The following is a 144179-nucleotide window of genomic DNA, read 5'->3' on the forward strand; positions in this document are numbered from 1 at the left end:
CTTCATCTTCCACCTCCCTTAACAGTAAGTAGTGGATGAGTGGCCCATTAAAGACAATATTTAGGTCCAAAAAGTGCCCAAACTTTGTTTTCCTAAATAAGGCTAATTGATCGGGTTTGAGTTTGGCCTTAATATTATGTGTTGTCTTTTCCAAATGAGACAAACAGCTTACTAGGGAATAAAAATGATGGGAAGGATTAATCTTGTACAAGGGTCCGTCGGTCGATGTCGAAGTCGATGTCATGATTCAAGCCTGAAGAAAAATGAACAAATTCCATCAAATATATTGAAAATGGGTTACAGATAAAACTCACTGAAATAAGAGAACACGCTCAAAGTTGATTCTTAGGTTCGAAAAGGAGAAGCGACGAAATGCACTGGAGGACCGACGACAGACGAACAGTCGGAGTATCTTCGAAGAGCAGAGCGGGAAATTTCAAAAGCCAACGAAAGGAGATGTTTTTTTTTCCTTCAGGTGTTCTATGCGAAAGAGAAGGGAAAGCGAACGTGGGTAGGCGAAAAAATCAATAGAGAGCGATAGAAATTTAATGAAGGGTATTTTTGTCTATTCACACCCAAATTGTCCTAAAAGTCTTTCTTTTGAAAACTTGTCCCAAAATTCATTTAAATCTCTTTTTTTAACCTATTTTTGGCAATTTCCCAAGAAATTGGTTATGGGTTTAAGATAAGAAGGCAGTACCTCTGGGGTTTATGGGTTCACTCGTTCTGCTTCCTGAGTCTGAGACTTGACTCGGCAGTTGATTTCAGTCCGTTTTTTTCTTTTTTAAGGAAATTATTTTGATTATTTTAAAAAAATATCATAATCCATTTGACAAGGATGGACTAATATTTGTGTGTATTATGACAAACCCAATCATGATATTTTACTATATTTGTATAATTATTTTGATTCAATTTGCTATTATTTTACGGTTTAACAAAGTTTCATTCACGTGAATTGATATTTTCATTATATCATATAAAAACCTAAAACACAAAAAGAATTTAAAATCAAAATATCACGAACTTAAATATAATATAAACAATAATCACACTTACTTATTTGGGAAATTGCCAAAAATAGGTTAAACAAAGAGGTTTAAATGAATTTTGGGACAAGTTTTCAAAAGAAAGACTTTTAGGACAATTTGGGTGTGAATAGACAAAAATGCTCTTCTTTTCCTTTCCCTCTTCCACGTTTGCTTTCCCTTCTCTCCACGATCGATTCCTTCTCTTTCGTGTATAGTTCCTTTTCCCTTATCTTTTCTTTCGCGTAGAACAACTGAACCTACTCCGCCCATCGTCGCTTGGCCTTCATCGCTTGCCCTTCGTCGGTCATTGTCCAGTGCATTTCGTCGCTTCTCTTCGAACCATTCAATCAACTTCGAGCGTTTTCTCTTATTTGGGTGAGTTTCATGTCTAACCGATTTTCAATTTATCTGCTGTAAGTAAATGTTTGGTTGGGGTATTTGGTGCTATTTTCATCCGTAATTTTCTGGTTTTTTGAATTGGACTTATTTGCCGTAAATTAGTTTAGTCAAAGTTTGGTTTTAGGTTCTTAGAAAGTTCAATGGGTAGTGAAAAATGAATTGAACTAGAGGATGAGGATTTAGTTGGATCAAATAGAGGAGGAGTAAGAAATAGGAATAGAAGGAATGAAGGTTTTTTTTTTATCTCGCACGTATCTCACAAGTATCTTGCACGTTCCAAACTTTCACTATTTATTTCAAAATCAACTTTGTACACCTCCTAATCCATTTAGAGCTATTCTTTGCATGTTTAGTAACTCTCTTAGGCCCTCATGCTTTATCTCGCACGTTCCAAACTTTCACTATTTATTTCAAAATCAACTTGGTACACCTCCTAATCCATTTAGAGTTATTCTTTGCATGTTTAGTAACTCTCTGAGGCCCCCATGTTTTTTCTCGCACGTATCTCGCACACATCTCGCACGTATCTTGCACGTTCCAAACTTTCACTATTTATTTCAAAATCAACTTGGTACACCTCCTAATCCATTTAGAGCTATTCTTTGCATGTTTAGTAACTCTCTTAGGCTTTCATGCTTTATCTCACACGTATCTCGCACACATCTCGCACGTATCTCGCACGTTCCAAACTTTCACTATTTATTTCAAAATCAAATTGGTACACCTCCTAATCCATGTAGAGTTATTCTTTGCATGTTTAGTAACTCTCTTAGGCCCACACACATCATGCAGTTATTTTTGTTATTTCTTTACATCTTGCACGCATCTTGTAGGTTCTTAAGTTCAAATCAATTTTTGAAGATACAAAACTACTTAAGGTAGTTTAAGGATGGCACATGTTCAGATTTTAGTGCGTCACGGTGGTGCATGGGATGAGCGACGAAGAAAATATGAAGGAGGAGTGTTAAAAAGCATTGTTGTCCCTAAAGAAATAACGCACAAAGATTTACAGTATGAATTATATGACCTTGCAGAAGTTGATCCTACAAAGTTCGACATAAAGATAAGATGTATATATGAGATCAAAGGGGAAAAGGAAGCTCCTCCATCTGAGTTAAGCAATGACCGTGATTTGAAGTTTTATATTCTTAGTGAAAATCCATTGGAGGTCCCCATATACCTATCATTTGAGCCTACAAACAACCGAAGCATGAAAGTGTTAAACAAAGATTACAATTCAGTATCTGGGAGCAACCAAGTTCAAAATTTAAACCCCCATCCTCCAATTGGAATGGATACATTAGATGAGAATGAAGTTGATCTTGGTGAAGTTTAGGTTGGCTTGTGTGATAACATGATAGAGACCAATTTGACTATATGGGAATCATATGAGTCATATCATTCAAAAGATGATACTTTTACATTGGAGTCAGTTGAGATGTACAATGAATTGTTTGACATCCCAGAACAAAGAGATGCTCCTACAAAAGATTGCAAAGGAAAAGGTAAAGTTGACTACAACTCCTCTAGTCGGAAGTTGAAGACAAAAGGAAGTGGGTAGTCCGAAGAAAGCTCTACAAGTGAAGAGTTGGATGTAGGACAAATCTTTTTTTGCAAGAGAAATTTATCAATGAGATTAAGTGTGTTGGCAATGAAAAAAAAATTTCAGTTTGTAGTAAAAAAGTCTACAAAAGAGGTTCTTTTTGTTAGATGCATCGACAAGAAGTGTGGTTGGAGATTGCAAGCGGTTAGACTGAAGGATTCAAATATATTCAAGATTAAAAAGTATGTGAAAGTTCATTCATGTTCTCTTGAGTTTTTGAATCGTGACCATCGGCAAGCAAAATCTTGGGTTGTAGGAGAATTAATAAAGTCCAAATTCAAGGGACCCGGTCGCATATACAAACCACGTGATATCATAGAATACATGAGGCAAGACTATGACATAAATATGAGTTATGAGAAAGCATGGCGTGCCAGAGAAAATGCATATGAACGAGTGCGAGGGTCTCCTGAAGAGTCATATAATCTTTTGCGTAGATATGGTGAAGCACTCAAATTTACAAATCCAGGTACAATATTTCACATGGAACTCGAAGATGATCGTTTCTTTAAATATCTTTTTATGGTTGTTGGTGCATGTGTTAGAGGATTCTTAAATTGCATTAGACCGATCATAGTCATGGACGGAACATTTCTTAAGAAAAAATATCGAGGTCAGTTGATAGTGGTCGTTTACTTAGATGGTAACAATCAGATCTATCCTCTAGCCTTTGGAGTAGTTGATAGAGAAACAGATGACTCAATACAGTGGTTCTTAGAAAAATTGAAAGGTGCAATAGGGGAGGTGCCTAATCTAGGCTTTGTGACAGATCGGAAAACATGCTTCTCCAAGGGTATTTCATCAGTTTTCCCCTCTGCATTCCACAACCTTTGAGTCAAAATTTGCATGATAAATATAAGAATGACACGGTTGCTACTTTATTTTATAATGCATCGAGAACATATCGTGAATCAACGTTTGTAGAAGCGTGGAGACATCTTCTTGCATTTCCTAATAGTTCAGGGAAATATTTAAATGATGTTGGAATAGCACGGTGGTCTCGTGTTCACTACCCAGGAAGACGATATGACATGATGACAACAAATATAGTAGAGTCCATGAATTCTATACTAAAAGAACCTAGAGATTTGTCTATTTCTTTATTCCTTGAAAATGTCCGAGCTTTCCTACAACGTTGGTTTTGGGAGCGTCGAGAAGAAGGCGTTAAAGTGACGTCTACATTGACCAAATGGGCAGAGTTAGTTATTCAAAAGAAACAAGAAGGAGCTTTGACAATGAAGGTCAACCCAATTGACTGTTACCAATTTCATGTCAAAGATTTAGATAAGGAGGAGGTCGTAAAGCTTCAGACTAAAGAATGCACTTGCAAGAAGTTTCAAGCTGAGCAACTACCATGCTCACATGTCATTGTTGCAGCACGGGATCGTAATATAAATGTTTATAGTCTATGTGCTAATGATTACACTAATGAATGTTTGTTGGCTGCATATGCGGAGGCCGTCTACCCAGTTGGGAATCAGTCATATTGGAAGACAAGCGAAGACTACGTACATATGACTGTTTTACCTCCGAAAGTAGTCAAAAGAGTTGGTCGACCGGAGAAAAAGAGGATTCCAAGTGTTGGTGAAGCTCCGAAATTGCATAAGTGTGGTCGGTGTAAACAAATAGGTCACAACAGATTAACGTGTACCAATCCAATTTCATATACCGAGAAGTTGAGCATACAAGATTAGAAATTTCTCTACCAATGTACTAATTATTACACTAATTAATGAATGTTTGTTAATCATGTGTTTTCTTAATGATTTGTCCCAACATTCTTACTTTCGGTGCTTCCAGATGGATGAAAAAGACGAAAATAACAATTGACTTATTCATTTAAAAACACAAAAACTGGTTTTAGGATCGTTTAAAAATAACTAAACGTTCGTTTAAAAATATCTAAATGATCGTTTAAAAATAACTAAACGATCAGTTAAAAACAACCAAACGATCAATTGAAAACAACTAAATGATCGGTTAAACAAAACTAAAGTAAACGATCGTTTGATAACAACTAAATGATCGGTTGAACAAAACTAAACAATTGATTAAAAACAACCAAAACATCGTGTAAAAACAACCAAACGATCGTTTGAAAACAACTAAACGATCAGTTAAACAAAACTAAATGATCGGTCAAACAAAACTAAACGATTGTTTAAAACTAGGGGTGTAATTGGGTCGGGTCGGGTCGGGTTTTCTTCAAAACCGACCCGACCCGAAATGTACGGTTGCTTCTGAAACCCGACCCGACCCGACCCAACCCACATTCCGGTTGGGCCGAATGGGTCGGGTCGGGTCGGGTCTTTTTTTTTTTTTTTTTTCCTTCCTTCCTTAGCACTTATCTCCCATCATTCATAAAGACATAGTCCAGCACATATTATAGACAAATGAGTAACCACCTTTTTCCCCTTTTCAGCATATGTTATGAAGAGCAAGATGTAGGCTAACTGAAATATGTGCCCTGTCATTAAGGTTTCAAACTGAAATTGAGCCAAAACACTACTCTTTTAAATCACTCACTGGCTGTCTTTCTAGGTTGTAATTTCAATCCAAGATTCTAATAGATTTCTACTCCTAAACCAATTGTTTTAGGATGAAATAGAGTTGGAAGAAAGCCTCATTTAGGAATTTTAGAAAAATAATAAAGGGTAATACTGCAACTACATATGAATATGGATATTTTCGAAACAACCTATAAAGATCAAGGTTCTTTTGTAATTTAGCCATAACTTTGAGGGCAAAAGAAACAATATGGCAGACTGAAAAGGCTGGAAATGAGAAAGATATCTCACTGTTTCCAATTCATCAAACAACCAACTTTCAGACAATAATGCATAACCCCAGATCTATACTAAAAGCCTAGGCAATCATTCATATGTTGGGGGATTGGGAAATAAGAAATTATCATAATTTGTTCTGTAAAGTAATACAAGGTCAGAAAGCAAAATGAAACACATCAGAATTTCTCAACAGAACACAAAACTGATTTTAGTAACAACAGTACAGTTGAACAGTATTTCTCAGGGACACCAACAAGAGGTAGAAATGAATCCAAATAAAAAAGGCCTAATAAGAAAAGCTACCATAAACCTACCAAAATTGCACAATGTCCTGTACTTGATCCACATCAATAACACTCAGAACAAAAAAATTTATATGTATGGTTCGATCTTTTTTTTTTTTTGGGGGGGGGGGGGGTGGACGAGAATAACTCACAAAGTAGCCATAGAAGAACACAGTTAATAATTCAAGAGCTTTCAATAATGAATATCAGCAAACTTCAGTATCAGTTGCATATTATAGCTTCTTCAATTTTCCTCAGCAGGTCCATCTTCAACCAACTCAGCACTGAAACACCAAATCAAGTAACTGAATCAATAGATTCAATATTTTCATAGAAGGACAAAATACAAAGCTACATTTTACAGATATGTGAATTTTAATCTCTCATCATTCACATGCAAGAATCGTTAAAAGAAAGAACTTCAAAGTTCAAAGTTTCAACATACATCGATATGGTCAATTGCTTCTAGTTGAAGATAAAATAGGGAAAAGGAGCAACCTTCGAAAGCAAGTCATATGAAAAGTATTTTCCATTTTGATCCAAGAGATAACAAAAAGCCTCAAAAACTATCATTTACACAGAACTCAACTGGTCACTGGTTTCACTTTCAAACAAGTCACGAATATAATTATGAAAAGCCCAAAAGCAAATATGTGCCCTGCAAATGGATAAAGAAATGATGACGAACCAAACCTAAATTAAAAACTCCAAACTAAAAACGCTAGTTACGAAAATTTTCAAATCCCTTCCCTTCACTGTTCTTTACGGATACAAACAGTTCACAATATCTTAATCTACTGCTGATCATCAAACAAACTTCATTTTAAACAAAACAAATACAATGATATACCAAATAGCAGAACCGAATGAAATGGCATTCATTTATTCATTAGTTTGACTTCAAGAAATAAAATACAGCGGAAGAAAAATCAACAACTCCTTAAATAAGCCAATAGATTAGGGTAGACTTGATACAACAAATTACCATTAATCAATAAACGACATAACAAAACACAGAGCTCCAATTTCAAACATGCTATCAACAGAAATGATCAATTTGGCGATAAAGAAGCCTAGAGAAAATCAACCCATATGCAGAATCGTAAGAAAAAACAATCAAAATCAAAGAAACAATACTAAAAAGATAATAGTTCACTTAATTCTAAGAACCTCATGAACAAAGTAACAACGGAACACGAAGTAGAGACTAAAACATATATATATATATATATATATATATATATATATATATATATATATATATATATATATATATATTGATATCAGATGGACTTTAAAGTACTCACTCTCATTTGCTACTCCTCTGAAATATCATAATTGAAAGACTGCAGCCTCAAGAATGACTTCCAGGGCAGTGGAGTGGTTAACTTCAATTTTTGTTTAGCATGTTTAACTTCCAGGGCTTTTGGTTTGAAGTTTGAAGCATACAAACATAATAATGACATAAACATCCGTCGACTATGAGAATAGTTAGGATCATCAACTTTTAATTGATCAATTAAACAGTCAACAATCCTTTTAATATGCGGCTGTTGTCTTAGTGATCACCGCCGTTCGATGAATTTTTTTATTGTTCAATGGATATTACCGGATTCTAAATCGTAGAAAAATTAGGTGTATATAATTTTCAGACTTATTTAATTAAAACATTTCAATCATTTCATCATTCATCCCTCAGCATTTTTCAACCATGACTTTACAATTTTCTTCAGCCACCCCTCCCTCCCATTTCAACATTACTTCAAGATTTCAAGTCATTTTGTAATTGTTTTTAATCTATTTTTACAAGGAAAAGAAAAAGTGGAAAATAAGATTGCAAAGAACAATTTGAGTTATAGTTTGCAAGTTGCACCGCGTGGTTGTCTTTAAATATGAACAAATTAAAAACAAAAACAATAATTACATTTCGGAGTCGGCATTTCCTTTCCTTTCATTGGAATTCTCGCTTCCTTTCCTTTCCTTTCCGATTTCCTTCTCTATTGCTCCTCAATGGCTTCTCACATCTCCTTTTTCCCCTTGAATACTGGAGCTAACATCCCCTCCCTCGGACTCGGAACTTGGCAGGCAACTGACGCTCTCCTCATTAACGCCAACACACCCAAAAAGAAAGAAAAAAAAAAAAGGGAATCCGCCCCAAATCCCCCAAAGCCCCAAATCACTAAAAAAAAAACAAAACTATAAATATCACTCATGCGCTCATGCGCTCATTAAGTTGCTGCTATACCTCAACTACAGGCATTGTAAGAAAGTTTAAGGATGATCAGTGTGGACAACTATATTTAGTTCAAGGAGAGGTTCAAATAAATATGTGGATGTCTTGTAGCTATGCTTTGTTCAACAATCTAGCTATGCGAAAATTGAATATAATCCATCATAAACAAGAACCCAGATGGCAATAACCCCAAATAAACAGAAAAAAAAACCCAAAATAATACAAGCTGTAATTTAAAAATTAAAGAGATGATAATAAGGAGAAAGGGACAGACAGAAAGATAAAGCAATATATGGGTCAGTGTGGAACTTACAGGCGATGACGATGGAGTGGCGAAGTGATGAAGACGAAGAGATGCCGACGCCAATGAACACGAAGAGATAGATGCCGACGCTGATGCAGACGAAGAGGTAGATGCCGACGCCAAACGATGGAACAAAATGGTTTTTGAAGAGGAGGAAGACGCCAGACGAAATGCTGAAGACTGAAGAAGAATCGAAGAGGAGAGGAAATGAATTATTGACCTAATCGGGTATTTTAAACCCGACCCGAACCGAACCGAATTAAATCGGGTCGGTTCGGTCCAGTAACATTGTTGTTACTAACCGATCCAACCCAAACCGAACCGAATCGGGTCGGGTCGGGTCATCGGGTCGGGTCGGTTTTTTTCACCCTTATTTAAAACAACCAATCGATCGTTTGAAATTAACTAAACGATCGATTATAAACAACTAAATGATCATTTAAAAAAACTAAATGATCTTTTAAAACAACGAAACACACCCGCGAATTGTTTACAACTGCGATTCAACATTTCAAAAAAAGTATGCGAATTTACAATATTACCCCTTTGGTAAAAACAACCAATATGTACGTTTCGCCTTCTTCGTTCGTTTTTCGTCACTTCACAATACACAACCGCATTGATAACTCACCTTCGTTTTCTCTCAATCCATTGTTCTCTCAGACCATTTTTGTCTTAGTCCATATTTTTCGTCAACGTCAAAAGGTATTTTCCCGAACTTTTCCTACTATAACGTTACACTTTTCCTTTCTTTATATTTCAAATGTTTCGACTTCTATCTTGAAAAACTATCAGTGTGTTCTTAAATTATTATTGTGAAGCGTTTAGGGTTTCAGATTCGACTTCTGTCTTCAATATAGTTCTCCAGATTGTTAAATTTATTACTTTTCGATTAACTATATTTTCAGGATGGTTGTACCTAGCGACAAGTATTTCCCTGCCACTGTGTCATGCCAAGTGCACAAGATCGACAGTCTTATTAAGGATAAACTGACCAAGGAACAACTGCAAATGTTCGACGAAACAATTTTTGGTCCATTGCTGAATGTGAACATGGTCTTCAACGGTCAGTTGATCCATCATTTCTTGTTGAGGCAGATACTTGAAGTAGATAGATATAATCCGATGTGGCAACTGGATCCAAAATTATGGAAGGAATACTTACAATGGAAAAGATCAAGAAAAACAACCCATGAACAAAAGAAAGTAGTCTCGACAACCAGAAAGAAGGATTTTTTCAAACAGCTTGAAGAAAACACATGGGTACATGGAGACGTAAGTACTGTTCCCAAACGATCACTTCTATTAACTAAACGATCGCTTATATTAACTAAACGATCGCTTCTATTAACTAAATGATCGTTACGTTAATATTACACGATCGCTTAGTAAGTAAACGATCACATGTACATTTCTTAAGCGATCGGTTATACTCTCCTTTCATTCACTAAACGATTGTTTATTTTTTCTTTGTAGACATTGGATTTGCTATTATCCCATTTGCAAAATAAAATGTTGCATCTCAAGCACCTTTGCAAGCGTTCTTTTAGAATATTACATTCCTCGTTTCTAGTAAGTAGTTATTCTTTAATTTTTTTTTGTATAGAAGTTAAACTGCATCATTATATTTTGACTAAATTTTTTTACTTGTTCTTCAAGCTTGGAATCAATAAACCAGACTGCAGTTTGGAACCATATTTTCGATACTCATCTAGTGACACCAGATAATAACAAAGCTGAATGGACAGACCCAACAACACACCTAACTATATGGACAGAAAAAGATGTGGAATACTATTTCAACACAGCTGTTGGTGATTACGATCAAATACCAGGGTGGGGAGATGTCAACTACGTGATTAGCTGCATCAACATAAAAGAACACTGGTTGGCTATTGCAGCTGATATGAGAAAATGCAAGATCTACGTGTTCGACTCAATGCCAAATTATGATGAGCAGAAACTTGTTGATGAAGCTCTTCAAATGCCTGCACGATGCATCGTCTCACTCGCAATTGCAATTGGAGTCAACCTCCATTCAGATCATTTCACATATGGCCCTTGGCCAATACGCAGATCGAAGGCCACATTACAGAAAGGGCGTTCATTAGATTGTGGAATTTTATGTTCTAAATTTGTTGAATGCCTTGTAACTGGTAGTGACCTTGGTTGTCTAACTGTGCCAAACATGAAACTGTTTAGACAACAATATGTGCTGGAACTTTGGGCGAATAAATACTTTTGCTAAATAAAAAAATATACATTTCGTTCTTGTACTTTTGAGTTAATATTTGTATTCGTTTATATTATTTTTTTATGTAATTTTTATAGAGAGAATAACATATTATAATTTTAAACTTTGTTTTAAAATAAATACTTTGTTTAAATTTAAATTGGAGTATCTTTGCTAGAAAAAAAACCAAAACAACTACGAGTGGAGTGGTGCTAAAGCAATACAAAAATTGATATTTTCAATTAAACGTGGCCAAAATTGAGAAAGAATATTTTAGTTAATATTTGTATTCGTTTAGATACATATCACAAAATATTCGTGTAGAGAAATACTCATCGCGCATATGTTTAAGCGATCGTTTAGTAAAGTCTAAACGATCTTCTTAATAAACGATGTCTAAATGATCTTTTTAATAAACGATGTTTAAACGTTCAGGTGAAGAGTATTAAGCGATCGTTTATATGTATGACACTAATGTAAAAGATCGTGCACATATCTTTACGCGATCGTTTAGAAAAGTCTTAACGATCTTCTTAAAATCATAAAAAATATTAAGGGATCATTTAGCTACAAGTAGTTTTGCAACATAGAGAATAAACAAAAAGCCAATTGATACTTGTGATTTATGTAAATATTTCAATACATAGGAGTATTGGTCCATAATTGAAATGCTAATTGTTTTCTACAGTAGGACATGTTTTCTTGACATAATGTATCTAAACCAACACCAGCAACTATGTACTCAAAATACTTAATTGTGAATACGCCACAATCACTATTATTTCGTTGAAGTGGAATTGAGTCAACAATGACAACTGACCAAGGTTCCTTGTATGTCGATGATCTACCTCTCCTATAAAAGAAGCCAGTACTATCTAACAACTTTGGCACCAACTCTCGAATGGGCAGTAATATGTTTGTCATCTCTTCGGCAGTTGTAAGTGACGGAAGCGAATCCCATACCTTCACTTGACAGCTTACCAAATCCAAGCATAATAGAACCCAATGGTTGCCATGGACATTGAATGGAGAGTAAACGTAATCAACACTTGTCCAATGATCTTGGAAGTCCTCTTTTGACTCGACAACATAGTCAACCAACCTATACTCTTCCTCCCAGTCAAACGAGCGATTCTCTTTAATACATTCTTTGTATAGGGGCCACTTCGAAACTAAAATGCGCTGCAAAGAAAAACATACAAACGCAAATATCAGACCGAAAGACAAATATCAAACGCAAATACATACATAAAGTAACGCGACGATTCCAAACCATAAAGATTGTGTCTGCAGTTGTGAAGTTCTGAGAAGAAGGTATCCCAGCTGCCTTAATCTTCAAGCAAATGAAAAGAAAAAGTGCATCCAAATGCTAATAGAAACAAAAGTAAGCAGTAAATGTATAGAACCATAACAATGATAAAATTATAATTGCATAAATGATAAGATAATCCCATACCTCATTCGCCAACCACTGGCGACACATAAAAAAGTCTCTGAAAAAACCTTCGATTTTTTCCCACGAAAGGTTTCACGCACCTCATCGTTTGTACGCTTGTCTGTAATCCAAGCTCGAAGTCTATCTAAATGAACGTCAAGTATTTTGTGCATAGAATCATAAATAATTGGTTCAGACTGAGAGGTGCTGGTGGTTGATGTCACAGACCGTTTAGGTAGAGTTGTGAATGGGGTTGATAGGTAAAGACTTGCACGCTTCCTACGGGCGGGTCGAACGTGTGGTCGTTGAGTGAGAAATGGTTCTATCTCTGTGACGTCCTCATCGTCAACGACATCTATTGGCTCCTATAAACCAATATCAACCTTCTTCTCCAACACATCTTCGTCGACCTATGGAAGCTCATAATGCATTAGTGTGGATAATGATAGAAATTAAACATCAATGTTAGCAAGAACATGGAACCAAAGCTTCTTTTTAAGTTAAATGTGTTCATCCTCCTTTGGCACCCTCAACCAATTAGGGGTACCGCCTGTGTCAACATCTTCGGTCTTAGCATCATCCACTTCTTTACTTTCTAATGTATGATCTACTAAGCCTTCAGACACCTTGCGGTCTCTTTCGTCACCCTATGGAACCTCAAAATGAATTAGCGAGAACATGCAACTTAACGTATGAGTAATTACCAAATATGAAACAACTAACGTCAATACACTTAACAGTTTCATTCCTAACCTTTCTTTGAAGTCCAATGTGCTTCAATATGGTTGACATCATGCCCTTCAATTCATCAATATCTGATTTTATACTATTAAGTTTCCCTTCAACAATCGCTACTCAATCTTGGAGATTCCGAATAGCCTTTTTCATCTTAGTCTTGGACTTCTGTTTCTTACTCTTTTTGAAGTCATCTTCATCATTAACAACTTCTCTTACTTTTTTGAACCACCATTCTTCGACTGAATAATGGTAGATGAGCCAAAGTTTTCAAAAAGTTCACCTGAAGCAATTTTCAATATGCCCAAACCTATTCGACATTTGACAAACAAGTTTAGGAAGTGCCACAAGATATATATAGATATATAAACAAGTGGTTTCACAATCGTTTGAAAACAACTAAACGATCGTTAAAAAACAACTAAACGATCGTTAAAAAACAACTAAACGATCGTTTAAAATAACTAAACAATCGTTTAATTTTAAATGTATGCATAAGTTTTGAAGTAAGAAGTAAGAAGTCACATACCTGTAATGCATGCGGAAATCCATTGATAGTATATTTTTTTGTCTATGTTGATTTCTTCTTTCCCTTGGCATATTGCTTGTCCAAGGCTCTTTTCAAGGCACTTAGCGTGCGTACAAAAACAATCCGACCCCAATCATAATTATTAAATGTATTCCAATCATCAGCAATCTTGAAAAAACCAATGTCGACTTTGGTTCGCCTATCTTTTCCCAACAAAGATATCTCTATAAAGTAGACTAAAGCTAATTTCACAATATCATCTTCATCACCCTCGTATTCCAAAAATATACTCTAAGTAGCTAACATACATACACTCCTTGTCTTTGAAAAACTTCTCCAACAGTCGACTATTCCCAACCAACTGAATATAGTCCTTTTTAGGACCCCATAGTCCAGTTATGATGTTAAACTCTCTCCTATCGAAAGTACAAACAACGCTGTCTAATAAGAAACTTATAGAATCCTTTCCTTCATCTTCCACCTCCCTTAACGGTAAGTAGTGGATGAGTGGCCCATTAAAGACAATATTTAGGTCCAAAAAGTGCCCAAACTTTGTTTTCCTAAATAAGACTAATAGATCGGGTTTGAGTTTGGCCTTATTATTATGTGTTGTCTTTTCTAAATGAGACAAACAACTTACTAGGGAATAAAATGATGGGAAGGATTAACCTTGTACAAGGGTCCATCGGTCGATGTCAATGTCATGATTGAAGCCTGAAGAGAAAGGAACAAATTCTAGCAAATAAGTCGATTCCAAAACCAAACATTTACAGCAAATATATTGAAAATGGGTTACAGATAAAACTCACTGAAATAAGAAAAAACGCTCAAAATTGGTTCTTAGGTTCGAAAAGGAGAAGCGACGAAATGCACTGGAGGACCGACGACAGACGAACAGTCGGAGTATCTTCGTAGAGCAGGGCGGAAAATTTCAAAAGCCAACGAAAGGAGATGCTTTTTTTTTACTTCAGGTGTTCTACGCGAAAGAGAAGGAAAAGCGAACGTGGGTAGGCGAAAAATTCAATAGAGAGGGATAGAAATTTAATGAAGGGCATTTTTGTCCATTCACACCCAAATTGTCCTAAAAGTCTTTCTTTTGAAAACTTGTCCCAAAATTGATTTAAACCTCTTTTTTTAACCTATTTTTGGCAATTTCCCTACTTATTTCAAATATTAAAATGAAATGGATAAAGAAAGTGAGAGTTATTAGATGCAATCCATTGGAAAGCTTTTTTATCATTATTAATTTAAATTTGATTATTGAAAAAATAGTGAGATAATCAATTAGGACTCCAGTTAATACTAAAGCTAATAACAGTTGTAATAGCTAGTGGGGCAACAGGGAAGAATAACACATGAAACTTTGTTAACCCAGTTCGGCTAATATTGCCTACGTCGAGTAATCTTTATTAATATTCACTTGAGTTAATATATATCGATACAACATATGGTACTCTACTCAATAATATAACTTTATAACATGCGTCTTGACATCAGACTCCAGGCTGCCCCTGAGTTACTTATCTTCACCATATCTAGCTTCAGGCTCCCCTGAACACATGAGTGAATATCTTTGGTGACGTCTTTAGATCCCTCTAAAGGTCCTCGTGATCATACAAATCACTTGTTTTGTCTATTACTCATCATTAATTGTTACTACGATCAACATGACAATCTCATTGACATAAGATCATCGTACCTTTTTAACTCTGTAGCTTGTCGGACGACCTTGATGCAAACGACCGTCTTCGACCTGTATTTTCTGCTTTTTCGTCACACGCCTCTCCACTAGGTAACGTCACATATATAATATATGTATAGATCTTCTTATCTTAACAAGATTTCTAGAATAGTGGAAAATCTTTTTATCTCTTAAATATCTCATCTTTTAATTCATTAATCAAAGATGATTAGTCAAAGATATTCCATAAAATCTTTTAGACAAAAACACCAACACATTTAGAATTAATAAAAGCAAATAACATGAATAATGATATTTCAAAACTACAATCCGGTACACGACTTCTATACACTCATTCCATGTCGGACGGTCAAATGTTGGTCATATGCTAATCTGGTCAATGGAAGTCGTGTACCAGGTACACAACTTCCTTCGAAAAACCAAATTTACCATATTTTTTACAATAGTTTGCCCAACTATCATATATTTGCCATTTTTTCTCAACCTACTCAACTTTTGTCAATGGTTTTAAAAAAAAACTATATTTCTCAAAATTGTTGATGATTTATTTTAAATTAATTATTATACTTATGTTATATTTATAACTATGGTTAACCTTTCTAAAAGAAACATATGGTTATCAATTATGACTTTTTTTTTTTTGTAACTTTATTTTTGAATAATTAAATAATTTTTTCACATTCTAAATCAACAATTCATTAAAAATAGAACTTTAATATGCAATAAAATAAATTCATATGAAGAGAAGACAACAAGCAAAACTGTGAAATCATATGGAAATTCTACTCCCACGTCATATCTCCACACATCAAAATCATTCGATTTTAGCTATCTTGACACTTCTCATTTAGAAATGAAGTTGTGTTTGCTTGAGTGGATTGGGTGCCATTATAATTCGAAGTGTGGTTGGAAATCCAATTCGGATAGAATACCTATATATATTCAATATTCAGACAACAACAACTTATAAATATAAATTAACTTAAGAGTATGGAATATTAATAAAATGATATTGTCACATAACTTTATTAGAAAATAAAAATGACATTGAACCGTACAACCAATTCCTGAGTAAATGGAAGCAACGGATAACTGATATTATAAAATAAAGTACTTAGAGTCAAATTTGTTGGATAAGTTGTGTTAGAAATGATAGTGTGCCTTGATTAATAAGTAAAGTTGATTTTTCTTGTTCCTCACTAATAGTTTTAGAAATGAAAGTGAGATATACAATATGTTAGTGGTGATAACATAACCTTATCCCCACATGCCTTGTTGTCCGATTTGATAGGCAGGTTCATGTAATTGCACCTTGTGCAAGAAAGTAGGTAGTTTTTATTATCTATCCAAACATTATTTTTGGTAATTTTCAAATGAATTTACTTTTTGATCTCGGGGTATCTTCTTCTTCTTCCTTGCCACGTGTCGTTCTCTGATGCAGTCGTTGGTCACGATCGGTATGGCTCTCACGTTCTTCCACAGCGTGCATGACCGTTCTGTCCCTTATGCTTTCCTAGTAGTTCCTATGATTTTTGGATTGCAGTTCGAGTTCCTCCACTATAAAATGCAACGGTCTCTCACCATTTGGAGCATCACTCAAAACATTTATCTCATTCACGAATTCTCAACTCTCTCTTCTCCATTTTCTCTCTGCTTTCCATTTACAGTTCTGAGCATTCAAATGTAGAATGAAAATTCTCAACATAATTAGCACCTTAGTTGGTCGTAATTGCTTTTAGAGCAGTTGTTCGTCACGACACAACAATTCATTAGTTTGACATTCTCATACTTTTCATTTACAAGTTGAGCATCCAAATGTAGAATGAAAATTTGTCAGCAAATTTGTGTCGGTAGAATTTCCACCTAAATAGATAAATATCATAGAAATCAATATAAATCCAGTAACTTATCATAAAAAACTTAAACGATAAAGTTACAACCATAAAAAAATAGATTCAACTGGCCTCACTCAATTCCTATTTTTGTAGGTTGAGTTGTAATGTCTTTGGTATTTTTCTTATGTTTCTTCTCAAGTTGACTTGTTTTTTTTGAAAATTTCTCACTTGGACGTGGAGGATCCAAAATATATGACTTGGATTCATGAGTACTACTTTCAATATCTTTTTCTTTATCGATATTTTTAGCAATTTCAACCTCTTTAACCACATGATAATTTTAATGTATACTTTTTAGCATCTTTAGAAATTAGAATCAGTGTATCTAGTAAGGATCAAATCCTTAGCACTATACACGAGCACATAGCTTTTTGATTTTCCTAAATTATATTTGGATATTTTTAGTGTCAACTCATTCCTTCTAAGTAGCTAATGTCAGGTCTAGAACATAACATTACATACATCAAACTCCCAACAATGGAAGCAAAGAGAATATGTCTTATATCCCCAACTTATTAAGGTGTCTTAGGACATTATTCCTTAGACATTTGAATTTCATATTTGTAATGCAACATACCCTTTTATAATTTTGCATTTTATATTTGGACAATATTTTGTCTATATAAGATGCTTGAGACATGGTTATTGTTCTGTTCTTGTGGTTCTGAACAATTTGGATCCTGAGAACCATTTCCAAATCTTTTAGTTGAAATTGCATAACTAGCCATTTCTTGATGTTAGTTAGATAATCTATATCATTCATTGTCTGTTTGTAAGTCAATGCATCCTTTAAACCATCATCAAGTATGATGATTTGGTTTTTGATAAAATCAAGTAACGGTCATTCTGATGAACAACCTACCCACTACTTTAAAGCACATTCAACTATTAAGAGGGATATGACTAATGAGATTCCCTAATTTTATTGACTACTTTAGTGGTTGAACTAGGTTTATCTGTAATATCTTTGAAAATCCTATTCAATACTAATTTACAATGTGGTATGATGATTCTTGATGTGGTTTTCCTCTACGAATGTGGCTTTTGCCAATACAGATTCCTTATTTTCTTGAGGATCAAAGAGCAAAGTTCATCTTAGAGCGAACCATGTCTAACAAGGTTCAATTTCTTCTTTCTGATATACTATTCTGCTTAGGTGTACTAGGTGCATGGAGTTGTAACTGGATTTTGGGTTCTATCAAATAGTCTTGGAATCGTAAGTCCATATACTCTCCACCTCGATATGATCGAAATGTCTTTATGTAGTTTTACCTAATTGATTCTCAACTTCAGCCTTATATTCTCTAAACTTTTCAAGAGAATCAGATTTGTGATGCAATAGGTAAACATGGCCAAACCTTGAACAATCATAAGAAAAATTGATGAAATATCAAACCCTCCTAGAAATTCGACATTCATTGGTCCACAGAGGACCGGATGTACAAGCTTTAAAGGTATTTTGGCTCTGAGACCTTTTCAGTAAAATATTCCTTGGTCATTATTCCTTTAAGAAAAGACTCACATGAAGGTAAATAGTTATCTTCTAACTAATTTAGAAGTTCACTCTGAAACCAATCTCCCAATATCTTGAGATTTACTTGACCAAGTCTTAAGTGCTTCAAATAGGCATTATAACAAACCTTTTATCTTTTATGTTAAACATTTAAGTATTTAAGATAAATTTTGCTTTAATTGGTCTTAATTTATATAAGTTGTTTATAAATATAGTAGAACAAAACTAAATACATTTTCTAGAAAAAAAATGAACACTTCATTGATTTCGAATATATTATATACATTTGTTCCGAAATACAACACCTTTAAGTATGATATATCTATCAAAATAGCTTTAGATCTCTCACTGCTTCAACTAAGACAACCTCTCCTGTTTCGACTTCGAGGATGATCTCGTATTCTGCAAACTTCCAAGAATTAGTTTTCTGAAATAAGAAGTAAATATGATTAGTGGCTCCTAAATCTAGTATTCAGTTGAAGTATTAAATTCCTTTAAGCATGTTTCAACTAGTAAATCATATTTACCTTGTGCTTTCCTTTTCAACTTTCTTCTCAACAAGGTACTTCAAACAATTCCTCAACCAATGCCTATTCTAGTTGCAGCGGTAACATTTACCTTTTGCAACTTTCTTTTCCTTTCTATTTTTGGGAGTCTTCACCTTTCCCTTCTTCTTCATTTATGAAGGCCCAACTTTAGCTTTAGAAAACGACCCTCTCATAAACTCTTTTTCTGTGGTAGCAACATTTGCTTCCACTTCCTTTTCTTTTCACCAATAATTCCTTGATAACCACTTTATTAAATAAAATAGAATTTTAAACTACAAACTACGAGTTTTAGGACATAAATTGTAACTTAAATTTGGGGTGAGACAAGGATGTGGGTTGAGGACGGGGTCAAGGAATAAATTCCCGTCCCTGAACTTGAATTGGAAATGGATAAAAAAATTTCCCTATCCCGTCCTTATTCCCCATGTATTTGAGAACTACCCTATTCAGAACGGGTCCTCGCAAGGCCCCGACCCCATGGGTTTTTTTGGACATCACTATATTGAAGGTGATGAAAGGTTATATGATAATAATGCGAGACCAATTTCATTTAATCAAGAATTGGATTATCAAGTGCAAATCGAATGGCATCTTGGTTATGTTTGTGGATCAGTGCTTGTTTCATTTTGTATGTGTACTATAATTTGGCTCTAGGAGTGCGACTGGGTTAGGCGTTTAGGCTAGGTTCATACAACAAAAGGCACTGACACCTACCTATGCATTGCTAACTCTAAAGATACACCATGTACATACAAGTTTTCCTTTCTTTTGCCAAATGTAAGCGAAAAGAGAGATTTTCTGGTAAGCCAGGGTCGATCATTGAGAATTAATGCACTTATGGTTTCAATTATGTGATCTAATGTCATGCGGTATCTGTACAGTATAATTTTATAGACAATATTATCTAACCTACAAATACCTATCATAAGTGCATTGGAAAAACAAGGTGGACATGACTGTAGTGATTTGTGAAATATGAACTTAGTTATGTTTAGGTAATGTAGATGCAAGAATATCTGAGTAATCAGGTACAATACAAGGGTAATGAATCCATCAAGATGATACAAAACATTTATTAACTTAAAATTTAAGGCAAGCAACCTCTCAGTGCTTTCAAAATACTTGCTAGCCTTTTAGGATCTAAGTACATGAAGTTAAAAGATGATTTATATCTAATCCATCCGACTATATTTTATGCAACTCTTCCTATATTAAGGTGAGCAACCTCTTGGTGCCTTATTGCCACACACACTTGCATTTCTTATATATATGTTAGGAAGGAATTCGGTGACAAGAATGTATTATTACATTCTTTTTGTCGCATATTTAGTTAAATTCAGGTCATCACTTTGTCGAGTAGGACATTCATTACATCATTCTTTCTCTCAAACAAAATAATGTATTGATTGTAGTATTTAATTGAACAAGACAGCTAATAAAGCCATTCAGATTTTCTAATACTAATTACACCTTGCATCATATCCCTTTTACATAGAAGCAATAATATAAGGAGATAAAGAAAGGGGAGAATGGAAGTAGAAGGGAATTGAATCCAAAATTAAAACTTTAGGCCTTTTGACTATGAGGTTCAAATTGCAAATACAACGTAAAAATATTACAATTGGTAGTAGAAGGGATGTATGTCGAGCCTCTAAGTATAACTTCTCATACCCATCGACTCAATTTTTTGCTTATTATATTGGGAGGAAGTGTGGATGTGGATTTCTCTCAATTTTGTTCCAAGCTCTCAATTAAAATACAGAAGGAAGATGAAGGATGACGTAAGCTTGTTCTCCATAACCCGGCTTGTTATGAAGAGACAACTTTCTATTTATAGGCAAGGACTGATGAGACTTGACATCATCCAGGAATCATTAATTCTTTGATAAAGCTGCTCCACGTTGCATATGTCCCTTTCGTCCCTTTTTAACATTCGCGCCATTGTCTTCTAGTGATGTGAACCGCCTAGCTTCATTCCTCTGATATTCTTGTGGTTACATGTCTCCTTGTCTGACGTTTATCACTCGACTACTCTTCTCTTTGTCACCTAAAAATGTGCATTAAGACATAAAAACCATAATAAGCAGACATATAATTATTTTCTTACTTTTATCGTGTAATTGTCTTATTTCATTTATTTAGCTACTCATTTTCTTCCTTTTCTTGCGTTGAGACTTCATTATTCTACCTAAAAGGCCATAATAACTTGTATTTCTACAAGTTATCAGTCAGAAGATGTTTTAAATAGTCCACATAATTTTGATGGAAAGGAAATGGATTACTTACCATAATTTAGAGTTGAGATTGACATGGACCAATTCAATTTTTAATTGACATGACACTTTGTAGTCCTAAAATATTAAACTATTTTATTAAGAACTATGCACTAAATAAGCAATATGATGTGAAGTTAAAAAAGAATGATAAGAAAAGGATAATTGCATTATGTTTTGATAGGTGTAAATAGAGATGCATGCAAGTGTTGTAGTGATGGACAATACATTCAAAACTAAGTCATCAATTAGTGAACACACATGTCCTAGAATGTTTTAGAACATAAATATGAGTTCAACTTGGTTGGCTTAGAAATAAATTGATCACATCAAAAGCCATCCAAGTTGGAGTCTCATTGAATTTATTGAAACACTAAAAAAATGATTGTCAAGTTAAGATTTTGAGGACTCAAGCATATAAGGCAAGAAGCAAAGCTTTGAAGAAGATCAATGGGGATTTCTTTTAACAAATATTATATATGGGACTATGCCAAAGAGTTGAGACTATCAAATGAGGATTTTACAAATAAAATAACTTGTAATAGGGTAGTTGAGGATTCTCAACCCACATTTAGATGAATGTATATGTGCTTTCGAGCATGTAAAAAGGGGTTCTTAGTGGATGCCACTTGTTCATAGGACTAGATGCATGCCACCTCAAAGTGTCTTCTCAATGACGTTTGATGGCTGCAGTTGGAATAGATAATCGCATATATGCCCAATAACACATAGGTTGTAGTGGAGGCAGAAATGAAAAATAGTTGGACATGGTTTCTTTCTAAACTTCAAGATGATTTAGAAGACTTTAAAAGTAAGGGGTTTTACATTCATTTCAGACCAACAAAAGGTAACTATACATTTATATATGTATTCACACCCTCCCTACCGTAGGTTTAGGGTATATATTCACACCCTCCCTACCATAGGTTTAGGGTTTAGTAACACATGAAGAGGTGTGAAGTCAACATATGCCAACTCTCAAACTACATATATTGACCTTCTAAACTTAAATACTTCACTTACTAAAGACTCGCGTTCAAAAACATTAAAGTAAAACTTTCTTTTAAGTAACAAAACAGAAAAACTTATATGACATACAATAATAAAATTCAGGTTATAAACAACTTAACTACACCAAGCTCTTTACATACTCTATTTAGTCACATAATACATAAGTCCACCGAGGACAAAGACAACGGGAACCTGCTAGACAAATAAGATGACTGGTAGCGATATGCTCAACTCTGTGCTTGTTATTTTATGTGCATATGCAATAGCTAGTGGTTATGTTAGGCTAAGGTTCTAATTGAGTGACTATCAGGCGACTGAATTAGGATTATACGATAAAAGGTGCATTCCTATTCATGGTTGCAAAACTTTCAATGATATGCGTGCAATACAAGTTTTCCTCTCTATCAATCAAATATAAGTAAAAAGAGGTTTCCTGGTAAGTCCAAAGTCGAACACAACGAATTAATCTTCTTAATGATCTTATCGCAACTAAACTCATGTAGTATAATCCGTATAGTGTATTAATATGAACAATATAATTTAACCTAGCTATCTATACTAAGGTGCTTTTGGCGGTCCAAGGTGAATATGAAAATCAATGAAATGGAAAATGAGCTCAGCTTGAAGGCATGGTCGGAAGGAATGCTTAATCAACTAATCACAATGAATTGTGCATTAATACTTCAAGACGATTTAAATCATGTATTGACTTTAAAATTAAGACGAGCGACCTTTCAATGCCTTTGCCATAATTGCTCGCCTTTCAGGATCCAAATACTTAAAGTTAAGCTATGATTTATATCTAATTGTCTTGTTTGCATTATTAATTTATCCTTAATAAAGGCAGGCAACCTTTCGGTGCTTTCACCGCACACGTTAACATTTCTTCAACTTATGCGAAGGACGAATTCGATGACAAGGTTGTATTACTATAATCTCCTCGTCGCTTGTTTAGTTAACTACGTGCTCTCACTTGTCAGGTGATTGCGCTCAATATCATTGTCTTTCTCTCAAATACACAATGTATTGACATTCGAGTTTAACTAAACAAAACTCATAAAACATACAATAAGATTCTTTATTATTAAAAACACATTTCATTACTTATGAACTAATTAAAGCAGATTGAACATGGATTGTAAAAAAGAAATGGGAGAATGGTAGAAGAAATGTGTTACTATTAATAACATATCTTTAGGCCTCTTGGCTCTAAAGTACATATTACACAGAAATACAATAAAAATAGAAAATGGAATACAGGGAAGTGTTTCAAGCCTTAGAGTATGATTTCTCATACTCCTTGGCTTTGATTTTTGTCTACTTATGAGGGGAAAATGGTAAGGGGGAAGAACTATCTCTCTCTCTTTTTGTTTTAAGCTTTCCCCTAAAACTCAAAGGAGAAAGAACGGAAAATGAACTTGCTCGCTAACCAAAGATTGCATGCTCAACTCTGAAGTAGAGACTCATATTTATATGTGAGGAATGATGTTAACACGACATCATATGCTTCATTAATGCCTCCGAAAAGTTGTATTAGTGTCGTGCATACGTCCTTTTGTCCATGTTCTGATATTCGCACCAACTAAATTTGTCTGCTAGTGCATCATATCACTTGGCTTGATTGCTTGTCGCAACGTTTGTCGGACGCATCTCTTTGCGTAGCCTTCTATCGCCAAGCTCTACTTCTTTTTGCCCATTATTCCGATAAAAACATGTAAAACACTATAAAACATGGATGAAGCTCTTTCCCAAGACACGATACATAAGTTAATCAAATTAATTACTTTTTCCCTTGTTTTCTTCTATTCTTATGCGATAAGACTTCATTAGTGTATATAAAAAAAAGACTATAATAACTTGTATTTCTACACGTTATCACTCTGGGATCATGATTGTTACCTATAAAATGAAAACATTTTGAAAGAATGAGCTGAAAAGTTCAGTGAGTGACTAGCTTAAATAAAACATTAGTAAACGTAACTTAAACTTTATTTCTCAGTGTTGTTAAGACATTCATAAACATTATCTTGAAATAAAGTTCTTACAATATTATCTCTTAATCTTTGCTCTTTTACTTAACTGCTTTGCTACTAAACTCAGCAACTCATCTTACCCTGTTGCATGTGATTTCCCTATTATGCATTGATATAGCTAAAATAGATAATGTATTGATGATTGATGATGTTAATGTTAATGCATGAAATATTAATCTCATGATTTAGAATGTTATGATTAATATTCATGTCATGTTTATGATGTTATGATATGCTACATGTTATGGATAAGGTTGTTAACTTTATCTATTATGGTCGTACCCGTATGGGTGTCCCTCGGGATCATCACCTTTTTATGACTGTATGGTTCCGTAGGATCACCAGTCTCATGAGATGTTATGTATATGAATGGTTCGACGGGATCATTTACAACCCGATTGTCTTAAGTATTCCTTCGGGTTCACTGAAGACCACTTTGTCCTAGGTGTTCTTTCGAGTTCACCAAAGACCAGTTTTGTACTAAGTGTTCCTTTGGGTTCACCGAAAACCAGAGATATTCCTACAAGATCATTAGATTGCGTGTGTTCGGGAAAGCATCAATACCTCTTTGCAGGACTCTATAGGAAGTTAACAAATATCTAGCGGGACTAGTAGTAGGTCCTTTACTGAGTATATATTTATACTCACTCTTTCTATTTCTATTTTTCAGGCAGAGGCAGAGGTAAGAGCAAAAGCAAGCTGCCGAATGACCAAAAGTGACCGTGGCGAGCCATAGAGACCCGTTTGCTTTCGCTTTATGTCATAGTTCGGATTTTAATATTTGCATTTTTTATTTTATTCTTTATTCCTTATTTTATTTCATTAAAATTAGATAGGGCCCGAGTTAGGATTTTATTTTTGACTTATTTCTAAATACGTTTGTTTATACTTTTAATGAGAATTCGAGGTTTTGTTTTATTTTTCTATTTTAATTTTACAAGTTTTATTTACCTTTTAAATTAGTAATGACTTCGGCTTAGTATAAGGAGTTGGGTCGTTACAATAGACCACCACGTACTTAAGTCAAAATGATCTCCTAATTATATTTAAAGGTACAATCATCAAGCATAAACGATCATGTGGTGCACATCATACAATCGTTTAGTAAACTCTAAACAATCATGGTAATACATGTAAATGATCTCTTAATTAAATCTAAAGGATCATGTTATTAAATGACCATCATCTTTGTAGTCATTCACCAACTCTAATGTCATACATTTATACATACATGTATTAGAATGAAAGAAAAAGATCACACATTTTAATTAATTGTTCAAACTTTTCTTGCAAGTTCTACTATTATGTCCTTTACAATTACAGTTGGAGCATCTTCGTGAACTATTAAGTTTGCCAACAGATGGAATTCTTTGTTTTCTTGGTCTTCCAGCTTGACATTTAAAAACTAGAGGTAATGTTTTCATGACAACATCTTCAACTCTCTAATCCAAATGAGTTCTAACAGGTTGAATATATCCATTGTATTGTTGCCAATAGCGTTTCTCTATAATAAAACTCAGATACATAAGAATAGGTATCTAAATTAAGCATTCGTAGAACAGCAAGGGCATGCGCACAAGGAATTTCTTTAACATCCCATACTCGGCAGCTACAACATCCTATGTTTAACTTCACAATGAACTGTTGATTTCCATCCGTTACTTTGTATTCAGTCATACTAATTGGATCAACCTAATACATAAGACAAATAACGAAAAATTAAGAAAATAATAAAAATGTACAAATAGATTTCAATCTTTGTATATATCAGATAGATACATGTGTCTATCTAAGAAAGACACAAATAAATTGCTATAACTGTCTATCGGATAGACAAAGATAGCAGTCTATCTATGCCTGTCTGAGATACAAGTATAAAAATAATCTTACCAATAATATTCTTGACTTTTCATGTTCTAAACGCAACATGTTCTCAGCCTAAGAAGTCAAACAACTCTTCGTTGCAGAAGTGGATTTACTTCATTCATAAAACCACTTTGGCAATACATCTCTAATTGAACTAAGCATCGTAGCCACAGGTAGTTCTCTAAGACTTTAAACATTGAATTTATACTTTTCGCACAATTTGATTTCATCATTCTATACCTTCATCTACGTAAATATGCCCGAGACCACTTCTCAAAACCAACACTACTAAGATAATCTCTTATATTTGGATAAACTAACTCCATACATCTCATGTGGTACTCAAATTCATCGACAGTGTTGGCATAAGCACAACTAAATAAATATTTATCAAGTAGTGGATCCTTCAAATGGAGTTTCAAGTTACTTAAAAGATGTTTTGTGCACACACAATACTCAACATCAGAAAACACGCTTAAAACTTCTTTGGGGATGTTAAGATGCCTATCAGAAACAATAACTGAATTAGCTCACTCTGAAAAACTACCTCGTATCTTCTAAAAAAAATCATGTCCATGATGCATCATTTTTAGAATCTACAATGGCAAAAGCAAGAAGGAAGATTTGATTGTTACTATCTTGTGATAAGGCTATTAATAGGATGTCACCAAACTTACACTTCAAAAATGTCACGTTAACAGAAATAATAGGTCTACAATATTGCCACCCCTCAATTAATGCACTAAAAGTCATAAAGTCGTACACCACTACGATCCATTTCTAAAGTCGTGCATGTACCTATAATAATTACAAAACATTTTTATCAACACCAACAAAAAAGGACAGATAAATTGTGATAAATGTTAATATTTGTCTATTTAGATAGACTGTGACATTTGTCTATCCACATCTATCTGCAAATAAAATTTAAATTTAGTATAAAAAATAATCATACCTAGGTTAGATTCAACCAATTTATCAAAGAAGCTTGGAATCAATGTATACGATTCAACTGCGTCACCTTTTAATATCTTTACTATGTGTTCTTTTTCCCTCCAAGATTTTTGATAACTTATATTAACTCCAAGATTTATACAAGCCTTATGCACAATCTCTTTTGGAATGGAATGATTAGTAGACTTGAACCTAAAATCATCTATCAAGCAACTGCCAATTACTGTTGAAGAAGCTTGCATGTGAGAAGTTTGGGTAGTATTCAATGAACAATCATGGTCAGAAATCCACAAATCACTCTTCTTATAACGAGATACTCTAACATACCATTTTCAACCTTCTTGCAGACATCTAAATTCAAGAGACCTCAAATTTGATACTGTAGTCTTAAATTGAAAGTTGTTCTTCGCTGCTCGTATGTAAAAACACTTTGAAAGCACTTCTTTACTTTCAAATAAACTATTTCCTTTAAATCAGAATAATAAGAAATGTCTCTTATAACTTCATCATTTGAAATAGAAGAAGGAGAACCTATATTCAATGACATATCAACATTCTCCCCTACATTACTAGAAGAAGAAGATATTTCCAAAGAATTAACATTTACATGGGCAACTAATGAATGTCTACTAGTTGTATCTTTAGCAAAAGCTAAATACTAAGCAACATCATTGCCTTTCTTTGTTGGCACTGCAGTTTGAATGTTACTTTTACCAAAATAAAGTAAAACAGATAATTCTACTGATTCATCCAATTCAATCTGTTTACATATTAAACCAACCAATGAATTAAAGTTGACTTGAATATCTACCAAAATTCCAACAACTAAGTAACTCTCATAAACTTTGCAACCATTATTCCATTAACCTCCATAAAAAACAACAATAGGAATAGACGGTGTAATTTGTAAAATAGAAAATACAATTGAGTATTTAATGGTGATAAAAGGAAATCGATATACATAGATAGACATTTATCACTGAATAAAAGAATAAAATGTACAAAACGATAAAAGTAACACAATGCAAGAATAAATAGATGATTGTGCAAAAAAGTTAATAAATATTAAGCGTTCATTTACCAATGGTAAATGATCATATTGAATAAAGTAAACGATCACATTGAATAAAGTAAACGATCGTGTGAACTTAGGTATCGATTGTTTGAACATGATGATCGTATTACATATTGTAAACGATCATGTTGATATAGGTAAATGATCGTGTTGATATAGGTAAATGATGATATTTATATGGATAAATGATCGTATTGATAGTAGTAAACAATTGTGTAATTCAATGAAAATTATCGTGAAAAACTTCTAAACATTTGAAACGAAAAAAAAACTTTAAAATTCTTACCAACAACAAGAAACAAAAACTATATTCATAATGAAATATAAAATTCTTTGTTCGACGATATAAATGATCGTGAAAATCTTTAAGCTAATGATCTTCATAATGAAATACAGAATGTCTTAGAATAATACCAAAATCTTCTAAACATTATATCTTCATATGGAAAGATAGAATTCTGAACGAAATTTTACAATCAACTAAACAGTTAACATAAAACACAATATTTAAAATACTCACCGAAATAAAGATCACTGACACGATATTGACAGAGTAATATAAACGATCTTAATTGTCGAAGATGACGAAGAACATAAACAATATTGTCGAAGATGATGAATATGAGAAAGATTGATCAATAGGAAAGATATATAAAAGAGGACCATGAATAACTCGGAAACAAAGTTAAAAAAATCGAAAAAAATCGAAGAGAAAAAGAAGTATCAGATTTGAAAATTCATTATAAAATAGTAAGGGAAAATATGGAATTCTAAAAAAAAAAAATCACCCTTAATGAGCTTGTCTTATGAGCCGTATAGTGTTGTATTTTGTTATATCTATGAAAATTTCCCATATATATATATATAGATATCTTCACTCATATTGTCTAAAAAGGTTATAATTTCTTCTAACTCTTTCTAGACTTTGATTATATTCCTAATTATATTGTTTAAACTTACGCCATTCTCTAAACTTGTATAGCTCCACCTAGCTTAAATGTTATTTGAAAAAAGAAAAGAAAAGAAAACACTCAATTCTTATGTTTCATTTTTCAAAAGTAATCTTGCTTTGATAATTCTTTTCTATTCAAAAAATTGTATGTGATCTTTGTTGAGTAAAGATTGCATAAAAAAATTGAGATAACAACACACTTAAAATAAGTTACTGTCTTTTCTTCCTATACGATAAAGACAAACTCATTTATGAAATTCAATGGCTCCAAATTATCCCCGATTGATATGAATGATCTAATAACAAAAATTGATATGGGAGAGAGTGATATGAAAGATCTAATAACAAAAAATTGATATGGGACAAAGTGTAAAATTCAATGATAAAAAATTGTTTTCTAAGATACTTCTTCCATTAAAGAAAGTTTTTGGAGGATTTTTATTATTATTATTATTATTATTTCAAATTTATGAAATAAACATCCTAATTGACAAAATTTAATAAATTTAAGGAAAATGTGTACTTGAAGCTAAAATTATAAAATGAACGTCCTAATTAACAAGATTTAATAAAATCAGTTGAAGAAAAATGTGTATTTCATGTACTATATATACATATGGCAACAATGAGTATTGAAAAACTTAGTTTGAATCTAAATTTATTAAATGAACATCATAATTAATTAGATCTAATGAAAACAATTGGAGAAAAATGTGTATTTGATGTATCGTATATATGTAGGCAAAAAAAAAAAAAAAAAAAGTAATGAAAAACCCAAATTATAATAGTTTCCACCCTAAACACAGATTACAATAACACAAACTATAATAGTTTGCACATCAAGACTATTATAATATCTAGAATATTATAAGTCACTCATCGTCCCAAACACTCATTTATTCTTTTAAGCCTTTCCTAACTTTTATCTTCATGTCCATGGGATTCTTCTCATTCAGATATGATATTGGTTATTCATATTCCCTTCTAAATTCAAGGCGTTACATCTACACTACCCAAATTAGGAGTGGACCATTATAACCCAATCCACTTAGCTCCTAGTCCCAAAACATACCCTTAAAAGATCAATTCCTTTGTTACTGAAAATTTAAGAACTAAACAAGTATTTTTTTAAAACTCTATTTTATTATAACCAAAATTTTGTGAATTTGACTTTATTGGAAAAAAAAAAAACTTTGTGCCCCCTCAAATAGTCCGAATAATTTACCCGATTTTAAAATGCTAAATTATAAAAAAAGCCTATAAACTTTGTGGTTTGTATACAAAATACCTCTAAAAATTTCAAAAGTTTAAAAAATGCTCTTAAGTTTTCGAAAAGGGTTTAGAAATACTCTTATTTGATGGAAACAATTAAAGTTTTATTTCAAAAATATCCATAATCTATTGAAATGTTTTGTAAATACCTTAAACTTAAAAAAAAAAAAAAAACTCTTATTAATCAAATTTTACACCAAATTTCTTAGCATCCACAATAAAAACCAAAATTTGAAGTTAAAACTATAGATTTAAATTTCCATCGAGATGTCAATATTTTCCAATTTTCATAGATTCAATATCGATAAAAGGAGTGAATCGATATTTCTTACATGTTAAAAAATCCACAAACCACAAAAAAATAAACATTAAAATGACACTAATATAAATAGTAGTCATGTTTACTTATTTGAAAAAACAATATAATATTTATTTAATAACTAATTTTTCTAAAAATATCCACGAAATCAGAATTTCTACAAAATTAAGACTTCGATATATTTATCAACATCAATATTTTAAAGATTGGTAAAAACATAAAATTCCACTTAATCTCACAAAGTTTTAAAATAGAAATTTTTCCTTAAAACATACTAAAACAATAAATAGTCAAGCAAAAGAAAAAAAAAAATCTCACATGGATAAATCTATCAGATTATTACTCTGTATTAATAGTCAAATACATTTTTTATTTGACAATTAACTGTGGGGTTAATTACAATAACAACTATATAGATCAGTTATGATCGTGATTTATCACTCTTTGTTAATAATCAAATAAAATTAAAACTATTATTTTAACTTACAATTTAAGGTTTTATTTTGTTTAGTTATAAAATAGGTGTAAAATTTGAATGGTTGAAAACAATTTAGGTGTAATTTTAACAAAATCTATAAATAATTTAAAAAATGAAAGTTGAAATGAATTATATTTTTTTTAATAATTTTGTTTCCTCCCGTAATTTTTTGTAGATTTTTTTAAAATATTTATTTATTTATTTATTTAACTCTTCTACAACAGTAATTGTTAATTTCGACCATTACTATTTTGGAGTGTCTTCTTTGGATCGAATGCACGATCATTGTGTGGGGAAAAATTGGAATCTCAAAGTCTTGAATGGAGTTCAGACATCGGGATTACACTGCCGAAGCAAAGCTGTTTCTGCTCGGTCGTGATCGTGCAGAAATTCATCCCCTGTCTGTTCACTCGTCTCAGCAGGTATAGATATTGATCTTTTTTTTTTTTTTTTTTTGCGTTCTCTGTTTTTGAATTTTATTCAGCTGGGTGACAAGAAACTCAGCTTGAAATTATCTTCAATTCATGTATGTGGAAGTTTTAATGGAGTTCTCACTGATTTTAGAAGCTAAGTAACAACTAATTGGTGGGTGAGCGTCGTGGTGAGGGAGTTGGGAGAATAAGATTTTATAAATCATGATACCTCGTGGAAATAACTAGCGGGAAAATGGAGAAGGAAAACCCACGTGAGTATCATTTGTTACTGTGATAGAGCAAACTAATAGTATAAGAAAATTGGTTTCACCGTACAATAACAGAGCTTTTTAAGAGAACTCAAGTATTGAATTTATTGATGAGTGGCCAAAATTTCGGTGAACTCATCAGCTACCTGGTTTTCTGAATGGAGGAAACTGAATATTCGGAGTTTATCAATAGCTACTTATTGGATGAAGCGGTACTTTATCTCTACATGTTCTACTGTGTGCACCCTTGTGATTGTGGCCAAGCAAACGACATATAGAGGCCATTTGCATTGACTTTTTTAAATGTATATAGATATTTTTTTCACTTATAAACACTTATTTAAACAATTAGAAAATCAACGCAAACACACTCGTAGACCATTACTTCAGAGTAGATGGGGAGTAGGCAAAATAACCTCGGTCAAGAAATCTTAGTGACTACCCTGACAAGACCTTGGGGTTCTGACTTTATACTATAATGTGATTGCCTTCTACCATGTTGTGTAATGAATTAGATTGGGTACAACTTACAAGGAATGGGCAAGAGCCACCTGTACCATCATAAAAATAGCTTGTCCAATCGTTGTCAGTGTTACATTAGTAGGAGCATGTTTTGTGTACTTCAAAAAAGAACAATTGTTTCAACAACTACTCAGGCATACGAGGAGGGCTGGGGCGTTCTTGCCACCAAGTCATACAACATTTTTCTTTTATCATCTATGTGAATTATTCCATACTAATAGAATATATTTTAAAGTTCAGGGGCCTAGCCCAACTTTAGATCCGCTGCTCTATTAGCCTCTAGTTGGACTGCTAGGTGAAACGCTCTTAAGGAATTATTTTCATTTATAGTATGACAACTAGTGATATGTTCTATGGAACTCTTGCAAGCTCAGCTGGTAATTACCTTATCCTCTAGTCTTTATTTTTTCTAATTAATTTTTTGCTTTCAAGTTTCAACGAAACAAAATATGGGGCAAAAACAATTGTTTATTTTTATTTTTAAGTTTCAAATTGATTAACCCTTAAAGTGCTGAAAAATTTAAGTTAACCTCTTATTCTAGGTCAACATTGCCGATGATCAAATTCTCCAATATGATGATCCACTTAGAGCAGACGATAATGCAACAGTTTCAGGCTTCTATCTGGAAGATACAGAAAATTCTCCTACCACAGGAGTGTCTTCTGAATATGATTTTCTACCTGCAGAAAAGGAATGGTCATCTTTCACAAGATTCATGACACAAAGATTTCCTGTCCCTAAACTGGTCTCAGTTACTTCAGTAAGAACTTTTCACATCTAGGTTTACTTATTTTGAACTTTTCAATACTCAAGCTATAAAAGCTTACAATTTGTTCTCTAGTATAGGGAAAATTAAGTCCAAGTGATTGGGGTGCTAAGGAGCTGTCAACTTAGTTGAGATGCCTGGGTGCACTTTCTAATCTTATTTCGGTTTTTTGCTTTTGCTCATTGTCATCTTGTACTATGAGCTTTTGCCTTATTTATCAATAAATGAGACAGTGTCCTTTCCACAACAAAAATCTCTATATGTAATAATGGATGTTTATATTTAGCTTCTTTTGATTCCCGAGCCTTCAAATTGTTCGAATTTTAGCAAGACATTATTATAAATTTTCAATTTTCTCATAATAGGTAATAATTGATTTTCCCCCTTGATTATAGGTGTCCAATGCAATAATAAAAGTTGGGAAAAGTATGGCATCTATTTCTGTTATTTTACTTTTTGTTACCTTTCATTTCATTGGTCAGTATGATACGATCAATGGGATAAAGTGACATTTGCTAGAGGAGGTCATTTTTTTCAGGTTACACTAACCCATTGTATGGCTTGTGGTAGCAGCACATGAGAAATCTTCCACTGGCATGCATTCAGAGGAACTTGAAGATCCTCAGAGCATTACAGAAAATGAAGTAAAGGTTATTACTCGACAAGATTATATTAATCGTTTGCGTGAATTCAAAGATGACTTGATTCGTGCTTGGGATGCAAGTGATCGTGTGACATCTTTGAAGATATCTATGAAGGTTAGTTTTGCTTAAAGACATACTACTTTTGCATTCATCTCATAACATGCAGTGATGATTGTGCATCTATATTAATTATCTGTGCAAATTTAAAAATCCTCCTGAAGCTTTATGGCAGTTTTTTCTGAAATGGAAACAAGCCTCAATATTAATGATAATAATGAAGTTGATGCTCAAAGTACAAGAAAATTATACTATGAGCGAAAAGGACTAAAATGACTAAAAGAACGAACAATAAAGAAGTACGAACGAACTGAACGAAAACTTCATTTTTTGGATAGAAATAACAACTTTTATTGAGAAAACATCAAAGAATTCAAGGGCATACAAAAAAACCAGCTTTAAAAAACACCCCGACTAAAAGAAAGGGGACCAATTGAGTAAAATGTCACCAATGGAATAATTACAAAAGGTCTTTGAAATCGGAGCCCAAAGGGAAACATGAAATCTAATCAAAGACCAAACCTCACTATGACCGCTTTCCCTACCACTAAACACCCGGTCGTTCCTCTCCCCCAAAATGCCCCACAAGATAGCATAAACCCCAGCAAGTCATAAAAACTTCTAACCCCCGAGCAAACAAGAGAAAACAATAGCAAAAACAAAGCTTTATGGAGAACCAAATTCAGACCCCACCGGAACCTAAGAATAGAGACTCTCCGAAAACTATCTTTCTTCATTTGTTGGAAGAATCAAGGGGAAACCATCAAGCTCATGTTTATGGGAAGAGAGAGGTTACAATGGCGCGTGGAGCTCCTGAAAGTAGTCCAAGGGTCACACATTCTCTTGGTGCGAAAAGCATTATTCAAACTTTGACCGTCATAAGCCCTCAGAAGGAAGCCCAAATGTGTCGAGTTATTGAAGAGCCATTTTTAAAGTGGCGAGATAAAAAGAAAAAAAATTCAAAACCGAACGGAAAATTGTAGAAGAAGTTGAAAAGAAGCTTTTCAAGAGGAAAGAGAATACTACGGCTGAGAATTCTTTATTGCCAATTGGAATTCCAAGTTTTAGCACAGATGGGAAGGTAGGCCTGTCGAAGTGTGGCCACACTTTTGTTGCTCCTTCCTCCTTTAGCAGGTCACTTCCCTTTGCTTTGTCAATGTCTTTTGCTTTCATTCCCATTGCTGGTTCTGTGCCCACCGAAATCCTCTCAGGAAAAGCTTCAACTTCCAACTCTTCCTCCGCTGGTCTTTCTTCATCTTCCCTCTCATCCTCGACTAAATCTGGGTCAAAGACTAAGTCTAAAAAACATCCAAAATCTAGGGTTCTCCCATACCCTTCAAGACTTTTCCAAAGCATTTTATTAGAAGGAAAAGGGTAAAGGAGGACTAAAAAAAGTTCACATAGGAAAAATTGATTTTAGATTAAAACTCTAATTTGTTGGAGGCAAATTGTGCCCTTGTTCAAGCCCTTTCTCAATCAAACAGGTTAGATCCTTAGAGCTACGTTCATCCTCATTTTAATTATTTCGTTTTCTCTATGCCTGATTCAAAGGTAAATATTTTGAGAGGCTCTCCTACCCAAACTCCAATCTCTTCCTCAAAAAAGAAGAGTAGCAGATTTCGACTCTCCTTTTAGTGTGAGCCAAACATATGCAAAAGTCAGCAGAGAAGGATCACTTTAAGGATCCTTTAAAATCTGATCTCAATACCCTTTTTCAGACAGGAGGATTTAATTACTAAGGAACAGGCTTCTTTATTCCTCTCACAAGTTCTACACTGTGAAATTTCGGATCACTTGAAGTCCATTGTTGAGAAATGTGGAATTACTTTGGTTTGAGTTCAGAATTGAGACTTTGATCTTGTTTTTTTCAGCCAACTATTACAATTTTTACTTTTAAAAGTGGTTTTAGTGGTTCATTAGAGGTTCGACGGATGCTTCTATTATTTTGGCCCTCTAAAGTTTATTCTGAAATATTCTTGTTCTAGTCACTCATTCAAGATTTGAGGACTACTTAGGAGGCATATTTTTTCAACAAACCTCAACTTGAAGCTGCATGGCTGTTTGCTCTCCCTTGGTGTTTCCCTCCCATCCATTTTGAAGTTTTTGGTCTGCAATCTTCCGTTGTTTTCGAGCTTCTTGTTTGATTTTTAAGTTTGCTTTGTTCTTAGATTTATAATGTTTGCTTGGGGTTTTGTTTGTGTTGTTCAATTCATATGTACTTTTGTTCAAAATCGCTCTTTTTGCTTCTAGTATAATTCTCTTGTACTTTGAGTATTAGTCATCAATTAATTAATTGTGAGGTTTTATAAAAGGTTACAAGTGCTTCTTAATTAAGATCGATGAAATAAATGAATATAAATTTTTGTTTATATCCATCTTTTAATTAAAAGAACGAAAAAAATGTTTAGAAATAAGGATATAGTAGAAAGAGACGGATAGTTTAGGAGTTGAAGTATGGCCCTTAAACACTAAAGAGGTAGAAATTCTTTTCTAACTACAACATCCTCGTGATAATAAAATGTTAAGTTGCTCTCTCCTCTTCTCTCAATTCCCCTTCCTCAGCCATCATCTTCCTTTCTTACCCTGCTTGTGCTCCTGACAGAGTCGTTTTTCTATTGCTTGGATTTTCTACCGTCTCTTGAAGATTAAGATTTCTAGTTTACCTACTAAGATGGAAGTTAAAAGTTGCTGCATCGACGAGTGTTGTTTTTTGCATTTGGCAAGGACTCGAAGAAGTTTTCTTAATAGAAGACTTGACGGCCAACAGAGATTCCTCTTTCAGATTTTTTTGGCTCACCCTTACCCAACCAATTTTTTTGGCAAGGACTCGAAGAGTATGTATGTAACGACCCAACTCCTTATACTGAATCGAAGTCATTACTAAATATGGAACAAGTGGTTTAAGTCATAAAATTTATTAAAACGCATAAGGTTTGAGAAATTTTATTTATGAAAATTCAAACAAGGTAGTTATGCAAAAAAAAAAATGAAATGCGTTCTAAAGTCCTACTCGGGCCCTATCTACATAAAAAGATGATAAGTAATGAAGAATACTCAAACTCAGGTACTAAAGTCTAAAACAAGGATAAGCGGAAGCAGAAGTCCCTATGGCCCGCCACGGTCACTTCGGGTCGCTCGCCAGCTTGCCTTTGCCCTTGCCTCGTCCTCTACCTGAAAACATGACATGAAGAGAGTGAGTATAAAATACTCAGTAAGGGACCCACTACTAGTCCCACTAGGTGCCTGTTAACTTCCTGTCAGAGTCCTGTAACTGGTACCCAATCTCTGGCACGTTCCCGAACACGTGCAACATGCGCTCCCGTAGGAACGTAACTCTGGTCTTCGGTGCCTCGGGGGACACCTAGGACAATCGGGATGCGAGGACCCCGTCGAGTCACTCGAGTCATATCTATATCCATGCTAGACTGGTGTCCCGTCGGACCACACAGTCCTCAATAGGTGGTGATCCCGAAGGACACCCATGCAGGTACGACTCTAACAGGTTAAGCTAACAGGTACCCTAATCGCAGTATACATACACATGGCATCAACATATAACATAACAGATAAATCATCATTACACTCTCCATCTCGACATCCGTCGTACAGCCATAACAGCTCTCGTCACCACACAACATGCTATTATATAACCATATCGTCATTTGCATCATACTATCATTGATTTCATGCATCGTACTGTCTAGTCCTCAACATGTACAATTGAAGTATACGTAATCTCATAATTCTAAACATGGAGCTAGTAGTAGAATCTCTTACCTGGAGATTTACTTGACGAGTCCTAACCGCGAGGCAGTATGCTTTCCAAGCGACGAGGTCCTAACTGTTTAATACGCCAAAATTCGTAATTAGGTCACCAATGACTAACGGTTCAAGACTCATTTGAAATGACTTACCCTAGGAAGAGGTTGCAATGGTTGAGCCCCTACTGAAGAAACCCCACGCTGCAGCGGTTACTTGGTCCAAGACGTCCCTTAAGGAAAATAATCTAATTTAATTCCAAATTAAATTATTTAGTGCCCAAAACCATTGAATCTTACTGGGTAATGCCAAAATAATTAATTTAATTACCAAAATTGGATGGGAGGAGCCAAATTAGGCTTGGCGGCTCGGCTGGAAAAAGGGCAGGGACTGGCTCGGCTTGGAGGTTGAAGATCGGCTCGGCTCGCGGCGCAGACAGGCGCGGCTCGTGGTGCAGACAGGCGCGGCTCGGCTTGGTACAGCGGCTACGCACGTGCGGCTCGCACGCGGGCGCTGCTCGGCTCGCGGGTGCACGCGGCTCGGGTTCCGGGTTGGAGGCACGCGGCGCGGGCCGGGCCTAGGGTTACGGAGCGGACTTCGGCCGGGTCGGGTCCTCACGCGACGAGGCGCTGGTTTTCGGATCCGGGTGGCGCGACGGCTGCGGGTGGTCCGGCTACACCACGGCTTCGCTCGGCGACGGCTGCAGACAGACGCTCGGCTGCGCTGCGTCGGATCGAAGCGGCGCGACGCGGCTGGCTGACGGATCGGCTGCGGATCGCGAAGGGTGACGCGGCTCGGCTTCGGGTGACGGCTGCGAGAGATGGCTGCTCCGACGGACGCTCGGCGTGCGCGGATCGGCTTGGACGATTCTTCCGACGCGGTTGGAAGCTCGGCGACGGCTCGGTTTTGACTGCAGACTCGGCTGCGCTGCTGAACAGAGAGGGGGAGGCTTGGCGGCTCGGGTTCGCGGCGGCGGCGTGCGGCGGCTAGGGTTTGATAAATAATTTTTTTTTTTTTTTCCTTTTTCTCTTTTCTTTTCCCTTCTTTCTTTCTTTGGTTTTTTTTTTCTCTTCTTCTTTACGCACGAGTCCCAAGGCTTTTTATAAGGCAATAACTCTTTTCTTTTCCTTTTAAATAACCCAAATCAACCACCTCCTCTCTCTCTCCAAATCTCACCAAAATCAACCAACTTTAGTTTAATAAAAACTTCCCCAATTATTTCCAATTAAAAATACTTATTATCTTAAACAAAATAAAGATTCCAAACCTTAATTAATCGAAATTTCAAAATGGTAAGGTTCTTCCAATAAATTTGAATTTCCCATAACCACACTTAAATATTAATGACAATGAACAAAAAATCGAAATTGTTGGGCGTTACAATGTATGTCCATATGTATGTTAAAAGTTCTTCTTTCTCCTTTCTTGGACTATTCATCATCTTAGTCCAAAGTTCGTCTCTTATCATCTGTTAATGATTTGCTTGAGCCAGTTTTTGTGACAAAACATTTTCCATTATTTGCTCTTCTTTTTGAAAAGATTATTTTTAGTTTGTTGGAGACTATGAATGGGAAGTATAACTCTTTTCTTATTCTAAGCTTGAATTACAAAATAAAGCCTTGTTGTACAACTGTATCCCCAAGTAAAACACAGTTCTAAAGTTTGAATTACAATAAAAGTTAAAAAAGTTGAAAGCTACGTTGTTGATGTTTTAGGTTACCAAGCTTCTGAAGGATACGTGTGTTTTGCAATTTTATCCCACACTTTTTGTTCTAGTTACGGATATCTTGGATATGCTCGGGAATTTTGTTTGGGATCGCATCAAGAGAAAAGCTGAGTTCACAGAAGATGGGGCCAGAATTTGCTCCTTACCAGGTTCTTTCTTGAGACACACATATATTGTTCAATTTGTATTCTTACAAGCATAATTCTGAGATTGACGATTCCCAAAAGGTCTAATCACATTTATGGGTAGGATATTGTAACAATCCAATATTTTCTAGAGGTTTTCAGTAAGGATTTATTTTGTTCCTTAGGACACAGTTGTACAACCTATAGAACAAATCCTGTTCAAGTAATGTACAACCAATAGAACAAATCTTGTTCCAGTAAGGTCGTAAGGATTCATTCATTTTGTTCCTAAAGGTGGGTTATTTGTTCTTGAACCAGCCCCTAACATTGGAGTTTGGTTTCTGTTTGGGTGTAGATTTAATCTCACAAAATTGAATCCTCTTATTCTCAGATCTTCATTAGGTCTATAATTATTTAGGTAACCCTGTTGAACCTTTATATGGGTTTTTACAGCAAACATTTGCGGTCTAATTTTGGTATATTAACCCACAGTTTTTATCTTAGATTGGGCTAGAGTTGATTAGACCGAATGAGTTGCGTGTGGAGTTGTTGCTGTTCTTTAAGTTCAATTCGATGTAATTAGCTCTTCTAATGATGACCTTGGAACCTGTTAGATAAATATGATGTTGATTATTTCCTTTTTTCTATTATATTTTTATTGTATCGGTTGTATTAAATTTTGTCACATTTCTTTTTCCTTATTTGTTATGGATTGTTCTTTTTAGGAAAACCTTTCTCTCTTTGTGAAACACACATAAAATTACATTCTTTAGCATATGTTTATTGATTAATGATCATTATGATAGTTGTGATGCTTATTAACTTATGAACTGCTCAACACAATGCATGTTCTACAAATTTTTGTGATGCTCATATGTGTGATAATGCATGGAACCAATGCGTGTGATGACAATTTGTTATGTACTTGAGCACCTTGGAGAACCACTGCCCCAAAAACCAGCTATTGGGGTGGGAGAGCCAAGCCATTTAAGTACTGCATTGGTCATCCCACTCTAACCAATGTGGGACAAAGGCATCCCATACTACATTGAACAGAGGGAGAACTAACACAGCTTAAGCCCTGAACTTTTTTATCACTAGTCAAGGGGTCATCAAAGTAGTGAAGATCATCAACTAGACTAGCACATTCGATCATCTCCCCTTAGTCTTGATCCAAAAACAAATAGTGAGTTGCAAAGAAAATGATACGACTGTTAGTGTCTTTAGAATGATCACTCACATATAATAAATTACAGGCTAATTTAGGGACATAGAGCATAACGTAATGTAATTTTTTTTGTCCTGCAATAGAATTGAAACTACCATTTGTAAGGCAATTTTTTTTGTGCTACATAGAAGGGAATATGAGTTAAACAAGTGAGATGGACTAGTCATATGGTTTGAATCTCCTGAATTTATGATTCACGGAGATGATTGAAGACAAGAAAAAGCTCGAAGACAGTTACCTGTTTGTGCCGATTACTGATAGCCAAAAACATGGTGTTACCGCAAGTGCACAAGTCAAGCTATAGTAAAATGGTCAAGAGATTAAGTATCGTTCTTTGGGTATCAAATGCCCAAATTAAACTTAGCTATTTAAGAATTGTGTTGATTTTATCTAAGGATTGGACTTGTGATGAGATGTTGATAAAGCAAAGTAAATAAAGATAAATTCGAAATTTAAGAGACAAAGATGTTCCGGGTGTTGAATTTCTTAATTATTTCATTAAGTCAGGCGCAAGATTCCTATGGATCATTATGTCAATGATATGCTTAAGTTTAGAAACTATTTTCAAAATTATTATCTTTCAATGATAACCTATTCTTATGGAAACATAATTGATAACTAATTGCTTGAAATCAAATTAAGAAGTATAGCATTAAGGATGGCAAACTTTTGTTAACAACCTAACCATATGCATGAGAGGAAACTAACGATTCAATATTATAGATCCAGTTAAAGAGGTATTTTGAGCTTTAGTCTCATTTATTATGCTTGTTCCCGTTTAAAAAAAAATTTATAAATCCTGTTAAACATGCAATCTTTTCTAATTGACATTCAATCTAACATACATCTACAATCAATTGATGTTATATAAGCACAGTAATATTGAAAAGCAATTGAAGACAAACATCCGTAGAAAATACTATTGCATTTTTTTTTGAAACGGAGACAAATTTCTATATTAATAATAATAGCTCAAAGTACAAGATAATTATACAATGAGCATAACAAAAAAGTCTAAATAGGTAAAAGAAAAAAACTAGGGAATCAGAAGGTATACCTGAACATCTCAACTAGGTTGACACCTCCTTAACACCAAAACATCATATCCCAAATAAGACTAGAAGTAAGGAACATAATACAATGAGAACGAAATCCAGCCTATTACAGCAAAAACTAAAAACCATCGAAAAATAGAAAAGAAAGTAGGGCAGAAACACAATGCAGAAAAGTACAATGGCTGAGCCTTTTTAACACAACAAAAACTGCTAGTGTGAAAAAGCAAAAAGAAGGCATGAAACTAAGCTCCATGGAAGTCCGGCCTTGAAGGGGAGGGAGCGAAGCTATCCAAAAAGCAGTCAGGTAGCACCACATCAGAAGTAGGCCTAGGAAACTGATTGAGATAGGAAAATTGTCCAGTTGAGACAAAGGTCGCGAGTGGAGAAATTTGCAAAATCCTTGTCTAGAGAGCACCAAGCTACTGCATTATATTGCATTGGATTGAAAATTTCTGAGCTTGGACTTTTCTTGTCATGAAAGATCCGTTGATTATGTTCAAACCACAATTCCGCTAAAAGAACTTTTAATAGATTTAGCCAAATCAGCCAAGGCTTTTTAAGTAGAGGCAGACCCTCCAATAATTGAAGCACCAAGGAGAGAGGGCAAACCGAACGCTAGAGGCACCTGCTTGGGGACTTCTTTTGGAGAATTTCTGCATAATTTACGGACCTGTAAAGCATGATCCACATCAGAATGTTCACTCTTCGAGGGCAGCTTGATTTCCACAGGGCTTTAAAGAGTCTTTTATCCATTGGGGAGGTAGAAATCAGGTGGCCTGAGAGAGCTTTTACGGAGAATCTGGCTTGCTGTCCAATTGACCAAACCTTAGAGTCATCAACATCAAACACTTTTTCTGGCGCAAGGAGAGCTAATAAGGAACTGAAGGCTGCTATTTCCTCTTCTTTCAAGCTTCTTCTAAAGCATAGGGACCAAGAGAGGGTAGTAAATTGATGACTTCCATTTTTTATACTCGGATCAAAACAATATCTGGATTATGATTTTGTTTGTGAATTTCTTCAAGGCTGCTCTTTTGCGATGACATTTAAGCCCCTGGTGTTTCAAGAAATTATCTTCATTAGGTAGACCAAAATGATGCCACAATCATTGACTAAGGGCAGCAGATCCTTGGGCAATTCCGAGGGAACTTTGATGGGATTAGTGCTGGCTTCATCAAATAGAGAAGAGAGGTCAGCCCATTCAATTTCTTCATTACTCTCGAAATCAAAACCATTTGGGAAGCCCAAGGACTCCTCACTATTGACACTAAATGGTGACTCCAAGGTGTTGGAAGTCAATTTGTCAATGGCAGCATGACGATGAGAGCGTTGCAACAAATTAACTTTGGAGCTAAAATTGGGGAGTTTTGAGTATTTGAAATGCTTGGTAGGAGAGCGTGAGTTTATTGACTTGGAAAGGCAATTAGAAGTCTGGATGTTGGAGCAGCAAACCTCCAAAAGGTCTGGATTGTTTGCTGAAATTGAAGGCTTTGAACTGAGATTTTGAGAGGGGGCTAAAAATGGGATTTTAATATCACATCCTCCATTCAACTCAGACTTCAATAAGGCAGTCCATAAATTATTAAAAGATGTATGCTTCCGAATATAGTGCTTCAAAATTTTCAGAGCTTGAACTTGGAGAGATTTGCCACCTTGTGAAGATTTAGTCTTGTTATAGAAATCAGAAACTGAAGGAGAAGGATCTGCGGTGGGCAGATTTGGAAATTGCCGTTGGTTGGAGGGAAAACCATTATCTTTAATTACTTTTGAGGAAATTTCATAATTCTGCTTGATAATAATTAAAGGGGATTTTCCCTTTTTCTCTCTCTACTTAGGTTTACAGCTGTCAAATTAATAGGAATTAGGTTAATTTCCATGGGCCCCAGTTTCTTTTTGATACAGCTGTGTCCCTTAAGAGATTCATTAATTCAAAGTGCAGAATGTTCAGGTTCCCGCCAATGGGGTTGGCTGCCACCTGTGTAACGGAACCTTTCAACTTCTCAGGCGCCGGATACTTGGCTGGAAAATGTTGCAGAGATTGAAAAGGGACTTCTTGGTAAAGTTGCAAAAACCGATCTTGGGACATTAAGAACAGGTGGGAAGGAGGAGAGATCACACCCCTCATCAAGCAATGCTTCTCTTATTCTCAGCTGATGAATGGAATTTTTGTAAACATCTTGCGCATGGGGGGATTTTTAAGAAAATAGGGGGCTTACAAACTCAAAGTCTCCAAAATGTAAGAAGATGTTACCCCTCTTTTGGTCTGAAATTTCGATCATTGAGGGAACAAAACCACACAGGTTCGTTTTTACCTTAATATGAGCTTCACTACAATTGCTAAAATTGAGGGTTTCAATGGCTATTTCTACGAGGCCTTCAAAATGACTCCAACCGCTTCGAAAATACTTCTACACCATAAATCAAGGGGAAGGTTCTTAACTTTAAGCCAACCTCCATAGCCATTCAACACTAGTGGTCTACAATGTTTCAAGCTGTCCCATTTTTCAAATTTAAGGTGGAAATGACCATGCTTGCCATTTACCTTTTACACCAATGAGGTCACGAGCCTTGATCAAGACTGATAAGGGCATTGTCATCATAAAGGGGGTTAATAACAATGTTGGTTTGGAATTTCGATTCCAGAAATTTGGGGATCAATCTCCAAAGATGAGAAGCAAAAAGTTTCGGAATAATCCAAAGGTTATTAAAGTTAAGCTTAGCCACCTCTTAGTTTTTAATTAACCATTGTTTTTGGATTAAGGGGGATGACGAACTGAGACCTGAGAAGAACCTTTATGGTTGAAAGTCCGACCTGGTTCCTGTTAGTGATGTATAATTAAATTTGCCTTCAACCACCAGCTTAAGCTTTTGGGTAAATTGTGATTTAATATGGTATTAGAGCTGGTCCAGAGAGATCCTGTGTTCAAGCCCCTGCATTGTCCTTTCCTTCCCAATTAAAATTAATTTCTACTTGTTGGGCCTTTCAAATATTTCAAGCCCACAAGTGAGGGGGAGTGTTAGTGATATAGAATTAAATTTTCCTTTAACCACCACTTAAGCTTTTGGGTGAATTGGTGGTTTAATAGTTTCATTTTTCCAAATCTAGGTACTGATTGGTTGGAGATTTTGGATTTGACCATAGCAACACAACTTTGTTTTTTCCATCGAAGGTTGGGAGGGAGCTTTGATAGAAATGTCTGAGAACCATATGGAGTATTCAACTATATCTACATACTTTTCAGCATTTTAAAGAAGGAAGACCAACTTTGCATGTTAACTCCTGAGCAGATTCTAAGGGTAGAGTGACCTTCTGAATAAGGCCAAATGTAACGGCTAAGGATCCAACCTGAGTTGGCTTGGAACTTGAAGATCTTCATTCACTCTCAGTCAATTTCACTATTTTTCTTGAAGAAGCGGTCTACTGGATTATTAAGGAGATATGAAATAGTATGCAAAGTCCATTGGAGTTGAAATTTGGAGATTGATATGGATTTGTTAGCTTCCACATCTTCAATAATAAAGTCTTCATTCTCTTTCCAAATATAATAATGTGATTGATTAACTTTCCAGCTAGCAATTTCCATGGTGAGGGGCTCATCGGAGAGGCTTGGCTAATCCGGGGAGGATGTGGTGGAGGAGAGAGGAGAGAGGAAAGAGGAGAGAGGAGAAAGGGGAGAGAACTTACCTTAATTTGGTCTACCAATTATCTATTCAGAAAATACTATTGCATTAACATAAATTCAATAAATAAGTTCATCAGTACCCTAGAGCTATAGTGTTTAACCACACATCGTTGCTACAAAAGTAATCTCATATATTGCAACAACCATGATCAGGAAAGAAAAGTAAAGAAAATGAAGAAAAACTACTCTCGAAGCAATCTCCATTCTTGAAGCCTGTCAATCTCGCCTTGATTTGCAGCTTGGGGTTTCGAATGACCTCCAAATGAACCTCTAATGTTTCTCAGTTTTTCCCGACTTAAAACTCTCTTTAAAGCTCTGAATTTCATGATGTGGATGCTTTCCTTTGGCAACCAAAACCCTAGGAGATTATATAGAAAAAGATTCCCAAAAATAACACAATTTCCTTTTTTGTAGTTTTGGCATTGCGACGCTTCAAGACAGCGCCACGACACTCTAACCCTCTATCAAAGTTCAACACTGCACTATGCATAGCGCAACAACATTTTTCACCTAGTGCCACAACGTTCTCTGGGAGGACCACGACGCTTCTAAGCTATTGCAGCACTCAACTTTGGAAAAAGGGTCGGGGTCATTGCGTGACGCTGCCCTGTTTTTGGCACTCCATGGACTTCTTTTCCACTGTTCTTCCCTCTTTTTCGATGCTTGGCTCGGGATTGACTGCTTTGGGCATATTTTGGCTCCTTCTGGCTCATTTCGACATTGAATTTCTATCTCGAACATAACCCTAAAATCACTAACAAATGACATCAAATCCAACCAAATCATATAAAAAACCATGCTAAATAAAGGTCGAAACATGCACATTTTAGGTGCGTATCAATTACCCAATGGCGAATTGATCTTTAGCAACTTTAGGAGTTGATCAACATGCTATTTGCTGAATGGATTGGAATCAACTCTATTAGCAATAGGAGGTGTGGACTGATTGTTACCTTTATCACCTGGCTTGTTTTTCCAGTTTGCAGGCTTCCTATGAGTTTTCTACTAGTTACTCTACTTCTAATCTCGTCAAATTTATCATTGAGGTCGGTGAGAAATTTGTAAACACGACTGTCCTCTACCACCTTCTTGTAGTGTGCTTGATCTTTAGTTGATTCCCATTCATAACTATCAAAGAGATCTAGTCTTGTCTTGTTAGCTTGTGGAAATATTGTGTACTGTATCTCCTTTGTCGGGCAAGAAAGTTCTGATTGGCACACAAAGGAAAAATCTGGAAATAGTTTGAGAAGTCCATGGATTTCTATCTCAAGAAGCTGGAGGAAAGTGGATACCTTGGCCATACTTAAGCTTGGAAATGGGTCCCGCATTGCATTCTGGACTTATCAGTGGGTTGGTGACATTTCCCTTGGTATCTGTTTTCCTAAACTCTTTAGGATTGCTCTCTTGCCAAATGGTTTGGTTGCAGATCATTGAGATCACTCGATTTCCTCATGGTCTATCATTTTCTGTTGATTGTGGAATTTTGGAATACCAAGACATGCTGGAGTCAATTTCGAGAAAGGCAATCTCGGATAATCTAGATAAAAGAGTATGACTATTTGAACCTTCAGGAAAATTTTCAGTAAAGTCGTTAACCTCTCATCTCTCTCCTTCACCAATAAATGGCATATTATATAAAGCATTATGGACGACTAAAAGCCCAAGGAGAGTCAACATTCTCAGCTGGATAATGATTTTTGGGGCTTTAAACTGCTCCTCGGTTATGCAGTGGAAGCTTATGAATAGCTGCCTTTCTCCATCCGTGTGTCCCCTATGCAAAAATGAGGGGGAGGAGTTACAGCTTGTTCTTTGTTTGCTTGTATTCTGCAATCTGTTGGAGGAAATTCTTTTCTGTTTTTCGAACTGCTTGGGTTTGTGGAAATAACTTTAGTCTTTATGTACAACCGCTTTCATTGGGGCATAATCTGAAAAAGAAACGACTTTTATGGGGAAACATGGTTAAAGCCCTGTTTGCAGGTTTGTGGGTCGAGAGGAATTAAAGGACATTCCATGACAAGGAGATGAGGCGGTTAGACCGTTTTGAGTCGGCAGTCTGTAACACTTCAGCTTGGTGTTCCCTAAATAAAGAATTTGAAGCTTATAGCATTCAGGAGATTAGCTTCAATTGGAGGGCTTTTATTTTTCAAGATTGTTAGTTTTTCTTGTAGTTATATTTTGGTTGTTTTTCTGTATTTCATTTCTTTTTTTGGATCTACTCCTTGTAGTTGTCTTGTATGGGCAACAAGGAGATGAGGTGGTTAGACCGTTTTGAGTCGGCAGTCCGTAACACTTCAGCTTGGTGTTCCCTAAATAAAGAATTTGAAACTTATAGCATTCAGGAGATTAGCTTAAATTGGAGGGTTTTTATTTTTCAAGATTGTTAGTTTTTCTTGTAGTTATATTTTGGTTGTTTTTCTGTATTTCATTTCTTTTTTTGGATCTACTCCTTGTAGTTGTCTTGTATGGGCTAACATTGTTCTCTTAGGACTCTTTGTATGGGGTGGGGGCGGATTTGGCCCGTAATTGATTGATTGTTTGATGTTAGTTATTTGGAAGGGATGATGAGGGCGCTAAGGGGTGTCAACCTAGTTGAGATATTCGGGTTTGCTTGCTGATCCTCAATCTCTCTATTTGTGACTTGTGTGCTCTCTTGTACTTTGAGCATTAGTCTCGATATTAATAAAAAATTTGAGACTCATCTCCTTTTCAGAAAAAAAAAAAAAAAGAAGAAGAAGATGCAGAACATTCTTCTTAAAGTCATAATCAAAGACCCTTTAATTGCCTCCTGAGATTTAGAGACCAAGATGTTGTAAACGGATCCCATAATTCTTGAACTGCCCCATTCAGATTTGATGAGATTCTAAACAACCTTGGAGAAGAGTCTCTGAGTGGAAACAAATCAGCCCAAGGATAATGCCAAAAGGCTATTCTTGTGCCACTACCAAGTTTAAACATGGCCAACGAATCCACTTGTTTTCAGCTCCTTGAAATGCTAACCAAGGACTGCAAAGGCTGCAAGAAATATTTCCTTTGGTATGTCAATTGCATTGGCTTTCTCCATGTATGCTCTTTGCTACCTGCACCCAAATGGAGTTTTCTTCATTGAAAAATCTTCATCCCCCTTTGGCTAGAAGAGCAAGATTTCTATTTACCAAGCCTCCACAACCAAGACCCCCATCCTTTTGCATTCGGGTCACCAAGTTTTATTTGAATAGATGATTCAATTTACCTCCTAAGTGTCCTTTCCAAAAGAAATTTCTTAACAAACGCTCCACTTATTGGATCACCTTTACCGGTTTTAAGAATATTGACATATAATACTTGGGGTTATGGGAAAGAACAGACTTACATAAAGTGGCATGACCTCCTCTTGATAAGTTGTATCCTTTCCATTTTTCCAATTTTTCTTGAATTTTGTCAATTACCGGCTGCCAAAAAGAAGCTTGCTTAGAATAACCACCGAGGGGCAGCCCAAGGTAAGAGAAAGGAAGATGTGAGGCTTTAGAGTTCAGCTTGGATGCCCCTTCAATCAACTTATCATCTTCAATGTTAATATCACAAAGCGCCAATTTTTCCCGATTAATCTTCTGCACGGAGCTCCGCTCAAAAAATTCAACTGTCTTCTCAAGAACTTCCAGGATACCATCTTATCTACAAAAAATTAATGTGTCATCAATGAATTGAAGGCAGTAGACATGACTGCAGTTTTCCCCCACCTTTAGCCCTTCAAACTTTCCTTCTTCATAAAACCTATTTAACAAGGCACTTAAAAGCTCGCTGATTAATAAGAAATGAAGGGTGAAAGCAGGCCTCCTTGCCTAATTCCTCTTGTAGCTTTGGTTCTCCCTCTTGGTCTCCCGTTAATGAAAATTGAAAAATTCGAATTAGGAATATAGCCCTTGATCCACTGGTGTCAAAGATTTTTCCTATGAGAATTTTTGCAAAGAACTCCCAATCTACTCAAGGCCTTTTCCAAGTCCAATTTTAGAATCCACTCTTTTTCTTTTTAGAATGATACTCCACTACTTCATTTGCTATAAGGATTGGATCCAAAATTTTCCTTCCTTCAATCAATGTGCTTTGAGTGGGGGCGATTACGGTAGTCATGATTTTGAGGCTTTCGGCTAGCACCTTATCAAAAGCTTATGTATTAAAGTGGTTAAATTGATTGGTCTAAAGTCTTGAACACCGACAACATCTTCTTTTTTCTAGATTAGGCAAATAAAATTTTCTTTCCACAAGAATTCAACCTCCCATTCCTGTAAAATTCCCCAAACAATTTCTCAAAGTTATCCTTGAAGTAATCCCAGACTGTGAAGCCGTAGGGTTCTGGAGCTTTGTTTTTCCCCAACAATTCTAAAGCCCTTCTGGTCTAAGTCCACCTTCTGTACCTTCACAAGCATATCAGAGTAAACTTTGCTTCTGGCTTGACACTGCCCCCAGAGCGGCCTTGCATTTCTCTTCATAAGGCCTTGATTGTTGTAATCATACTGGGATCCTTGAAAAGTGTCTTGTCAACTGCCTGTACGTCTTTGCCCTTACCAGAAAAAAATCACATATTTGGAAAGTGTGCATATTAAAAATACTCTGTTATTAACCCTTTGTGAAGAAGTCAAACACGCACGTCTACGAAGCAAATATGCATAACTCACATTTATAAATAAAATTGCATTTGTGCACCCATTGGGCCATAATAGATTTGTCATCACACCACAACGATTCCAAGCATTACCACATGTAAGGGCATCACAAAATCATAGAACATAGAAGTGCTTGCATAAATAATTGCATATGTGCACCCATAATAGATTTGTCATTGCATGCATTGACTTTCTTCTATTTGCTCACAATAAGCGACTTTCTTCGATATGACATTCAATGTACACACATATTTTCCCAAATTCAAGTTAAACAATGTATAGTTTTAGTTGGATACACCAGAAAAAATTTAGTTAATTATTATTTTTTTCCCTAAATAATCAGCTTGATTTTCTTGTTATTGTGATTTTGATGCAGAGAACTTTAAAATAAAGGACATTTGCCAAAACGCAAAGGAAACATGTCATAACTGGTTTTGCAAAATTGGTGCCATTCAAGAACTTCTTCCACGCATGTAAACAGTCATTTTTTTATTGGTTTATTTGTAACTTATTGAGGTTTTCATTCTCTGATATTTTTCAGTAGATATATATAATACTGTCATTTTGCTTCTATGTAAAGTGGGAATTTTGAACATGACCTAAATTTCATTTGATGAGGTTAATTGTCCATAGAATATGGATTCTACTAGATCAGAACTTCTTTTAGAAGGCAAGGTTAGTTGGGTGACCATGAATAATGGACTTGTACTTAGTCAGTTCTTGCATATTCTTTTGTTTTGAGAAAAAGAATCAGAAGAGAATAATAATTAGATGATGCATTTTACTTGCCCCCTGCCGCAAGACACCACATATACACAGACACACACACTCTCAGATATTTACTAATTGCTCAAATGGTTTCGTTGTTCCCTCACAACTTTGAAGATATGTTATTGGAATAGAGCTAGTTATATTTCTTGGCTCATTATTTAGAATGATTTAATTTTTTCATCTGATATTGGATAATGTTCATATCTGATTGCAATTTCTTTATTTGGTTTGAGAATAATTTGACTTCAGATGATTCATTTGTTAGCTGTAAAATTATTAAATGATTTTATTTTATTCTTATCACGATTCTTTCCTTTTATGTTAGAAGTCTTACTCCTATATAAAAAGACTACGTAACCTGTAATTGAATTATTGGAATAGAAACATTATATTGCATTAAAATCTAGAATAATGTACAATGTTTGGCTTCTTGTGGAGCTTAAATCACAAGACTTTTGTAATTATAGTCTATTCATGGCTATTGGCACCTAGATGGCTTTTTTTTATATTTGTTCCTCTCTTGTTACTCCATCCTCAGGTTGTCCACTTTTGCTGCTTGAACATATTTCTGTTAGTGATATATAATTAAATTTGCCTTCAACCACAAGCTTAAGCTTTTGGGTGAATTGATGGTTTAATATGGTACTAGAGTAGGTGGTCCAGGAAGGTCCTGTGTTCAAGCCATTGTATTGTCGTTTTCTCTCCAATTAAAATTGGTTTCCACTTGTTGAGCCTTTCAAATATTTCAAGCCCAAAAGTGAGTAGGAGTTGTAGTGATATATAATTACATTTGCCTTCAACCACAAGCTTAAGCTTTTGGGTGAATTGATGGTTTAATATTGTACTAGAGCATGTGGTCCAGGGAGGTCCTGTGTTCAAGCCATTGAATTGTTTTCTCCCCGATTAAAATTGGTTTCCACTTGTTGAGCTTTTAAAATATTTCAAGCCCACAAGTGAGTGGGAGTGTTAGTGACATATGATTAAATTTTCCTTTAACCACTGCTTAAGCTTTTGGGTGAATTGGTGGTTTAATAATTCCATATCAGTTTACAAAAAAAAAAAAAAAAACCTAAAATATTAAACCTAAATGAAGGATCATCTTATTGAGTATTTCATGACATTTAACTTTTTGTCCCTCCTTTGGAATTGAAATGGAAACGAAATGAAAAGAGACTAATTGCTCAAAGTACGAGGGAACAATAATAAGTAAATAGAGAAATATATATGCAAGAAAACATCATCCTTCTAAATTAAAAAAACTAATCTGGGAAGACAAAAATTTATGGTTCTCAATTGCGTAAAGACCAAACTTTTCCAGTAAGCCAAAGTGTAAATTTAAAATTCGAATCTATCCTCCATAGCTTCTTAAAAATCTGGTCTAGAGTGAGTTCTATTCAACGGAGAATCCAATTTCATATGCATACTCCCAAAATGCTTCCATATACCAACATTCCCACAATCTGCTGAAATATTTCCTGCTTCCAGAATTTCTTCATTGTCCATGAATTGATTGAGTGAAACTTGTGTCTGGAAAAATTTCTCCAGAGATTTGTTTCCCGTTAAAAAAAAAGTTCTCCAAAAACTTCTTAACTTCCTTCCAAGAATAATGAGTAAACAATCTTGACATCATGGCCTGATAAGCCGAAGAGGAAGAGATGCAAGAGTTATTTGGAGCTTTGATGCAGATGCTAACCATTTCTCTGAACTTTTGCCATCCCACCTTATCTCCACCGGATGAACGTTCCTTCTTCCTTCCAATGAAGGCCAGATCGGGCATTCAACAAACCAGCATCCTTGAGAAAGAAACTTTGATAGGTGAATTACTTCTTCGACTCTTTCTTTTCTTTAAAAGAAGGCATGGACCGGATCTTTTAACAGTTGGGGCAAACCATCTTCAAGCCATTTTTCCATCGAAAAGAAAGCGGGTTTGTTGACTTGGACTGGACCTTTTAGAAATTCATCAGAGTAGAGGTTAAGGGAGACGAGCGGGAATGGGGTTAAAGAGGAAGGTTGGTAAGGAAGGAGGGGTTAAGAGCAAACCAAAAGAGGGTAGTGATAAGCTTTCTAGGAGTTAAAGAAACTGGATAGTTTGGTGAATTACGGGAGTAGGAAAGCCTCTAATAAGGAGGCAGGGCCTTCTTTGTTAAAATATTAAAAATTCTCTTGAAATGTTAGGGGTTTGGTGGGTCAGAGTAAAAGGAGGTTGGTTAAGGAGGTGCTCAGTCATGAGGGTTTAGATATTGTTTTATTGATGGAGACTAAAAAGAGTCCGTTTTGCTAGCGGAGTATTGCTAGTATTTGGATGCATAGGAGGGTGGAGTGGGAGGTTCTAGAAGCTGAAGTTGGAGGGATTCTTTTCATGTGGAACTCAAGTTTATGTGTGGTCACAGAGGTGATTAGAGGTAGACATTCCATTTTGGTTGCTTTTTTGGATAGTGAGAGCGAAGAGTTTTGGGTTACAGGAGTCCATTGCCCTCTGAGTATTAGAGGGAGGGGTTGTTTTGGGAGGAGTTAGGAGATCTCTATGGTTATTGTGCTTTGAGGTGGTGCATGGTGGGAGACTTCAACATCATTCGGTCTCCCGATGAGAAGGCTTTGGGTGGGAGAGTTACTAGATCCATGAGAATGTTTAATAAGTTCATTGACGATAGTGGTCTTTTTGACCTCTCTTTAGTTGGGGGCAAGTTTACTTGAGCAAAGTATAGGACTGCAACAAGGATCGATATGGTTCTCTTATCGGAGGGCTTGGATAGAGAGGTTTGGTACCCCTAGGCAATTGAAAGGGTCGAGAATAGATTTTGATCAGTGGCCTATCTTTCTGTCCTTGGGTTCTTTAAATTGGGGTCCATCTCTTTTTCAATTTGAGAATATGTGGCTTGATCATCCTTCTTTCAAAGCTAATATCTCGACTTGGTGGAATGCCCCTACCTATGGTAGATGGGTGAGTTTTCAGTTCATGGAAAAACTGAGAGCATTAAAAGGTCAACTTAAAAGGTGGAATAAAGAGGTCTTTGGTGATATTAGGATTAAAAAGGAGATTGTTGCTAGGATTGACGAGATTGATGCTTTGGATTTGGAAGGCTTTGTGGATAATGTTCTTAAGGAGGAACGGTTTAGCTTAAAAGGGAACCTTGTGGAGTTGATTAGGAAGGAGAAAGTGAGTTGGATTCAAAAGTCTAAAATCAAGTGGGATAAGGAAGGGGACAATAATACTAGCTTTTTCCATAGAAAGGTGAGTGGCAAAAGGAATAAGAATCAGATAGGCCTTTTGTGTTTAGACAACGGCGAGAGTTCAAGAGATGGCAAGGTTATTAAGTAGAAAATCATCTAGTTCTTCTCAAATCTTTATGGGCCTAAACCATTTGTGGAAGGTATTGATTGAAGCCCTATCTTTACTAGGGAGGATGATGACTTGGTGAGGCCTTTTACTGTGGAAGAGATTAAAAAGGTTGTTTTTAGTTGCGATATAAACAAATTTCTTGGAGTGGATGGTTTTCCTGTGGCTTCTATCAAGACAATTGGAGTCTGGTTAAAGGTGATTTAGAGAGGGTGTTTAAGGAGTTCTGTGAAAGGGGTATAGTTCGTTGGTTGAAACCTTCATATGTTTGGTTCCTAAAAAGGATAGTGTCAACATAGTAAAAGATTTTAGGCCATTAGTCTTATCACCAGCATTTATAAGATTTTGGCCAAGGTTCTTGCTAATCGTTTAAGGAAAGTTATATTATCTACTATTTCTGAGGCCTTTATGGTGGGAAGGCAGATTCTGGATCAAGTCTTTATTGCTAATGAAGCTATCAAGGAGTACAGATCAAGGAAAAAAGAAGGTGTGTTGCTCAAGCTTGATTTTGAAAAGGCCTACGACCATTGGATTGGGATTTTTTGGACAGAGTTTTGATGAAAAAAGGGTTTGGATTGGGATTTTTTGGACAGAGTTTTGATGAAAAAAGGGTTTGGCTATAAATGGAGGATGTGGATGTGGGGGTATGTAAGGAATGTGATAAAATTCATAAGAGACTGGCAGTATAGAAGAAAGGGTTCTTTTCAAAAGCTTGCAGGTTAACCCTGATTAGTTCTGTGCTGAGTGGGATTCTATTGTATTGTTTGTCTCTCTTCAGGGCTTCTAGGTCGATTTGCAAGAGCTTGGAAAAATACATGAGAATTTTTTTGTGGGAAAGGATAAAGGAAGGTCATGGCCCCCATCTGGTTAATTGGAATGTGGTGGGGCGCCCTATGAGTTGGGGAGTTAAAGATTGGTAATCTAAGTCTCCGTAACAGAGCCTTGTTGGCGAAGTGGCTTTGGCGCTTTCCCCTCGAGTCTGACCCCTTATGGCATGGGATTATCGAGAGTAAGTATGGTACCCATCCTCTTGAGTGGTGACTAAAGGGATTATAGGCACGAAAGGGGTTATAGGCATAAACCGTAATCCTTGAAAAGATATTTCTTTTGAGCTCCCAACTTTTTCTCATTTCACCCGTTGTTTTGTGGGGGAGGGTTATGACACGTTTTTCTAGGAGGATCAGTTGGTGGCGGAGTTTTCCCTTTGCTCCTTATTTTTGCACCTTTATCATTTATCCAATTCAAAAAATTGTACAATATGACTTTTTGGTCAGGTCCGAAATTCTATATCCTTCTCTTTCGGGTTCCATCGCTATTTGACCAATAAGGAAATGACAAAGGTGGTCTCTCTTCTTTCTCTGGTTGAGGGGGTCAGTCTTAGAGAGGAAAAGAGGGGCGTTCGTGTTTGGAGTCCTAATTCGAGTCAGGGATTCTCATGTAAATCTTTATTCAGTTTGTTGTTGAATCCCTCCCCTTTTAGGGAGTCTGTTCTTAATGTGGTTTTGATGGTCCAGCGCTTGATTGGTTCCGATCACAGGAGGAGTGTGACAAATTCAAAGATTGGTCTAATTTGAGATTCAATCATTAGAGAGATTCCAATCAATCAGAGAAGGATCGTTGTGTGGTCGTTTCTTTGCGATCAAGCAGACGACAACTATGGAAGAGTTTTTGAATTTATTCGATAGATTGGTAGCACCATTATCGGACCTTTCTAACAGAGTGCTTGAAGAAACTTTTATGAATGGATTATTTCCGTGGATCAGAGCAGAGGTTGAATTTTCTGAACCGATTGGGCTTCCACAAATGATGAGATTGGCCCAAAAGGCTGAAATCAGGGAAATGATTCGAAGAGAGGCCAACTTATCCTGATATTCAGAGGGAATCCGGCGAATTTGAACAAGGCCAACACCTTTCCTATTTTAAATGAGAGTAAGGCAGGAAATTCAACGCCAATGAGGACTATTACCTTGCGAGGATCAGCAAATGAAGAAGTTAAAAATGAAGGCTCGAGTAAAAGGTTATCTAACGTCGAATTTAAAGCCAAGAGAGAGAAAGGCTTGTGTTTCAGATGTGATGAGAAATACTATTATGGGCATAAATGTAAAGAAGTAGAGCTGAGGGAATTACGTATGTTTATGGTGAGAGCAGATAATACAGAAGAAGAGATAATTGAAGAGGAGTATATGATCATAAGGAGCTGAATATGGTTGAATTAGATGAGGAAGTGAATGCTATGGTGGAGCTTTCGAATAACTTTGTTGTAGGACTCACGAATCCTGGCACCATGAAAGTTAGGGGAAAACTTTTGGGGGAAGAAATAGTCGTGCTAATCGATTGTGGAGCAACACCTAATTTTATCTCGGAGAAATTGGTGACTGATCTGAAGTTACATACCAAAGATACCTCTCATTATGGGGTCATCTTGGGTTTAGGCACAACCATCAAGGGAAAGGGAATCTGCGAAAATGTAGAGATCATGTTGAATGAATGGAGAGTGGTTGCTGAATTCTTACCAAGGGTTAGGGTTTAGGAGTTAATGCAATCCTTGGAATGCAGTGGCTCTATTCATTAGGAGTCATGGAGATGGATTGGCGTAATCTAACTATGACCTTCCAAGAGGATAAAAAAGTGGTAATTAAGGGAGATCCAAGTTTGGCATAGACTATAGTTAGTTTGAAAACTTTGGTGACGATGTGGACTGATTCAGATCAGGGATATCTAGTCGAGTGCAGAGCTTTAGAAGGGTGGATATGATTGAAGGAAATTACAGTAGAAGAAGAAGCACCACAAGTTCGTACAGAGGTTGATAGAGTATTGGTTCAATTCAAGGATGTGTTCGATTGGCCAAAAGAATTACCACCAAGAAGAGCCATTGAACATCATATCCATTTGAAGATGGGGACTGATCCAGTAAACATAAGACCTTGCAGGTATGGTTTTCAACAGAAGGCAGAAATGGAACGACTAGTTGATGAAATGCTCACTTTAGGGGTAATACGACCAAGCACAAGCCCTTACTCAAGTTTTGTTTTGCTGGTTAAGAAAAAAGATGGGAGCTGAAGGTTCTGTGTTGACTACAGGGCCCTCAACAATGTCACGATTCCAAATAAGTTCCTTATTCCTGTAATAGAAGAATTATTTGATGAATTAAATGGTGCGAACTTATTTTCTAAGATTGATTTAAAGGCCAGTTACCATCAAATTAGAATGAATAAGGAAGATGTAGAAAAGATAGCATTTAGGACCCATGAAGGTCACTACGAATTTCTAGTGATGCCTTTTGGTCTAACAAATGCTCCGGCCACTTTTCAATTGTTAATGAACTCCATATTCAGGTCTTACTTATTCTGATTTATATTTGAGGAATGGATGAACATTTACAACATTTGGAGGTTGTGTTAGAAATTTTACGTGAGCGTAAACTGTACGCTAACAAAAAGAAATGCAGCTTTGTGTATCCAAGAGTTGAGTATCTAGGTCATATTGTTTCTGGAAGAGGTGTGGAAGTTGATCCAAAAAAATAAGATCTATTAAACAGTGGCTTGTTCCAACTAATGTAAGAGAAATAAGAGGATTCTTGGGTTAACCGGGTACTATAGAAGATATGTTCAAAACTATAATACAATTGCAGCACCTTTAACACAATTGCTTAAGTTGGGAGCTTTTAAATAGACAGATGAAGCCCAACTAGCCTTTACAAAATTACAGGAAGCTATGATTACATTGTTAGTTTTAGCATTGCCTGATTTTAGTGTGACTTTTGAAGTGGAAACAGATGCTTTAGGGTTTGGGGTAGGAGCTGTATTGATGCAGAACAAGCGGCCAATAGCATTTTTTAGTCACACTTTGGCTGTAAGAGGTCATGTAAAACCGGTTTATGAGAGGGAACTAATGACAGTGATATTGGCTGTGCAACGGTGGTGGCCATACCTTTTAGAGAGGAAGTTTATAGTGAAAACAGACCAACGTTCTCTTAAGTTCTTGCTTGAGCAGCGGGTGATACAACCGCAATATCAAAAGTAGATTGTGAAATTGTTGGGGTATTCATTCGAAGTTGTATGTAAATCAGGGTTTGAGAATAAAGTTGTAGATGCTTTGTCTAGGATGCCACCAGCAGTGCATCTAAATCAACTCACAGCTCCAACAATGATTGACTTGAAGGTTATTAAGGAAGAAGTTGAGAAGGATGAACGACTGAAGAGAGTATTATTGGAACTTCAGAATAAAGAAGAAGTGAAGAATTATTGTGTACAAAATGATATGCTGCAATATAAAGGAAGATTGGTGATTGCAAAGGCTTCTTCCTTAATTCCATCCATCTGACATATATATCACGACTCTATTTTTGGGGGTCATTCTGGATTTCTTTGAACTTACAAGAGGCTGACCGGAGAATTATATTGGGATGGAATGAAACATGATGTGCAAAAATATTGTGAAGAATGCACTATTTGCCAAAGGAGCAAATCCTTGTTTCTAACCCCTGTTGGTTTACTAACCCCATTGGAAATTCCAAATAGATTGTGGTAGGACATTTCAATGGATTTTATCGAAGGGTTACCTAAGGCAGCTGGACATAAAGTGATTCTGGTTGTTGTGGATCATTTTAGTAAGTATGGTCATTTCTTGATTCTTAAACATCCACACGATGCTAAAACAGTTGCTGAACTATTCGTGAAGGAGATAGTGAGATTACATGGATTTCCACAATTCATTGTTTCTGGTAGAGATAGAATCGTTCTAAGTAATTTTTGGAAAGAACTATTTCGATTGGCTAGTACTAAGCTGAATAGAAGTATAGCATATCACCCACAAGCCAACGGCTAAACAGAGGTAGTAAACACATCTGTTGAAATTTATTTGAGATGTTTTTGTGGAGAAAGGCCGAAGGAGTGGATTAAATGGATTCCATGGGCAGAGTACCGGTATAATACCACATATTAGAGATCTTTGAGAGTTTCCCCTTTCCAAGCAGTCTGTGGAAGAATGCCACCGCCACTCATTTATTATGGAGATCATGATACCTCTAATTCCACCCTTGATGAACAACTAAAAGAAAGGGACATAGTGCTCGAAGAAATGAAAGAACATTTGAGAGTAGCATAAGAGAAGATGAAATCTTATGCCGACATGAAGCACATACATGTAAAGTTTGAGGAGGTGACATGGTTTATCAGAAATTGCGACCATACAAGCAAATTTCTATGTGGAAGAGGAGGAAGAATGAGAAACTTTCTCCCAAGTATTTTGGCCCTTATAAAATCCTCAAAAGAATCAGGCCTGTTGCCTACAAACTGGAGTTACCACCAACAGCTACTATCCACCATGTTTTTCATGTGTTGGAGTTAAAAAGGGCCCTTGGTGAACGTCAAAATTCGTAGGAAATAGCTCCTTATATGATAGAGAACCATGAGTGGATTCTCGTGCCAGATGAGGTTTATGGATATCAGAAGAATGATCAAGGAAGTTGGGAGGTACTGATGAGCTAGAAAGGATTGCCGAGACACGAGGCGACTTGGGAGAAATATGACAACTTTCAACGGTCTTTTCCTGATTTCCACCTTGAGGACCTGGAGGGGGAAATGTAATGTTAGACCTCCCATTATACACCAATATTGTAGGAGAGAGAAGAAGAATAATAATCGTGTAACTAATTATGAAAAGACTGATATAGTTGTTAGAGAAGGGTGGGACCACTGGGGAATAGCATAGCCTATAAATAGAAGGAATTGTTACAGTTGGAGTTAGTTAGCATCTATGAGAAGTAGTTGATCTATTCCGTAGAACACTTGCAAGAGAGAGTTTACAGATTAAAAGTGAGGGAGAGTTTTATCATTCGAATCGCAGTTTGTGCAATTTGAATTTCCTTTACATTGTAATCGTTTGACTGAATTTCAATAAAGAAGTATATTCTCTTCTTGAGAAGTTCATTGTTGGATTTGAGATCCAACATAATTCCCATGTTCTTGACTGCAAATTCATGTTGTTCTTGATTGCATGGAAGTTTATGGTGTTGTTCTTGGATAGAGAATGCATTATTTGGAGCTGCAATGATTGAAATCTCTCACTTATTAAGATTTTCTACGGCTTGTTGGATGCACAAATTTGTGGCCATAATTCCAACCATATTGATTAGAATTTCTAGCAATTTCACGTTGAACTTTCTACAAGAGTTAATTTCTAGTTGATGGATTGAGGGAGAAAGATGATGTTTCTGCATCTAAGGTAGGAGAGTTGAGATTCTTGTTGGTGCTCTTGATCAGCATCAGGTCCTTTCATGAAGGCACTCTAATACCAATTTGATGTAGACTAATTCTTGGAGAATTCTTGAACGTAGAAGATTATTCAATTGTGTTTTATACATGAGGAGGAAGACTTTTATTTAAAGAGTTTGAACACAGGGTAAATTTATGTCAAAAGTAGGTTGGGTTATGACGTCTCTTTTCCATGAGAGAAGGTATAGATCTATCAGAACAGGGGAAGAAGTGGTCTGTTTCAAAAGTATGTTGGGTTATGTCAAAAAGTAGGTACAGTTATAAAGTGCTATCTTTCAAGAGCACTTTTTTCCCCTATTCTGACCTCAAGACATTCTAGGTGCAACTCAACATTTGGTGATTAAAAATTCAGAAGTTTTAAAAGAAGACTTCGATAGTCTATGAATTATTTCAAGATTATTTGTGTTTGATGATTGGAAGGAAATAGAAAAACCTTAGAGGTTCTTTTTTAATAAAAAATAATCATTAATCTATTGTTTGCAGAGAACGCTTTGATTTATGGCTGAAGGTTTTCTTGAAGAGTTCGTTGGAAAAGAAGAGTTCGTTGGAAAAGAAGAGTTACGACAAGATGACAAGTAGTGGGTCCTTTTCATTTAAAGTTTGAGAAATGGAGCAAAAGTAAACATAGTAGACTATCAATTATTAAAGGCTATGGAGGATGGATTAAAATAAAAAACTGCACTCTTGATTATTGGAGGAATCAAACGTTCAAAGTTATAGGAGATCTTTTTAGAGGTCGGGAAGAATTTGCTTTTGAAATGCTCAACCTACTAAATGTTTCCGAAGAAAAGATTCAAGTAAAAAGAAACCAATATGGTTTCATACTAGCTAAATTAGAAATAACATTCTTCAATCGAGGGAATTTTTCTTACACTTAGGTGATTTTGAATAGATTGAGCCTTCTCCATTAACCAAGGGCCGTTTATCATTTGAGGATTATTCAAACCCGTTTGACTTGCAAAGACTAAACCAGACTTTGAAAGATGAAGGAGTTGGTGAAGATTCATTCTTTCCAGAGGGGGTGGAATATGTAAGATCAATCAAAAATATTCTTTCATGTACAAGAAATCCTTTTGAAGCTTTGAAATAGGGAGCTTGCCAGAAATTAGCCTTGCCGACATCGAATACCTCCCTTGAAGTGATGATAAATTTAAATTTGGACTCTAGGGAAAGGGGAAGAGAGAATAAGAATGCCAGTTTTGAAAGGAACAAGATAGAGGAAGTTGATGAGGAACTTTTAATGAAGAAAGAGAAAATAGCGGTTGTGCCTTCTTTTACAGCTGGAAAGTCACTTCAACCAGTCAGTAACCCATCTTTTGGTGATCCAATCTCCTCTAATCCTTTGAACAAGAAGTTAAACTCTCGTATTAATTCAATTGATATTTTCTTAAAGAAAGATAATTTAGTTCCCATTTCTACGGCCGATCCTCTTTCAACCCTTCATCTTCATTTTCCCTTTCCTCTTCTTCTTTTTATTCCTTAGCCAAGTCAGGTTTGAGAGCAAATTTAAAAAGTATTAAACTACCAATTCACCCAAAAACTTAAGCATGTGGTTGAAGGAAAATTTAATTATACATCACTAACACTCGCTCTCACTTGTGGGCTTGAAATATTTGAAAGGTCCAACAAGTAAAGTCAATTTTAATTGGGGAGGAAACAACAATGCAGGGGTTTGAACGCAGGACCTCCCTGGACCACCTACTCTGATACCATATTAAACTACCAATTCACCTAAAAGCTTAAATTAGTGGTTGAAGGCAAATTTAATTATATATAACTAACAAAATGAAAGAAATATGCTAAGATCTTCCCACGTTACTCGAAACCCTTTTCGAAGTACTTCATCTGGAAAAGAAAAAATCAAAGAAGATTTTGGCAAAACATTCCTTAAAAGCCTAGATATTTGAAGATCAAGTACCCGTTGTGTTTGAGGAAAATCGTGCTCATTCTCTTTCATCAGCTCATTCCAGCAGCTCCAAGCTGTTTTTAGAGGCTAATTCAGATTTATTGGAAGTTAGTTGCACCCAAGTTCAAGCTCCAGCCCGTTCTTCTAAGTCAGTTTCTCATCATTCTCACTCTACCCAATTTAAGTACTTTGAGTTTTCTATGCCTAACTCCAAGGTTAAATTTTTAGGGGCTTTTGAGCAAAACCTCTTTCAACCAATTCAACAAGAAGGGTGAGTCTTCTTTTGACTCCCCTTTTAGCATTAGTAGTGAGGACTAGGAGCATTTGGATAGGTCAATTAAGCTTGAAAGTCAGAAACATTTAGAGCCTTTAGAAACATATCTCAATGCCTGTTTCAATGCAAGGAATAGCCAAGATCCAAAAATTTGCCTTTTGCAACTCATTCTTGTCCCCAGTCTTGAGAATACTAGATCATTTAAAGTCGATAGTTGCTAATTGTGGAATTATTCTAATTTGGTTCTTCAGCCGTTAATGTATTTCTCCTTGATGTTGGACCAACTTCAGTCTTTCTTGGATTTCTCTTCATGTGGGTGGCTAGTAAAAGCCTTTATGCTGCTGAAATATTGGAGACTTTTTCGAGCTTTGTAAGACCCACACCTAAGTTAGAAGGTTATAATTCTGGCTGTGTAAAAATAGGCTTTTTGAAGGAAAGGTTATGAAGAGAAGTTAAGGCTTGGCGATGAAGCAAGACTACGCGTTAAGAGTTGACAATTAAGTTAGTTCGTGAGAAAGGTAAAGTGATAAGATTTGAAGATTAAATGATTATGCGATTAAGGTGTTTTGCGATATGAAAGATTAGGCGAGAAGAGTAAGGAAACTTCCCAGAAATTTCCTAAGTTTTGTAATGGGACACGTGTAGAGATTAAGTTAAGCATGCTTAAATTAAACCTTAAGACTACAAGTGCACCATCAAGAGTAAGAGCTGGGAAGCTGTTAAGAGTTTAAGCATGACTAAGCTTGTTTAAGGAGTAGTAAAAATAGAGGATGGGATCAGAATGTTAAGGATGATTATTTTGAAATTTTGAAGAGAAAAGATTAATTGTTGAAGTGCCGCCAAAGTGTCTACACAAGAAGAAGAAGAAGAAGAAGAGAAGCAGTTCGGGTTTGAGTAACCTAGTAAGGGGAGTGTTTTCTTCCAAACGTCTTAATGTTAAAAGCTTTCTTATAAAGTCTTTACTGATTTGAAATAATGATTTGTCTCTAACTATTTCTAAAGAGATGTATAAGAAAAGCTTATGATATGTTTCAAAGTATGTTTTATGTGTTTCAATGTTTGTTCAAACCGTTAGTCTATTTCCTATCGATGAGCTAACTGTTATGTGTACATAAAGAGTAGCCATGTAGAAAAGGACTACGTGGTGGAGTGAAGCTTGCCAATGTAGAAAAGGACTGCATTGTGTTAGCAGCTTGAGCAATAAGATCGAATCAAAATATTTTCGGATGCTGCTGTTACAGTAGTCTAAACGCGAAGTAATGAGACTTAGCGTAGCGAATGATTTGGGATTCTTGGCGAAAGGAATGATTGTTGACTAATGTGTGTTTATGCGAAATGTTGAGCGTGTATGATTTGTTATGTGAAATGATGTTTACAATAGATATTTTGCGAAAATGATTTCTTAAAACCTTACTAAGTCTGTTGACTTACGTTTTAAAGTTTTATCTTCCAGGAATCAGGCGTTTAGGCCAAGTAAGGAAAGGGTGAGCAGCGGATTGGGGGGGAAGCTGCTAGGTGTTTCGATATAAGTTTAAGTGCTGTTCTTGTATTTTTGGCTAAGTGTTGGAAAGTATTGTAATTGCTTGATTTAAGTAATAAAGACCGAGTTTAGCTTACTTCTTGTGTTAAGTGTTTATATTGCCTAAAGAGTACTATTTATGTTAAGTTTAAGAGGTTAGGCGAAGAACCTCAAGACTAGGTGTCTTTGGCGTTTAACACGTCAACGATACTTAAGTCATACTGCGTCTCGCATGGCAAGCAAGGGCATGTGTGGGGCGGAGTGTGACAAGCTTCCTCTAGTTTTTGGATTAATATGGCAAGGTAGCTTCGAGGTAGTCGGTTGCATCTTCTTGCAAGTTTTTAGATTAGAATTGGTTCTTTATGAGAGAAAATTTTGATTATGCTTTGCATTTAGATTTCTACTGTTATGGTTTTGTTTAGCTGTATTACTTCTGTTTGAAATTTTTTTTTTAGCCTTTGATCTCCTTTGTTGCCTAAGTTTAGCTTTTCTTGTAGCAGAAGACTAAATTTTTCTCTTTTCTTTTGCTCTTAGTATAACACTCCTGTACTTTGAGCTTAAGTCTGTTTTTTTAATAATAAATAAAGAGGCTTGTCTCCGTTAAAAAAAAACACAAGTGGGGGTAAAAGGGAAATGAACCTATACTTTTACCCGATTACCCAATTTAACCCCTTCCTACTTACATATGTGTACTGAGATAATTCTGTTGGCTTTTAATTTTTATAAAAGGAGAAATTTTTTTTAATGAGTTTCGTCTTTGATCAGAGGGTCTGATTGTGACAAAACTCCTTTACCTAGACTCCAATAACCTTCTGTTTTTTGGAATATTATTTATGCTGACAATTGGTTATTTCTACTTATTTCAGTTATTTGGAGTTGGCCTTATTGCCTTGTTGGCGGTTCTTGTCTGACCAACCTGTAGTTGTCACACAGCGCTTGGTTGTGATGGCTAGGGGATTAGCTGATCCTTTGGCATCTGCATACTGTCGTTTGTACTTGACTCATTGTGCACACAAGTTGCCCTCCTGTGATGTAGGTATGTTGTACTGCCATAGAATTGGTTTGAACAACTTTATTGTTTGTGTGGCTTAAAGGGGGTGATTGTGACTTATTCCTGCGTGGTCCTTTGCCTTGATGATTGGATTTATTGTGTTCAACCCTACACTGTTGTTTATAGGGTTTTATACATTTTCCTATTGCCTTTTCCTATTTAACTGGGAGATTTCTTGTTATTTATTTGGTTTAAAATTCTCTACATTTTAATTACTAAGAAAATATGAGTACAAGAATTCTCCAGTTGCCGATTGATGGAGTTTCTTTTAACGGCCTTTGGTTTGGGGTTTAGTTTGTGTGAAACCACTGACATGGGTATATTTGGAACTACTATTAAGATTTTAGTTAGGGTTGAATAGTAATTAGCTAGCAGTGCTTTGATTATAAATAAAGGAACATAACCCTCTCGAGGGGCTGTTGATATTGTAATTTTTTCTTGATATTGCAGCATAGTTATCCTTGTGTTTTCATATATTTTTTGTGATCCAATATAGTTTGTCTGTGTTTTCATATATTTTCTGTGATTTGGTAACCTAACAGTTTGGCTTAAATTTTATTTCTAGCTTTAATGGAGATATAATGTTTTGGTGCTAAGGGGGTGTCAATCTAGTTGAGATGTCCGGATGCACCTTTTGATCCCCTTGTTTATGGCTCTCTAGGCTTCTTTATTATGCTTATTGTATAACTCTCTTGTACTTTGTTATTATTAATAAAGAAGTTTGTCTTGGTTACAAAAATAAATAAATAAGTAAGATTTGATATTGTTGCTGCTTCTTTTGTAAGTGTTAATTTGTGAGTTTGGCTGGTTTGTTGGTGCTTGATATTTTGAGGGTAATTTCTGTCAGATGTATTATTAATTTTGTGTATTACATTGAATAAATAGAGTACATAATGAATCTTTTACAAAGGTGGATGAATAGACACCAACAATTCACTAAAGGAAAATACATAAAAGGAAAATACCAAGAAGGAAAATAATGATTAGGACTAAACCGTAATTTTCTTTTGTTGGATATTATATTAAATTTATCCTCGCCCATCAGCTTGAGCTTTTGGGTGAATTGGTGATTTAATATGGTATCAGAGTAAGTGGTCCAGGAAGGTCTTGTGTTCAAGCCCAAACAACTTTATGTCATTCTCATTTAATGTTAATTTCCATTTCGTGGAACTTTTTGGATATTTCTAGCCTACAAGTGAAGAGAGTGTTGGATATTATAAAATGTACCCTCACCCATCAACTTAAGCTTTTAGAGGAATTGGTGAGTTAAACCTTTTAACATCCTCCCCCAAACTCAAGGGGTAGAAATGCGAACAACTTGAGTTTGTAAAGAAAACTTCCAAATCAAGCCAGCATATCTGGCTGGAAACGAAAATCCATGAAGAACAAAAACACGAAAAATTTGTTGGTTGAAAATAGAAACCTGTGAAGAATAGAAACAAAAACGAACTTTTGGGCTTGAAACAAAGATCCTCATGTAGAGATCTAAAACAAAACCCATGAACGACCTGTTTGAAAGCGAAACAAAGACTACAAGAAAGTTCCTTTTCTTTTCTTTTCCCCTTTCTTTCTTTCTCTCACTTCCCTCGCTCCAATTGCCATAATTGCAGATAAACCAATTATGTTAGTTTTGTATTCAACTTAACGTGAATTGGAAAGAACAAGTGTATAGGCCAAGGCAAAGTTTTTGAGGCTAAGAACTCCAATTCTCTAAGTCGAGCTGGCCAATTTTTGATTGATGCATATGAGATATTGAACTGGCCAATTTTTGTACTAGATGTGCGACTAAAATGATTATTTCATTCTTATTGTGAGATGTCATTTTCTTTTTTCAGGAGTGCTAATCTCATGTGTCAATGACATGAATGTTCAACTGAAACATTTCATAACAGCAAAAGAAACTGACAGTTCTACGGATAACAAAGTCTTGCTTGTCAGTGTGATGGAACCAACAATTGAATATATTGTAAAATGCATGTTTAAGTATGTTTCTCAGGTATGCTGTCTTCACGTATGATATGAGGTGCTTTCAGTTTTTATGTGGTTACATTCCACCCTGAAGTTGTCCTAAATAGACAACCAGTTCAATTAGTTTGGACATTTACACAATTTTCAGGAAGACAGGAGAAATTAAAATGAAGATGTAAAAAATGTAGATAGTGACTTATTAAGATTATCAATTAAGTTGATTAACAATGTTGGAAGAAAGAGGAGAAAATTAATTTTAAAACACAATTAAATATAATATGAGACTTAAAAGAGAGAAGTGAAAACGAGGAAGGGATTCTGTAGAATCAAGAATGAGGGCATTTTTTTGAAATTGCTAAGAAGTTTGTCAAAGATTACGTTATGTTAAAGCTACATAAATTTGATTGGCTGATTCTCATCGTCTTTCCAATGTCCTCTTTAAAGAGAGAATTAGACAGAACACTTCTAGCGCTTGGCCTAGGAAGGAATATGGAGATTTCACAGTGTGTCTCAGTCGTTCTTCATCACATATTAAAGGAACTTGCAGTTGAAGTAGTAAGCTCGAATGCTATGGAATTTCTCCAGCTCATTAATCAGAGCAATGATTCATCCTTCCGTCAGGTATTCTTATCTGGTGATATGCTATAAATTAATTATTCTGCAGTTGGTTTGGTAACTATCAAATCTGGTGCTGCAATATTTACTAATTTTCTCAGTGGTCATTTCTTATTTATATTGGCTTTTGGATCTTTCATTTTTTAAATCCATCTTTGGGTTCAGTTCATGAATTACAGGTTGCTCGGGCTCAGGCTTTGTGAGAAGAGACCTCCAGTGTATATTGTGGACACTTTAGTGAATAACGTACTCAAGGTAAGGAACTATATTTAGTTTCTTTCATCTTATATTCTTAAAGTAACGGTTTCAAATTATGAGAGTAACTTTTACTGAAATTTGTGCTTTTAGGGAGACTGGTTAATTACCTTACGATTTACCGGTACTTGGATTTTTATCTTTATTTTTTATTGTATTTCTAACTACTCAAAATTCTTTTTCTTTAAAACTGAGTGTAGCCCTAATATATATACAATGATAGGAGCCAAATATGGCAAACCAATCAACGGCAAAAAGAATGAAACTAAGGAAACAATATTAAATATAAAAGGAAGGTGTACAAAATGCTAAAACAAGATTCCAAAGAGAGAAGGGAAGGAGGAAGACTTTCTATATTCATTAGTCAACACTCCCCTACAAGCTGGATTTTATATTGTTAGAATTATTTTTGGAAAGAATAATATATAAGATTTTATTTCCTAAATATTTCCTAGATATTTTCCTTTCTTACTCTTATTGTACTCTATTTATTCTCTCCCTTTGTACCTATTGGATTCATATTAGAAAATAATAAAAACTAAAAACATCGTGGTTTTTCTCCCGGTTCTCGGGTTTCCACGTAAACCGGTTTCGTGTTTATTGCTTTCAATATGGTATCAGAGCGAAGCAACAACGAAACCCTAGAAAATTTTTTAGGAATCACTCGGACCAAAACAGTCGCTGCCGCCGCCGCCGTGGACACCACCATGGAAAAACTACTCCACCGGATTCAGCCGCCGCCGATCTATCCAATGGGCCAACCTCCGCCGCCGTCCGCGCAACTTTCCGGCCAGGAACCAATTCACGCGCTACCTCTGTCGGGAGCGTGGGCCCACGCGCCGCCGCCCGTTAATCTCACCGCTCATCCCATCCGCTTCTACGCGTCGTCGCCTGTCCAACCGTCTCACTCTTCCAGTCATCTGCCGCCGCACGCGCCGCCCATCGCCGCCGGACAACAACCTTCAAAACTGTCAAATCTGTACAGCAGTGCAAATCTGTACAACAGTGCAAATCTGTCCGTCGACCCTTTACAGCAACCTTCCTGCTATAGGAACGAGGTTGACCAACACCATAACAGATTGTGGATTGAAGTGGGCGAGCCATCGGCACCCTCCAGTTATGGACAGCCATATGTTCATGGTCTCGGGATTAATCATACCTATAGGAGAGCTGTTTTTGAAGTTAGTACATCCTTGGCACAAACCGATCTACCGATGTATTCTAAGAACCCGGTAATTTCGCTCCTAACGTGCCTTCAAATTATATAACTAACTCTGTTGCCTTTAGTGCTCAATCCTTGACCCATGATAATGAGAAACCAATTTCTCGTTTGTGAGCACTGCAAGAAACAACGGCATACCAAGGATCGGTGTTGGAAACTCCACGGTCGGCCCCTAAGAGGTAACAAACGCTCCTCTAAGGAGCAACAGAACTTAGGGCGTACCGATGTTAGGGAGACTGCTAGCACCTCTCAGCCCATTGGCCCTACTGCTAGTCAGAGCTCTCCTACTCTAAGCGTCATTGCTCAATCAGGTATGTCTCAGTCCTTTGGCCTTATTAGTGTTGATGGGACGAATCCCTGGATTTTGGACTCGGGGGCCACAGATCACTTGACAGGTTTCTCAGAGCATTTTGTCACTTATACCCCCTGTGCCGGTAATGAGAAAATCCGGATAGTCGATGGCTCTTTAGCTCCGATTTCTGGAAAGGACAAATAGTCCTCTTTGATGGTTTCTCCCTTCAGAATGTTTTGCATGTGCCTAAGCTTTCTCACAATCTGTTATCTATCAGTAGGATCACCCGTGAGCTGCACTGTAAAGCTACTTTCTTACTTGAGTCTGTTTGCTTTCAGGACTTGAATTCAGGGAGGACGATTGGCACTGTCCGGCATAGCAGGGGACTTTACATCCTTAATGATGATACCTCCGGTAGTAGTATCTCTACGACTAGTTTACTGTCTTCCTATTTTAGCACCTCTGAACATGACTTTATGTTGTGGCATTTTCGGTTAGGTCACCCGAACTTTACGTATATGAAATATTTGTTTCCCCATCTCTTTCTTAAAATAGATGTCTCCTCGTTATCTTGTGATGTGTACATTCGGGCAAAACATCGTGTTTCTTTTCCCTCACAACCATATAAACCCACACAACCGTTTACCCTTATCCATAGTGACGTTTGGGGTCCCTCCAAGGTCACCACCTCATCTGGGAAAAGGTGGTTTGTAACCTTCACTGATGATCATACCCGTCTTACCTGGGTCTACCTTATCACCGATAAATCTGAGGTTTCTGCTATTTTCCAAAACTTCTATCACACCATTGAAACACAATTCCATAAAAAAATAGCTATTCTTCGGAGTGACAACGGTCGGGAATTCTAAAACCATAACCTTAGTGAATTTCTAGCCTCTAAGGGGATTGTTCACCAAAACTCGTGCGCCTACACTCCTCAACAAAATGGAGTGGCCGAGCGAAAAAATTGTCACCTTCTGGAAGTAGCCTGTTCCCTTATGCTTTCCACTTCCCTTCCTTCATACCTGTGGGGAGATGCTATTCTTACAGCAGCTCATTTAATCAATAGAATGCCTTCTCGTATCCTCCACCTTCAAACTCCCTTAGAATGCCTTAAGGAGTCCTACCCCTCTACTCGTCTCGTTTTAGAGGTTTCTTTTCGTGTGTTTGGGTGTACCGCTTATGTCCATAGTTTTGGCCCTAATCAGACCAAATTTACCCCTGGGGCTCAGGCGTGTGTGTTTGTTGGGTATCCCCCTCACCAGCGTGGTTATAAATGTTTTCACCCGCCGTCCAGGAAATACTTTGTCACTATGGATGTTACTTTCTGTGAGGACCGACCCTATTTTCTCGTTAGCCATCTTCATGGGGAGAGTGTGAGTAAAGAGTCTAACAGCACCTTTGAATTTATCGAACCTACTCCTAGTACCGTGTCTGACATTGATCCTCACCCTATAATCCTCCCTACAAACCAAGTTCCTTGGAAAACATACTACAGGAGGAATCTCAGAAAGGAAGTCGGGTCCCCTACTAATCAACCGTCGGCTCCAGTCCAAGACTTCGAACCTCCTCGAGACCAAGGTATGGAAAACCCTACAGAACCTTGTACTAATAATACGATGAGTGAGAATGACAAGTCTAATGCTGCTGTTCTTGAAAATATGGAAGAAAAGAACCATGGTGATGAGACTGAGGTTAGAATAGAAACCAGTAACGATGAGGCTGAACAGGGCCATACAAGGAAACATGATGAATATGATCCTTCTCTTGATCTTCCTATTGCACTGAGAAAAGGTACTAGGTCTTGTACAAAGCACTCTATATCTAATTATGTGTCATACGAGAATCTATCACCACAGTTCAGAGCTTTTACTGCCGGCCTTGACTCTACCACAATACTGAGAATTATTTATATTGCTTTAGAGTGCCCTGAATGGAAGAATGCTGTTATGGAAGAGATGAAAGCTCTTGAAAAGAATAACATCAGGGAGATCTGTGCCCTATCTAAGGGACACAAGCCTGTGGGATGCAAATGGGTGTTCACTCTCAAATACAAAGCAGATGGAACTCTTGACAGACACAAGACAAGGTTAGTTGCAAAAGGATTTACTCAGACCTATGGTGTTGATTATTCAGAAACTTTTTCTCCTGTTGCTAAGTTGAATATTGTCAGGGTCCTTCTTTCTGTTGCTGTAAACAAAGATTGGCCTCTATATCAGCTGGATATTAAAAATGCTTTTCTGAATGGAGATCTAGTAGAGGAGGTCTACATGAGCCCTCCGCCTGGTTTTGAAGCCCAGTTTGGTCAACAGGTTTGTAAACTCCAGAAATCCTTATATGGTCTGAAACAATCACCTAGAGCATGGTTTGACAGATTTACTACTTTTGTCAAGTCCCAAGGATATAGTCAGGGACACTCTGATCACACTTTATTTACAAAAGTTTCCGAGACAGGGAAGATTGTAGTTCTGATAGTTTATGTGGATGACATCGTTTTGTCTGGAGATGATCAGGCAGAAATTAGTCAACTTAAGCAGAGAATAGGTAATGAATTTGAAATCGAGGATTTGGGAAATCTGAAATATTTCCTTGGAATGGAGGTGGCCAGATCTAAAGAAGGCATCTCCGTGTCTCAGAGAAAATACACCCTTGATCTGCTAACCGAGACAGGTATGTTGGGATGTTGTCTCGCTGACACTCCTATTGAATTCAACTGTAAACTAGGAAACTCTGTTGATCAAGTTCCAGTTGATAAGGAACAATATCAACGCCTTGTGGGTAAATTGATTTACTTATCTCATACTCATCCTGATATTTCCTTTGCTGTTAGTGCTGTCAGCCAGTTTATGCAAGCTCCCTATGAGGAACACATGGAAGCTGTCAAAAGAATTTTGAGATACTTAAAAACGATACCTGGCAAAGGGTTGATGTTTAGAAAGACAGACAAAAAGACCATTGAGGCATATACTGACTCGGATTGGGCAGGATCTATTGTTGACAGAAAGTCTACCTCTGGTTATTGTACCTTTGTTTGGGGTAATCTTGTAACTTGGAGGAGTAAGAAACAAAATGTTGTGTCCAGAAGCAGTGCTGAGGCTGAATATAAAGCTATGAGTTTGGGAATATGTGAGGAAATTTGGCTCCAGAAAGTCCTGTCTGATCTTCATCAGGAATGTGAGACTCCATTGAAGCTTTTTTGTGATAATAAAGCTGCTATTAGTATTGCTAACAACCCAGTTTAGCATGATAGAACTAAACATGTTGAGATTGATCGGCATTTCATCAAAGAAAGACTTGACAGTGGGAGCATACGCATTCCGTACATCCCTTCGAGCCAACAGGTTGCTGATGTCCTTACCAAGGGGCTTCTCAGACCAAACTTCGACTTTTGTGTTAGCAAGTTGGGCCTCATTGATATTTACGTTTCAACTTGAGGGGGAGTGTTAGAATTATTTTTTGGAAAGAATAATATATAAGATTTTATTTCCTAAATATTTCCTAGATATTTTCCTTTCTTACTCCTATTGTACTCTATTTATTCTCTCCCTTTGTACCTATTGGATTCATATCAGAAAATAATAAAAACTAAAAACATCGTGGTTTTTCTCTCGGTTTTCGGGTTTCCACGTAAACTGGTTTCGTGTTTATTGCTTTCAATATATATGTTGATCAACTCCAATTAGCTTTTGAAGCTTCAAAAGTGTTCTTGAATAGGGATTTTGTAAGGACATCACGTTCTGCATCTCAGTAGGTATGTAGTTAAGGCAAACGTTTTTGTGAAATTTTCTCCTTAATAAAGTGTCGATTGATATCCACATGTTTTATCCGATCATGATGGGCTTGGTCTTTGGTGATACTTATAGTCGCTTGATTGTCATAATGTCCCTCCCTTGGTTCTTTTGATGTGAATTTAAGTTATGATAGGATCCTTTTGAGCCAAATTCCTTCACATATTCCTTGAGCTAGAGCCTTTAGTTCTGCTTCAGCCCTACTCCTGAATATGACTGATTGTCTCTTGCTTCACCAAGTGACAAAGTTTCTCCAAACAAAGGTAAAATATTCGCTAGTCGATCTTCAGTCTGTTTTGGAGCTTGCCCATTTGACATATTTGGAGACTCTAATGTTTCCTTTTCTAGATTTCTTAAAGTATAATCCTTCTCCTGGAGTTCCTTTCAAGTACCTGAGTATTAAACAACTTGCATATTTTCTTTGGTTGGACTGTTCATAAGTTGACTTAAGCTTACTGCAAAACATATATAAGGTCTAGTGTGAATTAGGCAGATTAATTTTCCGACAAGTCTTTGATAACGATCTTTGTTTACTATTAAACCACCAATTCACCCAAAAGCTTAAACTTGTGGTTGAAGACAAATTTAATTATATATCACAACATTCTCCCTCACTTGTAGGCTTGAAATATTTGAAAGGCCCAACAAGTGTAAATCAATTTTACCTCACTGTTGGCTTGAAATACTTGAAAGGTCCAACAGTGAAAATTAACTTTAATTGGGGAGGAAACAACAATATAAGGGCTTGAACACAGGACCTCCCTGAACCACCTGCTCTTGTACCATATTAAACCATCAATCCACCCAAAAGTTTAAGCTCGTGGTTGAAGGCAAGTTTAATTATATATCACAACATTTACCATTGTGTTTTAGTTGCTTATATGCTGTCAACTGGAGTGTTGGATGGTTTACATCCAAGCATACCTGTTTCCTTTAAAAGGTCCAAGACATATTTTCTTTGAAAAATACTCAAACCTTCCTTTAAGCGAGCCACTTCCATCCCTAAGAAGTTTTTGAGATTGCCTTAGTCTTTCACATCGAATTCCTTGGCTAAAAGCTTTTGATTTCTTATTTCTTCTTCATGGCCACCTGTAAGGATAATGTCAAAACAATGATAATTGCTATTTTTCCCTTGCAAGGATGTTTGACAAAAAGGGTATTGTTAGATTGGCACTGCTAATACTCGTTGTTCTTTACTACCTTTGGAAACTTTTCAAACCAGATCCTAGGGGATTGTTTTAAGCAATACAGGGATTTCTTGAGTTTGCAGACCTTATAGGTTTTTGTTAATTCTATACCGGTAGGTATATCCATATATACTTCTTCTAAGTCTCCATTAAGGAAGACATTTTTTTATATCTAAGTATCCAATCATTATCTACCACTAAAGAGAAAAGGACACGAATAGTAATTAATTTTGCTATGGGGGAAAAATCTTTCTTGATAGTCAATGCCGTAAGATTGGGTGAACCCTTTCGCAACAAGTCGGGCTTTGAGCCTATCTAAGTGAAAAATTGCATTGCGACTTTTCACTCACATATCTGTATATTTCAGGATTTGTGTTCTTGAGAGTTCTTGTTAAGAGGTATCCTAACAGATTCACTTATATAATTCAACCTAGTCGTATGTAAGTGTTAGAATTAGTACTTTTGGAAAGAATAAAATATACTTTTGGAAAAAATAAAATATAAGATTTTATTTCCTAAATATTTCCTAAATCTTTTCCTTTCTTATTCCTATTGTACTCTATTTATACTCCCTTTGTACCTATTGTTTTTGTTCATAAGAAAAATAATAAAAACTAAAGTATCGTGGTTTTTCTCCCGGTTCTCGGGTTTCCACGTAAGTCTCGGGTTGTTGTTAATTGCTTTCAATATGGTATCAGAGCAAAGCAATAACGAAACCCTAGAAAATAACCTAGGAGAAACCCAGATCGAAACTGAACCCGTCACCGCCGCCGCCGCCGCCGCCGCCGGAATCGCCGCCGCCGTGGACGCCGCCGTCTCCGCCGCCATGGAGAAACTGCTCCAGAACCTACAGAAACCGCCGATCTACCCAACGGGAGTGGTTCCGCAGCCGTACGCGCCGCCGTCTGACCAGAAGTTGATTCACGCGCCGCTCGTGTCCGGCGCGTGGGCCCACGCGCCGCCGCCGTTTCACGTCACCGCCCATCCCGTTCCCTTCTACGCGCCGTCGGATGTCCAGCCGTCAAACCCTTCCGGCCATCCGCATCCTCATGCGCCATCTACGAGCTCCGGACAGCATCCCTCAATCGTAAATCTGTCAAATCAGTACAGTAAGCAGCAGCTGTACGTTGACCCTTTACAGCAACCGCTGTTTTCTGGTAACGGAATTGATCAACCCCAAAACAGATCGGACATTGAAGCGGGCGAATCTTCAACGCATTCCAAACCAACCGAGTTGCCGATGTATTCCAAGAACCCGGTAACTTCGTTCCCTAATTCACAGTCAAATTATATAACTGGCTCTTTGGGTTCGTCTACAGGGAATTTTTCAGGCGAAAAATTAAATGGTCAAAATTATTTTTCTTGGTCACAATCAATAAAGATGTTCTTCAAAGGTCGATACCAGTTCGGATTATTAACTGGAGAGACTGTACGTCCTCCACCAGGAGACGCCTTGGAACGACTCTGGAAAGGAGAGGACTCACTTATTCGGTCCATGCTGATTAATAGTATGGAACCACAGATCGGCAAGCCTTTACTATATGCAGCCACAGCAAAAGATTTGTGGGATACAACTCAGACCCTTTACTCGAAACGACAGAATGCCTCTCGGTTATATACACTGCGAAAACAGGTCCATAATTGCAAACAAGGGACCCTGGACGTAACTACCTATTTTAACAAGCTCTCTCTCCTCTGGCAAGAGATGGATTTGTGCAGAGAGACAGTTTGGGACACACCAAATGACAGTACACAATATGCTAAACTTGAAGAGGCTGACCGTGTTTATGACTTCCTTGCAGGACTTAATCCCAAATTTGATAATGTTTGTGGTCGTATACTCGGACAAAGACCTCTTCCCTCCCTAATGGAAGTTTGTTTTGAAGTCCGCCTGGAAGAGGATCGCACTAATGCCATGGGTGTATTGACTACCCCTACCATCGACTCCGCAGCCTTTAGCGCTCGGTCCTCAAATCATGACAGTGACAAGAATAATGGGAAGTCAATTCCTGTGTGTGAGCACTGCAAGAAACAATGGCACACCAAGGATCAGTGTTGGAAACTCCACGGTCGTCCCCCAGGAGGTAAGAAACGGTCCTCCAACGAGAAACAGAACTCAGGACGTGCCTACATTAGTGAGACTACACCTGCTAGCACTTCTCAATCAACTGATCCTACTGTGAGCCAGACCAAGACTCCGACTCTGGGTGCCATTGCTCAGTCAGGTATGCCTCAGTCCCTTGGGCTTATTAGCGTTGATGGGAAGAATCCCTGGATCTTAGACTCGGGGGCTACAGATCACTTGACAGGTTCTTCAGAACACTTTATCTCATATGCCCCGTGTGCCGGTAATGAAAAAATCCGAATAGCCGATGGCTCTCTAGCTCCGATCGCTGGCAAAGGACAAATAGTTCCCTTTGACGGTTTTGCTCTCCAGAATGTTTTGCATGTCCCTAAACTGTCTTACAATTTGTTATCTATAAGCAAGATCACTCGTGAGTTGCATTGTAAAGCTATCTTCTTACCTGAATCGGTTTATTTTCAGGACATGAGCTCGGGGAGGACGATTGGCAGTGCCCGGCATAGCAGGGGACTTTACATCCTTGATGATGATACCTCATGTAGTAGTTTGTCTAGGGTTAGTTTACTGTCATCCTACTTTAGCACTTCTGAACAAGACTGTATGTTGTGGCATTTTCGACTGGGCCACCCAAACTTTACATATATGCAACATTTATTTCCCCACCTTTTTTCTAAAGTTGATGTCTCTTCTCTATCTTGTGATGTGTGTATCCGGGCAAAACAACATCGAGTCTCTTTTCCCTCACAACCATATAAACCTACACAACCGTTTAACCTCATCCATAGTGACGTTTGGGGTCCTTCCAAGGTCACCACCTCCTCGGGAAAGCGGTGGTTTGTAACTTTCATTGATGACCATACCCGTCTCACCTGGGTCTACCTTATCTCAGATAAATCCGAGGTTCCATCCATTTTCCAAAACTTCTATCATACTATCAAAACACAATTTCATACAAAAATTGCAATTCTTCGAAGTGATAATGGTCGGGAATTCCAAAACCATAACCTTAGTGAATTTCTAGCCTCCAAGGGGATTGTTCACCAAACCTCATGTGCCTACACTCCTCAACAAAATGGAGTGGCCGAACGAAAAAACCGACACCTTGTGGAAGTAGCCCGTTCACTTATGCTTTCCACTTCCCTTCCATCATACCTGTGGGGAGATGCTATTCTTACAGCTGCTCACTTAATCAATAGAATGCCTTCTCGTATCCTCCACCTTCAGACTCCCTTAGATTGTCTTAAGGAGTCTTACCCCTCTACTCGTCTTGTTTCTGAGGTTCCTCTTCGTGTGTTTGGGTGCACCGCCTATGTCCATAATTTCGGCCCTAATCAGACCAAATTTACCCCTCGGGCTCAGGCCTGTGTGTTTGTTGGGTATCCCCTTCACCAACACGGTTATAAATGTTTTCACCCGCCGTCTAGGAAATATTTTGTCACTATGGACGTTACTTTCTGTGAAAACCGACCCTACTTTCCTGTTAGCCATCTTCAGGGGGAGAATGTGAGTGAAGAGTCTAACAACACCTTTGAATTTGTTGAACCTACTCTTATTACCGTGTCTGACATTGATCCTCATCCCATAATCTTACCCACAAACCAAGTTCCCTGGAAAACATATTACAGGAGGAATCTCAGAAAGGAAGTTGGGTCCCCTACTAGTCAACCGCCGGCTCCAGTCCAAAATTTCGAACCTCCTCGAGACCAAGGTATGGAAAACCCTACAAAACCTTGTACTAATAATACAATGAGTGAGAATGACAAGTCTGATATTGCTGTTCTTGAAAATATGGAAGAAAAGAACTGTGATGATGAGACTGAGGTTAGAATAGAAACCAGTAACGATGAAGCTGAACAGGGTCATACAAGAAAACTTGATGAGTATGATCCCTCTCTTGACATTCCAATTGCATTGAGAAAAGGTACCAGATCATGCACTAAACATCCCATTTGCAACTATGTTTCCTATGATAATCTCTCTCCACAGTTTAGAGCGTTTACAGCAAACCTTGACTCTACCATAATACCGAAAAATATCTACACTGCTCTAGAGTGTCCTGAATGGAAGAATGCTGTTATGGAAGAGATGAAGGCTCTCGAAAAGAATAGAACTTGGGAGATCTGTGCTCTACCCAAGGGACATAAAACTGTAGGATGCAAATGGGTATTCTCTCTCAAATACAAAGCAGATGGTACGCTTGATAGACACAAGGCAAGGTTAGTTGCAAAGGGGTTCACTCAAACCTATGGTATTGACTATTCGGAAACCTTTTCTCCAGTTGCTAAATTGAATACTGTTAGAGTCCTGCTATCTGTTGCTGTGAACAAAGATTGGCCTCTATACCAGCTGGATGTTAAGAATGCTTTTTTGAATGGAGACCTTGTGGAGGAAGTCTACATGAGCCCCCCACCAGGATTTGAAGCCCAATTTGGTCAGGAGGTGTGTAAACTCCAAAAATCTCTATATGGTCTGAAACAGTCTCCGAGAGCATGGTTTGACAGATTCACTACCTTTGTCAAGTCCCAAGGGTACAGTCAAGGGCACTCTGACCATACTTTATTTACAAAGGCTTCCAAAACAGGAAAGATAGCTATTCTAATTGTTTATGTGGATGACATTGTTTTGACTGGAGATGATCAAACAGAAATCAGCCAACTAAAGCAGAGAATGGGTGATGAATTTGAAATCAAAGACTTGGGCAATCTGAAATATTTCCTTGGAATGGAGGTGGCTAGATCAAAAGAAGGTATTTCCGTGTCTCAGAGAAAATACACCCTTGATTTGCTAACCGAGACAGGTATGTTGGGATGTCGTCCTGCTGATACTCCTATTGAATTCAACTGTAAACTAGGAAACTCTGATGATCAAGTTCCAGTTGATAAAGAACAATATCAGCGCCTTGTAGGTAAATTAATTTACTTATCCCATACTCGTCCGGATATTTCCTTTGCTGTGAGTGTTGTCAGCCAGTTTATGCAGGCTCCCTATGAGAAACATATGGAAGCTGTTAACAGAATCCTGAGATACTTGAAAAATACACCTGGTAAAGGGTTGATGTTTAGAAAAACAAATAGAAAGACCATTGAGGCATATACTGACTCAGATTGGGCAGGATCTGTTATTGATAGAAAGTCTACATCCGGTTATTGTACCTTTGTTTGGGGCAATCTTGTAACTTGGAGGAGTAAGAAGCAAAGTGTTGTGGCCAGGAGCAGTGCTGAGGCTGAATACAGAGCTATGAGTCTGGGAATATGTGAGGAAATTTGGCTCCAGAAAGTCTTGTCAGATCTTCATCAGGAATGTGAGACACCATTGAAGCTTTTTTGTGATAATAAAGCCGCTATTAGTATTGCTAACAACCCAGTGCAACATGATAGAACTAAACATGTTGAGATTGATCGGCATTTCATCAAAGAAAGACTTGACAGTGGAAGCATATGCATTCCGTACATTCCTTCAAGCCAACAGATTGCTGATGTTCTTACCAAGGGGCTTCTCCGACCACACTTCGACCTTTGCGTTAGCAAGTTGGGACTCATTGATATTTACCTCCCAACTTGAGGGGGAGTGTTAGAATTAGTACTTTTGGAAAGAATAAAATATACTTTTGGAAAAAATAAAATATAAGATTTTATTTCCTAAATATTTCCTAAATCTTTTCCTTTCTTATTCCTATTGTACTCTATTTATACTCCCTTTGTACCTATTGTTTTTGTTCATAAGAAAAATAATAAAAACTAAAGTATCGTGGTTTTTCTCCCGGTTCTCGGGTTTCCACGTAAGTCTCGGGTTGTTGTTAATTGCTTTCAATAGTAAGTATGCTTGGGTGCTCTAAACTAGTATTTTCTCAGTGGTTACATTATGAATTCCTCAACCATTCAAAGTGAAACAATTTTTTAAACCCAATGTTGCAGCTTATGTAAGATGGTGGATTATTCATTCAACTGGCCTACAATATCTAGTCACTTGATGTGTCTTTTTTCGGTTCTGCTGCAAAATGTTTTTGCTCCTCTTACGAAATGGATTTATTTTCTATACCAGGTCATTGAACAAAATGAGAGCCTTGACGAGTATCTGATGGTGATTGATGCCTATTTGGATATTGTTCTTCAGAATCATTTGGTAAACTCGAATCAGCACGTGGCCTTCTTGATTAGGATCATTTATTACTTTATTATCTTTTTGCTTACATAATATCATCTCAAGCCTTTTGAATGAACTGTTACTTGAATCCTTTTCTACAAAAAGGAGAAAAGAGAGAAATAAGCACTGGTGTTAAATTTTTGTAATGCATCTTCTTTGGACTTGCTTATCCCTTTTTTTGTAAGGGTGATCTTTGTCAGGTTCGAATCCTGGCCATTCAGCCTATATTTATATATATATATGTACTAAAAAGTGCCTTCTAATTTCAGCTGTACCATAGTCCAAGTTATGATTTTTAAATTTGATGCAACTGTACAACTAACAAAATAAATGCTTTTCATCGTTTTTTAAAAATGAATCAACTACATATGTTTCTTCGGCTGCTTTGAATTATAATTTTGTTCATTCTTATAAGTTTGTCGTGATGACATTGAAAATAGTTCACTTGTGACACTTTCAAAAGCTTCTTTTCTCCTCTGATGTCACCATTTGTTCTGTATAGTGTATTTGTTCTGTATAGTGTTTCGATGCACCTAAATCTGAATTTAAAATTTATAATATACTAAATTCCAGGATAGCTGTATCAAAACAATTTTAGAGGCTATTTCACAGCGATCGTGCAATAAACAGATAGATGAAAATGGAGTCATCAGTTTGCAGTCAATCCTAGGGAAGCTTCTTTCTCATTACCAGCATTTGGAAGATGTATTTGCTCTAGTATGGATCTTCAGCTCTATCAAACTTCTACATAGCATTTTTCCCGTGATTCTATCCATTGTATAGTTTGAATTAGAACTATCATATAATTGAAGATGTCATGATCTAATTGTTTCTTTAATTTCATTTTATGAAATAGAGCCTGACATGCTAATAACTGCCGCAAATCTCTTTCTTCTTAGAGCCATTTTCTGGAGATTTTGGATTTGCTTGTTGGGGGATCAAGGAGCATTATCGTCATTGATATTCTTAAAATGGCTACTAGGTAACTTCAAAGTTTTTTGCTATTCATTTCTGATTGTTATCATTAATATTATTATTTTGTATGTACGTATGAATGCCATATATTCTTCCTAAACCACAGCTTTTGTTAGTACTTTGCATTCATTTCTGGTGGTCGCTATCAAATTCTTATTTCGTTGGCCAGGAACTCTTACATACGTGATCCAGCAACCATAGAATTGCTTTTTGAAATTTCTCAGGCTCTTAATGATAGCTTTGATTTTGCCAACATGAAAGATGATGATAACCAACCAGAACATTTGCTTTCTCGTTTTGTCCAACTGGTATGCGAGTTAATTTGATATCTAAAGTTTTGTTTGATAACCATTTCGGTTTTGGTGCTAAAGAATTAAGTTTGCACTACAATCACTACTTCTACCTATATTTTTCTTGTTTTAGTATTTACTCTTTAAACATGTTTTCAACACCATTTCCTTCCAAAAAAACAAAACAAAACAAAAAAACAAAAAACAAAATATTGTGTGGAATTAAGCATTATTTTCGAAAACATAAAAGCCAAATTGTTATCAAACGGGACTTAAGATTGTGACTTTCATTTTCTAATGCTAAGGACTTTTTGGATGGTGGCTTTGTATGAAATTCGTACAGGTGGACTTTGGGATAGAGAGGGAGCGCCATCTAGCATTCTTAGTTGAGTGTCGTGGAGCATTTGGTACAATAGACAAGCTTAAGGTTGGTGCATATTTTCTTGTGATTGACAATTTGACGTTTTTCTACTTCTGGTAGATTCTTACGGTTTACTTGGGTAATCAACTAATTTATGATCACCTCATTCAATCTTCAGTGTCTATTCAAGTATTTTTTTTGTGTCATCATGTAGAACCAGCTCTCTGATTGGTGCTCAGTTTTAACAACTGTAGCCAATTTGCTGGGCAGCAATTTAAGTCAAGCTGCCAGTGTGGAACTTATAAATTCATGTTTAAAAAGATAAGCTATATAATGGTTATTGACGGCAAATAAATTAACAACACACAGAAGGTTGCAGTGATGCCTAAATATCTCCTACGATGAATTCTTATTTCCAAACCAGTCTCAAGTCTCTTGATATTGCTTTCACTTACTGACAGGAAACTCTTGTGCATTCTAGTAATGGTTTAACAGTAAAGGCTTTAAAAGATACAAAGAATCATGTGAATTTTGTCAAAGCCTGCATAGCGTTTTCTGAAGTCACATTACCGTCAATATCAGCTCAGATTAAGCAGTTTAATCTTTACCTTGAGACTGCAGAGGTAACTTTATCTTTTTGTCTGTGTGAATATTATCATTTGAAATTTTAAACAAGTTGCTAACCTTTCATATTTCTTAGCACATGCTAGGAAACTCCTCTCAAATCAATAGTGATGGACATTGAATTTTGAGGGAGTTGCATATAAACAGATCTGTGATTTTTTTTCATGCCAGGTCGCCTTGTTAGGTGGTCTAATTTCTCACGCGGATGAATTAATAGATTCAGCAATCAGCTGTTTGCACAATATGGAAATTAAGGAGGGTCAGTTCATCACTTCTTTTTGAGGAAGCTATTGCCGTTTTTATTTCTAACATCATATTCAAATCTTTAGTCGGTCGTCAACCTTCAAAATTTTGACAAAGAGAAATACTGTGTGGTTATTTATGCCTGTAAACTAAAATTTCTAAGCAAACGAAGGTGTCACTTATATTTGTTGGATTTCCATCTTCCCTTATACCTTTTGTAATAATAGTTGTGCATGATTTGTATATTTATTATGGAAATTATTTTAAAGGACAAAACTTCTGTTATATTTTGCTATATTTTGGTTCATTTTGTTATATTTAAAAATAGACCTATTTATTATTTATATTTGTCATATTTTTTCCTTTCTTCTATATAAGAGATTGTTGAATTTGGCTTAGAAGATAAAAGAAATACAATATTTCTTTCAAAATTTCAAGTTGGTATTAGAGCCAGACGTTTTGTGGTTGATCTCCTATAATAATATTCTTCTTCCCAATTAATATATATTTTCTTGATAAGAAACAAAACTTCCATAATCAAAAGAGAATTATAAAGGGGAAGTGTGATGAGAGATCCCTACACATCAACAGTTCCACAAAGCAGTTTATATAAAATTGAGGGTAAGATGAGAGATCCCTATATAATCTTTCATAAAGATGCACATTTCTGCAACAATTATTTGTTTAATTTTTCTTTATTTAGATGTTATTATTGGTTTATTTATTTATTTTTTAGTGATATTTAACCGTCATAGCTAAGCCTACTGGCCTAGTGGTCAATAAGGACCATGGGTGTAGTTAAGATGAAGAACTCGTAAAGAGATCAATCCATAACGGTCACTATCTAGGACTTAGTATCCTACGAATTTTCTTGGTGTCTAAATGTAGTAGAGTTGGCTCAAACACTTGTATATATAAAAAAAAATGCCATATTTAGCAACTAGTTACTTTTGCTTCATTAGTTTGTTGTGCATAAATGCTTGGATCTATTTATAATAAAAACATTTAGTGAAATGTTTATGATTATTATGGGCCTGCAAATATTTTTCCTATTGTTAACAGTGGTTTCCATTCTTCAAATGAATATCATGTATCAGATGAATTGAAGTATTAACTTCTTTGTACAGGCTCCCGTGCAGCAGCTGAGGCTGAACTTCTACTCTCCTCAATTCAAAAATTATGCAGCCTCTTGGTTATGCTTCCTGGTAGTCTAAATCTCTTGGTTTTTTATTATTTTGATGAAAGAACTTGCTAATATATCCTAGTGAAATTTTTATTTCTAATCGTGCTAAAAAACTATCTTTCACGTAGAAATGTAACTATGCTTTAGTAGACTGCTATTTAGCCTTCCCTCCAACTATTTTCATAGCAACGTCTTAGGTTGGAAACCTTAACTAGCCTCCAAAGGAACTTATTACAATCCAACTGTGATATAATTTTTTAAATAATGAAGGTTGAGACTTGCATATATTCATATAATTTATGTTGCGTTTTTTCATTGCATACGAAAAGGTAATGTGCTCCTATGCTTTTTTATGTACTTCATTGACTAACTTAAAAATGTATGCCAATAACAATTGCCTCCTCAATGTTATGACTACTAGCCATAAAGAGGGGTGGGGTGAAAAGGTTATTGGGTAATGACTTGCCTATTTTAGGAGGGAGGTTCTTTATTTGAAAGGTGAATAAAGCATAAATAATTTGAATCAGCTATGAATACTGATGTAAAGTATTCCATATAAGCTGTGTTTAGTATTTAATGAGTTAATGGCTTTAACTTTATTTGTGCAAAACGTCATCATGGTTGCTAATATTGAAAATACATCCTAGACATGCAACTAAAAACAAGATAGCTGCCTAGATTAATATATTTTTTTTCTGCTTTTCATTTTTTTTTTCTTTCTTTCCTTTTTTTCGTGTGTGTGTGTGTGTGTGTAAAGGAAGCAGAAAATTTGGCATGGAAGTAAGTCGAAGACTACAAAAGAGAAGCTACAAGAAAGTGCAACAAATACTAAAAAACAGCAATCTAAACACCCACAAACTCTAGAAACGATTAGGAAACTGACTATATATATATATATATTTTTTTACGTTAAAAGTTATTTATAGTTTATTGAGCTTTGTACCGCACCAATCTGTCTTTTAGATGATTAGTAGCCCAGTTTTTGGGAGTAAACCAAAAGTGTGTTCTACGTTGAATTCCTCTCCTATGGAAAGCCCCAAAACCATTCCCCTGGTGTAATAAAGTTCTAACAACAAGCTACCTATACCCGCCAAACAAGATTGGGTCATCTGCCACTTAACCAAATGCCACACTTTTGCTTCCAGCCCTTTTTAAAAAAATTTCACATGGTGTCTTTGATCATATAATTTTGACTCACACACGTGCTTATGTGCTTGTACAGTTTTTCATTTCCCATAACTTCACCTCTCTTTTGAAGGTAATCCTATTCATGGAAGTGTCCATTTCCCAAAGATTTTAGTATCATTTGTAAATAACGCACCATGGTGAGTATTTATCGAATCATAAATGTTGCAAATCTTGTTTCATTTTTATCTTCTACTTTATAACTGTCGTGTGTACGTGTGTTGTTTAAAATCAATGCAGGATGACTCCTAGAATGAGGACAGGGATTTTATGTGCGATTCTTTCATTATTGGCAGCATGTTCCCAAAATAGGCTCCCATATCATGCAGATAAAGGAGTGGTATGTTGTTTGTCATCTTCAATTGAAATTTAAAAAATTATGGTTTTCGGTTCTTAAGATCTTCTTACATGATAACAAGTAATATATTTAGCAACTAGCTAGAATTGTGAATGGTCTTCTGTATGTTGTACATGTTATAGTCTTCATCTGATCCTATCCTATGTCTTGAAGATAATGAAATGAGACTAATGTTCGAAATACAATTGGAAACAACAAACATAAAACTCGGGTTAGGAAATGCACCTGAGCGTCTCAATTAGGTTGACACCCACATAGCACCATCATCCTCTCCGAAAAGAAACTTACAAATAACATATTAAAGAAATCTACTCAAATTGGAGAGTTTTTATTTTTAATTTAATCTACTTGTTTTGAGTTTAATCTCTTTTTGCACTTTGATTTATGTCTTCTGTATGTTGCATTGTTGAAACCTTTGTAAGGCTAATGATTTATAAGACCTTTTTGAAATTTCTGAATACATAAGCCTCGACCGTGATTTTTAATGTTATATTTTGAAGAATATGGTGAGGGTGCTAAGTGTCACAATCGCAATCTTTGAAACATGGGACAAGCGATTGTGCAGCATTTGTTCTACCCAGTCAACAAGTCAGCCGTGTAAAATCCAAAAATCGCTGACAAAGTCGCGGTATGATGTAGCCTCTCTTCACGTTCTTGAGAAAATTGTTTTATAAAATGTGAGAGAGAAAGGAAATCATTGAAAACATCATAAAAGAAAGCATCAAAGATTGTCAATTGCAAAGAGAGCTTAGCTTGTAAAGAGTGCGGCAAGGCTTAGTCGAGGATTCAACTACTATGTTTCCCTTATAGTACGTTTTGAACATTTTTAGCTTTGACAGCCTTGCATAAGAAAATGTCGAAACGTCACATCCTAGGTTGGCGACATAAAAAGGAAAGCAATAGACTAAACTAAGTACAAAACATGAAGACAGGGTGAGGGGTATTTGGGCATGCAGCTTGTTACGACACTTCAAACTTCCGGTTTCTATATTTCCTTCCAAAAACAGATTACAGCCTAAAAACACGATGAACAAACTCAAACCAACAATATGGAAAACTAACACACTGAAAACTTAACGAGCAACAAAGCGAAATAACAAAACAACAAGCAGAGTAACACTAAGACTCTCAATATAACATTCACATCGACCAGCCGACTATATAGACACAAACAAAATGATAAAACCTGGTTCTGCACTCTCCCCTCTCAGGAGATGGCTACCACTGCCCCTTTTCCTTCCAAAACATTCGTACCCTCCCCCTGTGCCTGCTGTCCCCTTTTAATTACCCACTACTAACTAACTGTGGGTCCCCCTTTCTGGTCCCCATCCTCCTTGCTTTCTTCCCATCCACCACGTGCCTCCTCGGGATTGGTTTCATGGCCATGACCTTCCCTGCCACCTGTCCCCCCTCATTGGTTTCATGTTTCTTCTTATTCCTCTTATTATACGTAAATAAGATTAGGGGCCTAGCATCACTCTCCTCTTCCAAATCCACCTTGTCCTCAAGGTGGAATTCCGGAAACTGGTACTTCATGTCAGTGCAATTCTCCCATGTTGCCTCATGTGGCAGCAGTCCCTTCCAACTGATCAAGGCCTCCCATTCTTTAGTTGCTGGGTTCTTGCGATAGCTGTAAACTTCTTCGGGTTGCGTGATCCATTCATAGTTTTCATTCATGTATGGATTCAATGGTTGCACAGTTTCTCCTCTCCCAACAGCTTTCTTCAACTGTGACACATGGAACACGGGATGGATAGGAGCATCTGCAGGAAGTTCAAGTCTGTATGCCACTTCTCCAATTCTTTCTAAGATCCGATAAGGCTCGAAGTACTTTGGTGACAGCTTTTCATTCCTTTTCTTTCTGAGTGATACCTGTCGGTAAGGTCGCAATTTGAGGAACACAAAATCCCCTTCTTGGAATTCGACTTCCCTTCTCTTGGTGTCAGCCTGTTTCTTCATCCTTTCTTGAGCTAATTTCAGGTGTTCCTTCAACGCCCCCAATGCTACATCTCTGTCCTTCAAGTGCTGGTCCAGTGTCGAATTTGGTGTCTCCATGTCTCCATAGTATACCAGTGGAGGAGGTAGGCGTCCATAGACAGCTTGGAAAGGAGTGATGCCAATTGAACTGTGATAGGTAGTATTGTACCAATATTCTGCCCAATGTATCCACTGGCTCCATTCGTGCGGTCTTTCCCCACAAAAACACCTCAAATATGTCTCAACGCTCTTGTTCACCACCTCGGTCTGACCATCCGATTGGGGGTGATAGGAGGAGCTTCGGTTCAGCTTAGTGCCTGCTAAACGGAAGAGTTCCTTCCAGAAATGACTTAGGAAGACCTTGTCCCTGTCAGATACTATCGACCTCGGACACCCATGAAGCCGGATCACTTCCCTGACAAAAGTTTCTGCCACCATCTTGGCTGTGAAAGGATGCTTCAATAGCAGAAAATGGCCATATTTACTCAGCCTATCCACCACCACTAGTATCACATCCCATCCCTTGGATTTTGGCAAACCTTCAATGAAGTCCATGGAGATGTCACTCCATATCGCGTCTGGAATTTCCAATGGCATCAGTAGCCCTGTCGGTGACAATGCTGATGACTTATTTCGCTGGCATATCGCGCACTCTTCACAATACCTCATAATGTCCTTCATACCTTTCCAGTAGAGCTCCCCAGTCAACCGCTTATAAGTTCTTATAAATCCCGAGTGCTCTCTGAACACTGAGTCATGGTAGGTGTGCAATATCGTAGGTAGCAGTGTGGAGTTGCTTGGAATCACCAGCCGTCCTTTAAACTTCAACACCCCCTACTGCAGAGTGTAATGGGGTATCTCCATCCCTTGCTCTTCGATCAATCTAATGATCTCTTGCAGCGCGGGGTCCTGTCTTGTTTCTTCTTTGATGATTTCCACATCTATCATTGCGGGGGTTGTGATTTGGTTCAACTGCACAGCTGGGGAAATTCTGGACAAGGCATCTGCGACTTTATTCTCCAGTCCTGGCTGGTAGGCTACTTCCAACGAATATCCCAGGAGCTTCGCTACCCATCTTTGATATTGGGGCTGCACAACACGTTGTTCCAACAAAAACTTCAGCGACCTTTGGTCTGTCTTCACAGTGAACTTCCTTCCTAGCAAGTACGGCCGCCATCTTTGTACTGCAAGAACTATGGCAATTAACTCTCTTTCATACACCGGCCGCGCTCTGTCTCGCATACTTAATGTTTACTAAAATAAGCTACGGGCTTCCGACACTGAGTCAACACAGCCCCAACCCCAAATCCTGAAGCATCTGATTCGATTTCGAAGGGCAGATTGAAGTCTGGCATGGCGAGCAACGGTAGAGTCATCATGGCCTTTTTCAACTTACCGAAAGCAGCCTCAGCTTCTGCATCCCACTTGTACGCCCCCTTCTTAAGCAGTTGGGTGAGTGGCGCTGCTATTGCTCCATAGTCTTTGACAAAGCGCCGGTACTAGCCGGTCAGCCCAAGGAAGCCCCGAACTTCCCGCACATTGGTCGGAGTTGGCCATTCACTGACTGCTCTTATCTTTTCCGGATCCGCTTCAATGCCCTGTTCCGAAATGAAATGCCCCAAATAACTGATCCGTGGCTTTGCAAAGCTGCACTTCTCCAAATTCGCATATAACTCCTTTTCTTTTAGTAGTCCTAAGACCACTTCTAAGTGCTGGACGTGCTCGTCTATCCCTGACTATAGACCAAAATATCATCAAAAAATACCAGCACAAACCGTCTCAAGTATGGCTTGAACACCTGATTCATCAGTGCCTGAAAGGTCGACGGGGCATTCGTTAATCCGAACGGCATCACTAAGAATTCGTAGTGCCCTTCATGAGTTCTGAACGCGGTCTTTTCAATGTCTTCGGGGCACATCCTAATCTGATGGTATTCGGCTTTGAGGTCTATCTTGGAAAAAACACTAGCTCCCTTCAATTCGTCGAACAATTCTTCTATCACCGGTATTGGGAACTTGTCTGGGATCGTCACATTATTCAATGCCCGGTAGTCTACACAGAACCTCCAACTCCCGTCTTTCTTCCTTACCAACAGCACCGGGTTGGAGTACGGGCTTTTGCTCGGTCGTATGATCCCTGAGGATAGCATTTCATCCACCAATCGCTCCATCTCTTCCTTCTGATGGTGAGCATACCGGTATGGCCTGACATTCACGGGGTCCGTCCCACTCTTCAAGTAGATGTGATGATCAATGCTGTGCTGTGGTGGAAGCGCTGTGGGCCATTCGAACACGCTAGCAAACTGCTTTAGCAGGGTCGCTATTGATTCTTCGTCTTCCCTCCCCTGTTCTCTGTCTTGTTCATGTTCTTCCAGCGGCCCACATTCTATGGTTCGACATTCCACAAGGAATCCTTGATCGTCTGCTCCTCAGGATTTCATCAAGTTCTTTAAACTCACCTGTGTTTTGGTGAGGCTCGGATCCCCCCTTATCACAATCTTTCTTCCCTGGTGATGGAAAGTCAGCATCAGCTTTTTTCAGTCGACTTCTGTCACCCCCAAAGAATGAAACCACTGTATTCCTAGGATCATGTCAACTCCCCCCAACTGCAGTGGTAAGAAGCTATCATTCACCTTCCAGCCTTCCAACTGTACTTCGACATCGCGGCACACCCCCTTACCCTTGACTGTTGTTCCCGATCCTAGGATCACTCCATAGTTCGGTGTCTTCTGCAACGTCAATCCCAGTTTGGTCACCAACTTTTCCGCGATAAAGTTGTGGGTCGCCCCACAGTCGATTAGGATTACCACCTCTTCTTCTCCCATCCTTCCTTTTACCTTCATGGTCCCTGGGTTGGTCAGTCCCACTACTGAGTTGAGAGACAGTTCAATGTTCAGATTCTCCGCATTCTGGACTTCTACTTGTTTCATCCCAGTTTCGGCATCAAAGAACTCCTCTTCCACAATCTCCAGCTCCTCCCCTTCTTCTTTGACTACCAGCATTCGGAGCTCTTTATGTTCCTTCGTCTTGCATCGGTGTCCTGCAAAATACTTCTCCCCGCAACGGAAACATAATCCCTTTTCCCTACGGGCTTGGAACTCTGCATCAGACAATCGTTTCGTGGGCCCTTCCCGACGGTTATCTCCCGTGGCTACCTCTCTCAGAGTTATCGTTCTCATTGGCCAACTTCCCCCGATCAATCCCTCCTTCGTGGCTGTTGAACCGGTGTTCTTAATCTGTTGATTTTTATGACTGGTTTTAATGTCGTAGGCACTAATCAGCCCACATTCCTTTCGGACCAGCTCCCTGTTTTCTATCTTTAATGCCAGCTTCATCATCTGGGCCAGCCCATTGGGCTCCAGGGTTTCCACTTTCGACTTCAACCACGGGTTTAGCCCATTCATAAACGTTTCCTCTAACACCACCGTGGGCAGGGAAGCCACCGGTGCTAGTAGCTTGTCGAAACGATTCCGGTATTCCTCGACAGTGGTCTCCTGTTTGATCGTTAAGAATCGGCCCACCAACGTTCCTTCCCTGGTTGCTCGGAACCTCACCAGCATTTTCTGTTTCAAGTCATCCCAACCGGCAAAGGCTTCCCGTTCTTCTTGTGACCGGTACCAGTCCAACGCAGGCCCATCGAAGCTGATCACTGCCACTGTGAGTTTCTCCGAATCTGACAAGTTATGTATCTTGAAATAGCGGTCCGCTCTGAACAGCCACGAGTCGGGGTCTGTTTCATCGAAAACTGGCATCTCCACTTTCTTAAACTTACTTCGATCTAGCGTTCGTTCTTCCTCTGTTTTTGCTTCCAACTTTGGTTCTTCGATAGTCACTGGGGAGGATGCTTCGGCCATAGTAACCTTGCTGGTGGATCCTTCTTCTATCTTCCTTCCCGGTGAATCGTCCTTAATGATTCCTTCAATATACTTCAATATCACTTGCTGCTGTTGTGCCTGTTTGTCGATTTGCGAGTTCATCTCCGCAATATTTCTGGCCAACAATGCTATGTTCTCCTCAATCATCGGCAGCCTTTTCATCTCCAGCTCCACCGTTTCCAACCGTTCTTCTGCTGCTTTCGTCATTGTTACGATTTGCCCAGGTATGATGCTCTAATACCAATTTGTTACGACACTTCAAACTTCCGGTTTCTATATTTCCTTCCAAAAACAGATTACGGCCCAAAAACACGATGAACAAACTCAAACCAACAATATGGAAAACTAACACACTGAAAACTTAACGAGCAACAAAGCGAAATAACAAAACAACAAGCAGAGTAACACTAAGACTCTCAAAATAACGTTCACATCGACCAGCCGACTATATAGACACAAACAAAATGATAAAACCTGGTTCTGCACTCTCCCCTCTTAGGAGATGGCTACCACTGCCCCTTTTCCTTCCAAAACATTCGTACCCTCCCCCTATGCCTGCTGTCCCCTTTTAATTACCCACTACTAACTAACTGTGGGTCCCCCTTTCTGGTCCCCATCCTCCTTGCTTTCTTCCCATCCACCACGTGCCTCCTCGGGATTGGTTTCATGGCCATGACCTTCCCTGCCACCTGTCCCCCCTTCATTGGTTTCATGTTTCTTCCTATTCCTCCTATTATACGTAAATAAGATTGGGGGCCTAGCACAGCCATAGGCAAACAACGCCCTGAACAAGCATGCTCGTGACACTAAGGGCGTGTCAACGTAGTTGAGATGTTTGAGTGCGCCTATTGTGCCTATTGATCCTATTTATGCTTTACGCTCGTTGTATAACAACCCCATGTACCTAGAGTATTAATCTCTTTTATTTTATATCTATATGAATAAAAAGACTTGTTCCCTTTATGTTAAAGTCCTCTCCAAAAACCACTCCAAAACAATATGAAATAAAATACTTGAACAGTACAGACTTGCCATACAATTGAAACATCATCACCATGGACATACAATTGAAACATGGAGTCTTTATTTTATTTAATCTTAACAAATTGTTAATGCAAAAAGCTTGTTGGATGACAGAGACTAATGCTCTGGTCTAGTTCAGTTCTTCGTGAAATTATTATCTCCAGTGTCGCTGACTTTTGTATATTTCCAAAACTGAGGTCCCCCCTCCCCCCACGAACACACACACACACCCAAAAAAAAAAAAAAAATCTCGGGGACTACTTATTGACAGTTTTGGCTGCGGCTTTTGCTTCAAGTTTTTTGTATGGTTAAAGAAAATATTGATTATATTCATTCTCTGTTTTGCATATTAAAAAAAAACACCAAGACAAGACTTCATAATGAAATTTAGAATGTTTACCAAAATATGGAATCAGTCGTTTAACAACAATATCAACCTCTTAGGAGGTGTTTGGACTCCCGTAGTGGAGTTGGAATGCACCATAATGTAATCCAAAATTTGTGTTTGGGTTAGACATTTTAAACTCGAATTGTAATATTAAACACATTTTGTTACGGCAGTTTTCATTTACACTCTATTTTCCATCCTTTTCACTTTTTACAATTTCATTTCTGTTCCGCCTTCAATTCAACATGCATTCCAATACTTCTTTGATTCTCAATAATCCTAATTAAATTCCAGCTCTCTAAGCACTCCCTCATTTTGTAAAACCAACAATATGAAAGCAAGTTATGAAAAGAGTCTGAAGGTCATTCTCTGTTACAGTTGTGGGGTTCAAACAATGTCTTCTTTGGTGACTCGGCCAATTTGTATGAACTTGTCTCTTTGTCTGAGCATATCGTACAGAATCTAGTTGATGCTGTTCTGCAGGAGTCTTCTCCGGTAGCTATAACTTAAACTCTAATCTTAAATTTGTATAATTAATCATTAGAGCACTGCTTCTGACCTTCTGTTCTGATCTGATTAGGCTGCACGTGGAGCAATGGCTCTTGATGCTTGTAATTCCATCCTATCGTCTTTCACGGTAAGTTGCCATTGATTCTTTTAGAATAAGATAAACTTTTATGGCAAATATCAATTTAGACCTCTAAATTTTGGGTTCTATTAATTAGAACTCCAAACTAATAATTCCATTGATTTTTAAGTGAATTAATTTAAAATCTTAAACTTTTATAAGTCTGGTCAAATTAGACCCTTTGTTAGTATTTACATATTTACAGATTTTACTTTATTTAATTAAAATCAGCTGAAAATACCTAAATAAAAATACTCTTCTCCAAAAATTCCTCCGATTTTCTTTTAAGATAATATAATTCTTTCAAAATAAGTATAGGTAGAGTAAAAGAGAGTAAGATATGAAAACTCATTCAAATTAAAAAAAAAAAAAAAACTGCTACTATCAATATGATTATTGCATTTCTATTTAATTTACAGTAATCTTTGGATTAAAGTAAGTCTTATACACATGGGAAAGATATTATTAATTAAAAACAAATAATAGAAAGTGTAATTAATTCATTTATGAAAGTTTAAGGTTTTTAATTGATACAATTCTCAAATTTAATGAGTATAATTGACTTTTTTCCAAATTTTATTGTCATACTTGGCATAAAAGAAGTTAAATTAGATCTACTTCTAAGAGTCTGTAAAGATCAGATACATTTTGGGTTGAGTAGTTAGTTACAAAAATGGAAGGTGAGCTTTGGAACTGGTGATCAGATTGAAGGATAATTATTATATACCTTTTTTTCCTTCCAATTTTTATAACAAATGCTTATTTCTAGCCACCAAGGATATGGCAAGTTTCTTGTATATACCCCATGAAATGATTAGGGATAAAATTTGTACTTTGGGTTTAAAGATTTATTGAAAGTATAAAGACTAAAATTGAGCATCACTTACAACATACCAAATACCAAATGATACAAAACTTAAAGCACAGAGAACCAAAATGGTATTTTAAGCAATAATTTAACATATTTTATCTTCATATTTTGACCTTTTCATTGACAGATAAAAGATGAAACATATGCAATTTGCTCCAAGTTGACGGAGACTGCCAAATTGTGCATGAATGAAAGCAACAAATATTTGCAGTCAACCTTCCAGCTCCTAGAAAAAAAGTCACAATTGTTGGTGAAAGGCTGATGGGAATTTGTAGTCAAATATTATTAAATGTAGCAATTTGGCAAAGTGACCTGCAAACTGTTGTATAAATTTCTGAGATTATAAATGAAATATTGGATTTTGGTTAATTGAGGTTTGTGGATTATATTTTGAATTTCTTGTGAAAGTGAAATTAGGGCTGTGATAACTTTAAATAATATTTTGGCTTGGTTTAAAAGAGGGTATATAAGTTTCATGTTTGATTGTTTATATGATTTATATTGTTTTATTTTGATTTTTAATATGTTAAAAATATTTATTTTAGTCCTAAAGCTAAAAAAAAATTAGAATTTCAATTAACTTTTTAACATAATGATGAGTAACATAATGATGAGGTGGCTTTTATATATAATTAACTAATCTGCCAAATAAGATAATCACTTTTGAAAATCTAAGAGATTGTTTGGCCTAAGGATTATCAATGTTGGATTAAGTTATGGTAACTCAACCCTTATTTAGGGAAAGGATTATCATAATCCTTGTTTTAGGGTTATCATAACCCATTTTCCCTCTCTCTTTATACTCTCTTGAACTCTCCGTAAGTCTACCTCTTCAACTCCTTCCTAGTTTTATTATTGGGGTCTTTTCAAAAATATAAAAAAGCGACAAAATATTTACATTCTATAGAACAATTTTGAAAATGAAAAAAGTCTAGAAACCCATCGTGTACAATACCAAAAATTTCTCGTCAACCACACCGTTAACAACGCGTATGTAATATATTTGCGATCGTTTATATTTGGTTATTGTTTGATATGTGATCGTTTAAATATGGTTAGAATTTATCTTTTCAATTCTATCGTTTAATTTTGTTACATGATCGTTTAATTTTGTTACACGATCGTTTAATTTGATTATGTTTAAATTTGGTTTCACGATCGTTTATATTTGAGAACCCAAATCTAAATGATTTTTTTTTTAAATTTGGTACACGACTTTTTTAATTCTTTTAGTATACGATCGTTTAGATTTTTTTATACGATCGTTTACTTTTTTATACAATCGTTTACATTTGGCTACTACGATTTAAATGATTTTTTTTCAAGATTCTTTATACACGATCTTTTATCTTTTTTACATGATCGTTTACTTTTTTTAAATGACCGTTTACATTTGATCTAACTATGATTCTTTTTTTCAAGATTCTTTATACACAATCTTTTATTTTTTTTACATTTTTTTTATATGATCATTTACATTTGGCTACTCCAATCTAAATGATTTCTTTTCAAAATTCTTTTTACACGATTGTTTACTTTTTTACAAAATAGTTTACATTTTGACTACTCCAATTTAAATGATTTCTTTTCGAGATTCTTTATACACGATCTTTTAGATTTTACTATTTTTTATACATAATCGTTTATAAAAAAAAAAGAAAAAGAAAAATGATGGAAAGAAATTGCAGCGAAAAAAAAGAGGAGGAAAAATAGAAAGACGATGAAAAGAAATCAAAACGAAAAAAAAAAAGAGAAGAAAAAAAAACATTAAAAGATTAAACAACGTAAATAAATTTTGAAAAATAAGAAAGATAATGAAAGAAAATTGCAGAGAAAAAAAAAGAGGGAAGAAGAAAAACGAAATCGTATAAGGAAAACGAAATACCAAAAGGAAGATGAATCGCGAGGAAGAGAATAAAGATGGAAGAGCAAACCTAAAATATTTAAAAAATGTCTAACTTTATTAATTTTATTACACGAATCGTAAATAGTTTGGTGTTTTGTTACATTTACGAAAGTTTACCTTTATTATTTCATTTATTTTTTAAATTTTATTCGTTTATTTATTAGATATTATTTGTTTTTAATTAGTTTAACGATCAAAAAATGAATATTGTTTTTAAATTTATTTTATGTACGAAATTAATTTTAATTAAATATTAATTATGATTAGTTTACGCATTCCTCATATTTAATTTTTTAATTTTTATAAATTTTATTATTACATGTCTTTTACTTTTTTATTCTTTTATTTGTATTTCATCTTTTCAAATATTTTATTTTAAAATTAATCTATCTATATCTAAATTAAATAATTTTGGAATCCTTGAATAACCTAAAAACTGTATAACAAATATTATAAAAATTATTTAAACTTTGAATGTATAAGACTTTTCTTTAAAAAAATCAATTGAATGGCGAGATTTGATTTTAGATTTATTTCAATTAAATTTTGAATTTAAATTTTTTACCAAATTATGTTCATACTTTTTCAAAATGTAGTATTTTCTCTTTCTTCTTCCTTATTTTTATATTTGTCATTAATTCATTATATTTTATTTTAAAAGAAAAAACAATAATTTATTCAATCGTAACGATTACTTAAAAAAATTGAAAATTTCAGGTCGTATTTAAAGAAATTAAAAAAAATTGTTTTACAAAAATTAGGATGATTTATTGAATTAAATATACGAAATTCGTGTACTGGATTTAGAATACGAATTTAAAAAAAAAATATTCTCACGTAATAATTACTTAAAAAAGATTTGGCAAATTGTTTTACGAAAAACTAGAACGATTTCGTAAATTAAATATATAAAATTTGTGTATTGGAGTTAGAATATGAATTAAAAAAAAATTATTCGCACGTAACAATTATGCAAACGATGTTGAAAATGGACGTCGTATTTAAAGAAATTACTGAAAATTGTTTTACGAAAATAGAACATTTTGGAAAATTAAATATACGAAATTTGTGTATTGGATTTAGAATACAAATTTTTTAAAAAAATTAATAATTTATTCACACGTAACGATCACGTAAAAAATGTTGGAAATGGACGTCACATTTAAAGAAATTACTGAAATTTTTTTTATGAAAATAGAACAATTTGGTAAATTAAATATACGAAACGTGTGTATTGGATTTAGAATACGAACTTTTAAAAACTGTATAAAAAAATAAATTTCATAACATTACATAGATAACTCCCTTCCAAACACATACTATCATAACACTAGATTTATTTTAGCACTAGTTTTATCATACCACTAATCTTTTATAATCCAACCTTTTTTTTCAAACAACTTCTAAAGTTTTATTTTTAATTAGAGATAAATCGTAAATTGATGTTTTAGGGAAGAAAATATCAACTCCAACACTTAAAAGAAACCAATGGACTAACCTCATTTCTAAAGCTAAAACTATCCCACATGAAAGAAAATAATAGAATTGAAAAGGTAAAAAATTAAAAAATGAGAGATTTTGAGTGTTTTTGAGTTGTAATAATGGATGGATTATGGAGCTATCACTTTTATTGCAATATTTTATTTTGCATCATTATCGATATATAAAAAGAGAATAAATGTTGGAGGAAAACAATAATATGAAATAGAACAAAATACAATTCAGGTCTTCACCTCTCATTTTGATTTCGTAGATAATTTTAGGTTGATTTGGAATTTTGCATGGATGATTTCTTTCGTACGCACTTCAATAATAAGATTTAAATTTGTTCGAAAAATGAACTTTTTCTTATATTAGTGGTGTGAAAGTCTCATCTTATCCTCAAATTGCATGTAAAGGTTTGGGTTAACAAATTCTTGTTTATGTTTCTGGGATACGAATGTAATTTCATAAGATGATTACACTCTTTTTTTTTTTTAACTTGAACTATTTTTCATTTAAACTTTTTTTTCAAGAGTCATCTATACAACTATTAACTTTTTATTCATAAATTATAAGTTCAATTTTGATAGGGTCTACATATGTAACGCCCAACATTTTTTTCGATTTTTTCCTTTGTTATTTTGACCACTAGCATTATTATTAAGTGTGGTTAGTGTTATTAAGTATTTTTTATTAAACCAAGGTTGGTTTTTTTTAATTTTGAAATTTGGGGGTGAATTAATCAATTAATGGCTTAGCAAACAATTAATTTCCTTGGAAAGGGTCAAGGGTGTTTTATTTGAGGAGAGAGAAAGGGGGGTTTAGGGATTTCTTTTAATTATTTTATTTCTTTTAAAAAGAGGCATTGGGAATTGAAGAGACTCATCATCTCCCCAAAGAAGAAAAAAAAAAAAAAAAAAAAACCCTAGCCGCCGCCGCCGCACGCCGCCGCACGCCACCGCCGCCAGCTGCAAAAATAACCCTCGGAGCCGGCCGTAGTAGAGCCGAACCACCATCCCAGCCGCGCCGCGTCTGCAAGCCAAATCCGGAGCCGCTCCTCATCCGCGCAGCCGAGCGCCGTATCTGCAGCCAGCCACGCCGCGCCGCGTAGATCCGACGCAGCGCAGCCGTCTCTCGCACGCCGAAGCCGAGTCGAAGCCACCCTCGCGCGTCCGCAGCCAACCCGTCAGCCAGCCGAGTCGCGCCGCTTCGATCCGACGCAAGCGCAGCCGAAACGCCAGTCTGTAGCCGTCGCCGAGCGAAGCCGCGGCAGCCGGACCACCAGCAGCCGCCACGCCACCCGAAATCCGGAAGCCGAAGCCTCGCGCGCAAAGGTCCGACCGAAGACCCGCCCCGCGACCCGAACCGACGCGCGCCACCTTCCGGAACCCGACCCGCGCCCGCGTGCATCCGTGCGTGAGCCGCGTCCGCGTGCGAAGCCGAGCCGCATCTCCTCCCTGTTGCAAGCCGAGCCGCCCGCGTAGCTTCCTGTACCGAGCCGAGCCGCGTCTGCCCAAGCCGAGCCGGTCCTGTCTTCTTCCAGCCGAGCCGCCAGGACTAATTTGGCTCCATCCACCTAAATTTTGGTAATCTAATTAATTATTGTGGTTTTTCCGGTAAGACTCCATGCTCGGACGTTAGTTAAATTAATTTGGGTCTAAATTAAACTATTTTCCTCAAAGGACGTCTTGGACCAAGAAATTGCTGCAGCGCGGGATTTCTTCAGTAGGGGCTCGAGCACTGCAACCTCCTTCTAGGGTAAGTTATTTCAATTGAGTCTTGAACCGTTGGTCGTTGGCGACCTATTTACGAATTTTGACTTATTAAACAGTTAGGACTTCGTCGCTTGGAAAGCGTACTGCCTCGCGGTTAGGACTCGACAAGTAGATCTCCAGGTAAGAGATTCTACTACTAGCTTCATGTTTAGAAGTATGAGACTGTGTATGCCCCTATGTTGCATATTGAGAATTAGACAGTACGATGCCTGAAATAAATGTTAGTATGATGCAAATGACGATATAGTTATGCTATAGCCTATTATGTGTGGCAAGAGCTATTATGATTACGACGAATGTCGGGACGGAGAGAGTTTAGAGGTGATTTATGTGACATGTTATATGCTGATGCCATGTGTATGTATACTGCAATTAGGGTACCTGTTAGCTTAATCTGTTAGAGTCGTACCTGCATGGGTGTCCTTCGGGATCACCACCTATTGAGGACTGTGTGGTCCGACGGGACGCCAGTCTAGCATGGATGTAGACATGACTCGAGTGACTCGACGGGGTCCTCGCATCCCGACTGTCCTAGGTGTCCCCCGGGGCACCGAAGACCAGAGTTACGTTCCTACGGGAGCGCATGATTGCACGTGTTCGGGAACGTGCCAGAGATTGGGTACCAGTTATCAGGACTCTAACAGGAAGTTAACAGGCACCTAGTGGGACTAGTAGTGGGTCCCTTACTGAGTATTTTTATACTCATTCTCTTCGTTTTATGTTTTCAGGTAGAGGACGAGGCAAGGGCAAGGGCAAGCTGGCGAGCGACCCGAAGTGAGACCGTGGAGGGCCATAGGGACTACCCCTTCCGCTTATTCTTATTTAGATTTTCGCATTTGAGTTTGAGTACTTTTCACTCCTTACTATCTTTTATGTAGATAGGGCCCGAGTAGGACTTCAGAACGTTTTTACACTTTTTGCATGACTACCTTGTTTATGTTTTTATAAATGAAATTTCTTAAACCGTATGCGTTTTAATAATTTTTTTCGACTTAAACCACTTGTTCTATATTTAGTAATGACCTCGATTCAGTATAAGGAGTTGGGTCGTTACAGTTGGTATCAGAGCCAGGTTTTAGGTTCTGTAGACTGACCTACGATGTAAGTCATTTTTGTTTTGGTTTTACTTCACCCTATGGCTATACGGTCCTTCGGCACTCGCCAGGTATGTCTAAAGCCTTGCTAATGTTAAGATTACAATTTTGCCTGAATAGTCTAAGACCTAGATATAGGGTGTTAAGTTCTTGTGGTGAAAAGTTTGTTGGTGAATTTTAGGGAGAATGCCGCCACGTAGGGGTACACGCCGAGGAGGTGGTAGGGGAGGCAGAGGAGACGGTCGTGGCCAGCCGGAGGCGCCACCTGTTGCACCGGCAGTCGACCCAAACGCACCGGTCACCCAGGCGGATCTCGCCGCGATGGAGCAGCGTTATCAGGACATGCTGCAAGCTGCTTTGGCGCCTTTCCTTGCCGCCCAGCAGAACCAGGCCGCCCCTGCTCAGGCCCAGGCCGCCCCTGTTCAGGCTCAGGCCGTCGCTCCTCCAGCCCCTGAGGAAGCTCAACCAGTACCAGTTCAACTGTCGGCCGAGGCGAAACACTTACGGGATTTCAGGAAGTATAATCCCAAGACCTTTGACGGATCCATGGACAACCCCACAAAGGCCCAAATGTGGTTGACGTCCATAGAGACTATTTTCCGGTACATGAAGTGCCCAGAAGACCAGAAGGTGCAGTGTGCAGTCTTCTTCTTGGAGGACAGGGGCACCGCCTGGTGGGAGACCGCGGAGAGAATGCTGGGGGGCGATGTAAGCAAAATAACTTGGGAGCAGTTCAAGGAGAACTTTTATGCTAAGTTCTTCTCCGCCAATGTGAAGCACGCCAAGCTGCAAGAGTTCCTAAACTTGGAGCAAGGCGACATGACGGTGGAGCAGTACGACGCCGAGTTCGATATGCTGTCCCGCTTTGCTCCCAATATGGTAAGGGATGAGGCTGCCAGGACGGAGAAATTCGTTAGAGGACTCAGGCTAGACCTTCAGGGCATTGTCAGAGCCCTCCGCCCAGCCACGCATGCTGATGCACTACGTATAGCACTGGATTTGAGCCTGCCTGAGAGAGCCGATGCGTCTAAGGCTGCCGGCAGAGGGTCAGCCTTGGGACAGAAGAGAAAGGTTGAGACGCAGCCTGACGTAGCACCGCAGCGAACACCGAGGTCAGGAGGTGTCTTCCAGAGACACCGACGGGAGCTTGCAGCAGCCGGGAGGACTCTGAGAGAGCTACCCGCTTGTACTACCTGCGGGAGAGTCCACGGAGGTCGTTGCTTGGCTGGAAGTGGAGTTTGCTTCAGGTGCAGACAGCCGGGGCACACCGCTGATATGTGTCCTCGGAAACCCTTTGAGACGACACCGCCCCAGCCTTCTGCGGCCCAGCAGGGGAGAGTTTTCGCCACTACCCGGCAGGAGGCCGAGCGAGCTGGCACTGTGGTGACAGGTACGCTCCCAATTTTGGGGCATTATGCTTTTGTGCTATTTGACTCTGGGTCATCCCACTCGTTTATATCCTCCGTTTTCGTTCAGCATGTGGGTTTGGAGGTAGAGCCTTTGGGTAGTGTTTTGTCGGTTTCTACTCCATCTGGGGAGGTCCTGTTGTCCAAAGAACAAATAAAGGCATGTCGGGTAGAGATAGCGAATCGTATGTTAGACGTGACCTTGCTAGTGTTAGACATGCAGGATTTTGATGTGATACTAGGCATGGATTGACTGTCAGCCAACCATGCAAATATAGACTGCTTTGGCAAGGAAGTTGTCTTTAACCCTCCCTCCGAGGCTAGCTTCAAATTCAGGGGGGGCAGGCATGGTGTGTATACCCAAGGTTATCTCAGCCATGAAGGCTAGTAAACTACTCAGCCAGGGTACTTGGGGTATCTTGGCAAGCGTAGTGGATATTAGAGAGCCAGAAGTTTCCCTATCTTCTGAACCAGTGGTGAGGGAGTACCCCGACGTTTTCCCAGACGAACTCCCAGGACTTCCGCCTCCCAGAGAGGTAGACTTCGCCATCGAGTTAGAGCCGGGCACTGCTCCTATCTCGAGGGCCCCTTACAGAATGGCTCCAGCCGAGCTAAAGGAGTTGAAGGTCCAGTTACAGGAGTTGCTGGACAAAGGCTTCATCCGGCCCAGTGTGTCGCCTTGGGGAGCCCCAGTATTTTTCGTGAAGAAGAAGGATGGGTCGATGCGCCTTTGTATTGACTACCGAGAGCTGAACAAGGTGACAGTCAAAAACCGCTACCCCTTGCCCAGGATTGATGACCTGTTCGATCAGTTGCAGGGAGCCACCGTCTTTTCCAAGATCGACCTGCGATCAGGCTATCACCAGTTAAGGATTAGGGACGGTGACATTCCCAAGACGGCTTTTCGATCGAGGTACGGACATTACGAATTCGTTGTGATGTCTTTCGGCTTGACTAACGCCCCTGCAGTATTCATGGATCTGATGAACAGGGTGTTTAAGGAGTTTCTAGACTCGTTCGTCATAGTCTTCATTGACGACATCCTCATTTACTCAAAAACTGAGGCGGAGCACGAGGAGCACCTACACCAGGTTTTGGAGACCCTCCGAGCCAACAAGTTGTATGCCAAGTTCTCCAAGTGTGAATTCTGGTTAAGGAAGGTGACGTTTCTTGGCCACGTGGTTTCCAGTGAGGGAGTTTCAGTAGATCCCGCAAAGATTGAAGCAGTGACCAACTGGACCCGACCGTCCACGGTTAGTGAAATTCGAAGTTTTCTGGGCTTGGCAGGTTACTACAGGAGGTTCGTGGAAGACTTCTCACGTATAGCCAGCCCGTTGACCCAGTTGACCAGGAAGGGAACCCCTTTTGTCTGGAGCCCAGCATGCGAGAGGAGCTTTCAGGAACTCAAACAGAAGCTAGTGACTGCATCGGTCCTGACAGTGCCGGATGGTTCGGGAAACTTTGTAATCTATAGTGACGCCTCCAAGAAGGGACTGGGCTGTGTTCTGATGCAGCAGGGTAAGGTAGTTGCTTATGCCTCCCGCCAGTTGAAGATCCATGAGCAGAACTACCCTACCCATGACTTGGAGTTGGCAGCTGTAGTCTTTGCATTGAAGATATGGAGGCACTATCTGTACGGTGAGAAGATTCAGATTTACACCGACCATAAGAGCCTGAAGTACTTCTTCACCCAGAAGGAGTTGAACATGAGGCAGAGGAGGTGGCTTGAGTTGGTGAAAGACTACGACTGCGAGATCCTATACCACCCAGGTAAAGCAAATGTAGTGGCTGATGCGCTGAGTAGGAAAGTTGCACATTCAGCAGCGCTAATCACCAAGCAGACCCCCTTACTCAGGGATTTTGAGAGAGCCGAGATTGCAGTCTCAGTAGGTGAGGTGACCGCACAGTTGGCTCAGTTGACAGTTCAGCCAACCTCGAGGCAAAAGATCATTGCTGCTCAGCTGAATGACCCTTACTTGGCAGAGAAGCGTCGCGTGGCAGAGACAGAGCAAGGTGAAGGCTTCTCCATATCCTCTGACGGTGGCCTTATGTTTGAGGGACGCCTGTGTGTGCCGGAAGACAGCGCAGTTAAGACGGAGCTTTTGACTGAGGCTCACAGTTCCCCGTTTACCATGCACCCTGGGAGTACGAAGATGTACCAGGACTTAAGGAGTGTCTATTGGTGGAGGGGCATGAAGAGGGATGTGGCAGACTTTGTCAGTAGATGCTTGGTGTGCCAGCAGGTGAAGGCACCTAGGCAGCATCCAGCAGGGTTGTTGCAACCCTTGAGTGTGCCAGGGTGGAAGTGGGAGAGTGTGTCGATGGATTTTATTACGGGACTGCCCAAGACCCTAAAGGGCTACACGGTGATCTGGGTTGTGGTCGACAGACTCACGAAGTCGGCCCATTTCGTGCCAGGGAAATCCACTTACACTGCCAGTAAGTGGGGGCAGCTATATATGACAGAGATTGTGAGACTACATGGAGTACCCGTATCCATCATCTCAGACAGAGACGCCCGTTTCACATCGAAGTTCTGGAAAGGACTTCAACTTGCGTTAGGTACAAGGTTGGACTTCAGCACGGCATTCCACCCTCAGACTGATGGTCAGACAGAGAGATTGAACCAGATTTTGGAAGACATGCTGCGAGCCTGCGTACTGGAGTTTTCAGGAAGTTGGGACTCCCATCTGCATCTGATGGAGTTTGCCTATAACAACAGCTACCAGGCTACTATCGGTATGGCACCGTTCGAGGCTCTGTATGGCAAGTGCTGTAGATCCCCTGTCTGTTGGGGCGAGGTTGGAGAGCAGAGGATGCTAGGCCCCGAGTTAGTGCAGACTACCAACGCAGCCATACAGAAGATCCGAGCTCGTATGCTGACAGCACAGAGCAGACAGAAGAGTTATGCTGATGTACGACGTAAGGACCTCGAGTTTGAAGTGGGAGATATGGTCTTTCTGAAGGTTGCACCCATGAAGGGTGTTCTGAGGTTCGCGAAGAAGGGGAAGCTAAGTCCACGCTTCGTAGGGCCGTTCGAGATACTAGAGCGGATTGGCCCCGTGGCTTATCGTTTGGCGCTACCCCCATCTTTTGCTGCAATGCACGACGTATTCCATATCTCCATGCTGAGGAAATACGTCGCAGACCCAACACACGTGGTGGACTTCGAGCCACTGCAGATTAGCGAGAATCTGAGCTACGAGGAGCAGCCTGTCGAGGTCTTGGCAAGGGAGGTCAAGAAGCTTCGCAGTCGAGAAATTCCACTGGTCAAAATCCTTTGGCAGAACCATGGAGTGGAAGAGGCCACGTGGGAGAAAGAAGAGGATATGAGAGCCCAGTACCCCGAGCTGTTCGAAGATTAGAACTTTCGAGGACGAAAGTTTTTTTTTAGGAGGGAAGATTGTAACGCCCAACATTTTTTTCGATTTTTTCCTTTGTTATTTTGACCACTAGCATTATTATTAAGTGTGGTTAGTGTTATTAAGTATTTTTTATTAAACCAAGGTTGGTTTTTTTTAATTTTGAAATTTGGGGGTGAATTAATCAATTAATGGCTTAGCAAACAATTAATTTCCTTGGAAAGGGTCAAGGGTGTTTTATTTGAGGAGAGAGAAAGGGGGGTTTAGGGATTTCTTTTAATTATTTTATTTCTTTTAAAAAGAGGCATTGGGAATTGAAGAGACTCATCATCTCCCCAAAGAAGAAAAAAAAAAAAAAAAAACCCTAGCCGCCGCCGCCGCACGCCGCCGCACGCCACCGCCGCCAGCTGCAAAAATAACCCTCGGAGCCGGCCGTAGTAGAGCCGAACCACCATCCCAGCCGCGCCGCGTCTGCAAGCCGAATCCGGAGCCGCTCCTCATCCGCGCAGCCGAGCGCCGTATCTGCAGCCAGCCACGCCGCGCCGCGTAGATCCGACGCAGCGCAGCCGTCTCTCGCACGCCGAAGCCGAGTCGAAGCCACCCTCGCGCGTCCGCAGCCAACCCGTCAGCCAGCCGAGTCGCGCCGCTTCGATCCGACGCAAGCGCAGCCGAAACGCCAGTCTGTAGCCGTCGCCGAGCGAAGCCGCGGCAGCCGGACCACCAGCAGCCGCCGCGCCACCCGAAATCCGGAAGCCGAAGCCTCGCGCGCAAAGGTCCGACCGAAGACCCGCCCCGCGACCCGAACCGACGCGCGCCACCTTCCGGAACCCGACCCGCGCCCGCGTGCATCCGTGCGTGAGCCGCGTCCGCGTGCGAAGCCGAGCCGCGCGCCTCCGCGTAGCCGAGCCGCATCTCCTCCCTGTTGCAAGCCGAGCCGCCCGCGTAGCTTCCTGTACCGAGCCGAGCCGCGTCTGCCCAAGCCGAGCCGGTCCTGTCTTCTTCCAGCCGAGCCGCCAGGACTAATTTGGCTCCATCCACCTAAATTTTGGTAATCTAATTAATTATTGTGGTTTTTCCGGTAAGACTCCATGCTCGGACGTTAGTTAAATTAATTTGGGTCTAAATTAAACTATTTTCCTCAAAGGACGTCTTGGACCAAGAAATTGCTGCAGCGCGGGATTTCTTCAGTAGGGGCTCGAGCACTGCAACCTCCTTCTAGGGTAAGTTATTTCAATTGAGTCTTGAACCGTTGGTCGTTGGCGACCTATTTACGAATTTTGACTTATTAAACAGTTAGGACTTCGTCGCTTGGAAAGCGTACTGCCTCGCGGTTAGGACTCGACAAGTAGATCTCCAGGTAAGAGATTCTACTACTAGCTTCATGTTTAGAAGTATGAGACTGTGTATGCCCCTATGTTGCATATTGAGAATTAGACAGTACGATGCCTGAAATAAATGTTAGTATGATGCAAATGACGATATAGTTATGCTATAGCCTATTATGTGTGGCAAGAGCTGTTATGATTACGACGAATGTCGGGACGGAGAGAGTTTAGAGGTGATTTATGTGACATGTTATATGCTGATGCCATGTGTATGTATACTGCAATTAGGGTACCTGTTAGCTTAATCTGTTAGAGTCGTACCTGCATGGGTGTCCTTCGGGATCACCACCTATTGAGGACTGTGTGGTCCGACGGGACGCCAGTCTAGCATGGATGTAGACATGACTCGAGTGACTCGACGGGGTCCTCGCATCCCGACTGTCCTAGGTGTCCCCCGGGGCACCGAAGACCAGAGTTACGTTCCTACGGGAGCGCATGATTGCACGTGTTCGGGAACGTGCCAGAGATTGGGTACCAGTTATCAGGACTCTAACAGGAAGTTAACAGGCACCTAGTGGGACTAGTAGTGGGTCCCTTACTGAGTATTTTTATACTCATTCTCTTCGTTTTATGTTTTCAGGTAGAGGACGAGGCAAGGGCAAGGGCAAGCTGGCGAGCGACCCGAAGTGAGACCGTGGAGGGCCATAGGGACTACCGCTTCCGCTTATTCTTATTTAGATTTTCGCATTTGAGTTTGAGTACTTTTCACTCCTTACTATCTTTTATGTAGATAGACGCTTTTACACTTTTTGCATGACTACCTTGTTTATGTTTTTATAAATGAAATTTCTTAAACCGTATGCGTTTTAATAAATTTTTTCGACTTAAACCACTTGTTCTATATTTAGTAATGACCTCGATTCAGTATAAGGAGTTGGGTCGTTACAACATAGGTTTTAAATTATTATATTTTTGTTTCTCTTATGATCTTTAAATTTTGAAAATGTTACATTTTACTATTAAGTTTTGAATATAATTTTTACGTAGTCTTTAGATTTCAAAATGTAATACTTTTATCGTTAAGTTATGAGTTTAGCTTTTATATAATTCTTAAAATTTAATTTTTATTGGGTTTCAAAACATAATTTTCATTGATTTTAAAGACATAGGTTTCCTAAAAAGGCAAAATTAATTCTCCCACAAAAAGGAAAGGAAAGATAATAGAATTGAAAAGGAAAAAGAAAAGAATGATATGGTTAAGAGTGTTTTTGAGTTGTAGTGGATGAATAGGGTTAGCCTTTATTGCAATATATTTTTTTGTATTTTGCATCCTTATCGATAAAAGTGATGAGAGGGTTTCTTATGTGTTTGTCAGTGTGCTTCCAAAATATCCAAAATGTGGTTCCCTTCTTCTTCTTCTTCTTCTTCTTCTTCTTCTTCTTTACTTTCTTTACTTTCTTTACTTTCTTTACTTTTTCTTTACTCCAAAGTCAATTTTTTGAGATTTGTGATTTCCAATTCCATCTAATTCCTCATGTCTCTTTCACCACTACATGAAGGTCCTATTTAATGCAATTTCTCATGCATCAAAAGACTCCATCATATTGGTGTTCACCTTTTTACATATATATCGATATATTGTCAAGACATTATATAATATTATTGAATATTTGATTTAATTCTTAACTGGAATACAATAAATAACAGAATAAATAGAACCCTAAAATTACAATCAAGAAAAATAACTGAAAAGGAAACTAATATTGATTTGGTCATAAAACCCTAATTTATTTTAACACCCTTCTTGAAACTCAAGATGATTGAAGTAACTTGAGTCGGTAAACGGTGGCTGAAGCAAAAACTAAAGAAAACCTTCTAATCAAGTTATGACAGATCTGGATTTCAAATAGACTCACAAAGAATTAGAATACAAAGAACTTCTAGGTCAGAGAACTCAAGAAATAAAGACCTATACGTAAAGGTCTACCCACGAACGTCTGAGCTAAAACATGGATCTTCATGAGGATCTGAAACCATGAAGAACTAAACACATAAAGGACTTCTGAGTTGGAGAGAGTACCCACCAAAAAACTAAAAAGCAGAAAACTTCTAGGTAGGAAGACATAATCCACGAAGTGCTGATTGGAAAATGGAACATCAACAGAAAAAAAAATTAAAATCCATGAGAGAGACGCATTATTTACCGCCAACAATTTTACGTCGATGGAGACATAATCAGGGCGACGGAAGAAAGAAACCCTAGAGCTCGAATAGCATGTTAATTTATGCAATAATATTGAATAATTGGCTTCTTAATTGGACTACAATGAATAACATAATAAATAGACTTCCAACAATACAAACCTTAATTTAGCTTAACATATACAATCATTCAACATTTCTTTTTTTTTTTTCGTATTCACCTTTAATATTTATACAAATTAAATTTAAGCATCAATTGGTGAATAAAGTATTGGTTATCATTTCAAAGATCCATTATTTATTTTTTATAGATTTTGAATATATACATAGAGTTCTTACGCTAGTTAAAAATAAAACGAATGACGGTTTTTTAAAAGAAATTAGGATTAAGCGTCTTAAAATCTATTTAGGGATTTAATTGATATATATATTAGTATTGTCGAAGTTTTTTTAAGTTGGACGTAATTGAGGGGGTAAATTATTGTACTTATATAAGTTTAAAGTTAAAATTAGCACAATTGTTAGTTCATATATAACTTAAATGGAGTCAATTTCTAAAGTTTAAAGGTATAAAAGAATTTTTTTTTTATAGCATGTTGAGTGATTAATTGTTTATAAAGTTCTCTCTTTAATTATTTCATTTGGTTAGTCTATGTTCCTTCGTAATAATTTTCTCATTTATCATGAATTTTGTTAACAAATTAAGATTCAAAATTTCATATTATGGTTGAAATTAAATTAAAAGAAGAAAAAAAGAAAAAAAGAAAAACATAAAGAAAAGCACAAGAATCCAAATATTCCAATTTATAAGTTAAAGACATTTTGCATAAGAATCTCTGAAACATATCCCATAGTTTGTAGAACATCAAATGATACCGAATGCCTAAGCTTATGTACTTTAGACATTTGTAACTTAGCCCCCAACCCTTTTGCAAACCCTTAATTGTGAATCCCAATTTCTTTATTATTTATTATTGTTATTCATTTTTGCATCTTTATCCATCAATGAAACAAACAGCCTTATATTTTATTTTGTCAGTGCTTTCAAAGCAGCTGCCAAAGGTGAAACAAAGATGGGTTCCCCTAATTTGGACTTTAGATTATAGTTTAGGATTTAAGATATAAATGTAATTCAATTACAATAACAATTGATTATTGTTCATTACCATTGATCTATCAATGAAATTTAAATATATATAATCATATCTAATGGACAGTAATACTATTAATCGGTAGTAAAGCATTTGAATAAGTTTAAAGAAAGTTGAATCTCATATTCACTTAAAAGGTTATAGGTAAGAAGAAAAAATATAGCTGTTAAAGTTATAAATAATAATCACAATATTCACATGGTTAATTCATATCTTTAATTTATACACAAGTTTCTTTGCAGATAAACATCACTTTTCTCCTTCTTTCTTTCTTTTCCTTTTCCTTTTTTTTCTTTATCTTTAATATAATATTTTAGAGTGTGTTTGGGGATGGAAAAAGTTATGGAGAAAAAGAATTATGATAATTCTAGTGTTATGATAATATGTGTTTGGGGAAAAAGTTATTATTGGTAGGGTTATGATAATATGTGTTTGGAGGAAAGAATATAAAAGGTAGTATTATGATAGTATGTATCTGAGAGAGAGATTATGATAGTGTAGTGTTATAATAATATGTGTTTGGAGGAAGGGTTATGATTGTAGTAATTTAAAAAATAATAATAGAATTTGGATTGATTTATTTGGGTAGGGTGATGTAGGGTTGCAAGAAAGTAGAAGAGAGGATAAGATAGAGTTATTTAGGAATTAGAATAACCCTAATCCCCGTTTATCATAATCCTGAGGTCAAACCTCCTAATCCTTTTCCCTCCTAAAATCCTACCTCAAACATACCCTAAGATTTAAGATTAAAACATTGTATATGTAAAAAGAATCAATGCCTTAACCCATTAATTGAAATATATACATATATATATTTTAAATTCATATGATCTTTGACTCTTTAAGCTAATGATGCAACAACTTAAGATAGATAGAAGAGAATGAATAAATGAATGAATGAATATGAGTGAGAAAATGAAAGATGATTAAATTAAGAAAGGCAGCTTTTTGACTTTGACATATATTAAAATAGAATAGAGAGATATACATTTTGGTTGCCATTTCAATGCAACTTTTTATTTAACTTAAGGGCCAAACTTATTATGAAATTAAAACACCCAATTTCTCAGCCCTACAACAAGCAAAGGACCAAAATCATTTGGAATTACTTCCACACTACACATTGATCATGATATTATTCAAATAGTTATTTAGGGTAGATTATAAAATTCTTTTAATTTATTTTTTCTCACACATTTACAACCTAATATTCTATTTTGAAAATTATTTATTATGATAATCCAATCATAATAATTTGAATATAAGAAGAAGAAGAAAAAAATAATTATTTAAAAGAAATTTGGTTTGCCCAACTTTGGGAATTGCAATGAGATGTTAAGGAAAAGGAAGGAAGAATCCAACTTTATTCAAAAGTCAATTGAGAAAAGAAAAAATAGAAAATAAAACATTAAAAATATAATAAGGAATGAAGCTTTTAGCGCCGCAACATTTAAAGCACAAAATTAAAAAAGGGGAATTATGCTCTTCCTTATGCTTATGTCCTTATGCTCTTAGAGGGTAAGGTATAATTGTAAATCCATATATTTTTTTTTTCTCTTTATAAATAAATGGTAATCATTATCATTAAATTACCAATTTAGTGGTCAATGAGTTTGAGTTTTTAACTATTTAAAAAAAAATTAAAACGTTCCCTTACTTGTATCTAATGAGTTCGAGTTTTTAACTATTTAAAAAAATTCAAAACGTTCCCTTACTTGTATCTAATGATTCTCTAAATTTTTCTAAATTTTAGAAAACTTAATAGATCTTTTAACTTTGAGTTTTGAGTTTAATAAATTTGAGATATATTTTGATTTTTTAAAAAATAATTTATTCAAAAAAAAAAACGAATGGTTGAATGAGACTTAGAGGCATTGTTTGATATTTATTTCGTTTTTCTAATTTTGAAAATTTAGCTTCTAAATGAGACGTTGTTTCTACCTATTGATTTCTTAACTTTATTACATACATTTTAAAAGTTTGTTAAAAAATCAATCCAAGTCTTGAAAACTAATAATAGCTAGATTTTGTTTACGAAATTTAGCTAAGAATTCTAGTGTTTAGTTAGTAATTATGAAAATCATGTCAAAAAAGTAGAAAAAAAATTGGTTTTACGTCATTTCCCATTAATACGGAGATTGAAACGATTGTTTGCATTAAAATATGTTGCATCTGAAACGAGGTAGCATAAAAATAAGCGTATTGAAATAGACGATATGTTACGACACCCATGTATATGGGAAAGGCTTGAAGCATTTCTATTTTGAATTTTATCAGTTTGCTTCAAACCCACGAAATGTTTGTATAGGTTTAGCTTATGATGAGTTTAATCCTTTTGATAATACGAGTACTTCATACAGTATGTGGTATGTTTTACTAATTCCTTATAATTTGCTATCATGGAAAAGTATGAAAGTGACAATTTCTTCATGTATCTATTTATACACGGTTCGAAATCTCCTGGAAAAAAAATTGAAGTTTGTTTGCAACCATTGGTTTGAAAGAATTGTGGATTAATCGTGTTTGCACTTACGGATGTAGCAAAGGTGAATACTTTCAACTACGTGCTTGTTTTTTATGGATTATCAATGACTTTCCTACATACATGATTTATCGGGTTTGGTAACTATTAATTAATTACTATATAATATTCACTTTTTTTCTTTCCAGACAAATTTATGGATGGAATCAAATATGCAGTACTTACAGACAAAAGTATTTGGTTATTCAGGAGGCCCGCTATGCCAAAAGCAAGAGAAACCTCATCCCTCTCTTTCCTTTTTTCACCCCTGTGTCCCTTACAGCATCTACTAATTCAGAACTTAATTTGAAAGCCATATTTCGACCCGAGCGTTTTTTGGGTCCTCCTAATAACCAACGAATGGCAAGTGCTTTTCCTTGTGTGGATTCTATTTCACTGGAAACTTGATGAGTTGATATGCAAACATTGGTGAGAATCCAATGCCTCGAAATTGGAGGCCTGACTCCGCGCGCCCTTTTCTGCTGCTACGGGTACATGCCTGTGGAAAAATTTCATTCATGGGACATCGACGTTATCTTTCAGAAAATCATAGTTGGCGTAGAAGTAAACAACATGACGGGAAGATAGAATATAGACCTCATCGAGTGTCAATGGATGGCGAGCAAGTTTTATAACAAGATAGTCGATTAAGATTTCTTGTGCTTAGTTAAGCTTCTAACAAAGAAAGATAACAAAAGGAAATAAACTCTAAATTGGACAACATGAAGTATCTTCTTTGAGCTTCCATATTGGTCAAGAGACTTTTGTTACAACATAAATTGGATGTATTACATATTGAAAAGAACATTCGCAACAATTTGGTTGGTATATTGTTAAACATCGAAGGAAGACAAAAGACACGCAAAATGCACGATTGGATTTAGAGGATTATAGTTGAAGATTCGAAAAGAACATTTTGCAACATATAGGGGATAGAATTGTGAAACCGCATGCCACATATACGTTGAACACTAAAGAACAAACTAAATTTCGTAAGTTCTTGAAATCAATGAAATTTTCTTATAGTTTTGTTTCAAATATATCATGATGTGTAAGCGAGAAGGATGGAAAACTATGGGGATTAAAAATTCATGACTCTCATGTGTTACTTTAATGACTTCTTCCTATATATTTGTAACGACCCAACTCCTTATGCTGAATCGAAGTCATTACTAAATATAGAACAAGTGGTTTAAGTCTAAAAATTTTATCAAAAGCATACGGTTCAAGAAATTCATTTATAAAAGCATAAACATGGTAGTCATGCAAAAATGTAAAAGCGTTCTGAAATCCTACTCGGGCCCTATCTACATAAAAGATAGTGAAAAATAAAAAGTACTCAAACTCAAATGCTAAAATCTGAAATAAGAAATAAGCGGAAGCGGTAGTCCCTATGGCCCTCCTCGGTCTCACTTCGGGTCGCTCGCCAGCTTGCCCTTGCCTTTGCCTCGTCCTCTACCTGAAAACATAAAGTGGAGAGAATGAGTATAAAAATACTCAGTAAGGGACCCACTACTAGTCCCACTAGGTGCCTGTTAACTTCCTGTTAGAGTCCTGATAACTGGTACCCAATCTCTGGCACGTTCCCGAACACGTGCAATCATGCGCTCCCGTAGGAACGTAACTCTGGTCTTCGGTGCCCGGGGGACACCTAGGACAGTCGGGATGCGAGGACCCCGTCGAGTCACTCGAGTCATGTCTATATCATGCTAGACTGGCGTCCCGTCGGACCACACAGTCCTCAATAGGTGGTGATCCCGAAGGACACCCATGCAGGTACGACTCTAACAGAATCAAGCTAACAGGTACCCTAATTGCAGTATACATACACATGGCATCAGCATATAACATGTCACATAAATCATTTCTACACTCTCCGTCCCGACATTCGTCGTAACCATAATAAATCTTGCCACGCATAACAGGCTATAGCACAACTATATCGTCATTTGCATCATACTAACATTTATTTCAGGCATCATACTGTCAAATTCTCAATATGCAACATAGGGCATACGCAGTCTCATACTTCAAACATGAAACTAGTAGTAGAATCTCTTACCTGGAGATCTACTTGTCGAGTCCTAACCGCGAGGCAGTACGCTTTCCAAGCGACGAAGTCCTAACTGTTTAATGAGTCAAAATTGTAAATAGGTCGCCAACGACTAACGGTTCGAGACTAAATTGAAATAACTTACCCTAGAAGGAGGTTGCAGTGCTCGAGCCCCTACTGAAGAAATCCCGCGCTACAGTAATTTCTTGGTCCAAGACGTCCCTTGAGAAAAATAATTGAATTTAGACCCAATTTAATTTAACTAACGTCCGAGCATGGAGTCTTACCGGAAAAACCACAATAATTAAATGGATTACCAAAATTTAGGTGGATGGAGCCAATTTAGTCCTGGCGGCTCGGCTGGAAGAAGACAGGACCGGCTCGGCTCGGTACAGGAAGCTACGCGGGCGGCTCGGCTTGCAACAGGGAGGGGATGCGGCTCGGCTCGCGTCAGCAAGGAGGCGCGGCTCGGCTTGCAGTGCAGGCGGCGCGGCGCGGCTTGCACGCGGGGAGAGCTAGGCACGTGTGGGCACGGGCGCGGGTTCGGTTTCGGGTTCGGGCGAGCGGGCGCGGGGCGGTTCCGGGTTCGGGTTCGGCGGCTGGAGGCGCGCGAGGCTTAGCTGCTGGATTTCAGTCGGCGCGACGGCTGGCTGGCGAACGTTCCGGCTGCGCTGCGTCGGATCTAAGCGGCGCGGCGTGGCTGGCGAACGTTCCGGCTGCGCTGCGTCGGATCTAAGCGGCGCGGCGTGGCTGGGCGTGTGAACGACGGCGTTGCGGACACGGCTTGGCTGAGGAATCGGCTGCGGCTCCTCAGCGTTGGATCGGGGCGTCGCGACGCGGCTGACTGCCCTTCCTCGGATCGACGCGGCGCGGCTGGTTCCGGCTGCAAACACGACTGGCGTGCGTAGCTGATCCTCGGCGTGCGGTGGCTTGACTTGGTTTGATGTCTCCGGCGCGGCTGGGCGTGTGGCGTGGGTAGGCGGCTAGGGTTTCGGCGGCGGCGGCGGCTTAAATGCTTTCTTTCTTCTTTTCTTTTTTTTTTTTTTTTTTTTGATTTTCTTATGCGCGTCCCGAGGCTGCTTTAAAGAGAGAATTTATCTTTTTTTCTTTTTCCAATTCCTTTAATTAATTAGAAATAACCACCTACCATATCTCCAAATCTTTTGGAATTTACCAATTAACCCCCAACTGGTCCCCACATTTCTCCCTTAACCAACCAACCTTAGTTTTATAAAACTTCCCCAATTATTTCCAAAAAAATACTTATTATCATAAACCAAATGAAGATTTTCAACCTTAATTACTCGAGAATTAAAAAGACAAGGTTCTTCCAAGAAGTTTAAAATTCCCATAACCACACTTAATATTAATATTATTAGTGGTCCAAAATAACAAAGGAAACCGAAAAATGTTGGGCGTTACAATCTTCCCTCCTAAAAAAAAAACTTTCGTCCTCGAAAGTTCTAATCCTCGAACAGCTCGGGGTGCTGGGCTCTCATGTCCTCTTCTTTCTCCCACGTTGCCTCTTCCACTCCATGGTTTTGCCAAAGGATTTTGACCAGTGGGATTTCTCGACTGCGAAGCTTCTTGACCTCCCTTGCCAGGACCTCGACAGGCTGCTCCTCGTAGCTCAGATTCTCGCTAACCTGCAGTGGCTCGAAGTCCACCACATGTGTTGGGTCTGCGACATATTTCCTCAGCATGGAGATATGGAATACGTCGTGCACTGCAGCAAACGATGGGGGTAGCGCCAAGCGGTAAGCCACGGGGCCAATCCGCTCCAATATCTCGAACGGCCCTACAAAGCGTGGACTCAGCTTCCCCTTCTTCGCGAACCTCAGAACACCCTTCATAGGCGCTACCTTCAGAAAGACCATATCTCCCACTTTAAACTCGAGGTCCTTACGTCGTACATCAGCGTAACTCTTCTGTCTGCTCTGGGCTGTCAGCATACGAGCTCGGATCTTCTGTATGGCTGCGTTGGTCGTCTGCACTAACTCGGGGCCTAGCATCCTCTGCTCTCCAACCTCGCCCCAGCAGACAGGGGATCTACAGCACTTGCCATACAGAGCCTCGAACGGTGCCATACCGATAGTAGCCTGGTAGCTGTTGTTATAGGCAAACTCCATCAGATGCAGATGGGAGTCCCAACTTCCTGAAAACTCTAGTACGCAGGCTCGCAGCATGTCTTCTAAAATCTGGTTCAATCTCTCTGTCTGACCATCAGTCTGAGGGTGGAATGCCGTGCTGAAGTCCAACCTTGTACCTAATGCAAGTTGAAGTCCTTTCCAGAACTTCGATGTGAAACGGGCGTCTCTGTCTGAAATGATGGATACGGGTACTCCATGTAGTCTCACAATCTCTGTCATATATAGCTGCCCCCACTTACTGGCAGTGTAAGTGGATTTCCCTGGCACGAAGTGGGCCGACTTCGTGAGTCTGTCGACCACAACCCAGATCACCGTGTAGCCCCTTAGGGTCTTGGGCAGTCCCGTAATAAAATCCATCGACACACTCTCCCACTTCCACCCTGGCACACCCAAGGGTTGCAACAACCCTGCTGGATGCTGCCTAGGTGCCTTCACCTGCTGGCACACCAAGCATCTACTGACAAAGTCTGCCACATCCCTCTTCATGCCCCTCCACCAATAGACACTCCTTAAGTCCTGGTACATCTTCGTACTCCCAGGGTGCATGGTAAACGGGGAACTGTGAGCCTCAGTCAAAAGCTCTGTCTTAACTGCGCTGTCTTCCGGCACACACAGGCGTCCCTCAAACATAAGGCCATCGTCAAAGGATATGGAGAAGCCTTCACCTTGCTCTGTCTCTACCACGCGACGCTTCTCTGCCAAGTAAGGATCATTCAGCTGAGCAGCAATGATCTTTTGCCTCAAGGTTGGCTGAACTGTCAACTGAGCCAACTGTGCGGTAACCTCACCTACTGAGACTGCAATCTCTGCCCTCTCAAAGTCCCTGAGTAAGGGGGTCTGCTTGGTGATTAGCGCTGCTGAATGTGCAACTTTCCTACTTAGCGCATCAGCCACTACATTTGCTTTACCTGGGTGGTATAGGATCTCGCAGTCGTAGTCTTTCACCAACTCAAGCCACCTCCTCTGCCTCATGTTCAACTCCTTCTGGGTGAAGAAGTACTTCAGGCTCTTATGATCGGTGTAAATCTGAATCTTCTCACCGTACAGATAGTGTCTCCATATCTTCAGTGCAAAGACTACAGCTGCCAACTCCAAGTCATGGGTAGGGTAGTTCTGCTCATGGATCTTCAACTGGCGGGAGGCATAAGCAACTACCTTACCCTGCTGCATCAGAACACAGCCCAGTCCCTTCTTGGAGGCGTCACTATAGATTACAAAGTTTCCCGAACCATCGGGCACTGTCAGGACCGGTGCCGTCACTAGCTTCCGTTTGAGCTCCTGAAAGCTCCTCTCGCATGCTGGACTCCAGACAAAAGGGGTTCCCTTCCTGGTCAACTGGGTCAACGGGCTGGCTATACGTGAGAAGTCTTCCACGAACCTCCTGTAGTAACCTGCCAAGCCCAGAAAACTTCGAATTTCACTAACCGTGGACGGTCGAGTCCAGTTGGTCACTGCTTCAATCTTTGCGGGATCTACTGAAACTCCCTCACTGGAAACCACGTGGCCAAGAAACGTCACCTTCCTTAACCAGAATTCACACTTGGAGAACTTGGCATACAACTTGTTGGCTCGAAGGGTCTCCAAAACTTGGTGTAAGTGCTCCTCGTGCTCAGCCTCAGTTTTTGAGTAAATGAGGATGTCGTCAATGAAGACTATGACGAACGAGTCTAGAAACTCCTTAAACACCCTGTTCATCAGATCCATGAATACTGCAGGAGCGTTAGTCAAGCCGAAAGACATCACAACGAATTCGTAATGTCCGTACCTCGATCGAAAGGCCGTCTTGGGGATGTCACCGTCCCTAATCCTCAACTGGTGATAGCCTGATCGCAGGTCGATCTTGGAGAAGACGGTGGCTCCCTGCAACTGATCGAACAGGTCATCAATCCTGGGCAAGGGGTAGCGGTTTTTGACTGTCACCTTGTTCAGCTCTCGGTAGTCAATACAAAGGCGCATTGACCCATCCTTCTTCTTCACGAACAATACTGGGGCTCCCCAAGGCGACACACTGGGCCGGATGAAGCCTTTGTCCAGCAACTCCTGTAACTGGACCTTCAACTCCTTTAGTTCGGCTGGAGCCATTCTGTAAGGGGCCCTCGAGATTGGGGCAGTGCCCGGCTCTAACTCGATAGCGAAGTCTACTTCTCTGGGAGGCGGAAGTCCTGGAAGTTCGTCTGGAAAAACGTCGGGGTACTCTCTTACCACTGGTTCGGAAGATAGGGAAACTTCCGGCTCTCTCACATCCACTACGCTTGCCAAAATACCCCAAGTACCCTGGCTGAGTAGTTTACTAGCCTTCATGGCTGAGATGACCTTGGGTATACATACCATGCCTGCCCCCCTGAATTTGAAACTAGCCTCGGAGGGAGGGTTGAAGACAACTTCCTTGCCATAACAGTCTATATTTGCATGGTTGGCTGATAGCCAATCCATGCCTAGTATCACATCAAAATCCTGCATGTCTAACACTAGCAAGGTCACGTCTAACATACGATTCGCTATCTCTACCCGACATGCCTTTATTTGTTCTTTGGATAACAGGACCTCCCCAGATGGAGTAGAAACCGACAGAACACTACCCAAAGGCTCTACCTCTAAACCCACATGCTGAACGAAAACGGAGGATATAAACGAGTGGGATGACCCAGAGTCAAATAGCACAAAAGCATAGTGCCCCAAAATTGGGAGCGTACCTGTCACCACCGTGCCAGCTCGCTCGGCCTCCTGCCGGGTAGTGGCGAAAACTCTCCCCTGCTGGGCCGCAGAAGGCTGGGGCGGTGTCGCCTCAAAGGGTTTCCGAGGACACATATCAGCAGTGTGCCCCGGCTGTCTGCACCTGAAGCAGACTCCACTCCCAGCCAAGCAACGACCTCCGTGGACTCTCCCGCAGGTAGTACAAGCAGGTAGCTCTCTCAGAGTCCTCCCGGCTGCTGCAAGCTCCCGTCGGTGTCTCTGGAAGACACCTCCTGACCTCAGTGTTCGCTGCGGTGCTACGTCAGGCTGCGTCTCAACCTTTCTCTTCTGTCCCAAGGCTGACCCTCTGCCGGCAGCCTTAGACGCATCGGCTCTCTCAGGCAGGCTCAAATCCAGTGCTATACGTAGTGCATCAGCATGCGTGGCTGGGCGGAGGGCTCTGACAATGCCCTGAAGGTCTAGCCTGAGTCCTCTAACAAATTTCTCCGTCCTGGCAGCCTCATCTCTTACCATATCAGGAGCAAAGCGGGACAGCATATCGAACTCGGCGTCGTACTGCTCCACCGTCATGTCGCCTTGCTCCAAGTTTAGGAACTCTTGCAGCTTGGCGTGCTTCACATTGGCGGAGAAAAACTTAGCATAGAAGTTCTCCTTGAACTGCTCCCATGTTATTTTGCTTACATCGCCCCCTAGCATTCTCTCCGCGGTCTCCCACCAGGCGGTGCCCCTGTCCTCCAAGAAGAAGACTGCACACTGCACCTTCTGGTCTTCTGGGCACTTCATGTACCGGAAAATAGTCTCTATGGACGTCAACCACATTTGGGCCTTTGTGGGGTTGTCCATGGATCCGTCAAAGGTCTTGGGATTATACTTCCTGAAATCCCGTAAGTGTTTCGCCTCGGCCGACAGTTGAACTGGTACTGGTTGAGCTTCCTCAGGGGCTGGAGGAGCGACGGCCTGAGCCTGAACAGGGGCGGCCTGGGCCTGAGCAGGGGCGGCCTCGGCCTGAACAGGGGCGGCCTGGTTCTGCTGGGCGGCAAGGAAAGGCGCCAAAGCAGCTTGCAGCATGTCCTGATAACGCTGCTCCATCGCGGCGAGATCCGCCTGGGTGACCGGTGCGTTTGGGTCGACTGCCGGTGCAACAGGTGGCGCCTCCGGCTGGCCACGACCGGCTCCTCTGCCTCCCCTACCACCTCCTCGGCGTGTACCTCTACGTGGCGGCATTCTCCCTAAAATTCACCAACAAACTTTTCACCACAAGAACTTATCACCCTATATCTAGGTCTTAGACTATTCAGGCAAAATTGTAATCTTAACATTAGCAAGGCTTTAGACATACCTGGCGAGTGCCGAAGGACCGTATTGCCATAGGGTGAAGTAAAAACCAAAAACAAAAATGACTTACATTGTAGGTCAGTCTACAGAACCTAAAACACTGTGCTCTGATACCAACTGTAACGACCCAACTCCTTATGCTGAATCGAAGTCATTACTAAATATAGAACAAGTGGTTTAAGTCTAAAAATTTTATCAAAAGCATACGGTTCAAGAAATTCATTTATAAAAGCATAAACATGGTAGTCATGCAAAAATGTAAAAGCGTTCTGAAATCCTACTCGGGCCCTATCTACATAAAAGATAGTGAAAAATAAAAAGTACTCAAACTCAAATGCTAAAATCTGAAATAAGAAATAAGCGGAAGCGGTAGTCCCTATGGCCCTCCTCGGTCTCACTTCGGGTCGCTCGCCAGCTTGCCCTTGCCTTTGCCTCGTCCTCTACCTGAAAACATAAAGTGGAGAGAATGAGTATAAAAATACTCAGTAAGGGACCCACTACTAGTCCCACTAGGTGCCTGTTAACTTCCTGTTAGAGTCCTGATAACTGGTACCCAATCTCTGGCACGTTCCCGAACACGTGCAATCATGCGCTCCCGTAGGAACGTAACTCTGGTCTTCGGTGCCCGGGGGACACCTAGGACAGTCGGGATGCGAGGACCCCGTCGAGTCACTCGAGTCATGTCTATATCATGCTAGACTGGCGTCCCGTCGGACCACACAGTCCTCAATAGGTGGTGATCCCGAAGGACACCCATGCAGGTACGACTCTAACAGAATCAAGCTAACAGGTACCCTAATTGCAGTATACATACACATGGCATCAGCATATAACATGTCACATAAATCATTTCTACACTCTCCGTCCCGACATTCGTCGTAACCATAATAAATCTTGCCACGCATAACAGGCTATAGCACAACTATATCGTCATTTGCATCATACTAACATTTATTTCAGGCATCATACTGTCAAATTCTCAATATGCAACATAGGGCATACGCAGTCTCATACTTCAAACATGAAACTAGTAGTAGAATCTCTTACCTGGAGATCTACTTGTCGAGTCCTAACCGCGAGGCAGTACGCTTTCCAAGCGACGAAGTCCTAACTGTTTAATGAGTCAAAATTGTAAATAGGTCGCCAACGACTAACGGTTCGAGACTAAATTGAAATAACTTACCCTAGAAGGAGGTTGCAGTGCTCGAGCCCCTACTGAAGAAATCCCGCGCTACAGTAATTTCTTGGTCCAAGACGTCCCTTGAGAAAAATAATTGAATTTAGACCCAATTTAATTTAACTAACGTCCGAGCATGGAGTCTTACCGGAAAAACCACAATAATTAAATGGATTACCAAAATTTAGGTGGATGGAGCCAATTTAGTCCTGGCGGCTCGGCTGGAAGAAGACAGGACCGGCTCGGCTCGGTACAGGAAGCTACGCGGGCGGCTCGGCTTGCAACAGGGAGGGGATGCGGCTCGGCTCGCGTCAGCAAGGAGGCGCGGCTCGGCTTGCAGTGCAGGCGGCGCGGCGCGGCTTGCACGCGGGGAGAGCTAGGCACGTGTGGGCACGGGCGCGGGTTCGGTTTCGGGTTCGGGCGAGCGGGCGCGGGGCGGTTCCGGGTTCGGGTTCGGCGGCTGGAGGCGCGCGAGGCTTAGCTGCTGGATTTCAGTCGGCGCGACGGCTGGCTGGCGAACGTTCCGGCTGCGCTGCGTCGGATCTAAGCGGCGCGGCGTGGCTGGCGAACGTTCCGGCTGCGCTGCGTCGGATCTAAGCGGCGCGGCGTGGCTGGGCGTGTGAACGACGGCGTTGCGGACACGGCTTGGCTGAGGAATCGGCTGCGGCTCCTCAGCGTTGGATCGGGGCGTCGCGACGCGGCTGACTGCCCTTCCTCGGATCGACGCGGCGCGGCTGGTTCCGGCTGCAAACACGACTGGCGTGCGTAGCTGATCCTCGGCGTGCGGTGGCTTGACTTGGTTTGATGTCTCCGGCGCGGCTGGGCGTGTGGCGTGGGTAGGCGGCTAGGGTTTCGGCGGCGGCGGCGGCTTAAATGCTTTCTTTCTTCTTTTCTTTTTTTTTTTTTTTTTTTTGATTTTCTTATGCGCGTCCCGAGGCTGCTTTAAAGAGAGAATTTATCTTTTTTTCTTTTTCCAATTCCTTTAATTAATTAGAAATAACCACCTACCATATCTCCAAATCTTTTGGAATTTACCAATTAACCCCCAACTGGTCCCCACATTTCTCCCTTAACCAACCAACCTTAGTTTTATAAAACTTCCCCAATTATTTCCAAAAAATACTTATTATCATAAACCAAATGAAGATTTTCAACCTTAATTACTCGAGAATTAAAAAGACAAGGTTCTTCCAAGAAGTTTAAAATTCCCATAACCACACTTAATATTAATATTATTAGTGGTCCAAAATAACAAAGGAAACCGAAAAATGTTGGGCGTTACAATATTGGCATTTGAGCATATTTATGAAAGGATGTGCCAACTGCTACTATTGAGTTATGTACATTCTACCGTGATATATGTGCAAAAACCATATCAATTAGCGACTTAGATCATTTACAAACAAATATTATAATAATTCTATATAAGTTGGAGAAAATATTTCTACCAACATTTTTTGACGCAATGGTACATAAATTTAGTCCATTTATTTTATGAAACTAAAGTAGTAGGATGTGCCCTACTGAGAGAAGTTTATGAACATTAAAACAATGTGTTTGAAATAAAGCACGTCCAAATGTTTCCATTGTTGAAGCATTCACAATGAATTGATCAATTACTTTGTTCATTGTATCTATCTAGAATTGAAACAAGGTTCAATAGGGGATGAAAGAAACAATGATAGAGTTCCCAAGAATGAGAATATTTGTGACTTTGAGGTGTTTAGACAAAATGCACGTCCACTTTGAGGTGTTCGTTTCTTCTGCTTCGATAGCTTATGCAAGTTAACTTTTGTTTGTGATTTGAGTTACATACTAAAAAGAAAAGTGGAAGAGGAACAGGAAGTAGATCAAGGTCAACAACTAAGTTTATAATAAATTCAGAGGCCCATTTAGTAAACCCAGACACGAGGAGAGAATAAGAAGAAGTGTTATACAATAGAGTTGCACAAAGATTAATTGATGCTTTGGCGCAACAACCGGAGAAAAAGTATGGTATAGAAAGGCTTAAGGCATTGGGAACTATTGAAATTAATGGGACAGTGAATCCTGAGGAAGCAGAGAAATGGATTTGAACACTGGAGAAGTGTTTTCGATTAATGTAGTGTCTAGAGGTACTACAAGAAATCGAGGGGATTTCGACGCATAAAACGGCATTGGAAGAAGAAATGTTGGGATAGATGCCTGTTCCTGATGTTGTTTTGCATACGTCGGGATACAACGAAAACATTATATTAATATTATCTTGTTTCGATACTGCAAAGAACGTCGAGAAACAAGAAGCCGTTTCCGACGTGTGGGTCTAGGACGTCGAAAGTCATTTATAATTAAAATAAATATATAACATATCCCAACGTTTCATGCATCGCGTCGGGAAATTTTTCCTTCCTCAGGTTGTAAGGAGCTAAGCGATTGTTTAGGGAGCTAAGCAATTGGGTTAAAAAGGTAAGTTAACATTAAAGGTAAGTGATCGGAGTTAAGCGATCGGGTTGAAGACTAAGCGATCGTGTAAATAGCTAGGCGATCGGGTAGAAAGCTAGGCGATCGTTTAAGGTTGAAGGTTGTGAAGGTGTTTGTGATTTCTTTGTTAAGTTCTTGTTCTTAAGGATGCTTGTAAAGTGAAATTTGTAGAAGTCATGCTGTTAAGTTAATAAAGGTTAAGTTGCATTATTTGCTATTTCTGCTGCGTGATGTTTTGGTTGTGTTCTTTATTGTTTAATATTGTTAAAAGACCTAAGCGAACGTTCTATTATTTTTAGAGATGTCAGAATTGCTCAAGTCACATTTCATTTCGAACGACAAGGTTAAGGACGCGTGCGGGATGGGGCGTGACATTGTTGGATTGATTGATATATTCTATGAAACACACACACAAGATTGAGGTTTTATCAACCAAGCTATCAATGATGCACATATAAACTTTTTTACCAAAAAAAATATTTCATTTAGCACTTTGATGCATTCTTACTTATTTTAATGATGAGATTGTAGGATAAAATGTTGGACTTGTAGTGATGGCATCTTCAGAAGGAATTCACTTTCAGATGAAGAAATATGTGAGATTACGCTAGGACCGACTACGTCAAAGGCAAAGGTTGGGCCCAAATTCGAAATCTAGAAAGAGTGGTTCTTCATCTTCCAGATCATCATACAAGACACCCTACATATATGAGGTTTTTTGTATTAAAGTACATCGGTCATTTTTTTTACGCTTTATGGGTACAAATGTAATTTTACTTTATTTATTTTGATACTTGATTCATTTGAAACAAGTAGTTAAGATTTAGCATGTTCTTATTCATTTTAATGTACCATTTTCAGATTTACGTAGTTTGAAGAAGCGAGGAATGACTATTTTTCTAAAAACTTTATGACTTAGATAACCATTTTTGTGTATATATTTTTTTTGTTCATTTTGGTATGCCAAAATGAAAACTAAAATCGCTCATGTACCTTGAAATACTAAAGAATTATGGTTTGTCATATTTGGACAAAATATTTATGGTTGAAAATATTTTCATTTTTAAATTTTTTGTTGCAATGTTTGATATATTTTGTTATAGCCAGAAAATTCATTATATATTTGAAAATTAATCTAGAAGCATACAGTATTAATAATAAATATGAAAAAATTAAAATCAATTTTGCCTCGTTTTTTGTGTTGCTAGAAATATGTTGGCAGTTAGAAAGCTCTAGCGACGTTTTGTGCGAGAGCAAAAAAGAAAGAAATATTATCTGCCGACAAATCATTCATGGCCACCAATCAAATTTCTATCCAAAAAAGTATTTGACACATGCATATATGTACTTGTGTTGACGAATTTAGTGTGGGGAGAAACTTTTTTTTCTACAAAAATATTTTTGTTTGTAGAAACAGTTTTTGCTCAAGTAACAAACATGGCTAGAAAGTCTATTTTCGCCAACCTGATGATGGTCGTAGGTCAAAAGATCTTTCTGTTGATGTTTTTTTCGCGAGCAAAATATCTTTTCTACCCACGATTTTAAGTGGTATGTGCAGTTCTATCGACGTAACGTCACAACGTGGGTGCTAATGAAAAGATGATGGGTTTTTGACCACGAAGCGTGCCCACACAAATCAAAAAACATCGACAGAAGCTTTATGCACATTTTCCTTAAGATCTGCCCACGTTTCTCTACGTCAGCAAAGACCAAAATTCTTGCTGTGAATGTGTACGATCAACCTCGTTAATTCAAGAGAAATTTTTTAATTCTAAATCTCCATATCTTCATAAAGTATGTATATTTTTAATACAGAAGAATACAATATGTAAAGATTTCTACTCATTAACATGTTTTATGGAATGTTCTACAGACTATTGTCAAAATGTCAGATGTTGAGCATGTGTAATCTACCTCAGTACACGAGAGGTCGATGCATGTATAATCTACCTTACAATCTTTTGCACGTCGAGGATGATTGTTATACCATCGTAATCCTTGTGGCACTTGTTTTGATGGAAATGCACGTACACATGAAGACAATATTGAGGATGAGTTCATTCGAGATCCATTGAGATCTGACATTGTTAATGTTTCATACATCCGTCAAGTAGTACATATTGTGATTAGCTTGCACTAGGATCCTCAAGTGTGGATGAACATGAAGACAAACTTCAACTCCAACAATTAACAAACGTATAGAACAATTAAATTGTTCAGTTCATTGAATCAATTATTCAGTTCATTGAATCAATCTCAATGGTGTTCGATCAACTATGGACATCTTAACTTCAATTTACTATTGCATTATACTTGTGTAGTTACAATTATATACATGTTGTTGAACTAATCCACGAGAGCTAGCATTCTCAACAGAATTCTTACTGTTAAAAGAAAGTGACATCTTGTGCTCATTCTTCCAATAATATTCATACGCTCGTCGATGAACAGGTGTTGTAGTCGCTCTTATTACAGTTGATTCGTCAATTGATGTTTATCTCCACAATGATCTTTCACATCATCGACAGATTTAGTATAGATCCAAGATGGCTCGAGCCCCCTCTCAATTTTATCATCTTTGTATAATATATATAAAGAAAACTATTTAATTTTTAATACTTATAGGTAGCTTAATGGTTATTTTGTCTACCAGCCTCTTTTCAACCTAGGTTCAAAATCTTACCCATGTAATTTATTTTCCATATTTTTCTTTTAGCCACTGTCAATTTATTTTCTTGATCTGCCACTGCTTCACATCCTATTGATCCTTATAGTGTCGTTGACCCGATATCCAATAGTGGAACTAGTGTAGAAGGTCATATTCAAGCCACCCCTTTTCTTCACTTACGATTGTCGCACGTTCATATTGATGTTGTAGATGAGTTACATTGACACTTCGATTTACAACGTGATTTAGAATCATCATTATCTCTTAGTTAAAAAAAAAAAAAAAGCATGATCACATTCAAGATTAAGATCCACATTTTGTTGCAATCATGACAAGACATGCATCTTTCTATCTTAACTCATTTTCATCATCTGCAGCATTTTCTGCACGAATATCTGTAGCTCTATCCTTTTCAAACATCCCAACCAATGCATAAGTAGTGGGAAAATAGTCTTTCGTAAAGACCAAAAGCATCCATGTGTGCCTGCAGATGTTGTGCATATGTATAAACTAAGTATAATACAATAACTTTGGAAACATTCATAGTTATATAATGGAATCCTCACTTTTGCCCACACATCGTAGACTGCATGTTCAATCTGAATGGTCATTGTATCTTTGTTCCAACCAAATACATTCCTTTTCAACATCTTCGATATTGCATTATATTTGGTGGTGAAGCTTTGAGTTCACATCATGGTATCTTTTCTACCATCATTCATTCAATTAGATTCAAGTATCCATTTATAAACCTGTTCTGGTTCAAGATAATTTCATGTAGTGTGGACACGAGAGCAACATCTTCATTGGAAGACCAAAAGTATTTGTTTAACCCTCGACTTCAATGTCCGTAGCTGAAAAACCTCCTTATACATCTTGAGAAAAATGCATATTATCCACTAATCGATATATTATGTGTAATGTAATTTCACAATGCTTGGGTCATATACAATAAAAATAAACTGAAAAAAAAAAAAAAGAATAGTAGTATCATTGGTTCTCAAGAAAAAGAAACAAAAAATTGATGAAATGACATCTCGAAATAAAATATATAAAAAACGTATTAAATATCCTTGGTATGATATCGATAAATTTGAAGAAAAAAAACTTTCAGTAGCAATATATCATGCAAATGTAATGAAAGACAGAACACCCAATTCTCAAAAAATAAAAAGGATGACAAACTCCATGTTCGTCAACCCATCTGCCAAGTGTTGAACATGTCGATTGCGAGGTATTGCAGCCAATCATTCACTCATCAGACGTTTTAATTCATCCAATGTAGTTCGAATTGTCTGTATGTTCCAAGTTCTTGACATTGTTCAATGAATTCTTTATTGGATCTATCAACATTTTTGTTCAAATAAAATTATGTAACATGTAAGATGCAACAAGCTAATTTTATCCTTCAATGCGTTAGTATATCGTAAAAGGAGGGATGACGTAAAATTGTCTAATGCATCTTCAACAACCCAAATGCGCGCTCAATACAATTCCTAGTCGAATAGTGTTTTATGTTAAAAAAATTCTCTACTCTTGCTGGTTGGGAGCTATCTGACCATTCACTCAAATGATATCGTTGTTCTCAAAATGTTGCAAAAAAACATTGGCTATTTGTATATCCAACATCAACCAAGTAATATGTCTGTGCATTCTAATCATCACCATCTTTTTGTACACCCACATTTTTGTTTTTCTTAATTGTTCACTCACCTTGAAGATATTACATAGCTTATGAAACACTCCTCTATCTATACGAATTGTATTGATGCAAAAGACATTGTTTTCCTGAATTAAAGACTACAAATAACTTATCAGTAATTCATCCTAACAAATTGATCCTCATACTTATCATTTAATTTGAGTCCTAGGCAGTATAAACATAATGTAACACATGATGCAAGTATTTCCTAAAGCAATAATATCCAACATATTCACAACTAACATATACTCTCATTCTCCTTTTAAAGGTAAGCCGAGACATATCTACAAACGCATACAATTAGCACATACAAACAAATAAAGGAATTGGTATATATGTATAAAACACAAACTCATACATTCATGAACAAGAGAAACAAAATTGCACCTAAACATACAACATACCACACATGATATTAACAACCAAACAAAATACAAAAATAAATCATGATAGGCATGAAAGTAAAGATTTAGTTTGTATACTGCGATACTTGTATATTCCAAGAAGAGGTCTGATGTAGAACAAATCAAATGAGATGACAATGTGAACTCTACTCGAACACAATTGTGTCTGCGCAACGTGCGTGAAGTTCTATACGTTAATTACTTATCATTACCGTTTGGATTTATAATTATTGTTTTCATTTCGGTGTATCTGTATCAATACAACTTAATTAAATTACATGAATCCAAAACGTATTATTCATGTTTTAGTTGGCATTTAAAATCATTCACGACTGTTCCATTACCGTTTGAAATCAACATTATCGTTATTGTTTGAATTATAAATTCCATTAACTGTAATTAACAAACGTCTTTTTTATGGACTGTTTGTAACCATTTTTCGTCTGCTCACATTGAGAACCATAACGCCATCAATGAATATGTGCGTAATTGATAGAGTAATTATCGAGTGATAAGTACACCATGTGGCATCATGTGAACAGTCCAACTCACAATTTACTGTTTACGTTTATTGTATCGGTAACCTAAACAGTAACACAAACTATAAAGTTCAATAATTATAGTAAAAAAAATTAATTGGCATTCGTCCACCTACTACACTCAACACATGCACTTCTTTCAATCATATATACGATCTTGTTGTTTTTCAAAATTTCAAACCTCTCTTCAACAAGAAAAAAAAAATAAAAAATATGTGGTCAGACATGGACAACTCTTTTAATTCATACTAATACCCCTCAATCTCTAATTGGACAAGCTCTAATAATGACAACACGCCCTACACCTACAACCACACCAAAGTCCTCCATTGAAGACTCGTAGTACTTTGACATATATTGTGACATGGGCAGCGAGATAGGGTGTTCCCTCACCCCTAACCCCACCTTCAACCCCAACAATCAATCTCGCACACCTTCTCCACTAGTGAATAAGACAATTCACACCCAAGTGTGAATAAGCCTTCTCCACAGGAGGTCTCCCTTTCATCTGTCAGTGGCCCTCCACCATAAAACAAGATTGCAAAGAACAAAATGAAGCGTCGTTCAACAGATGAAGAACCCATTGAGAAGAAACTATTGCGAAAAAAATGAAGATCGTCGAAACTGCACTAGTAATCATCTCTACTGATACAAGCTAGAGCCTTCTTTTCTTTTTCTATATTTTTTTGATTTGGGATAACTGCCACCTTAAGGGGACTTTTGTTAAATGAAAAAAAAATATTTTTGTAAATTTTTAATATATTTTCCCTATTTCTTCTAGATTATTATGTCCATATTTTTATCTCTTTTTCTCTTTCCTTTTGTCCCCTCTAGCTCGCCACAATTAGAAACAAACAAATCAACAACCAAATGAAGTAATGCAGTAGTATTGAAGATGCATGGAGTTGATCTCATTCATGGTAACTGGTAAACTTATCGATATATAGTTTGAGTTAGCACAAAAAAATATGACAACAATAATACATACCAACTTCTTTTATAAGAAAAGGAAAAAAATTCTCACAAACTCATCGTAACGGTTTTCATTTCCACCAAACGATAAACGGAAGGTGTAAGTAATGTATCGACAAAATGTTGACATGTGAGGGCAATGATTAGAATTTTGCACAAATCTACCACGAAGAAAGGTATGGGCCTTACGCAAAATTCAGACACTTCATCCATCACAACTGATCTTGACCTCCAGTCAAATTACATTAGTTAATTGCGGTTTTTGAAATGGACTCCACTTGTGAGAAGGAATGCAAAAGGCTTGTAAACAATGTCAAAAGTAATTAAATGGGTCCCACTTTCGAGATTAAGTTAGATTGAATACATTGTACTTATTAGGTTACACCATCCCTAAACATGGCCTTAATCCAAACAGAAATCTGTATTTAAATATCTAATAATGTTAGAGCACACCCTAAGGTTAAGAAGGCGGAAGTGATTGGTTGTTTCTGTTTCCCCTAGAAGGCCTATCTGTGTGTATTCATCCCTTAGTTTGCCACGTGTCAACCATTTCAACCTCTTCACTCAACTTTTGGTTATGGCCGGTTCTCTTTAGTCTTTATAATATCCCAAACAAAACACCATTCAAAATTCAAATTAATTAAATTAAATGAAAGGCTACAAATTTGTACTTAAAAGAATAGCTATGTCATTTGTACACATATACATTTCCTTATATCCCCAACATTATCTTTAAAATATATTTTATCCACTTCATTTTTTTGTTATAAATCCTAATATTATAACTATTATATAGCGTTTGTCAAATAAAAAGAACACTGCCTCCATATCAAGTTCAATAAAATGCAAGTGTTCATTTTTCACTAACCATATACATTACCAAAAAAAATTTATAACCATGGGAGTCAAACTTTTGAAAGTAGGTTTAAATTTGTACAAACTTATCTTAAATAAATAAATTAGAGTTATAATTACACTCTCAAAAGTTTTTTTTTTTTTTGATTTAATTCTTTAAAGTTACAAATTCATTACAATTAAACTTTCCGTTATAGTTAAATTGTGACAATGGTATAAAATTTAAGTGTACAATAGTCATAACCATATTATTTTAGGAGTAGTTTAAAAACATTAATTACAACAATGTGGTTTATGCATTTTTTTTTCAATTAATGGAGTTAATACTGTTCAATAGTAACCATTACTCAATACTAAGAAATTATCGCTCAAATAAATGTTAAAAAGTATTATTGTAACAAACATGATCATTTATAACTAGTTTTATTTCTTTTCTTTTTCTTTTTGTTGACAATATTCTATTTAAAATCATATTTTCAAAATTGTTTAATATTGGTCCATAACTTTATAAATATTTACGGGTGATTAGGGCCATGAACAAAATGAAGTATCATCCTCGGTTTCTAATCAAATACATGGAAAATAAAAATTAACACGAAAAAGTAAAGTAATTTTCTGTATGATCAATACTTCACAAAATTGAAATACATATTTATTTTTAGTAGAAATGTGAACAACTAATTAAATTAATATAGAATTGTATAAGTCAATTTATAATTTAAATGTAACTCAAAAAATAGGTCACATATTTAGAAACCCAGCTAAAATTAACATAGGTAAACAACATAGTTCTTGCTCTTATCAACAAGTCCTTGAAAATTTGTTTGTGGAAACATAAGAGCAAACCTCAATCATTTTTCAAAGGTCTTTGATCGAGTACTCGTCAACAATTAACATTCCAATGGTTCTTGATTTGATCCCATCATGCACAAGTTGAACTATTATCACGTTGTTATAAATAAAAGAAGATATTGAAGTAAGAATTATTTTAAACTGTTTATTTATTTTTAGAAAAGAAATATTCTTTTAGTCCTTAAATTGTGAAGAACAAGCTATTTGATTTGTAAATTTTCAAAACATGTTTTTTAGTTTTAATTTTTTTTTAAATAGATGCATTTGGTTCTTAAGTGTTAAGAATGTATATTCATACTCAATATTTTAAAATGATCTAATTTATTAAAATTATTGTATATTTAAAATAACAAAAGAATACTGCAGAAAATGGAGGGACTAAAAAGAAATTTTGATTATTGTATATTTAAGAATAAAATTATTGTATATTTAAGAAGCCAAAAAATATACATTTTAAAACTAAAAAACCAAACCGAAAATGGAGGGACTAAAAAGTAATTTTGATTTAACATTTATTTTTAAATTTGGCGTTCCTTTGCTTCTTTTATTTGTTTGGAAGGAATTGTTAAAAAGATTCGAAGACGCTCTTTCATTACCATTGAAAACGACAGCGTTGCATTCTCTATATAAATTCACCATACCTTCCTCTCTTCTCCACAAATTCATTTCTTCTTCTTTCTCATCATTCATGGACTGGACCAGAGGCCCCCCCGTCGGCCGCGGCTCCTCCGCCACCGTCTATATGGCTACACTCAACTCCTCCGGCCAACAATTTGCCGTCAAATCCACCAACCTTGCATCATCGGCCCTCTTGCACAAGGAACACGCTCTTCTCTCCAATTTGAGCTCCCCATACCTAATCAAGTGTCTAGGTTTCGACGTTGAAACCCAACCCCTCAATCCGCCGGTGTTCAATCTGTTCATGGAGTATTTTCCGGAGGGGACTCTGTGGGACGCGATTCAGATCAACGGCGGTCGAATTGAGGAATCGATGATCGGAGTATTTTCGCGGCAGATTCTCAAAGGATTGGAGTACCTTCATGCTAATGGATTGGCACATTGCGATATCAAGAGCCGGAATCTGTTACTGAGTGATGAGGGTTTGAAAATTGCCGATCTAGGTTGTGCGAAATTTGTGGATGGAATTTCCGGTAATGGAGTTGGGGCTTTTTCTGGTTCGCCGGCGTTCATGGCTCCGGAAGTTGCAAGAGGTGAAGAACAGGGATTTCCGGCGGATGTTTGGGCTTTTGGATGTACAGTCATTGAAATGGCTACTGGGGATCATCCATGGCCGGAAATAGAGGATCCGGTTTCGGCGTTGTATCGGATTGGATTTTCCGGCGAGGTACCAGAGATTCCGCGGTGGTTGTCGGAAAGTGCGAAAGATTTTGTCGCCAAGTGTTTGATAAAAGACCCGAAAGAAAGATGGAGTGTGAAACGGCTTCTGGAGCATCCGTTTCTTGAAGGATTTGATTCTGAATCAGAGATTGAAGGGTCGAGGATGAAAACGGTGAATTCTTCTTCTCCGAGCTGTGTTTTGGATCAGAGGTTTTGGGATTCAATGGAAGATTTGGAGTCTCCATCGAAGGTGACTCAACAAGCTTCTTTGGTGGATTGTCCAGCTGAGAGGATTAGAAGGTTGGCTGATAATTTGTCTTGTGATTTGGAATTGGAATGGGATGATGGAGATTGGGTTTTGATCAGAAACAATGGGGTCGGCGGTGGAAGCCATGGAAATGGATCTGTGAGCTTAGATTTTTGTGCTACAATTGAAGAAGAAGATGAAATTTTGAACTTGGAAATTGAAGAAAATTCTGTATTGTTCTGTTTAGTTGATGATGATTTTAGTGTTGTGAACAGTAGGAATGGAGGATTAGAAATGGAATTAAAGAGTGATTTTATGTTGGAAACTGTTGAAAATCATTTTTCTTTTACATTAATTCAAATTCATCTCTTATTTCCTCATGATCTTCATCTTCCTCTTTTGTTATCTTTTCCAAATTTGACATGTCTCATTGCCTTGTTCAAGAATTATAGTTTGGTCAAACTAAAAGTGAAAGTAATTCAATTAAAAAAACAAATTAAATATTCCATTTTAACAGTCACACCGACGTTATAAATATTTCATATATATGCAGCCTAAATTTAAACTACTATTTCACTATGCATAATAGTTATGGACTATCGCTACTTATAAACACTAAAGCAGCATTTAGGGCTTGAAGTGGGTTATTATAGACTTTTGTTACAAACTTTTATTTGTAATTCCTTTAATTGATCATTTGCAAATTTCATTGTATTCTTGATCATCTCTAGAGTTTCGTAATATTGGTATCTCATTTCCTCCTACTTCTACTCAAGTTTTATTTAGAATTAAAATTAACATGCACTGATCCAACTAATTCCTACCATTATGATACTAAAATTAGCATGATTTAGAAGATAAATTTTTTATATATATTTATAACATCATTTACAAATTTCTTTTTAGAAAAGGCAAAAGTTACCATAAAAAATTGTATCCATTTCAGTTTTGCTCCTAAACTTGGAACTCTCGATTTCATCAAAACCATTTTTTCATTTTCTTCTTCAATAGCTTCCCAAGAAGATAAATATGCCTTTCTTAAAACCCTATTTTCATTCCTTTTTTTTTTTTTTTTTTTTTTTTGCCCTAATTTGTGAAACCCAGTAATTATTAAACTCAAATTTGAATCAATTTTATCTTCTTCACTAAACAAAAATCTCAAATCCATAAATCCTTTCGATTATTCGAATTCTAAGTCTGATAAACTCTTACTTACCCCTTTCCTTTTTTTCTTTGAGTGTTCAAGTATAAACCCTAAACTCATATGAATACCATATTAAACAAATGAGCAATTTAAGATGCCTAAAAGTTAAATGTAGGCTAAAATAATTTACCCTCTATATATTCCAATCATACTTAACTAAATAATCCTCAAACATAACTTTGTTAAACCCAAACTAAAATAATGGGCACAAATTGATGAAGAGACCATAGACATATTGAGTGGAGAGTGGATATAAGATACTTTAATTGCATCTAATTTAATCAGAAATAAACATATATCAATCTAATTAAATAAAATTAGGGTTTAGAAATCATACCTTCTTAGCTTCCAATCGCTCGTAATCTCCACACGAACACAAACCAAACCACCACTAGTGTAGGGTCGCTGTTCTTTGGACTTTGAATAGGGTTGTGGGACCCGATGAGTGAAAGATTTGATAGAGAGAGAAATGAAAATAGGAGGATTATACTTCAAGGTCGAGAGTTGGGAGAGAAAAAAAAACTTTAGTAAATCTTTTAAGTGAAAAAACCAACCATTAGCAAAAAGTCTTTAAACATTTGAAAAACATCTCTTAAATAACCTAATGCATGTAATTAGTTCACCAAAGTCGAACACCTCATATTCCAATAACCTTCAGTGGTCTTTAGTGGACTAGATATTCACATCTTATGCTTCCTCATAACTTACTGGAGTTAGTGGAATTATCCAATAAAATATTAGATTTCTCCACTAATTTTAGTCATAGGACAAAATGAGCCTTTCACTATTTTAGTCAAAGTCAAATTTTGACTTTTCGAACCAAAAGATAACATTTATCTGTCTAATTTTGACCTTTTGAGCACGAATTCTCATCCATTTTTTCAAAATTTAAATCACATTTGAATATAAAATTGGTCAAAATTTGACTCTTCAAAGTCAAAAGTCGACCTTTTGACTTTCTATAACTTTGACAATTTCCATCCACATTCATATTCTTAATATTCAAATCACATTTAAACATAAAAGCTCTAAACTCTTAACTAATAAGAGACTATACTTGTCGGTTTTTCTCTCATTTCCTAACTCGAACTAATCTAACATACTATTCTAAGTTTATTGCATATGAACTAGTAATGGAAACTAATTGTTCTATAGATATAGGCTCCAATGATATGAGATTAATTGACTAAACTGTTTTAGACCGAGCTAATCAACATTCGCCAAGTAAAGGGTTATTACACTAGAGTAGTCTCGTAGTTGCACTTCTCACACTATAGATATATTTGTGTACATATGATATAACCATGATTACTAAATTAATCTTTCACAAGTTGTTTGTAATCTCGGTAGGGTCAAAATATCGTTTTACCCCAAAATTACATCTTGTTCCTTAAGTCCCACTGATCCTCTAATGAACAATTGGTCTAAGGTTCAACTTATAAACAAAATCCCTATCAGGCCAATGAGAGGATGGGTTCCCATGTTCTAGGCTTTGATTAAGTGCTTAAGGGAACAACCTTATATCTACTAACCCTATAATGGATAGGAGTAAATTTTGTCTTGCACCTCATGTCTCCATTATCCACCTAGTTTTATCTCTGAAATAGGAGGCTTATTGGGTCATCATTGATGAACTGTCTTCATCTATGAAAATCTAAGGAAAATCTCGTGTGAACAAGAGTTTATAGTTAACTCAGGATTAAGATTAAGTTATCTAGATCATAAATAAGCGAAATAGTAAGTTTTATGTAGTAAATGGTGTTATAACGTGAAAGTTAATACTTCATGGTTCAAGTCTTATGTAAACTCTTTACATAGGATGCCCTCACTTTCATGTCTTTACATGAATGACTCAGATCACCTTATTTGTACTAACTACAAAGCGAGTCGCATCCATAGTGTTCCCTAGAATAAAGTGTCCAACCTTATTCATATACTTTAGATCGTTTAGACTATATACTCGAACTTGATCCATATTTATGTCTATACAAATAGAGTTCAAGCCTACACCAAGATAGCCTCAGGACCTTAGTTTATTGAATTGAAGATTATAGTAATCAATTTCAATAATAAGTCCTCAATAACCACTTTATTAAATAGAATATAATTTTAAATGACAAACTATGAGTTTTACTACATAAATTTTAACACAAACATCATGCACCCTAACCAAATATTATTATAACTCACATGTTATAATAATCCTAGACTATTAGAAACTAACTGAACGTCCCCAATAGACAACTTTGTTTACTTTAAAAAATATGCATCTCTATTTTGTCTTATTACAAATCATAATACATATATCGTGAGTGTGTTGGTTTAACTTTTGACGTATTTATTTATTTGGGAAAAAAAGTTAGGAATGTTTGGCAACCACTTTTCTTTTTCTTTTCTTTTTTTTTTTTTTTTTGAAAAGAATGAGTATATGAAAATAAGTTGGTTTAGGAGAAACATTTGAAAAATTTTTAGAAAAATAATCTTTGAGTGTGTAATGGTTAATCTCTCCCTAATTCTAAAATTCTTAAAATTACCAAAATATTTTCGATAGTCATCTACCTCACCTTCATCACGTTGTCATGACTACCATTACCCTTTGTTAACCAACATTGGCGATTGCCACCAACAAACCTACACCGGTGAAAAAGCTTTTGGCAACCGTTGTCATGACTACCATTACCCTTTGTTAACCAACATTGGCGATTGCCACCAACAAACCTACACCGGTGAAAAAACTTTTGGCAACCATCTCCGATAACTTCCTCTAGCAACCAACCCTTATGACTGCCACCGATGACCAACTTTAGTGGCCACCTTTGGCAGTCATTACCATTTTAGGCAATCACCACTGACGATAATCACCTTCACAACCACCATCAATTAACTTTGCCCACCACCACCAAGCTCGTATATAAGAACACTTTTGAGAAAGAGATGTTCGGACGCAGGATTGGTTTTAGTTTAAACAATTAATATTTTTATTTAAAGTATTTGAATAAAAATGATTTTTTTAAAGGATATTTTTCTTTTCAAATCAATTCAAAAATACCTCAAGGTTGTTCTCGAAAACAAAAAATAAAAATACTAAAAAATAAAAAGATATATATATATATATATATATATATATATATATATATATATATATATATATATATATATAAGGAAATCAGAAATTTATACTTTTTAAAAAAAATGTCAAAGAACACTTTAACCACTTTGAGGCATTTGAATGTCATTGTCAACATTGGCATTTGATTTGACCCCAAAACTAACTTGGACTTCCATTTTAATTTCTAAAAGAGAATATGGAAATAATGTACTAAATATTTACCTATTGATGATTGATGATTGATGATTCCCATTATAAAATGAACTTTTGAAATTCTCAATAATTGGGATTGGAAAGTCACATTTTTTGTGTCCATATAAATTACAATTAAAGTTTTCAAACATGCATCCACTAGTTCCAATCTTTATGCATATCAATTCTCAATTCAAAAAAGTAATAATAATAATAGTAATAATCTCATATATAATATCCGTAGATTTTAATTGTAGTTTGGCATACTACAAATTTTATGTCGAGTGTGATCTTCGTCTATTGAACTCTAAAACAATCATAGGTTCTCATAATAGTCCTAAACATTGAACAAAACTACATAATGCAAAATTTAGATGGGTAATCGAAAGTTTTGAACTTTTAACGATTAGTTAGACCTAAATAAATGATTGTGGTTGAACATACTCCCACTTGTACTAATCATTTTTCTTATGTTAGTTAAATAATAAGAAGGTTAAAAAAATACTTTTTGAAATATTAAATTTAGCCTCCGACTCTTGTTTACTCCTTATCAACAAATAAAAATACTTTGTCCATTTATAACATTTTTGCTATAAAATTTTATTACATGAAAATTATTATTATTATTATTATTATTATTATTATTATTATTATTATTATTATTATTATTATTATTATTATTATTATTTAATCAATTAGGACAAAAATTAGCTTTGAGATACTAAATATTAGTTGAATGTATGAAAAGTGAAAATTAACTAGAACTAAAATTGGACAAACTTGAAGTATCTAATGCCAAAAAGATATTTTAACAAGAAAAACAATAATAGTAATAATATATTATGTTCACATTGTAGTGGAGTGAATTAGATGTTTAGGTTGACTTGTGGTGAGAACTCTCCTCCCAAAAATAAATAAATAAATAAATATAAAAGATGCCATTTTATAAAGTCAATGAATTTATTTGTACTTTTGTCTCAGTTCTGTGAACCAATTACATTAATATTTTCAACCATTATGGTGTATTTTATTGGCTGACTTAAGAAGAGGATTACAAGTTTTCCTTTTTCTTTTTCTTTTTCTTTTTTTTCCTTTTGGAAGTGATATGGTTTGTCTATTTTTAATTTTCAAATGAGTTGACGATGTAGAATGTCAACCCCTACCTCCTAGGTTTTTTTTTTGTCTGAACACAACCCACTTATTTAGTTAAAGGCCAAATGTCTTTGATGATATTAAAAGTCAACTCAATTTAAGATTTAAATGAAAATCTTAAAGAGACTTTCGACACGAATGCTTTGAATCTTAAACTTTAAATGTTAAGTTTGGTAGATTAAGTTACGAGCTTAAGTACTATGATTTAGACAACTTTATTTTAATTTAAATAAAAATATAGAAAGTTTGGATTTAAAAATTGATTGTCAAAAGTTCTTTTAAATATCTTTTCTTAAAATGAACTTATTAGATAACCAACCTTGGTTGGAAGTCATTTTTTTTTCCAATCACTTTATAAAAATAACACGAGTTTGGTCAGTATAAGAAATAAATGAGTTGGGTCAACATAAACAATATTGTTAATTATAGCAGCGGACTCCTTTTTGATTTTAAAACAATAATGAAAAAGTCTACAGTTACATTGTAGTTTCATACAATGTCATTTTTTTTTTTTATTCAATCAAAGATAAACTAACTAAAATTCAAATGATAAATTATTAAGTTGACTTTTTGGAAGAAGCTACTCAAGAAAAGAAATTAAGAAAAAGGCTTTTGGAAGCAAGCTATTGAATTGAAAAACAAACAACGATGATTGATTTAATTATATTATTGTTTAAGGCTTTAATTAAAATATAATTTGTATTTAAATGTATTTGAAGAATGGATGAAAAGTGAGAGATTAATACATCTTGAAACCGACCAAATTGGAGGTATTGCCCTCTCAAAATAATAATAATTAATTTGGAGCTCTTCCTTTTTAAAAAGTCAAATTTTTCTCCCCCATTACTTCTTTTAAATTGTTGTGACAATAAAGAAAGAAGAATTATTATAAATGATAAATTATTTAAAATATTTACGCACTATAATGATATGAGTTATCGATATCGAATACAATTGATCATCTATCGGTGTCTATCCGTAATAGATCTAAAATTTTGTAAACATCTTTAAAAAACTTCATTTTTGAGTTTTGATCTATTATAAAAAGTACCAAATTAGTCTATCAATATTAATAAATATTATTTTTATGTAAGTAATTTAAATTGTAGTTAGTATAAATTGAGAAAGGAATCATATTTAGTTATAAATTAATAAAACTAAGTTGATACGTATTAAGGTTGAAAGCATGAAAACTACAATTTCAAGATAACAAATTAAAAGATATGCAAACTAAATCTTTACTCAATCTACTAAATTGTTGTTGTTTGACCAGAAATATTTTTAAATATGTAAATATGTAACCTCAATTAATTGAAAAACACTTTTTGACCTTTTTTTTTTTTAATTAAGATATCTATAATGTCCATTAGAATTTTTAAACAGCTGCCAAAACATATGTAATTTAGTCCGTTAGAATTTATGAAATGATGATGTGACTTCTACATATATTTGGATAATTAGGATCAAGATTATTTATTGTATTAATTAAATTGATAAATAACTAAGAAATCTTATTAATTTATTCTATAAATTTTTTATGTCAACAGAGAAACATAATCAACACACATGAATCAAATAAACTCAAATTAAAAACTAATTGTAACGTTTTTTCTCCAAAACTTAAATCACTCACATCCTCCCTCGACTCTTCACCCTTTACTTTTTTTTTTCAAGTTGAAATCTTGAAGCATATCAAAAGAACAACATTGAGTATAATAAAATAAAAATAAAACTAACATATTAGTGTTAACATTCATAACAAGATAAAATAAATTAAAATAATAAAATAAGTACAACACATGTATAAAATAACTTTTACGACATTGCTAATAAATATTCCCACAATGAATCACCAAACACCCCAAAAAAAAAAAAAAAGAATTAGGAGAAAGGAAAAAAAAAACACCTTAATGAATAAAAAACATATCCCAAGCTTGAGGCACTAGCTAACATGTGGATTGCGAAAGTGAAGTAGAATGACAATGTGTCAAAATGGTGACCATTAAAATCTTAAAGACATTTACTTTTTGAGTTCTTCGATATAACATTAATTTACTGATTATTTTATTTTACAATCTAGTCATCCAATTATAGAAATTATCTTATCATTTTGTTAGAGAGTTAACAGAATCTTAACGACATAGACAAAAATATGCATTTTTTAAAATTTCAAAGACTAAAATAGACGTATTTAAAAGTTTAAAGATCAAAATAAAACAAGATACAAAATTTATTACCAAAATAGAATTTAAATCTATATAATTCGATAAAATATAGAAAATCTATAAATGATATAAATTGATATGATTCTTACATTTATAGAATTTGAAAATAATTGGGTTTATTTTGGTATGAAATGAAGGAATTCCCTCATAATTGAGACCAATTTCAAATTGTGAAATATTTATAAGATGGGCTGTGTGGTTCATTTCAAACTCAGATTTTGTTGGGCTTTGTTGTCTACTCCTAATTGTCTCTACAACCTACGGAAATTTTGGAACCAAAGTGTTTTTCTACCTTCTTTTAAATAGCGTTAGTACTTTGCAGGGATAATCAGAGATTTAGTATTGTTTCTCAGGTTATTTTAAAAAAATGACAAAATTGATTGTTTTCTTTTTTTTTTTAGATTTTTGATTAAAGAGTTCTCTTTAATGTAATTAGTCTATGTTATGTACTTATGAGTCTAGTAATTAATTTTCACATGTTAATAATAATGTATCTAACCCATATCATAACCTCTTCATAATATATCAAATGCATGTGTAACACGTGCATAGTATTTTATAAAGTATTAAAATACCCACTTCATTAACTATAATTATTTCAATATCTACGTTCTTATTAGAAGTCTCTCCAGTGTAATTAATCTGCGCTATGCACTTGTGAGTCTTGAATTAATTTCGACGTGTGAATAATGTATCCAACGCATATGATATTGTCTTCCTAATATACCGGAATTTAACAATTTGGTTGAAAATTTTAACAACTTTATTCATTTTTTTAGTTTCAAAAAATAACCATATTATTATTTTTTTATTGTCTGAATCTCAGCCCTTGTTTTTATTTCAAAATAACTTTAATTGGTTGGATCTCAATCATTAATAAATTAAAAATTAAAATTAGTTTTTGTATCACTTAATTTATTTTAAAAATTTGAATTTTATCTCGCAGTCAATCTTTCTTCATCCCCTCTACTGAACAATTTATTGTCATGATCCTTAAACATTTAAGAGTCTTGTTATGGTAGATGAGATGAAAACAATTGTTATCATAACTTCCATTTGATTGAACTTTGAAGTCTATGTGTCTTTGAACCAGTTTATTTATCTAATTCAATCCAAACTTTTTCCCTCTTCCGTAAAGGAGAACTCCATGCGGTTGAATCTAAAGTCCATCCGGTCCAACTTGAACTCAATGTCGTCCAGTCTAGAGACCAAGCAATCCACACTGGCTTCTACCTTAAGCTCCTTGTATGTTGAAGAGCCACAATTGTGTCTAAAACAAAGGGATTAGGGTTATCCTGGCAAGGATGGGCAGGAAGTGGAAGTTGATGTTGAGCATGGGGATGGGTCGAAAGTGGAAGTTGATGATGGGCATGAGGATGGACAGAAAGTGGAAGTTGATGCTAAGCATGAGGATGGGCAAGAAATGGAAGTTGATAATAGGCATAAGGATGGGTGGGAAGTGGAAGTTAATATTGAGCATGAGGATGGGTGGGAAGTAGAAGTTGATGCTAGACATGAGGATGGGCAGAGGGAGCATTATCATCTCGAAGAGGAGCAACGAGGTTATCTTCGTAACCTTCTATAGAAGGGATATCAAGACCTTGATCCAGGTA

General features: G+C 37.1%; 3 protein-coding genes across 7 annotated transcripts; all 3 read left to right on the forward strand.

Annotated features, from left to right (window-relative positions):
* Nucleotides 1–31702: 31702 nt before the first annotated feature.
* LOC103490132 (uncharacterized) lies at nucleotides 31703–95383 on the forward strand. 5 transcript variants are annotated; one of them, XM_008449503.3, is made up of 23 exons: nucleotides 31703–31885; nucleotides 33210–33428; nucleotides 33830–33860; nucleotides 34008–34192; nucleotides 39610–39769; nucleotides 50725–50821; nucleotides 65297–65466; nucleotides 67317–67477; nucleotides 67894–68070; nucleotides 68230–68319; nucleotides 80933–81013; nucleotides 81608–81751; nucleotides 81934–82016; nucleotides 82179–82317; nucleotides 82643–82726; nucleotides 83122–83283; nucleotides 83456–83543; nucleotides 84655–84732; nucleotides 85969–86035; nucleotides 86136–86235; nucleotides 93894–94010; nucleotides 94096–94152; nucleotides 95142–95383. In XM_008449503.3, the coding sequence occupies exons 1-23, from the start codon at nucleotides 31784–31786 to the stop codon at nucleotides 95274–95276; spliced, it is 2727 nt and encodes a 908-aa protein (XP_008447725.1). In that variant the 5' UTR covers nucleotides 31703–31783; the 3' UTR covers nucleotides 95277–95383. The 5 variants fall into 5 exon arrangements, with proteins under 5 accessions (XP_008447725.1, XP_008447726.1, XP_050937586.1 ...); XM_008449504.3 differs by lacking the exon at nucleotides 80933–81013; XM_051081629.1 differs by lacking the exons at nucleotides 93894–94010; nucleotides 94096–94152; nucleotides 95142–95383 and adding an exon at nucleotides 93810–93851.
* A 6095-nt stretch (nucleotides 95384–101478) lies between these two features.
* LOC127148244 (uncharacterized) lies at nucleotides 101479–108091 on the forward strand. Its single transcript, XM_051081637.1, has 2 exons — nucleotides 101479–102661; nucleotides 108005–108091. Exons 1-2 carry the CDS (start codon nucleotides 101593–101595, stop codon nucleotides 108052–108054), a joined length of 1119 nt encoding a protein of 372 aa, XP_050937594.1. The 5' UTR covers nucleotides 101479–101592; the 3' UTR covers nucleotides 108055–108091.
* Nucleotides 108092–133762: 25671 nt separating this feature from the next.
* LOC103490380 (mitogen-activated protein kinase kinase kinase 17) lies at nucleotides 133763–144151 on the forward strand. Its single transcript, XM_051081947.1, has 2 exons — nucleotides 133763–135011; nucleotides 143855–144151. The coding sequence occupies exons 1-2, from the start codon at nucleotides 133788–133790 to the stop codon at nucleotides 144149–144151; spliced, it is 1521 nt and encodes a 506-aa protein (XP_050937904.1). The 5' UTR covers nucleotides 133763–133787.
* The last annotated feature ends 28 nt before the right edge of the window (nucleotides 144152–144179 follow it).

The sequence above is a fragment of the Cucumis melo genome, chromosome 1 (genome assembly GCF_025177605.1).
Source record: "Cucumis melo cultivar AY chromosome 1, USDA_Cmelo_AY_1.0, whole genome shotgun sequence".
Taxonomy (NCBI): domain Eukaryota; kingdom Viridiplantae; phylum Streptophyta; class Magnoliopsida; order Cucurbitales; family Cucurbitaceae; genus Cucumis; species Cucumis melo.

Bases quoted from the DNA above. Each gene is read 5' to 3' on its own strand.
- LOC127148244 (XM_051081637.1), top strand. From the start codon at position 101,593: ATGGAGCAGCGTTATCAGGACATGCTGCAAGCTGCTTTGGCGCCTTTC. The intron at 102,662-108,004 runs GTACGCTCCCAA...TTATGTTTTCAG, and splicing joins AGCTGGCACTGTGGTGACAG to GTAGAGGACGAGGCAAGGGC.
- LOC103490380 (XM_051081947.1), top strand. From the start codon at position 133,788: ATGGACTGGACCAGAGGCCCCCCCGTCGGCCGCGGCTCCTCCGCCACC. The intron at 135,012-143,854 runs GTTGAAAATCAT...CAAAGGGATTAG, and splicing joins GTGATTTTATGTTGGAAACT to GGTTATCCTGGCAAGGATGG.
- LOC103490132 (XM_008449503.3), top strand. From the start codon at position 31,784: ATGGAGTTCAGACATCGGGATTACACTGCCGAAGCAAAGCTGTTTCTG. The intron at 34,193-39,609 runs GTTAGTTTTGCT...TTGATGTTTTAG, and splicing joins CTTTGAAGATATCTATGAAG to GTTACCAAGCTTCTGAAGGA. The intron at 82,727-83,121 runs GTTGGTGCATAT...ACTTACTGACAG, and splicing joins GTACAATAGACAAGCTTAAG to GAAACTCTTGTGCATTCTAG.